Below are 112,872 nucleotides of genomic sequence, written 5' to 3' on the forward strand. Positions count from 1 at the left end.
CACAGTGCCTGCAAAAAGTGTGGAGTCTTTTACGGTTTTTGAGGTACACATGCATGTTCCTTATCCTTATATTCTTATATATAAACTTCTTAAAAAGCCAGAAAGACACGAGAACTGGACAGAGAACTTTCAGTGAAAAAAAAAAAAAGTTCTGTGGAGTCCAAATGGGACATTTTTGTCTCTAACAGAAGAACTTCTGTAAGATAGAGAACAGGAGATATGATGTTAGCAGACTGAGGTTGGAGATTAATTCCGGGTGAAATTAACCAACATGGCAACCACTCCATACATCATTATCATCATGCAATTTCATCTGGACTGTGGCTCAACCAACTTCACCGTACACAAGACAATTGAGTCAAAGTGTACGTCCGAGCTTTGGAGTCATCCGGAGTCATATCTATCATGAAATGGCTGCCCAGTTACTGCACCTAAATCCTGTTGAACTGCTCTGGGATGAAGTGGTAAAAAAAAAACTAGTGAGACTATCTGAGTGTTGGAAGAAACAAATTGTTCTTCTTGCTAAGTGAGGATTTTTCAATGAGAATAAAGTCTGGACTTTTACTATATGTATGTAAGACTATGTACTCTATGTATAGTAAAATGGGTATATACAGATACAGATGTGAATATGTACAGTGTAAACATGCACATCTGTCCATCCATGCATGTTAAACGTCCTGTTATAAACCTCCTCACTTCTTCACACTCGGTCATGGATAATGGATTTTAGATATGAGTGAGATCAAACAATGAAATCTGGGGTGCGCTTGATGTTTCAGTCCATCCTGAAGACTTTCAATGGGGCTGAGGAGGTCAAGGTTCTACAGGAGACTCAGGAGATGTTTTCATGCAGTTCGCTTTGTGCACTTGCATCCATCAGGCCAGGAATAGTTCCAGTTGCAGTATATTGTAATTCTACAGCGTACAAACGATTGCTGAAGGCCCTCTGTAGCTGTGATGATCAGGTGTCTACACTTTGTCCAGGCAGTGTAAGAAAGTTGAAGGCAGTAAATAAGTGCAGGAAAAATTATGGTTTCAAAAAAATTCTATCCACAAAGATGACCAAGAGCCAGAAATGGTATGTGCAGTATGATTAAATAGCATGCAATAAACCATCTATAACAAGAACTACGTCACACATCTCCCTGGGTACGTGTAGACTAGGCAATGCGCTTAGACAGTACAGGGCCTACACTGGTGTTCCTTCATTTACTTCCTGTTTAGTTCAGAGGTATGGAGCCTCCTAGAGTGAAGGCAACAGGAACTCACCTGAGGAACTCCTGCAGGCAGGTATCGCAGAACCTGTGTCCGCAGGTGGACACCTGCACCGGCTCCCGCATCGGTTTGTTGCACAAAGGACACAGAAAGCGGCGTCTAGGGCGCTCGAGAAACTTGTAATCTAAGCCGGGCATGGCAGCGCTCTCCCGCGGCAGCGCGTCTCCGTGAACTCGTCCTGACGTCCTGGGACACCGATTAGACCGAAAGCGCGTGGAGCTGAGCAGCCGGACGTGCGCGTGAACGCGGAGCCGCAGCCGCGTGACATTTCCGCCTTCAGAGACACCGAGCGGGGTAAGGTGTAGCGCGAGACACCTGATCGGGTTCCGCCCACTCACCCAAAGGGGCGGAGCTACCCTGTTTTTATTTTTATGTATTTTTTTTTTTTACTGAAAAACAACACTCTCCGTGTGTGTGTGTGTGTGTGTGTGTGTGTGTGTGTGTGAAAGACAACAGTTCAACTTAAACAACTGTGTGTGTGTGTGTGTGTGTGTGTGTGTGAGAGAGAGAGAGAGAGAGAGTGTGTGTGTGTGTGTGTGTGTGTGTGTGTGTGTGTGTGAGAGAGAAAGACAACAGTTCAACTTAAACAACTGTATGAGAGTGTGTGTGTGTGTGTGTGTGTGTGTGTGTGTGTGTGAGAGAGAGAGAGAGAGTGTGTGTGTGTATGTGTGTGTGTGTGTGTGAGAGAGAGAAAGACAACAGTTCAACTTAAACAACTGTATGAGAGAGAGTGTGTGTGTGTGTGTGTGTGTGTGTGTGTGTGTGTGTGTGAGAGAGAGAGAAAGACAACAGTTCAACTTAAACAACTGTGTGTGTGTGTGTGTGTGTGTGTGTGTGTGTGTGTGTGTGAAAGACAACAGTTCAACTTAAAAACTATTGTTTATGTATGTGGGTGTGTGTGTTTAAGTAGAACTGTTGTCTTTCTCACACAAACAACTGTGAGAGAGTGTGAAAGACAACAGTTCAACTTAAGTAACTGTGTGTGTGTGTGTGTGTGTGTGTGTGTGTGTGTGTGTGTGTGCGTGTATTTTCAATCTAATGATAAGACTTTACTGGAATATACAGTATTAATCCTGATGAGAATAGTAATAGAAAATAGCTAAAACGTCACATTTTCTTCTGTTTTAATCATCTCTGGGTTCTTGTTTGATGTTGAGCACAATACTAGTTGAGGTTTCCACCTTGAATGATGTAATATAAAGAACATGAGGATCTATTTCATTTAAAAGAACATAACACCAGTTTTGACTTTTTCCTGCATCAATCTGTTTCATAGAATTGCATATCCTTTACCCGGAAATATGGATTGAATAAATGAAAAATGTACTTTTAAAAGGTCAAGTCGTTTATTTCTATTGCACTTTTCACAACAGACATTGTCTCATAGCAGCTTTACAGAATTTTAAGAGTTAATGTGAATGATTAATACCTGATGAGCAGCCGTGGCGACTGTGGCAAGGAAAAACTCCCTTAGATGTTATGAGGAAGAAACCTTGAGAAGAACCAGACTCATAAGAGGAATCCAACTTCATTTGGGTGATATCAAGAGTATGATTATAAATCTTTAGACGATACAGAACACTGGAGCTTGAGAACTAACATGAGCACTGGAATGTAAGATTATGAGTAACGTCCTGTCTACAGTCTTATACAGATCATTTGAGATTATGAAACCAGGAGCTACTCATAAAATAGCTCAACATTTGCGATTATCAAAGATCCAACACCAGCTTCTCCATGCCAGTGCCTTTAAACACCCATGGAGGTCCAGTATCCAAACTCCACATGCAGTGGGATCCAATTGGCGCTGGTACGTCTTTAGATGGTTTGGAATAATATGTGAACTGTATATATTCCTTTCTGCCCAACAGTGATGTGGAAACCAAACGTTTATTTTCATAATGTTTTTTCCTGAATGTGTAAGTCATTATTAAGAGCGTAGTTTCATTCTGAACGCATTTTCCCTTTAGACAAAACATTTCCTTTGAAATGAAATCGCTTAGAAACGTTGAGAAACCTTTGGATCAGCCTACACCTGAGTCACGACCGAAGTGTACTGACTCAACAGTTTACACAGCTATTTGGGCCAAAGCACGGACGCCTGACATCCTAGAAGCTTCAGCTGTTCTACCTTTGATTTGTTGGTTTCATCGAAACATGTTCCAGCTTGCAGAGCCTGTTTAACTTACAAATTCCTGCCGTGGAGAACGTGGTTTAATTGTAGCCTTGGTTCAGCCTGTTGCACCTCTGATTTAAAGAGTAAAAGTAACCCAGTTTAGACAGCCCACACAGATGAAAACTGTTTGTTGAGCAATGAAAACTCACTGCGGTGGTATTTAAATGTCACATGAGATGGTATTTTTCAGATGACATATAGTTCGTAGTGGAAAGACAGGTTTAGGTGCAGTCCAAGACAACAAACAAAGTAAAGAGCATACAGATGATGCATGAGTGTTTTTCTGGTGAAGTTTTTTTTCCTTCAACTGAGCTTCCATCATTAAAAAAATTGTATTAATTAAGAAAAAATAAATAAGCGTTCCATAGCTAAGATCGAATACAGAAAACGCATTACATTTACATCTGTAGCAGCTTCGCGATTTTGAGATTGAACTCATGACCTTACAATCAGAAGTCCAACAGTCTGAACCACTGAGCCAACTATATTAATCATATACTACAATAATGTAAGTTGTGGGACTTTTATCACATTTGCTTTATGCCCTAGGCTACAATTTTGTGATTACGTTAAATTACTCGATTTTCTACAATACACTCTACAAATTTTCAGTCATTCATCATACCGCCGTTTGAGTTTCTCAGCTGATTTGCCAAAACTAAAAAACCCTTCACAAAAGACCAAGGAAACGATCAGCCATTGGAAAAGAGAGCGCTTTTTTTCTTTCTCTTAACTAGGTCATTGTGGTGACCACGCATTTCTGATCTCCCGACATTATCCACTCCACAAACTCCATTTACAATATAAGTGTCTGCACTTACACGTATGAATTGCTTGTACAAATGTGTTCAGGGTTCATCCTAAATATTTTCTATAAAATAAAACTGTCAGCGCTGTTATTCAATTTCCTGCTGCTCCTCCAAGACTGAAATTTGTTCATAGCTTATTAAGCATTGGGGCAGCGTGATTCCTGCCCCAATTGTTTGTTACAGTCCCAATATTTAAACACAGGGTCCAATAATAGCGAGATGAAGCAGTGAGTACACTGAAATGCAATTACTTCATATCTAAAAAGCAGATCAACAGAATATACAGTATATCTGTCAAATATCAACATTTGTCATGTCTACACTAATGAACTTTACACAGGTTTTAACGAAAGACACATTACACACGGTGTAACGGGTGAAATATGTTGCGCTTCCTTTAGGAGCATAGCGGTATTTTGGGATTAGCCTGGCACTGCATTTTTCCGCTATTACTGCGTGTGTTCAAGACGAGGATTATGTCCTTATTATTTTCTGATGCTCATTTCTAAGTTTCTTTGACTAACCCGTAACGCTGTTGCCAAGAAAAATAAAAAAGCACGAGTTTTGGAAACCTGTCTGTGCTTATATGATTTCTGTTGTAACTGGAGTTAGCGAGCTCTCCCTTCACCCAGACTCAACGCGTTACAACGGCTTGTATCTAAACAGTAGCCGACCAAGAACGTCATTGTTCACTGTCTTCCTCCTTCCTTTCACAACTATTTCTCTCAGGAGTTTATCTTTTGGCATCATCGTGCATTAAAAAAAAAGGGTTTTCTCCTGATGCCGTGCAGCTCAGAACACAGGTGAGGTGCATTTTTTTCATTTCCGTTCGGAAATTTCGTTAGTCTAATGTTATGGGGTTCAGTTTTTTGGCTTGAAGTTTGTGAAACCGGGAAAAACCCAGGAAAAATTCATAAATAAGCCGCTTCGTTGTTTAAGCCGCGGGGTTCAAAACGTGGGGAAAAAGTAGCGGCTTATAGTCCGAAAAATACTGTATGCGTGTGTGTGTGTGTGTGTGTGTGTGTGAATGGAAACTCTTACTGAAGACTTTAAAACACTTTTGCACTTTGCTCTGGATATCAGCGTCTGCTAAATGCCACAAATGTAAATGTAAAATATGGTTATATGGTATAATATACTGTTTTGGGTGTATAACAAAATAGGACAATTTTCTCCATTTAATTTCTGTAAAAGTGAATTTATTTGACAGGTAAGAAAATGAATTCTTTAAATGGATCCACTTATTATTTCCATTAATATTCAACAGAGACATTACATTCGAGAAAAAAAAAAATGAAATGGTGGACCAATGAGATATAACATGTTTCTTCACAAATATTAATAATGCATTTTCACCCAGTAGTACATTTTTACTGACCAGAAATCAAGTGTTTCAATAAAGTAGTTAATCCTTCGTTGGAAGTCAGTTCCAGTCCTCATGGACTAAAGTACAGTTAAATTACTCAAGCGCTTGATAGTTAGTTCATTTCCTTAGACATGAGGTCAGAACAGAGTGCATTCATGTGGACTTTTGAGACTACATCTCCTGGCTAATGGATCTGAGGTACATTTCTGGAATTATTTCCGCAAAAATGATTTGTATCATCAAGAAATGAGTGGTAAAGGACCTGCAATCATGATGCTGAATTATAATAGTTTTTATGAAATGTATTTGTCATAATGCTCTAAATGTCCAAGATGTCTTCATGGTTTAGCAGCTTTCCATGGGTCATACACACACTGGTGCTGCACCTCAGTGTTTAATGGCATCGAAGACACCAAAGAAAAAACCTTAACTGGACCGTGTTGGGTTTCTTCTCCTAACTCTAAAGCATAATTGTCAGATGTTTCCTCCAATCTTTTTCATGCAAAGAAAAGAACACAATACATTGCTTGTGAACGTTACAAAGCCCTGTTTCCACACTAACGGTACTACGTGCTAAACGTGAAATGATTTATTTTCCTTCATAAAAATCGTCCTGAATAAAAAATGAAATAAATGACTATAGACTTCAGTCAGGCCAATCTGATGTAAGAGAGTGCATCACAGATTAGCGTAGCATTAATATTAACGTCAGACTGGAATTTGGATCCTTCATTAGATGCAGCACTGAGGTGATTTAAGGCAAGAAGCAGCCGGTATAAGAAACCATCCCGGTTGCTTTACTCAGAACCAGAGATAAATTCATGGCGATAGCTGTCTTCTCTCAGTCAAAGAGAAATCTCTATAAAGAGGAAAAGAGTTTATCAGTCATTCATATTAATGTTGCCTATCACACTTTGCCCATGTGTCAGATTCATCTCATCTCAGATGTTTTTTTTTTACCTGAATCATCACGGCAGCAGCAACGACCAGCAGAGCCATTACGGCCATGCGAGCCAGCTTGCCCATCTCCACCTGTTTGAGAATGAAGAAGCGAGCCCAGTCCAGTTTCTTGGCTGTGTGTGGCGGGTAGCGCATATTGTTCACTCCTTCCATCTTCAGCTGCTTGATGAGGCAGCCTCGCAGGTGACTCAGCTGATCAAAGGTAAACTTGCCGTGGTAGCAGCCCATCCCGCTGTTGCCTGCAGGGGGCGACAAACTCTTTGTTTTAAACCTCAACCTACTCTAAAAACAATGTCTCTGAAAATCGCTGAATACAAATATTTAAATTCCTATAGATATTGTGAAAATGTTAAAGTGTCCAGGATTTAAGCATTGAGCCAGTCATAGTCATCTTCCAGAGTTCATATACCTGACATAAAAACTATATAAAAAAAAATCTCAAAACTCAAAAAATGCAAAAAAACTTATATGACATAAATATCTCAGCTCAGTATTTCTCAGTTTCAGTGCTCCACAAAAATGATGCCACCATGAGAGTCTCTGAAATGCTTTCTAGTAATAAAATCTCTGGACTGAAATACAGTCAAGTAATGACGGATGAATAACACTGAGGAATGCTGGGACTGCGTGAAATCTGCGTGTCTGCTTACCAACACCACCGAACGGCAGAGAGCTGACGGAGAAGTGGACCAAGCAGTCATTGGCCAAGACGCCTCCGCTGGATGTCTCTGAGATCATACGCTTGATGAGCTACAGCAGGGAAAAGAGAACAATCGATCATTTTGAAATTCCCTAAAATGATACCTGGTGATTGTTTTATGTGACTAGTTAAAAAAGAAGGTCACAAGCTGTGTGTATATGTAGTTCCTCCGAAGAACGCAGCATAACTACAGTTAGAGGTCAACTGATAGTGGATTTTACCAATATCAAACGCTAGGTTGTCATACGCTAGGTTGTCTCATACTTGCCGATAACCGATTAATCATCTGATTAAAAAAACAACAAAAAAACACTCCATGTAAAATAGTACTGGACTTTATTCCAAAAATAAAAAATCAGTACTGAATCATAAAAATTAGATAAACAAAATAAATATGAATATTTGCCTCTAGAGGCCGCTGTCGTAATGACAATGTACAGCGGACAATTCCAGCAATCAACTAGGCAACCAACTAGGCGTCTAGCCAACATCAGTATTGACTGTCAGCTGAAAAACTCATGAGAGCTTTAACATCTACACCCATCTAACTGCCCTCAGCTGGTGTATTCTGGGGGTGTGGCTTTATACAGGTGTTAGTAGATTTCATTAGGTCTGAAGTACTTAAACATTACAGCTCCAGTCTTCATGAATTGTTACTAATATTTAAAAACACTCAACCCTCACCCAGACGTCCTCCTAAACAAGCGCTGATTGAAACACCTCAAATTTCCCCTCGAATTTTTACAACAATAAAATGTATACCACAGTGCCACCTGGTGACTGCTGAATGCATAAAGTGTCTCATATTGCACACATGTCGTAGTACTGTATCTACCTTGTTGTCTGAGCTGAAGACATAGAGGGCCAGAGGTTTCTCTCTCTGGTTGATAAAGTCGATAGCCTCGTCCACACTGCCAACACTCAGGATAGGCAGAAGGGGTCCAAAGATCTCTTCCTGCATGACCTTTGCCTCGGGCTTCACGTCTCTCAAAACCGTTGGAGCTGTGAGCAAAAGTACAAGCTTAAAGAAAAAATTGGGTTTTGAACCAGTGTGGCCATAAAGAAGTTACCATTCTCCTGTTGCACCATTCCAAAACGAATACACTATGCGTTTACCGATGTAGCACTCGGATTCATTATTTTCTCCTCCTATAGCCACAACGCTGTCCTCCATCAACGCCATCACTCTCTTGAAATGGCGCTGGTTGATGATGCGTCCGTAGTCCGTGCAGCTTTTGGGATCTTCTGTGTAGAAGTCCTTGAAAGAACAACAACAAAAAAAAACATAAAGGCGTCCACAAATCCAGTGACGTGCATGTTTCTGAGGTCAAGTGCGATGTGTGTGAATGAATTCTCAATGCTCTCGTATGATCTTTGACACGCCTCCATAACAGGGCACCGTGCATGAAGCAATAAATATAATAAATACTGCATCAAATACACCAATCAGGCGTGACATAATGGCCACCTGCTTTATATTGTGTTGGTCCCCCTTTGCTTCACAAAACAGTCCTGACACGAACATTAACAGCATGAACTTCTTCAGCAGTTTGAGCTACAGGAGCTCGTCTCTTGGCTCGGACCACACGGACCAGCCTTCGCTCCTCACGTGCATTAATAAGCCTCGGCCGCACATGACCCTCATAACCCTCAAAACATTCACCACTGTTCCTTCCTTGGAGCACTTTTGATAGATACTGACCACTGCAGACCAGGAACATCCCAGAAGAGATACAGTTTCAGAGACGCTCTGACCCAGACGTCTAGACGTCACAATTTGGCAATTTTTCCTGCTTCTAACATCAACTTTGAGTACAAATTGTTCACATGCTGTCTAATAAATATATCCACCCACTAAAATGTTCCATGATGAAGAGATCATCCATGTTATTCACTTTACCTGTCGGTGGTCATAAAGTTATGCCTGATCGTACCGAGCTTAATATGTTTTTATTGGTTTAATTGGGGGATATGGGAAGACGTTGGAAATGTAAAATGGTTGTATGCTGAATGACTGAATATTGTGGAGTATATTATAAAAAATATAATAACTTTCAACTGCTTAGTTGTATATATGATATAACACTTGGTTTGTATAAAAACATCTTCTTTTTTATCTCTTGCTTTCTCATCCAAAATGCCTTTGTGCACACAGCTCTGTCAGACGTGTCTCATTCGATTTATTCATGAGGTTCTGATGTTCAGAACTGCATGACTGCTGATTGTATGGTGTACCGGATTTATTTATATCATAAGCGACGCACTTCTGTAACATTATCAGGTTTCCACAACGGACGTATTAGACTGGACATCGTCGAGATGCTTTTATCAGAGTTAAAAATAAAGACTTTCCAAAGCCATTAAGGACGGAGCACTATGGTTACTCGAAGGTGGATTAATTGTAAGCTTACCTTTACGTTCTTCTTTATCTCTTCTATAACTCTGTCCTGGATGCTCGGGTCACAGAGAATGTAATCAGGTGCGATGCAGGTTTGACCACAGTTTGTGTACTTTCCCCAAGCAATACGTCTGTGAAAGTGTAAAAATCGTTTACTTCCTGTTTAGGAAGCAGGCGAACTATAGATTTAGAACAAGGTAGCAATACCTTTATGCTTGGACTCACCGACAGGCAATGGAAATGTCGCAGTTCTTATCGATGTAGCAAGGACTCTTTCCACCCAGCTCCAGAGTAACAGGGGTCAAGTGTTTAGCGCCTGCCTCCATGATCAGTTTGCCCACCGCGCAGTTACCGGTGTAGAAGATGTGATCGAATCTCTGCTTCAGCAGCTCCTGAGTCTCTGCTACTCCACCGGTAACCACCGGAAACATCTCCTGAAATACCCAGAAAAAGTATTATGTGAAACCTACACATCAGAAGAACTGTTCCTATTAACTAGATGTCGACTGATAGTGGATTTCACCGATACTGATAGTTAGGTTGGATCGTACCTGCCGATAATCGATTTATCAACTGTTTTTTAAAAATTAATACTGGACAAAAAAACAGACAAACACTCCATGGAAAATAGTACTAAACTTTATATAAAAAAGTACTTAATCATGAAAATGTGCTTAATGAAAATAAATCTATAAATAATAAATATAATATAGCGCTCTCTCTGTGCATCGAACAGTCACACGTAAAAACAAACAGCCTGCAGTGTCAGTGACTCACCTCTAGGGGCATAATGTCATAATGACAGCGGACTATATCGGTATAGATTTTTACCAATAGCCTATAGCTCCAGCAATCAACTACTGGCGCTGATTAATCTGCACAACCGAATAATCAATCTGCCTCTACTATTAAATACTATTTATCTGTTAACGCAATATATCCTTTTAACATGGGCACAGAAAAAAGATACAGACTGCATACGCACTAAAAAATTGCAATTGCATGAAAAAAAGTTTTTATTTATTTATTTTTCTTATTCCACTTTTAAAAGGAAAAAAAAACAAAACAAATTATAATAAATGAATTGTCCAAAATGTCCAAAGATTCGCTCCATGTTATCAGAAAACCTTTAATCTAACAACTACAGCATCAGTTTTCCCTCTAAAAGGTCTGAAACACAGATTTTGTATTAGAGAGGTTGTAACATTTCTTTCAAACCTTGTCGATGTACAATGGCAGAAGATTCTCCATCACTTTGGAGGTGTGGACACACACTTCTGATGGCTTAATGACAACAGCATTACCTTAAAAAAACATCAAACAGGTTTTTCAATTTGAAAATAACTTGAAAGTGCTTCATGAAATAAAAAAACACTGATTGTAAGAATCATGAATTGGCATTTCAGTTGCTGAACTCCATCTCACGTGTGCTAATTTCCCACACAAACCCCCCCTGCAGTGAGGTTTCATGCAGTGCTCTTATTGTGATGGATGCTACAGAAACTGGCTGCTCAGTGAAAGTTCATGTCAGAGTTCAGACCCCGCCTGAGTTCGCTCTGAAGGCTCGATAACGCTGCAACCTTGCATGCAACTAGAAGATCGTTGCATCTACCTTTCACCTGAATGATAACAGGAGGGAGGAAACATGACATGTACTCTGATCTATTAGCAAACACAAGACTGGGCTAAAGTACAAGAAAGAGCAAATGAACTCCTGCACAGAGAATTACTGCATCAGTGGGACGATAAAATCTTCCACTCAGCAAATATATTTTTTATTCATTTTTTGCACCAAAATTTCTTTTAACACAAAAAGCATTCAGACTATAAATGCTTAATGCGTAAATTCTTAGATGAGCCAGTAGGTGGCGGTATTATTATTATTATTATTGTTATAATTAATTTTTTTAAAGCACTATAAAAGATATTAAATGACCATGTAATTATTATAATTATTATCATTGTCATATCTGATGGTTATTAATATTATTGATAATATTTAAATTTACAAAAATTTGGAAATATAATAGCTATTATTATTATTATTATTATTATTAATAATATTTTATATTATTTCTAAATAAAATTATAATCCAATTATTATAATCTAATTTTCTATGACCATGATTTCAAAATACCAAACAAGGTGTATTATTATTATTGTTGTTGTGGAAAGGGGTCATTTGAAATTAAAACATAAAGTGTGTTTACTTATATATATATATAATATAATTAAATTTTAGATTGATTTTTATATTTTTATTTATGATTTTCATATTTATATTTGTATTTCCATTTAGATGAATATGGCAATTAAATGCACTAAATGGGTTTAGTTTTCACAAATAGCAATTTTAGCAAGAAAAATAAAACTTTTTCTAAAAAGGAAACAAATGACTTGTTCATTTTAAGAGACCCGTCTTTATTTCTTACTAAATTTAGTATTGCTCTGTAATTAAGAAAATGTACTTATCTCATTACTCAATTATTCGATGGACTAATCGATAGAATAATCGATATCTGCAGCTCTAATTATTATTATAAATGACATTAATAATATGTTGTATTGACAAATTCTTTATTACCAAATAGGTCTGTATTATTGTAATAATAATAATAACAATAATAAAATTATTGTTATTATTATTATAATTATTATTGCAATAAAAATCATTATAATCATTTTATATTATTATTATAATTATTATTATAATTAATTTTCCAAATTCTGAAAACAATTTTCGAACATACAAACAAACATTTATTAAAGCTTATTTATTTTTAGAGTGTCCTTATTATAGTACTTATTACTGGCACAGTGAGGAGAGTTTTGTTTGCAAAGGGTGGCAACAAACCAAGCAACAGTGTATTAGAGACACATCACGAGTGTGTTTACAGGCTATGTGAGTGTTCTGGAGCACAATGTATTATAAATATATTCAATATATGAGCTCATCTATGGCCACACACTGAATAGTACACTAACATCTGTTAGCTCCAGTATTATAGTGAAGTCTTTCTATTTCATATATATTAATGTGCCTGACCTTTAAACGACCTTACACGAGATGCCAATGTCCCTTTATAGCCCTGAAGGACTTATGTTCTTTTGACTCGGCCACAAAAGGCCATTTTGTAAGAGGCGCATTCTGATTGGTCCCTTTGAACATTAGCATTGTTAGAGGCAGCAGTTTGTGCTGAATGGAATCAGATTTCAAGATTCTGTTGTGTTTTATAAAGAACGTTGTGAGTTTTGTGTCTGCTGATAGGGCACCTGCAGCGATGGCTCCGATCAGTGGTTGGATGGTGACGGCCCAGGGGTAATTCCAGGCCCCGATAATGAGCACCACTCCCAGTGGCTCAGGTTGAATGTAGACCTGATCTGATATGGTCAGCAGGTTTTTAGTCACAGGCCTTGGCATGGCCCACTCAGCTAGCTTGCTGATGGCCATGTTGATCTCTCCCTCCAGACCCAGGGTCTCGTAGAGCGGAGTGCCGAACTCACTCTGCCAACAGAAACAGTCGAGCTGAATATTAGATCAAATTCCTCAAAATGACAGAAATCACAGGGCAAACAGTTTTATATAGCCAGAGGTCTTCAACATTTCGTACATCACGGACCCGTTTCACTTTGGAAATATTATTACGAACTGGCTCATTTTTTTTGAACATAATTTAATGTTGTACTGTCTTGTTCCTTTTCTACTAAAATAGTTCAAACTCTGCCTGGAGGTATGTTTTGGCTCATCATCTTGAAGTAGGAGGTGAAAAATAAGGATGTTCTAAAACGTCTGACTCATATTTATATATTTATATATTTATTTATACAGTACACTGCAGTTCAGTCACAGTCAAACTGCAGACTCATTAGCGAATCTAATCTCGATCTCTACTTATTACACACTTGGGGTTTGGAGCACGTGACCTGCCGTAGAAACGCAACCGTATTTCAGATATGAGTCATATTTGCATTTTGCAGGCTGCTTTCCTTTTTCCCTTTTCAGTGGATGTCTCGCTTTGCATTATCACCATCACCTGTTCTTTTCTGACCTCCTCCAGTAAAGATACTTTCAAAGAGATTTGTGAAACACTCATGTTAATAATTAGCACACGTGAGAAGTGTCGAAATGATGATAACAAAATGCACAATAAACGACCATATCTATGGGTATTTCCCCAGAACGTCTACTATTGGGTTGCGACCCGATGGTTGGGATTGGGAGTGGTAGATTAAGTTATAGATAAACAGATACATGTACATTACAGCACAGTGAGATTCTTTCTTATATCATATTCCACTAAGGTTGAGAATCTGGGGTCAGAGGGTTAAGGGCTTTGTTTAAGGAGCCTAAGAGGTCTAAGCTTGGTAGTACTGGGGCTTGAACCCTCAACCTTGTGATCAGTAACCCAGAGCCTTAACCATGGTCGCTAGCATTTCCCCATAACAGACAGTGTATTGAATTGTGTTGAATGTATACTGCGCAATGTAGTTGTTCAAGTTCAGCAAAAAATTTATGATTTAATAATGACACATAAACGTACAATTTTGTGTTAAATTAGAACTATGAGTACTTATTTATTACTTTATTTATGTGGTAACATTTATATTAGCTGGGAATGTAAACAAGAATGTTATGTAAATGAAGTATTCAAAATACCAAGTTAATATTTATAAACTAGTTTGTTAAATTACCACACAATTTCAATTTAGCTACATTTTTTTAATTATCTAGTACATTGATTAGCTCGTAATATCTTGTAAATTAGTTTGTTAGATTAGTTAACTAGTTATGTATGTCATTTAAATTAATTTGCTAGATTCTTTTTTTTTTTTTTTTTATTAGCGGCAGCTACTGTTGCTACTGTTGGGCCCTAGTACAAGACTCTTCACCCTCAGGGGAGTATCCTGGCTGACCCTGTTTTTTGGGATATGTGAAAAAAACGAATTTCATGGTGCTGTGATGTTTATGTGACAAACACGGACTGGTTCTAAACGTTTAAGGCAAGTTGTGTCTTGAAAATGAGCTTGTTATGTACATAGCTAGTCAAGGCTGGTATATTAGCTTGTGAAATTTGCTAGCAAGTCCAAGTTTGTAATTTAGTTTGTTACGAAGGATTTAGCTAGTTAGGAATTGTAAATGATGTAGTTAAATGGATTATATAGTTCGTATTCATTTCCAAGTTAATCAAGCTAAAATATATTTTACAACTTTTAACATTCGATTTCTTTCATATCCATGCGCCTTTTTAGATAAATCCAATAAAACATCTAAATATATAACTACACTATTATCTAATCATTCACTTATATCATTCTCTTATAACCTGTATGTTTTGCATTCATGTGGGATTCTCATGCTTGAAACTTTCATCCATTAGGGATTTAGGAAGAACATTCACAACTATTCCATTCACTTCGATGAAAAGTATGTCACATGTTCAACAGGAAGTTGCATCAGCTGAACTGGTTGCTGATCACATGAAGGTGAAAAAAGAGTTATCTTATTATTTTTCTACTTTTTTCAGTTGTACTGACCAAAAAGGTCACTTTGAGAGTACAGGTTTTATTCTTTAAAATGTATTATAATAGAAAAGTTTGTATTTATTCTAGCATAATACATGATAATTCAATCAGGATAATGTTACTGACGAAGTTGTCGATGTCTTCAGCATTGATGTTTTACCACATTTGTACAATTTTGTGTATTTGTTAATTCTAAGGAAATGCTAAAGAAGATACTTTAATGTTCACTGATAAGGTGACCAAATGTTTTTTTTTTGTAATAGTGAAACGCATGTTTTTGTAGATGCAGTGTTGTGAAATGTGAATATAAAAGAGAGATTCAAAAAGAGATTTTTGAGATTGACAACAGCTAAATGGCACCTTGTTGAGGTCCTTCTTGAGAGCATCTGCGATTTCCTTCTGCCTCTCCACAAAAAGGCGCTGGAGGTTCTTCAGCTGGGTGATGCGGTACTCTAGCGGTTTGGTGCGGCCGGTTTGAAAGGCTTTCCTGGCACGCTCCACGGCCTTCTGCTCTTGAGACATCCTGTAAAAATGGGAGAAAAAAATCATCTCACTATAGCTCTATTTTTGGCACCTTCTAAGCCCTTACTTCATTCTTGTGAAGCCAGCTGAGGAGGAATTCCCATCGCTTCAGGCAATGCCTCACACAAATCATAGCGAACGTCTGTTTAAACGCATTAAAAACCTGCAGCAGGTTCAGGCGTATACAGATTTCTCTCATGTAACTACAAACCAATTCAACAGTAATTAGATACATGCCATATTCCACATTTCGTCCCAGTGTGCTGGTATAATAGCCTCCACTCTTCTGGGAAGATGTTCTACTAGATTTTGTGGAGATTTGTAAAGATTCATTTAGCTACAAGGGTGTTAGTAAAGTCAGATCCTGATGTAGGTGAGAAGGTGAGGAGGCCTGGGGTGCAGTCAGCTTTCACATTCATCAAAAAAGATGTTCAGTAGGGTTGAATCAAGAGTTCTATAGCTGGGGATCTTCCACTTAAACCCATGTAAACCATATCTTCATAGAGCTGGCTTTGTGCACTGGGTCTCCTAGTTCAAGTGAAGGGAAAATGTCATGCACCACATCCAAAGACGTCCTTTACAATTGTGTCCATCCAACCTTTTGGTAACAGTTTGAGAAAAAAAATCACATATGGCTGGAAAGGAGGTTCCCAATACTACTATATAGTGTATGACAATATAATTAATATAGCTATTGTGCTAAAATATACCATAAACTAACATTGAATTTTCATGAAATAGCAGCATGCTATTCAAAATTAAAACCTGTACAAGAAAAACATTTTACTTATGAAATATAAATTTTGACTTGCAAAGTACTTGTTATAACCTCAAACCTCTTTTACTTCATATTGTTTCATAATAAAGATCAACTGCTTTCAAAATGTGCATGAAATTAAAATATGGGCATTTACGAATGTTATATTTGTAGTAACAGGCAGTAAATTAGGTGGTAATTTAATGTAATGTAATGTGCTGTAGCTAGTAAAATTTGCTATGACGTTTTTTTGTGAATTGGTTTGGTAGTTTTGCGTGCTAATTACATTTTCTAAGGATTAGTTACATTTGCTTGTATGGTAAAGTCTGTAATTTACTGTAGTTTGTTAGGATAGTTGTTTTGTAAAATTTGCTGTTTTTTTGTTGTTGTTTTTTTAAGTACAGTTTTGTGAATTAGCGTCTAAGACGACAGCAAGTCTGAATGAGATACACTGGTTATTACACTATTAGGACACTGATGTCTCATTGATGATTTTACTGCTTGTAATCATCATGCAATTCATTTTATCTTAATGTTTCGTTAGTAAAATTTTCTAGCAAGTCAGGTTTTGCATGACTGCGAGATTGCACAACTAAATTTCAGAAATTTGTTTGAGCAATTAGATAAAATGTTTCATAAATGACCCAGATATTGAATTTGAATTATTTCCTAAAAAAATATGAATGACTCCTCCCATCAAGTGAAATTATTTCCAGAATAATTTCCATACGATTACTGGAGTACGTTCACGTGAGATGTTTGCCTCTACAGCTTATAACTGGCTTATAACTGCGTACTATTTCATAATATCAAGTGCAGTTTCTCAACCTGGAAAAGATCATTGAACTTTTAGATCTTTCAGGGTGGAGAAGAAGCTTTACTGACTCCTGGGTTCTGGAACACTTCTCATTTCAGCCTGACTTCAACATTTCAACACTCCACATGTTTCATAATGCAGGATCAGGATCAGGATAAAGATCAAGATCAGGAGGAGCAGAAGAAAAAGCAAGATCAGCAGTATACATCCTGCATCTCAAATTCTTTTTAATTCATCAATGAATGGAGTTCATTCTCGGGTTCATGGCTCAATCACGTGATGTGGGTTCGCACAAACAAGCTCAGAAGCTGCGTAGCGGAAATCCGTCTGCACCTCACACCGGCTCCGAACAGAACCCCCAGGCAGTGAAAGAGCACAGCAGGACGGCGTGATATTCTCAATATCGTACATTTTAAATCTGGAAAGTATCTACGGAGGCTTCTTGGATGTTGACACGTGAACACGTTCTCTTCCCTATTTCGCAGCTCGTCATAAACATAAACACGTCATGTGTCTAATCACACGGAAACCAGGAACATAGCGAGCAGACCGAGCAGACTGCAGCGATACTTATTCAAATGCATTAAAATATTACCCTCCGTCTGTTTCTGTCCTTTTCCTGTCCTCTTCCTGTCCTCTTCCTGTCTTCTTGTCCTCTCGCCTGTACTTCCAACAGCGGACTCAGTGAGGCTTATCGGTGCTGCTGCAGAGACCAACCATGGGGCTCGCGCTCAGCTCGTTAACGGAATGGGCGGGGCTACACAAAAGAGGCGGAGACTAAAATCTGTCTGTCTGTCTGTCTGTCTGTCTGTCTGTCTGTCTATCTATCTATCTATCTATCTATCTATCTATCTATCTATCTATCTATCTATCTATCTATCTATCTATCAACCTTTATTCGTCCCACAGTGGGGAAATTTCTCTGTTACAGCAGCAAAGAAAAAGAAATGCAAATAAATAAAAGAATAAGACATAATGTAGTATACAGTATATACACAACACCATGTATAAATACAAAAGAAGAAAAAAGAGACCCCGAGTAAGTAGTTACACTAACAGACATATGGCACACAGGTGTAACATTGCACGGTTTTAAATGATTGTTATTGCACATGTGTTTAAAATACTTTGTTATTGTTATTATTGCAGTTAAACAGTAATAACAGTGTGTATTATGGTGACTGGTTCACTGGGAGCAGGTCTGATTGTAAAGTCTAATAACAGCAGGGAGAAACGACCTTCTGTATCGCTCCTTCAGACATTTAGGATGAAACAGTGTGTCACTGAAGGAGCTGCTCAGAGATGAAACTGTTTCATACAGGGGGTGAGAGACGTTCTCCAGCAATGATAGTATTACTACTATCCTCCTTTCTCCCACCTCCTGTACAGTGTCCAGAGGAATCCCCAGGACTGAGCTGGACTTCCTGATCAGCTTGTCCAGTCTCTTCCTTTCTGCAGTAGAGATGCTGCTGCACCAGCAGACCACACCATAGAATATGGCTGTCTATCTATCTATCTATCTATCTATCTATCTATCTATCTATCTATCTATCTATCTATCTATCTATCTATCTATCTATCTATCTATCTATCTATCTATCTATCTATCTATCTATCTATCTATCTATGTTTTTCTATGCATTGATCAATTGAGCGTCCACAGATTTTTCCAAGTTAGATTTTCATATATATATATAAATGAAGCTCATAACCATAATGCAAAATCTGTGGATGCTCAATTGATCAATGCATAGAAAAACAAATGCAGACAATGGAAATCAATACAATGCAAAAATATAATAAAATATTTTGATCCTTTCTTTGGAGCCCGGTACCAAATATTCCACAGCCACGTAATTCAATTCAATTAGTTTTTATTTGCAGCTGTACAGATATAAAGCAGGCATAAAGCTGTATAAAAGAATGTATAATTTTAGTGCCTATACATTTGTTTCTTATAATTGTAAGTTTGTCCCTAATGAGCGAGCGAGCGGCGACTCTGGCAAAGAAAACCTCCTGATATAACATTAGGAAGAAACCTTGATAGAAACCAGACTCAAGAGGGAATCCATCCTCATCCTCAACCAATGTCCATTCATTATAGTCCCATCGTTGTTGAACTGTTCATGCAACATGTGTTCCTGATCCATTGTGAAGTTTATAATCCAATTGTTTATATTACAGTATTTACAATCCAAATCCATACTCCATCTTAATCCTTAATAAATGAAACAAAATAAAAAATTGGGCTGTTCAATTATTTTTTTTTTACTTACAATATGCATTTCATTTTTTATTTCATGCACCTTAAAAATAACAAATGGAGAAAAGATCTGTGTCAATTGCATTTCACAATTTTTTCACACTCTCATACACTATATGGAACAGTGGGGAAACCAAAGGTCACCATGAGGGACGTAGTTTGAGCATCTCAAACTATAGCATAAATATTACCTTCAGTTTTGTGTGAAAATCCTTAAACACCCCACATATTTTATTTAAATACAATAAATAAGATTTTCATATCGGGTTAAACTCTAAAATCAGAGCAACCACTAAAGTATTGAGAATCATTAAACATTATTCATGTATTTAATCAGTTGGGAAAAAAATTAAGAATTTTGCTAGTAAGCTAGATAATGTAAGTTAGGTGTAAATTTGTAAACTCCTGAGCAAAAAAAAGAGTAAAATATACACTTTAAATTTTCTTAAAAGCACATCATCTGTCAAGAATTAGCAAGAATTTAAAAAAAGCGCTCCTGAGTCCTCCTAGGCCTCCTTTTGCTTTGATTTTGTTTTTTTATTGTTCAGGAGTGTACATTTTTGACAAATTAATGTTTTGTGGTTTAGCTAGTAAAATTGTCAGCAATGTAACTATGTAACTACACACACAGCATGATGCTTTGATAAGGATGAGGATGATGGTTTTGAAGATGATGAAGATGATGGTGATGGCGACACATTCCTGAGCTCCGACATTTACATTTCAGAGCTTCCAAGAGCGGCACTATCTTGTGTTTAGAACGAGATGAATGAATGGTTTCTGCCCCTCGGACCTTCACCTGCCCCTGCACGAAGCCTCAGCAGGGCTACAGTGAACAACTTCCACCCTCTGGACTTTCTCCATCTTAATTACATGATTATTCTCATGAAACAAAATCCCTCAAACTCCTTCAAATGTAACACATAAAAATACACTCATCTTTTAATCCGACTCATAATAAAAGGTGAAAAAACTGTCGGTGGTGGAAACAAAATGTAACAATGTAACTACACTCACACACACACACACACACACACACACACACACACACACACACACACACATTTGAAAGTGTTCCAATCAGCCAGATGTTCCAGCAGACCTGCATTTTACATTAATAATCTAAATTATAGCATTTCAAATATGATCTAAGGTTTGCATGAGCTCTCAATTAATTCAAATCAATAAAACTCTTCAGCTGCTCTGTTCTGAATCCCAAACACAGCTATACAAACACATATTTAACACATATTTGTGTGTCCTCACTTGAAGCACTAAACCATCTTTCAGTCAAATTCCCATGCAATTATTTTGGACCTAAATCAAAGAAATTCTCCCTGCTAGCACTTTCCCCCTAAAGAGAGCGAGCTGGCAGGTCGACTTCAGATCTCGCTACGGGTTTCCAGGAGATACTGGGATGTGTTGCCACATCAAACAGAGCACAGGATTCACGTGTTTGCATATTGTGAAGGAAGAGGAAGCTCTATGGACGTGGCACGTCATGAGCACCAGTGTGTCAGAGCTGGGAAAAAAGTGTCCATTGTGCCAAGGTCACTATTTACACACACACACACACACACACACACACACACACACACACACACACACACACATGCTTCCCTTGGGAAATATTATCAGAAGGTATGGGATTAGATTCCACTGTTATGCTGATGATACCCAACTACATATCTCATAGAAACCAGACGAAACATCTCAATTGGCTCGAATTGGATGACCAATAACTTTCTATTGTTAAATTCTGATAAGACGGAGATTTTGCTCATCGGCCCAAAAACGAGTACACAGAAGCTCCAGCATTTCAACCTGCATTTAGCAGGATGTTTTCTAACTACTAGTTCCACAGTAAAAGACCTGGAAGTTATTTTAGAAAGCAACTTGTCTTTTGAAAATCATATTAACCATGTTAACCATGTTACAGCTTCTTCCACCTTAGAAATATTGCTAAGCTAAGAATCATGTTGTTTATATCTGATGCAGAGAAGCTCCTTCACGCATTCATGACCTCCAGAACAGACTATAGTAATGCATTACTAGGTGGATGTCCTGCATCATTAATAAACAAGCTTCAGTTTGTCCAGAATGCAGCAGCCAGAGTTCTCACAAGGTCGAGAAAATGTGATGACATAACCCCAATCTTCTCATCCCTACACTGGCTTCCTGTTAAGTTTCAAATCGACTACAAACTACTGCTTCTCACTTACAAAACACTAAATGGTTTGGCTCCCAATTATCTTTCCAGTCTTCTAAAACGCTTTAATCCGTCACGCTCCCTGAGATCTCAAAACTTCTAGTAGTTCCTAGAATAGCAAATTCCACTAAAGGCAGTAGATCTTTCTCACATTCAGCTCCTAAACTCTGGAATAGTCTTCCTGACAGTGTTCGGGGCTCAGACACACTCTCCCAGTTTAAGAGCAGATTAAATACATATCTTTTAATCAAGTTCTACACATAACATACGTCTCACATCATAACCTTGTGCTCCAGAACATCTGATCACATGCACATTATCAACTTGTGCTGTTAATATCATGAACAGCAGCTACGCTAATTCCTCTCCACTGCTTCTCGTTCTCTCCCCATCCCGAGGCATCCTGAGGTTGCTCCAGCCCCAGTCACGTCCCACCTCATGAAGATTGTGGACCTTTAAAGAAGTAGATGCTGCAAACATCCTGAACCATCTAGAGACGTACCAGCGCCGATTGGATCCCACTTCATGTGTAGTTTGGACACTGGACCTCTCTGAGTGTTTAAAGGCTCTGGCATGGAGAAGCTGGTGTTGGATCTGTGATGATCGCAAATGATGAGCTATTTTATGAGTTGCTCAGCAGCTCCTAGTTTTATAACCACACATGACTGTAGAAAGATCATTACTTATAATCACACACTCCAGTGCTCATGTTAGTTCTCACTCTCCAGTAATCCTGTATTGTTTAAAGACTATAATCACACGCATATATATATATATATATATATATATATATATATATGATCCGTTAGCATTTCCGTTTTAAAAATGTATGTCGCCCCCTGGTGGCCTGAGAGGATGCAAGCAAACACTTATGAACAGGTATGCTACATTGGCTTGGGACCATGAACAGTTCTGAACTTGTGTCCATCAGTAAACAGTTGAGAACCTGGTTGGAGGTGTGTGGAAGATCTCCTGCTATAGAGCTCAACCCTATTCAAAACCTTTGGGATGATCTTTTCACACTGAGTGCACCCCAGGCCTCCCCACCTCACCTAGCTATGTAAAATAACTTTTGTCTCCCTATATTATAACGCAGCCACTGGCTATCAATCCTGCTTGTTCTGTCGCCACCTCAAAGCAATTAAAGAAGTATTCAGCCCAACTATTCACCAGACTATCTAATAATTCATCAATCTTTCTTTTGCCAATGCACAAGGTTTGATTTTATTGCTGCAAAAGGAAATAAATCCTGCTGAAAGGCAGCTTTGTGTCAGTTCTAGCTGTTCAATTATTGATAGGGTATAATATTAGATAACCGAGACACAGGTAATCGACAGATAAAAGATCGTAAGATAAAATTAAAGATACGACACAAAGGTCCTAGTTCACAATTTTATATTATCTATAATATATATATATATATATATATATATATATATATATATATATATATATATATATATATATATATATATATATATATATATGTTTATATTATTAAAAGATCAGTGAAATGGCCTGAGGCTCACTGATGGAGCTTTGAGAAGTAGGAGGTTGAATAGACACCATAAAATACAATAATGTTTAAGGTTAATCCTAGACTGGCACTTTTAAGTGAATATTTTTATTTTTTTTGGAAGAAAAAAATGTAAGGATATATTTTTAGGGAGTTCTTAAATCAATGCCAATTGTGTAATTTGGAGAGTTTTAAAATTATCTAACTAGATTTTACTTATTAGTAGCTAGTTATTGAATGTATTATATAAAGCCTAAAGTTTATTTCAAGTTGACTCTTACGCCCAGCAGAGGGCGCAGCTGTCAATCTCATCACCCTGCTTTTAATCAAGCTTGAAAACATACACAACAATGCTATGGTTATGAAAAAAAAAAAGATAAATTTACATATTATAACATTCTAAAACTATCAAACAAATGACACTGTGAAATAGTTTTATGGGCCAATTTAACAATTTAAGTCCCAAACAAAACAGTAAACAGGGTTAAGTAATAATACTGAATATTTTTTTTTGTTTATTTCAAAGTCGTGGCAAACAGAACCTTTGTATAAGAAAAAGAAACTCTGTGATGGGAATTCATGGAATTCAATATGTAAGAAAAAAAACAAGGTAGGCCATGCTGTTTCAGAAAACTAATCCGTGATCTTCCACTCCACAGTGGTGCTATGAAGCGCTCTGACAGAGTTTCATTACTGTTACCATCCAGAAGACGACTTAATCAGGCCAGATCAGGCCTCACTATATATATATATAATATAGAGAATGTGTAGGTTCTCCTTGTGCAGGCACAGCAGCTCTGATCCATCAGGGCATGGCCTCCACAAGACCCTCTAAAGATGTGCTGTGGTATCTAGCACCAAGATGCTAGCAGCAGAGCCCCGCACATCCCAGAGATGCATGACAGGATTGAGGTCGAGGAAATTTGGAGGCGGAGTCAACACCTTTACCATTCCAGCAAAACGTTGACCAGAGCTTCACAACATTCGCCTTCTTTCTAAAATGCATTCTTGAAAATGCTAAATCTAGTATATGCAGTGCACAGGGGAACCACACGAGTGGCGCCACTGCATATAGTGTATTTATTCTTGTATTTACCCCTCTTTTTTTTGAGGGAGAGAGAGGGCGTCCATATTGCAGACCCCTCAGCAAATGTGCAGTTGCACCACTTTCTGGTGCCATTTCCTTTCCAGAAAAAGATGCACATGCACCCAGCCATCAGACCAAGCCATCTTCTTCCATTGCTCCATGGTCAGGTTTAGGTGCCAGTTGTAGGAGCTCTCAGTAGTGTACTGGGGTGCAACTTTATATGTAGCAAGCTGTAATGCACTGCATGTACTGACACCAGTCTTTCAGAACCTTTTCAGCACTTGGTGCTACGGTGCTCTTCTGTGTCCTTCCTTGACTACTGTTGGTGTTACTAATCAATGCAGCAGAGGTTTGAGATGATTTGTTCCTTGTTGCAGTCGTTCTGATCCTTACACTTGCCCATTTTTCCTTCTTTCAACACGTCAGCTTCAAGAACTGACTCTTTATCTGCTGCCTAATATAATCAATCATATAATAATCACTGTTATTCACGTCAACTGTCAGTGTTTTTAATCTTATCACCACAGCACACTGTCAGAGGTAGAGCGATACATCAGTTTATTATGTAGTGATTACATATTTAAAAGCTTGTTGGTTTACATAGTCAGTGATTCTCACTTTTAAAACTCATCAAGACAAGCGTCTGAGTCGGAAAAAGAAAGATACAACATCAATACAGGTGGCAGCAAATACAAGTTACAGGTTTGATTTGAATAACCACAGGATCTCACATGGTTTTAGACTTGAATATAGATTGAGAAGACCATTTTGGACCCTACTAGCAGGCATGGTTGGATTATTGTCTAGAAGCATTTTTATCATCAATCAGTTGTTAAGAATCACAGTAGTCAATCTCAATCATTTACAGCTTTGTTTTTATCGTTTTTCTGCTAAATCTTTCTCTTTACATCCCAGCCAGTACTTAGCGATGGATCTCGGGTATGGAGGATTCATAGTGTCGATGCGTTTAGTCTGGAGGTCCAGTCTGTAGTATTTATCTAAATGCAAAAAAAGGTTACAGATTTATTAGGAAAAAATTCACATTTAAAAAACTTAAGGTAGCCCATAACTTTTTTTATAAATCCAATGTAAAAAAAATATGTAAAGTCATAGTATTGATTTATAGAAAAATTCGTCTTCTTTCTTCGGCTTCTCCCATTAGGGGTTGTCACAGCGGATCACCCGTCTCCACACCCCCCCTGTCCTCTACATCTGCCTCTTTTAACCCAACTACCTGCATGTCTTCCCTCACCACATCCATAAACCTCCTCCTTGATCTTCCTCTTTTCCTCCTTCCTGGTGGCTCCATCCTCAGCATTCTCCTACCCATGTACCCCATCGATGTCCCTCCTCTGCACATGTCCAAACCATCTTAATCTCGCCTCCCTCACCTTGTCTCCAAAACGTCCTACATGCGCTGCCCCTCTAATAAACTCATTTCTAATCCTGTCCATCGTCGTCACTCCCAACGAAAACCTCAATATCTTCAGCTCTTCTACCTCCAGCTCCAGCTCCTGTCTTTTACTCAATGCCACTGTCTCTAAACCATACAACATCTCAGTCCTATAAACTTTCTCTTTCACTCTTGCAGATACTCTTCTATCAAATTTGATTTATAGAAAAATATTGTTTTAATTTAATCGTAGTAAATATGTTAATAATTGGGTTATTGGGGCAGTATTGGTAAAGTTAACAACAAAAACCCAGAAAATGCAACTTTGGTATGTGAAAATATGGATATAGTCACATTTTTGGGTATTTTCTACTTAATACTTTCTACAATAAACCAAATATATAATTATAACGCACAGATATTTGTACTAATTTGAAGCTTTGGATTGTTTGGTCTCATTGGCCGATAATTTTCCTTTTAACAATAAATGCTTAGAACAAGAATATTTGATGCAATAGAAATAATAATTAAAAATTTAAAGAAATTGGTTTAATAGTCTTTAAACACACATGTGCATAAGATTGTTATGTATTTTTTGAACATCCAATCCCACATTGAGTCCCTGTTTGCTGTTATAATAACCACCACTCTTCTGGGAAGATGTTCCAGTAGATATTGGAGTGTGCTTGTGGAGATTTGTGCTCATTCAACCACAGTGGTTGTTGAAGCCAGGTACTCATGTAGGTGAGCTGAGGAGCCCAGGGTGCGGTCAGTGTTCCAATTAATTACATTTACGCCATTTAGCAGATGCCCTTATCCAATTAGAGCTCAAGAGCAGGAGATCTTCCACTCCAACCCATTTAAAGCATAAAGCTGGATTTGGGCACAGGGGCATTGTCATTCTGGAGCAGGTTTGGGTCTTGTAGTTCAAGTAATTAAAAAATGTAATGTTACTGCATCCAAAGACGTCCTATACAATTGTGTGCCTTTAACTTTGTGGAAAAGGTTTGGCGAAGCACCACAAATGGCTGCGAAAATCAGTTTTCCCAATACTTTTGTCCAAATAATGCATAATTGGTTTGTCTTATAATCAGAAAATAATCTAATAAAATAGGACTATATTTATGATATGTTTTTAATATTGTATTCACTTTGTTATCTCAATAACCAGAGGGTTGTGAGCTCAAATCCCAGCAGCAACAAACTGCCATTGTTGCCAATGTAATGGCTGATATATTTGATCTGAAATGTACAGAATGTCACTAAAAACACGCAGTAATGCACCGTACAAAGTACAATAATCACCTGTAAATATATTACAGTTTTTTATGCTTTTATTATCAGTTTGCATTTCCTTGATATGTCCCTTCAAGATTTTAGTAAAGAATACCTTTCTGGAAGAAGTAGACATTTTGCACAGGCATTTCTTTCTTCTCCACTAGGTCAGAATCAGCGTAGTCCGTGTCGTCATAGCTGAAAACGCTGTCGAAAGATGGACGTCTACCTCTGCCCTTCTTTTGACCTTTCTTTCGTCGTTGTGCGCCAAAAAACCTTCTTGAAACAAACATTGACTTAAAGTATCTCTTTTTCTTTTCCTATCTACTGAACTATACTATATCTACAAGTATGTTACAAAATTAATTATATAATAATATTTTATAATCTATCTATCTATCTATCTATCTATCTATCTATCTATCTATCTATCTATCTATCTATCTATCTATCTATCTATCTATCTATCTATCTATCTATCTATCTATCTATCTATCTATCTATCTATCTGCAGTAATCTGGATGCTAAAACTGCATTTTAAGGTTTCTTGACCAAAAACTGAATTATGTTTCATACAGAAAGTACGTACCTCTCATCATAATCGAAATCCAAATCATCCCAAAACGATGAATGGCTTTTCTTGGATCCTCGGCCTCTGCTCCTTCCTCGTGTCCTCTGAACTTGCGAAAGCGAATGTGTAGCAGAATCATAAGCTACGGAGGTCAGGTACAGCCGTCCCACCATTGCAGCATCAATAGGAGGTTTGATGCCCACCCAGTCTCTGGAAATAAAGCGTGGTCCTTTGTGATGTCCTGAAACTGTTGTGTGTGTGTCACACAGGACAGAAGAGACAGGAGACAAGTTAATAACATTTGTATTGATGAATATTAGAAAGTCTTGAAGTGGGTGAAGAAGATTTACTGTCTGGGAAGATCAAAGCGAACAGGTCATCCATGCCGTCGTTACAGTGCAGGTCAGTGTAGTGAGTGAAGAGGACGGACGGCGAGGATTTGGTCATGCGGACACAATCCTCGTGCGACGGCTGGTGCTTGAACTCGTACTGGTAATAACGATCACCTACGAAAACAGTATGAATGAGATGGCACCACTGTCGTGCAGCACAATTGTACAATTTCAACTTTTTTCAGTGATTTATATAGAGGTACATCACGTCTCCTTGTGTCTGAGGATTCATACACTGTAATATAGTGGTGGGCCGTGCATTTTACACCTGCTGTCTTATCTCTTTCAATACACCTCTTAATTAAATCAATCGATTTTTGCATGTGCCACATCCCATGCCACATTTAGTCCCTACTGGTATAATAACCTTCATTCTTCTAAATAGATGCTCCACTAGGTTTTAGAGTGTGCTTGTGGAGATCTGTGCTCATTCAGACAGTTTTTAAAGCCAGGTACTGACTTTGGGGGTGTGGGTGAGGAGGTCTGGGGTGCAGCGTTCACATTCATCCCTAAGGGTGAATTCATCAATAGGGCTGAGTTTAGAGCTCTATAGCAGGCCACGCAAAATGTTCCACACCAATGGAACTCTCTTTATACACAGAAGAATTGACATGCTGGAACAGGTGTGGGTCCCCTAGATGAAGTGAAGAAAAAATTACATTCTACCACAACCGAAGACATCTTAAACAATTGTTGGCCTCCGATTGTTTTTGCTGTAAATGGCAAAAAAAACAACCCAAATCCAAAATGCTGAAAGTGAATTGTTTAATCGCTCGTTTCGTACACACCTTTAAAGAAATACACTCTCTCCTTTTTGTGGTGTGCCGAAGCAGGAACAGCAAATGCGGCATCCAAGTCATCCGGAATGTTCTCGAACCCCACTGAGATATTTCTGGGATAGTCTTCATCCAGGACATCGCCTTCGAAGCGCCAGTACTTGTTACCCTGTGTGACGTTAAACACCACATCAAGTGGAGATTTTCATTCCTTAAATATATTTTAAATTTTTTATAATCTATAATAATAATAGTTTTTTTTAGGACAATCATTTATTAATTTAATGATTAAATCAATACATATAGTCAATATAGTAGTGTTTAATAATTAAGTAAGTAATTAATAGGAACCATAGGTGATAGTGTGGTTATGTAGGGGATGTGTATGGTTATGTAGGGGATAGGTATGGTTATGTAGGGGAAGGGGATGGTTATGTAGGGGATGGGTATGGTTATGTAGGTGATGGGTATGGTTATGTAGGGGATGAGTATGGTTATATAGGGGATGAGTATGGTTATGTAGGAAATAGGGATGGTTATGTAGGTGATGGTATAGTTATGTAGGGGATGTGTATGGTTATGTAGGTGATGGGTATGGTTATGTAAGGGGTTGGGTATGGTTATGTAGGGGATGTGTATGGTTATGTAGGTAATGGGTATAGTTATGTAGGGGATGTGTATGGTTATGTAGGTAATGGGTATAGTTATATACGGGATGTGTATGGTTATGTAGGGGATGTGTATGGTTATGTAGGGGATGAGTATGGTTATGTAGAGGAGGTGTATGTTTATGTAGTGGATGGGTATTGTTATGTAGGGGATGTGTATGGTTATGTATGGGATGTGTATGGTTATGTAGGTAATGTGTATGGTTATGTAGGGGATGTGTATGGTTATGTAGGGGATGTGTATGGTTATGTAGGGATGTATATGGTTATGTAGGGGATGTGTATGGTTATGTAGGGGATGGGTATGGTTATGTAGGTGATGGGTATGGTTATGTAGGGATAGGTATGGTTATGTAGGGATGTATATGGTTATGTAGGGGATGTGTATGGTTATGTAGGGGATGTGTATGGTTATGTAGGTGATGGGTATGGTTATGTAGGGATAGGTATGGTTATGTAGGGATAGGTATGGTTATGTAGGGGATGTGTATGGTTATGTAGGGGATGTGTATGGTTATGTAGGGATAGGTATGGTTATGTAGGGGATGTGTATGGTTATGTAGGGGATGGGTATGGTTATGTTGGTGATGGGTATGGTTATGTTGGTGATGGGTATGGTTATGTAGGGGTTGAGTATGGTTATGTAGGGGATGGGTATGGTTATGTAGGGGATGAGTATGGTTATGTAGGGGATGGGCATGGTTATGTAGAGGATGGGGATGGTAATGCAGGTTTTGTGTTTAGTTTTCTGACCAATTTGAATTATGAGCTGTGTCTAATGTTTTGTAGTGAAAAAGTGATTCTGGAAGATCATTATGTACCTTGAATATATAACTCTTCCCCTGGCAGTTAATTCGAGTAAAAGCGGCATCAATGGGCCCAGAAATACCCCAAACATCCTTTATGAGCTTGGGGTAACCCGGCATCACCGATTTCTCATCCAGTTCAAAAATGTATTCACCTACAGTGTCGCACAGAAATTACAGCCATGAGTTCAGTGCACAATCTTACACAAACTGTGGGGGGTGAATTTTCTTTTGCAGAAAATTAGAAAAATCATCATCATAGCCAGTAATCTCACCCCTGAAGGCATAAACCGATCCGTTCTTTATCTGCAGGAAGGCATCAAACGATTTCCCACTGCAGGTTTCTCCCTCAGGTTCGGTAATCAATGCAGAGCTAGTTGGAGCCATGCTGGGACTTGCTGAAGAAGTCAAATTCTCCTCAGGAATGTCGAAAACATCTCCACGACTAACTAGAATGGAAGCACAGATCAACCTTTGATTTGACTCTTAACAACTGTAAAATGTACTACGTGCAGTCGTGGGTTTCCCCGAACACTTACCTTTGGTTCGGCAAGTTTTGTCGTAATCTATACAGCAGCTTTTGTGGTACTTGCACAAAGTGTCACATTGGCATTTCTGTAATTTGTCAAAGCCATTCTGACAACGTCCAACGCACGATTCTATAGTCACAGACAGGAAAAGGGCATTTTGGCTGCATTAAAGATATAAATGTAATCTGAAAATAAACCATCCTTTACACTATATCAGGAATTTCACAGAAAATCCACTGAAAATCGAACAAAAATTATAATTTACGTCAATACGTTAAGAAAATAACACCGGAAGATCACAAACAAATGGAGACTGGAGCTATTTGGGTAAAAAAAAAAAAAAAACAAGAAAAAACCAAACGACCCTTAAACACTATGTGTTCAAGAATATTCAAGGGCATTCTTGACAAAATGGGACATCCGAGTTTATAGAACAATAGAACTAATTTTAAAGAGTGGAAACAACGTATTGAAACTGAATCTACATGCCTCCATGCTACATTTTAACTAATGCCTGAAAATATTCGAAAGATTTGTCAGTAGGTCTGAACCATCCTAGGACATTCTGCTTCACTTCGTCATCAGTGCTGAAATTCTGATCTCTGAGGAACTTGTTGACTGGGCTGGAAACCAACACGACTGGGATCATCACTGACGGACTTACAGTGTTTACACCGTTAAAGATTAGTCTTACTGCGGCTGATAGTCTACAGTCTTCTGTAGATACGCCTTCGTTCACAAGAAAATCTTCACCACATGCTGTTCTTCACACTGTTGTATACCATCATGATTAGCTTTCTCTGGATTGGCCTACGACATGCGCACCTCATCAGTAATAGGACACACTATCCACTTACTACTAAGTGTAGTATCGAAACGCTAGCATCCATTTTTATACCTGTAAAATTAAATGCCGTGGTTTGACTTGAATGTACTTAATTTGTCGGCATTCTTTCTTGTTGTTATAACTGAAACGGTAAGGGGTTTTAGCTAGCTATAATGTAAAGTTGCTAAATTGTTATAAAAAATAGTATTTAAAGCTAATTATTATTCGAGTGGCCGAAACGCTAACACAGCTTTATTTTGAACTACAGCAACATGGACAATCACGCTAATTTTTTTTCATCAGCTTTAAAGCCACCTGAAAGTGATATTTAATCAGCAAGCATTTTAGTGCTGCTTTGAGCCAGTCTCTTTATTAAAATGGTATTTTAAATAATTTATCAATCCTCAAAAAAAATCATGAAGTAATTGCACATACTAAAATATGATTAGCCTGTATTTAGCTTTCCTGAGTTAATCATTTGTTCCCAAACCGAACCTCATGAAGTTAAAGGTTAACCATTAAAAGTCACTAGAACAGAATATATATATACTTCCCTTTTTCGGGCTTCAGCCCAAAATTCATTTAAAATCCTACAATTGAACCATAAGATGTTTCTGCATGAACCTCTTACCTTCTGCAGCGAAGGATGTTGCCACAGAGAGCAAAAATAATACCAGTAATTTCATGTTGAGGAAATCATGTGCTGTGTCTTTTTAGTTCTTATCTACTGTGTAATCCGATTTTTTTGCAGCGATGTATTATGTAGCAGAGGATCGATCGCTTCAAAAGTCACCAGGCTTGTTTGTTTTGTGTGATTTACTGAAGTAATTATTAATCAGCAGCGACGTGGAAAGACAGATATATATATATATTCAGGATTAAATCTTGAAATGTAAATTTTCTCAATGTAAAATGCTCACTATGGAAAAGATCAAATGAAATCAAACAATATTGAACAAAATAATTCGCAATTCTTTTAGGGACTGATTGGATGTGCTGTAGGGTTTGTAAATCAGGTTGTAGGCTCGAGGAGGAGACTGGAGAATATTGCTTTAAGTAAAAAAGTAAATAATTCATTGATAATACAAAAAGAAAAAACATGTCTAGAAAATCAATACTGGCAAATAACCAAAATTCGCTATTTTGTATAAAAACCTTTGAACTTCAGCAAAAATGAAAGAATCCTTTAGAGTTTGTATTAAATAAATGAATGCTTGTAACCTAAAGTCACGTGTTGTAGTTAAGCAGACACTGAAAATAGAAATAAAACCCAACAGATCTTCACTATGATGGTGATATAACCTGAGTATCTGGTTATAACCTGAGCTCTGCGCTACAGTAAACATCCCCCTGACCAGTCCAATTTATTATCCCTTTGTTGACTGTTTCCCTCCATTGCCCTTGTGCTCTGTGATCTTTACCCTCTAAAAAAACAATTTATTTATTTTTTTAGTTAAAAACCTTTAAAATCACTGAGCTTTAAAAAGATTCTTGTACTAAACAAAATATGGAAAGAAATGTTTCTTTGAGAAAACATTTTTTTGTGCATGTCTCAAAAACCATAAATGTCTTTTTACAAACACTTTGCGATTGTAAAACATATATTTTTGTTGTCTAGTTATCGCACAGTACTGCTAATTTTTTGAAACAGTGTTTGTTTTAATGGGACATGAAAACCTGCTTGTATTTGACTTTGTTGCTGAAGCGTTAAACAATGAGTAATGACCAAATAATAAAGAACAGAAAAAGACAAAGTTCTCTCTTCGTCTCTCTCACACTGACAGATGTTCGCCAAAAGTTTCAGTTAATGCTATCAGAAGACGGGGAAACCTGTGATCTCTGTGTTCATGGCATGGTTGCTATTCAGCTGATTTGAAATTGAAAATATTTGGTTTCCGTACGCAACCGTCTTCAGAGTTTTAGACAGAATGGAAGATAAAAATATATTTATCAAGTGAAGTCTAGAAGGGAAACATCTTGGTGATATGATAGTGATAAGAAAACTATAGTCAGACAGGTACACCTTGACAGAAAGGCAGAACTCATATAACCACTCTGTACATCTGTGGTGATGAGAACAGCATCTCAGGATGCACATATCAAAGCTGCAGAACCCCCTGAGTCAGGATACACTTCTGTCAGCCAAACAGTACCAGGCAATTAAAAAAAAATTAGTTGTTTTAGTGAACCTGGACTTCTGGATTCAGGATTGCTGTTTTGTATTAATCAAAATGAAAGAACAGTTTGTATCTTGGAAATGAACACGTCAGCGATCTCTACGCAGATCAGATATTGGTTTCATTATGAGAAACATGAATGTGACGATTTCTTTGCTCGGAATAGACGTCAAATCCAAACAACCATCTTGTGGCAGAAACAGATTCTTAGGATGCTTCATTTACATTTATATTTATGCCCTTTTACAGACACTCGCTTATCCAGAAAGTGCATTTAAGCCTCCATCAATAAATATATTCTAATAGTGGTTCATTAGACTAATTATACCATCAGTCTAAAATACTGTTGGGTTAAAAATATTTAAAAAGAAATTATTTTAAATGCAAAAAGTCGTAATGTAAGAATCTCTAAAAGAGGTCGGTCTTTAGATGTTGGTTTGAAGACTGCTGGCGACCCAGTTTTTGGACATCTTGGAGGCAGAACAGAGATTTGTCTAGAAGCATGTCTTCCTTGTACCCTGAGAGATGGTGGGACCAAATGACCAGTGATTGAGGATCAGGGGGAACATGGTGCAGTGTTGGGTGAGATAAACTCTGAGAGGTAGAGGGGCTTTGGTCCGGTTTTGTAGGCAAGCATCAGTGTTTACAGGAAGCCAGTGGAGGGAGTGTAGCAGTAGGGTGGTGTTTGAGAACTTAGGGAGGTTAAAAACAAGTTATTCAACCACATTCTGGATGCTGGAGTCTTTTAAAAGCAGACCTACCAGGAGTAAGGTGCAGTAGTCAAGATGACAAGGGACTGAGCGAGCACCTGAGAAGCCTGTGTGGACAGAAAATTACAAATTCTCCAAAGGTTGTAAAGGAGTAATCGACATGAATGTGCTAGAATGCCAATTTGAGAAGAAAAGGACAGTTTCCATAATAAATATGTGCCCCCACATAAGTTATGTAGGGTGCAAAAATAGATTTCTTTTACAGAACCATTATAAGAGGAAATGTCAAAAAATTCGACATGCATGAGTTGTTCTGAAGGTTAAATCTTCAGAGAATCAGTATTTCAATTCAGTGTTTTAAGTCTAATTTTATAACAGTCAAGGAACAGGAACACAAAGGAAAAGAACAGACTGTACAGATGATAGACAGCAGCCTTGATACTGCTGAAACACGTGATGGATCTGACCTTTCAACAAATTTTAACAAGTGTAACATACCACCACATGATTATTACAGACACATGCGCACATCAGAGACACAAAACATAAAACTACTTCTGCTAATTCATAGGAAACTTTATATGCACCTTCATTACATCCTGATTGGAGAACTGGAAGACTCAATCTGTTTAATCCTGTTTACAACATGCTCAGAATGCTGTTATTAGGATCCTGACAGGAACCAGGATCTTATCTCTTCTATTTTGGCATTACTTTACTGACTTCCTGGAAAGAAAATTCAAGATAATGTTTTTTCCTTTAAAGTCCCCAATTTTAATAACATATTTTGATATCTTTGACCTTCTCCAGTGCAATACTACCTACTACCAAAAAAAACTTAAGCCATCTAATGGACCTCTTTTTTCGCCTGACTTAAATGAAAAAATATTCAGGACCTCCCCTTCTCTGGACACTCTGATTCTCTGACACTCTGATTCTCTGATTACATACCATTTCATTCTCACTTTTGAGTCTGGCTCATCTGTCTGGACATTTTCTGTTATTTCAAGTGACCCCATTTACATGATCAACTGTTTGCAAGACATGGAATTTGCCATAACATAGACTGTGAAAGCTTTGTCCAGAGAAACCCTTCTCTGAAACATCTGTTAAGAGCACTAAGACCATCCTGGAGCGTCAGGGTTACTCTTAGACTCTTCCAAAAGCCCTTTTGAGGCTGGTTGCTTTTATGGTTTCTTCCTCATGCCATCTCAGGGAGTTTTTCACCACTGGCTTACTCATTATTATCATTATATGTATAACATTTGGCAGCAACTTATCATGACTTATCATGTTTTTGAAGATTTCAAATCAGATTAAAATTCATGTGTAAATTAATAACGTGTTTCCTTCCAGACACATGAAGCCAGACGTCTGCAATTTTTTAAACTGTTGCTCATATTGTGTTACAGGTTACAATCGATCTATTTTTTTCTATATACATCAACTGCAGATGCCAATGATAGCGCTGCTGTGATTGACAGAGCATAAGCGGTAGAGTCCCCTCACTGAGAAATCTCTGAAAACGTAGGGATCTATTGGGGCTTTTGACTACAATATACAATTTACATTGTATATTTATGGCATATGATCTCCTCCAGAGCAAATCCATGCTTATCCAGAGGCCTTGCTCAAGGGCCCAGGCATGGAACTTTGGTGGGGTTGGGACTCACAACCTTCAGATCCAAAGTCCAATGCCTTAACTACTAAGCTACCTCCCTGTTAAAACATTAAAACCTTGGCACTGATACAGTTATGTACAGTAAGTCAATGACTAGACTACAATACTTTGGCTAATAAAAGCCCTAATTTTTTTTTTTATGTTTTCCCAGTAAATTTTTTTCCCTCACATATTACCTATTGTTAACGCCACTGCCATTTCTTTCGTAGTATCGTGCTATACTGGGTCTCTTTATTTAAATGTTTTGGTTGTTTTAATAATTTTATTCATTCTGCTCCGTTTGCCGGTTGCATAACACTACAAGAGGACTAGTAGTTTCAGTTATTTGCTGATATGCTAATTCTAATGCCCATGTCCTTGCTCTTGGTTATTGAACAATTTTATTGTTCTCAATGATAAACTGGTTATTTGGGTCAGGTATGATAATGTTCTATGTCAGGCAGCATGAAAAAATCATTCCAAAAATGCTGCAAATGAGCTGCAAAAGTCCGAGACGCGACAGCGCCGTAACGGTGTGCTTCAAAGAAGAGCTATCGCAATAAGCGACACTGATAAGAAGAGATGATTACGCCTGGAATGTCTGCCTGAAAACATTACACCATTAGAGTGCTGAGACCAGCGTATATGAACTATCGGAAATGTTCGACTGATAAAATACCTCTACAAAGAAGCAAGCTCTCCATCCAAAAGTCATCAGCGTCATTTTTACGTAATGTATGTATTACGGCACAGAGATTTGCTAACCCCAGTCTTGCCCAACATACCTTTTGTAAGGGATACATTAACACGACTTTCAAGCATTTGCCATACATCTCCCAGATGATTTCATGCCAAAATGCTTGAAAGAATCACTAGATCTTTAAAAAGCCTGTTGTGAATTGTTGTAGATGTACAGTACGTCTTTTTCCTTTACAGCACAGATAGACCATTGAGCAACTGTTGACCTTTACAGCACAAAGTGCAAAAGTTTATAACCACCAGCGTGATGAAAGAAGAGCAAACTTCACCTCCATGTCTCCAGCTGAATCAAAGAACACAGATTACAGTAATTGGATAGTTTCTGTAATATAATAAAATACAATTTTCACTGGTTTGAACCACAAAAAATAAATTCAATTAGATTCAATGAGAAGGACATGCAATGCCTAGTTGAAGTACACACAACCTCTGGGTAATTGCTGAGAAAACTGGAACTTGACCTTAGCGAATGACGTCCCAATCAAAGATAGTGCGTCCTCATTGAATAATACCGAGACCTTCATGTTGTCGAGATAGCTTATCTTTACGAGTGAATATTTTCATTTCGTATGCCCTTAAAATCTTTGCCTCTTTGCATAAGGTATTCAAATCAAATCAAATACATTCCAAAGGATACATTTTTCATTCATTTTTCTTTTTTTTTTACACCCATTGGTGTGAAGTTCTGAATTTAAGATCAAGGCAAACCTCCCTTCACGACACAGCAGAGCCTTTATCCATGGTGAAGAAGTACCTTGGGATCTTATGCTTCATGAGTAATGAATAACAGAGCGTTAGATTGACACAATGGCCCAGTGCCAGTGTTCCAGGTGCTGTCTGTGGTGGAGAACCAGAAGGGTGATGATTCTATCCTTATTCATTGTTATGAAAATTAGGTGAAAAAAAATCAGGATCATCTATAGAGTTGCAGGTACTAGGAATTTATCCACTGCCCCTGGAAATGGAGAGGCGCCAGTAAAGGTGGTTCTGGCATTTGGTCAGGTTCTGCTTATGTTACACACTGGATGGGGAGACCTTGGGGGATCTACTGAACACACGATACCCTCAAGGCAAATGAACAAATAAATGCCAAACCTGTACATTTCAAACAAACATAATCATGAAGAAAAAAACCCTGCTGAAAAAGAAAGTCGAATTTTTTCCATAACATTTACGCCATTTGGCGACTTACAATTATCTCATTTATACAACTGAACAGTTATAACTTAAGGGGCCTTGGTCATGTGGTCAGTTTAGTGGTGGTGGGATTTAAACTCACAACCTTTTGTTTGGAAGTCCAACATCTTAACCACTACCCCTTCCCTTATGCCATTAGCTTGTTAAATCAAACCAAAAAAATCATTTAAGAAACTTACTGGTGTCCAGTTAATATCAACTTGTGATCTACAAGTTGTAAGAGACGTTTTATTGCTCAATAATATTTCCTGCTAGATTTAGCCAGTACAGATTACCGATAGAGATCCAGCAAATACCATTACGCTTCCTATTAAAACCAACACAACTCCTATTTTCAGTCATTGAAAATATTCAAATGCAATGAGTTTGTATTGCTTTTTCCAGCAGGGAGACGCTTTCAGAATAAACCCAGGACAAAAAAAACAATTACAATTGAATGAAATTTATCACCACCTGAACTGTATGAAATGAATCAACCAGAAAGCAGAATATTAATTATTATTTATTAACTAATATTAATAGTGCAAAAAGAGAGATAGAGATAGAAATAGTGTAGAAATATATAATATCAGAGATAGTCTATATATAATATCAGAGATAATTTATAGATAATATCAGAGAGAGTCTATATATAATCTGTCTTTGATTCACCATTTATTCCAGTAACTGCTGTAACTCACTTCTCATGGAAAGTCAGTGCAGGTTTATTTCAAATATGTGAAAATTTTCCCCCCAAAAATAAACTCTTCAGGGAAGCAGTAAATTAGTGGTTAAGATGGTAGACAAATGTGTGTGTGAGTGTGTTCACTGTCATACAGAAGAACATGGCGTTGCCATGCTGCTGCTTATGGGGTGCTGGACCTTTGCTGATCCTGTGCTCTGACCCCACCTTTTTTTCTCTGGGGTACATGAAGGTAGAATTTCACTGTGATGAAAAGTACATGTGACAAGCATAAAGCATCTTTCTTTACTTTACGCCTCTCTATATCCAAGGGATAATTTTGGAAACTTTTCTTTTCAGAACTGCTGTTTTGCCTCTGAAATGCTTTAGTATTGATATGTATACTACCTTCACTGACACAAGATATTCAATTCAATTTAATTACATTTTAATACAATTCAATAAAATTTGATTTATACAGGCAACCTCAGATAATTCGGGTTCTCATTTGGAACCTAACTAACAGCAAGCTGCGGATTATCTTCAAATTCTCAGGAATCTGAGTGTTTAGGACCGTTAGTAATAACATTTTAAACTGTGTTTTCAATACCAAATTTCATACAGTTTTTCAAAACAGATTGTTGTATTAAAGGGACATAATGTCAAGATGACTGAAGGTACCATAGTTGCTACGGGGGTGCGTCCAAAACTTTCGAAAATTTCTGAATTTTCTGATTTGTGGGGGTTACGTTCGAAGAATTCCGGGGGACCATGTATAGTGCTTTTTACAGTGGACAATTGCCTATATTGTATTGTTTATTTCCTCTGAGTTAGTTCCTTATAAATGTTTATCCATGATGAGTGAGTCAGTGGCAATTAAAATCTTCCTCAGATGGTATATGTTAAAAAAAAAACCTTGAGAGGAACCAGATTGCAGATGTGTTCATGCAAACTGCCCTGGGCCATTGTGGTAGACTTTTGATATTTATAGGACTCCGACTCATACAGAAGTATGAAAATGTATAGGACCTCCGACTCATACAGACGTATGAAATTAGCTGAAAGCATAGATCATAAAAAAAATGAAAATTAAACCAGCAATGACTTTGGCTTTTTCCCCCACCTTGAACCTCTGTACCACTTTCACTCCATCTTTCTTATCCACCATCTCCCCCCCTTCATCTGTCAGATTTCACACCAGCCCCTTTCTTGTTGAAGTTAATGTTTAATTTTTACCTGCCTGATAAGGTTTATATACACTTCATTTGTAATGATCCTGTCTTGTTCATTCCTCTCTGATCACTCAGTGTGCGTTTTTCAGCCGCATGAACAAAATGAATTTCTTCACCACGTTGACGAGAGAATTAAGCAAAGTCGGTCGATGGCTATTGAAATACCGCAACTACTTGATCATCTACATCACACCTTTGCTGCTACTCCCTCTGCCGCTGCTAATCCCTTCTTCGGTAAGAAGATACCTGTGGGAATGTTGATCTGTGTGATGTAGAATATGTGTCGTGTAAAAAGATTTGAATTTTGTTCCTGACTCTCTGGTCATTTCTTAGAGATTTTAACAGGGTAGAAGTTGGAGGAAACAGCATGATTAATAACAGTGTGTGTGTGTGTGTGTGTGTGTGTGTAGGGCTACTAAAGAATGTGAAGAATTTATAGAGATTACTGTACTCTCGATTCCTGAGCTGTAATTCTACTGAGTATTTTATTTCTATGGCTGAATGCCAAATATTCTACACTAAGAGTAGTGACCTATACAGGGTACATTAGGGTACAAGGCGATTTTCATTTGCATTTTCATGCCTAGATTTTAATTTATGGGTTTATTCTGTGTATACGGGGATGTGTTTTTGTATCATAGGAAGGACACAAGGGATTGATCACAGATTTGATCTTGGGGACATCTGGCTGGTTTTCATTAGTTTTTCTCTTTTCAGATTTCACAAAAAAAATTATTAATAAGAAGGTTGGAGTTAGATTTATATTATGGCAAGTGTGTGTGTGTGTGTGTGTGTGTGTGTGTGTGTGTGTGTGTGTGTGTGTGTGTGTGTGTGTGTGTGTGTGTGTGTGTGTGTGTGTAAAGTACATTACTTTTCATTCAAAAAGTGCTTTTTTGTCTCGGACATGCTCCAGTATTAATAATTATACTATTCCCATAGACACAAAATAAATAAATGGGGGTGAGTGGTATCTCAGTGGTTAATATAAACTTACAAGATCATGAGTTCATATGATTGTGAACACCACCAAGCTGCCACTGCTGGGCCCCTGAGCAAGGCCCCTTAACCTATACACATCTGCTCTGATGTATAAATAAGATTATTGTAAGTTGGTCTGGAGAAAGTAAAATCTGATTGTTGAATAAAATAACAAAATTGCGATAACTAAACTTTCCTGAATGAAGTCATTTACAGCATTTGGCAGATGCACTTATCCAGAGTGATTTACAACTGATCAGTCGAGGGTTAAGGTCCTTGCTCAAGCGCCATTGGTAGCTTGATGGTGCTGGGATTTGAACTCGTGATGTTTCAATGCAGAGGCCAATGCCTTAACCACTGAGCTAACATCTCCAAAACCATAACCATGACTTCACTGCACTGAAGTAAACCACCAGCTGAATTTCAGTAGTTCAATAGAAAAGCTGAACAAAATCTAAAAAAACTTCATGTTCTGCTCTTTATGGAATTGATGGAAACTATGAGAAAAGAATATCTAATCTAGACATGCTTTACACACACTCGTTTGAAGGTAAAAGTGCAGAAGAGCTACAGGTCATTTAAACACTCATTACTTTTTCTTGTAGCTTCTTGAAGACCATAAAGCACATTTTTTCTGAGATAAACGCCAAATGATTAGCTGTTTTAACGTCCAGTCAGCAAGTTAGCAAAAAACATACAATGCTTTTTAAAAAAAGTAATTTAGACATTTTTTTCTGCAGGAAGCTTATTGCGGCTATGTCATCCTCCTGATGGCGATCTACTGGTGTACGGAGTGTATTCCACTGGCTATCACTGCACTTTTGCCAGTCATTCTCTTCCCTTTCCTGCGCATCATGAACTCTGAACAGGTAACTTACGAATCTTTGGTGATTTTTGTAAGACAAAGCAAATACATTAAAAAGCCCTGAGTCACTCATTCCCACAATGCCATTGCTAGTAATAAAACATTAAATATAGAATTGTGAAGTCAGTTAATAATCAACACTTCAAGCCTCAGACACTGTTACTGTACTTTAAAGATTTTATCAGGTACAAAGGTGCTAGTAAAGTATAATAACACACATGGCCTTCCTTATTAGTGGGATTATGGCATTATGTCGATCTCAAGTGGAAAATTAAATACATGCTATCTTAACATCTTTTATGATCTTTCAAGAGTCCATAAACTGGGGAGTAATAAAGTAAAAAAAATAGCTTTATGGTTCAGCAAAAATGTTTACCTCTCATCTTTTTCTGAGTTTTTTTTTTTTTTTTTTTTGCTGATTCATTAACATTCTTAAGCAACTCGCACACAGTCCATACATTTGTTTTATCCTTTGATTTTTTTTTTTTTTTAGCAAAGAAAATCAGTAAACAGAGTTGTCATTTTGAACCCAACACGTAAACCAGCATTTAGAAACCAAAAAAGTAGTGCATTTAAGTACCTATCATTCAGTAAACACATTGAATCAGCCCTGCTCAGTCTCATCAGTTTATGAGAAATTTAGCCCACAGTTCTGTATGAGATCGATCGATTTGATGATGTTTAAAGACGGAGCTCTTTTTAGGTCCCTATTCAGGATCTCATTAGGGTTGAGGTCCAGACTTCCACTTGTCCTCTCAAACACCTTTATATTTTTTCCTCTTATAAACAAAACCATTAAATTAGTGGAGGTTGTACTTCTACCCTCTGCCTGTATTACCTCTGTTTGTTCATCCACCCATTTAATCCATTCAAATAGATTTGACTACAATCAATTTGTGTGCCTTTTTATTACCAAAGGAAATTCAATTTAGATTAATCATTCACTCTGAAGATTTACACAGAATATTTCCTCAATCATTGGTTTTACATTCTTTTCAAATAATGTAAATAAAATTAAAAAAAATAAGTTTCTTTACTCCAAAAACCACCACAGAACCACATAAATCTGCTACATAGCTACAAGTAAGCTAACAGTGAACTAGCGTGAGCATGAGAAAACTGAAAACACACCTAGTTTAAATGCATTGAACATCAGTCAGATAGCTGATCTGAACATATTAAAGCCAACCAATCATCAGATTGCATAGACATCCCTTTAACAGATTAGTATGCTAGTTGCTATTGATGTATGCTAGTAGCTATTGAATGGCACATGTACTGTATATACAGTATGAAGTCTTTGACTGTGGTGACTAGCAAAAGCAACAAAAATGCTTGCAGAGTCATACTCACTAGCTGGTCAATGTCAAAGGAGAAAAGAAACACCCTGAATGAATCTGGGATTAATTTTTTTTTTTATGAATTTCTGAGTATAAACTTCATCAGTCTGTTGCTAATACTGATATCCACCCTGTCATGCTCATCAACTCCTTAAACACGTTAACTTGTAAATCTGTAGAATTGATGATTATACCGGAGTCAATCCTGTCCTCAAGCTGGCTGACTAACTATCTGAGCTGAACATCTGTGTCATGTAGCTAACAGCAACCTGTGACTTCAGAGCAGCACATGACCGCTAAATTCTTATACAAGAAAGGGCAACAACAGCAACAATAAAGACATAAAACAAACAACAGCATTCATTATGACCTCTGAGCTGTTATATGTTTGTTCCAGGTGTGTGTGCTTTATCTGAAAGACACCAACATGCTGTTCATCGGGGGTTTGGTGGTGGCTATCGCGGTGGAACACTGGAACCTTCACAAGCGTATTGCCCTGAGTGTCCTGCTCTTAGTAGGTGTTCGACCTGCTCTGTAAGTCTGCATTAAGCACATAATAAAGTTGTAGACATCCAAAGACGTAGGGTCATGTGAAAAAGAAAGTGCACCCTTCTTCAAGTCTGTGTTTTTAGCTATCAGGGCATAAAAGACAGTTCTGTTGACTTTATTAACTACCACACAAGCAACTTGAGGGAACGGAAACGTCAACATTTCATTGTAAATTCAGAATGCAACATTCAACATTCATAAACCAGGTGGATAAACCTATTATTCTGTAATTTTAATAAATTTGGCCCATTGTTCTATATAACATCCATCGATTCATTGATGTTTGAAAGCATATAATTCATGCACATCACTTTCAAGATCCCATTTCAGCATCTCAATATGTTAATCTCCAGACTTCATCTTGCTCATTCAAACAACTTGATGTTTTTTTCCTCATAAATAAAACCATTGATTTAAATGAGGCTGTACTGCAAACTCATGCTTGTATTTCTGTGTATGTTCATTTTTTCTTACCTTCCTCTATACTTCTTTAGGTTGATGTTTGGCTTCATGAGTGTAACCGCGTTCCTCTCGATGTGGATCAGTAACACGGCTACTACTGCCATGATGCTGCCCATAGCGCAGGCCGTACTAGAGCAGCTCAGCAAAACGGAGGCTGAGAGAGACGAACGAGAACTGAGGGAAGGCCAAGACAACCAGGCTTTCGAGATGGTTGAAAACACCATGACCAAAATTCCCCTGGAAAACCAAAGTAACTCAATTACCAAACATGATGTTTGTGATCAATGTACTCTATCATGACTTTAATTTGGAGGTAGGCCTGTAGATAGAATAACTAGAGTTATCATTAGCAAGGATGATCATGATTTCACATTAAACTTTAAATTCAGGTCTCTTTCATTTGTGGAATTCAAATCAAGGGATATACAAACGATGACATCCAAATTTCACACGATCACTGTCTTATATTCCACCAGTTGGGATCTCGTCTCCAGAGCACGTGCCGGATTTAGCAGCAGAGCATCGAAGGGAAGCTCGAGAAAAGAGATATCTGTCTCTGAATAAAGGGATGAGCTTGAGTGTGTGTTACTCTGCCAGCATTGGGGGCACAGCCACACTTACAGGCACCACGCCAAACCTCATCCTCAAAGGCCAGATGGATAGGTAAAGTTCTTTAGCTTGATACCTCTCAGTGGACCTAATTCACTAATATTCGGTAAATCTGGAGAATTTGTTTAATTGAGCCTTAATTTACGACAGTTGTGAAGAATCAATTTAAGGCTGTTTTGTAAGGAAATAAAATGTAAATAGTTTCCAAATCTGGAGACGAGAGAAAAGTTATAAAAAATTTATCAAATCTTAATTCTTTTGTATTTCTTTGAACAATTCTTTTTAATAAGCAAAGTATAATTTTTTTTCTTTGTCCATTATATTTAATCTCGTATCATTTAAATTTACAAACTTGGACAATGTATTTTTTTTATATGATATGTTTACTTATATTTCTATATATATTTTACTTACATATTTACATGCAATTTAATTTAAGCAAAACGTTCATAAGAATCGGTTTATTATGCATTAAAAGGTTGAAAAATCTTAATCTAGTTAACAATGTTAGAAATGTTAAGATTTGTAATCAAAGTAAGTAAGTATGGTTTAGTGTCATTGTCATTGTGCAGCTCTCACAGAGCAATAAAGGCATTTAAAATAAAATAAATATAATACGAATCAATGTATATAACAATATATTCAGAAGAAACCATATGTTGTCATGTTCTTAGCATCTATAAAGATAACCCCAACGTGATCAACTTCGCCAGCTGGTTTGGCTTTGCGTTTCCCAACATGATGCTAATGTTGGCTTTGTCCTGGCTGTGGCTGCAGTTCATGTATCTGGGTTTTAAGTAAGTCATAAACCATAACAATCTAAAATGTAATGATTAATAGAGAACCTGATATTTCTGAGTACTGAAATGTAATTTCCTTTCAGCTTTAAGAAGACGTTTGGCTGTGGGACGAAAAATGACAGTGACCGGGAGGCCTGCATTGTGATGAAGCAAGAATACAAGAAACTGGGCAGGATGAAATTCGCAGAAGGAGCCGTGCTTGCAATTTTCGTGTTGTTGGTGGTGTTGTGGTTCAGCAGAGAGCCAGGATTCATGCCAGGCTGGGCTTCTTCTCTTAACCAAGCTGGACAGTAAGTGCAAAGTGCTCTTGTTCAATTATCACATTTTGAGGAAGATAGTGAAGACTTTGCCTTTATTCTATGGTTAGTAAAAGCAATTATTCACATCACCATCAATGTAGTCATATTTACTGCGGTTTGTAATGAAATCCACAGGCCAAAGAATAAAACACGCCACCAAGTGGTTGTGATGTGTCTCTAATATTTTCTGGGTTTTCAGTGTTTTTAAACATGGAGGATAAAAAGATAAAGTATATATAAATAAATAATAAGTAGAATTATTTAAATGCAGATATATGAGGATATACAGATATAATTATATGTATAAGTGCATAATTTAAAATAAATAAATGAATAAATGTATAATTAAATGACAAACAAACTAAATTAAAGGCGTGGAAATGCAAAAATATCCCAAATATAGTCAATACATGGAAATAAAATAAATGAAAAGCATTAAAGCTATTTTTTATAATGTTCACCTTCTGTTTATAACTTTATTATTTTTTCTTTTTTTATGCATTTGCTTATTGATGTTTTATCCTCCACGCTCAGTATTCTAAATGTCACAATTAATCCAGACTCAAATGCTGGCGATCTCTCTCTCTGTCTCTCTCTCTCTGTCTCTCTCTCTCTCTCTTTCTCTCTCTCTCTATATATATATATATATATATATATATATATATATATATATATATATATATATATATATATATATATATATATATATTTTTTTTTCTCCTTGAATTCATCCCTCATTCCCAACCGTTTTTTTTATTTATTTATTTATTTTTTTACAAAGATCTGCTTCCTCTGTCCATCATGCTGAGTAAAATGACTAACAGCATCCAGAGCAACTTACAATGGAGTAGTTGATAATTAGGGGTCTTTCTCTAGAGATCAGCTTGGTGGTATTGATGGAATTGGGTTCTAAAGGCCATTGCCTGAGTTTAGCTAACCACTGAGCTACCACTAAGCTACCAGATCCCCATACAGCTTAAACCATTAGTGTTGTCTATTCACTACAAATTTGTAAATTCATATTTGAACAAATATGACATGATGAGTTGCACCTATGAATTGTCTATGTGATAAGAATGGATCTGAATGGATTTGAAGCCAGAAGCTTCAGCCAGTTCAGTGCCTTATTCACATTCTGATTTTCTCCATTGCACTTATATTATATTATACACTATGTCTAATTTAAAGGCCATAATCCTAATAACAATCACATGTCTTTCTCACAGGTATGTTACCGATGGCACGGTAGCCATTTCTATAGCCACTTTGTTCTTCCTCATCCCATCTAAATTGCCATTTAAAAGCTTTGGCTTGGGCCGTAAGGATGATGAGCAGGCAGGAACAGGAGAAGGTAAAAATATATTGTTGCAGGTTTTTTGTAGTTTTATTAGCACTCAGCTGTAAAGGTAAGATAAACTCCTGAAATAAATGGTTTGAAAAATGTTGGGTTTTTTTTGTCAGGAGAAAATCAATTGCTGCCAAAGAAGAAGTTGAAAACTCTCCCAGCTCTGCTTAACTGGAAAGTGGTGCATGAGCGAATGCCCTGGAACGTTGTGCTGCTCCTGGGAGGTGGATATGCACTGGCAGAGGGCAGTAAGGTAATAAAAACAAACCTAAATTTTAACCTTAACAAATGATTCAGTGTCCACATTACTGCAGTGGATATACACTATATGGACAAAAGTATTGAGAAATCAGATTTTTCCAGCCAAGAAACACAAATGTGTTTAGATGTTGTAGCATCAAATTTTCCCTTCACTTGAACATAGAGAGCCAAACCTGTTCCAGCATGACAATGCCCCTGTGCACAAAGCCAGCTCCATGAAGAGCTGCTTTCTATGGATTGGAGTGGAAGATCTCCTGCTATAGAGCAACAGTATAAACCCAAATGAACACCTTTAGGATGAATGTGAACATGGACTGCACCCCTTCCCTCCTCACCTCACCTACATGAATACCTTACTTTACTAACACCCTTGTGGCTCACTGAATCTCACACAAATTTCCAAAAAATTTACTGGAACATCTTTCCAGAAGAGTGGAGGTTATTATAACAGCAAATTGGGACCAAATAATGGGATGTTCAGAAAGCATACACCAATCTTATGCTCTGGTGTCCACATGTTTTTGTCTATAGCCTATGAAGCTTTTCTGTAAGCTGTAAGTTCTGATACATTGAGAAATGATTATATTGAGCCCACATATTTCATGTCCCAACATTTACCAAAATATTTAGTAGTTAAGGCATTGGACTTTAGATCCGAAAATCATATGTTCAAATCCAAGCCACACCAACTGCCACTCATGGGCCCCTAAGAAAGGCCCTTAATCCCATATCTGTTTAGATGAAAGAGATGTCTGAGATAAATATAAGTGGCTTTGTACAACCGCCAAATGGCGTTAATGTAAATTATAAGGGAGAGTGGTAGCCCAGTGGTAAAATGTTGGACTTCTGGTCAGAAGGTCATGAATTAAAATCTACCACCACCAAGCTGGTCTCTGCTGGGCCCTTGAGCAAGGCCCTTAACTGCTCAGTTGTATAAATTAAATTATTCTAAATCTCTTTGGATAAGGGTTTCTGCCAAATGCTATAAAATATAAATGCATCCTATTAAAAAAATATTTAACTTTTTCCTTTAAATTTCTTCCCAATTTGGTCTCCAAATGAATCAATTTCCATCGAACATCCAGCTGTTGAATGACTGGGTGGGTGAAGGCTAACAAGTTCTTTCTTTGAATTATGGAAGGCCAAATAAAAACAAAACCAATTTCCCTGCTTCTTAAACTGATGCTCCTGCTGCATCACAGCGAAACAGTCCCATTTGCCATCTTCCACATCCGTGAGCTCCCTCGTGATTAGCTAGCGCTGCTGAGGTTGACAACGTGGAGATAACATGCTCCTCCAAACCAAACAAATGCAAAATATGAATGCAAAATAAACGTTTGCATTCGAACTTGTGAATTTTCTTCCGTTTTGCTATGCAAAAGCCAAACTGCCACATTATTCACCTTTGCACAAAGTGTTCCTTCCTAGTCTAGATGTGATCGAGAATTTAAAATATGTCATGACATTTCACTTCACTGAGGGTCTTCATTTGTTGTTACACATTGTTACTGACCCTGCACATTATTTTTGGTTGTCCTCGTCTAAAGGTTTCTAAACTCTCAGATTGGCTGGGTACAACTCTTGCGCCCCTTCAGTCCATCCCTCCATTTGCCATCTCGCTCCTGCTCTGCCTGGTGGTGGGAATGTTCACTGAGTGCTCCAGCAACACGGCCACAACAACACTCTTCCTCCCCATTCTCGCTACTATGGTAAGAACATAACAAACAGTGGCACCACAGAACTAAACATTCAAACCTGACCACTGACCAGATACAGTAAATACTCTCCAAAAGCAGTGATTCTACAGGTCTGGGGTCTGTAAAGCACAGCCAGGTTCCAGATAGTGAAATATTATTCTATTTATTTTTCTGTTCTTCTAGTTGTTCTCCTGTTTGAATGTTCAGTGAGATTGCTGAGAAATTTGCTGTACATTATCATATTCCAGATCGCTGAAATGCACGAAACTGACAATGTATTGTGTTCCCCAGGCCGAAACGATCAAACTCCATCCCTTGTATGTGATGCTGCCCTGCACCATCAGTGCTTCCCTGGCCTTCATGCTGCCGGTGGCCACTCCTCCCAACGCCATCGCTTTCTCATACGGCACCCTCAAAGTCGTTGATATGGTAAAGGATTCTTTACACTATATAACATGAATAGCATTGATCCTTATTATTACAAATGAGTGGAGGCTGACCGAGAGTGAAAATACAGATACAGATAGCTATTTTGGATCAAGCTTGTCGATGCCTGATTAATCAAACAATAGTTTCTAAAATGGATACTGGATAAAAAAAAAAAAAAACAATCACTCCATGAAAAATAGTACTTAACTTTATTATTAAATTATTATTAATATTATTATTATTATTTGTGATTATTGAATCACAAATAAAAGTAAATAAACGACATGCATTCAAACTGAAACAAAAAGTAACACTACAAAAAAATAAGTAAAAAAGTTAAATCCAAAATGAATAATAAAAAAAAGACACTTCAAATAAACACTCGTTGCATCAGTGTTTCGCCTCTAGAGGCCGCTCTTGTACCTTATAATGCAACCCAGAAAAACTATCGGTATGGATTTTTGCCGATATTTCAGCAAAAGGACTTAATTTTGGACTCGGTTTTGAATCATTGATATTTGCAGTTGGACTCGTTTCAGTCTGGTTAGTGGTTTCTTTAAATATTGACTTTAGACCATATAATCATGTTGTAGTGATCTGGATTCAATCTTGCTTTGTTCGGTGGCTGTTCTCTTTGTTCTTGACTTCAAACCTATTTAATTTAATACCAAAATACAGTCCAATACCAAAGGGTTGTTCATGTATTTAAAAATATATATATAGTATAAAAAATATAGTATACTGTTCATTATAATATTAAATTCACCAAGTTGTTAGTTTAAACTACCATGACCCTGACCAGGCAGTGACTAAGAATTAATGCATTAATAAAGACAATATATCACACATCAATGCACATCCAGGTTAATAAGTGTGAGTCCTTCTCTGATGTTCTAACTTCATGTCTGAAAATAAAACCCTTCTGCTTGGGTGACATTTTTTGAGTTCCTAATTCATTTCTCACAATGACCTGTGCACATCAGAATGTCAGACATTAGAAAGTTCTTCTGGGCAAACGTTTGTAGACACCTGGCCATGTGCTTTTTAAACATCCCATTCCATATTTGATCCCAATATGATGTTATCATTTCCTCCACTCTTCTGGGAAGATGTTTCACTAGATTTTGTGGAGATTTGTGCTCATTCAGCCACATGGATGTGTGATAGTAAAGTCAAGTATGGAGGTGAGATGAGATGAGATGAGGAGGCCTGGGGTGCAGTCAACGGAATAAATTCATCCCAGAGTTAGGGTTTAGAGATCTATAGCAGGAGATCTTTCTTTATGGAGCTGGCTTTGTGCAAACAGTTTGGGGAAGAACCACATATGAAAAAATGGAAAAGTCAGGTGTCCCAATATTCGTTTATATACCTGTCCATATAATGTAAATAATGCTCAATATAGAAATAAACAGATAGAGATTTAAAATCTACAATTGTTATTAATCTACCAAAGATTCACTTTAATATATCATGAATTATGTATATACTTTTCCAAACAAATGATTTTCACCATTTTATTTTCTTTTTGTATTCAGTCATTCTTATTTTGCTGGCATCAAAATAATTGTGTTTCTGCTCTTTCCGAAGGCGAAGGCTGGCTTCGTGCTAAATATCATTGGCATCCTGTGCATCAACTTGGCAATTAACACATGGGGAACGGCCATGTTTGATCTCAACACCTTCCCCTCATGGATCAATGTAACTAAAACACCATGAAAGGAGTTTCCGGAAGAGCAAAAGAACGACGAGAAGGAAATCGGAGGAGAGCAAAACGAGAGGAAAATGCATGTTTTCCAAAGGAAAAAAAGAGGGTAAATGTACTGTGTAGAAAAACTCTCAGCAGCTGCTCCAATGTCCTGAGCCATACTGAACATTTACTCATAAACATAACCCTCTCCTTTTAAATATATGTTTATTTATTCAATTGTTTTCACACACCATGGGTGATTTTACTTTATGAAGTGATTAAGACCTTTGTGTTCAGTATTTAAGGGTTTTATTCAGGACTGTTTTCCACACTGACTATATATATATGTGCCATATATGTATACATTTAATGTATTTCTTTTTACTTTTGAAAATGTTTAACGGACGCACCACCTGTCCAGCAATCTGTGATTTCACTTCTAACATAATGTCAATGTGGATCAAACTGGAGATATAGCGATACTCCACAATGCTGTAAAGCAGGAAGCCCAAAGGGTGCAATGGAAAGCTTGTTGGCTCTCAGGGGAGGTACGTGATGCTTTCATCCCTCGCCAGACTAATAATACTGTAGCGTGAGGCAGAGAAAAAAAGGAGTGTAGTAGGAAGTGTCACAAAAGATGTGCAACAATAAAAAAAAATTCAAATAAAAATATCTCGGTTCTTCAATTTTTTGTCCAAATCAAAAACTGGGTATTTTGGTGGACAATCTGTTGAATAAAAAAAAACAAAGTTTTGCTTATTCAAGATACACAATATGTCAAGAAGCCTGTGGACAACCTACCATGAGATGTGCTTTCTGAACTTCCCATTACACATTTAATCCTGATTTGATGTTATACTAAGCTCCACTCTTTTGTGAAGATGTTCTACTAGATTGTGGAGTTTGCATTCATTTAGCCACAAGGGTGTTAGTAAAGTCAGGTGCTGATGAAGGTAATGTGAGGAGGCCTTGGGTGAAGTCAGCATTCCAAATTATCTTGAAGGTGTTTGCTATGGTTGGAGCTCATTAACAGGAGATGTAAAGCATATCTTCATAGAGTTGGCTTTGTGCATCATCATCATGCTGGAACAGGTTTGGGTCTCTCCCAAATGGTTTGGGAAGACGCAGATATAGCTGGAAAAGTCTAGCGTCCCAAGAATTTGGTCCATAATGTGTATCTAATCATGAATAAAAGCTATTTTAGACCCAAACATGAAACTTTTTATTTCTCTCATTCTATCGATAGTTTTTTCTAGAAATCTAGAATACACTTAAAAATGGAGACCATTTCAGGCATGAAATGGGAAAAAAAATATTCTAGAAAAGTTTAATCACATGCTATTTAATTGAAATTAATCTAACAAAGATCTGTGTTCACCTTTATTCAAGATATATCCTATACTCGACTTGCTATTAAATTATAATTTTTCACATTTCAATGATACAAAAGGAAAAAAAAGACATGTACAAGCACATCAAAAAAAGTCACATATACATTTATTTCATTTATTCCAGACTTGCATCTGGGCCTGTTTAAAACTTTACACGTTTTTCTTTCTCAAAATGTACAGTAAAACACGCTCATAAATAAAACTGTTACAAGTTTGAACTAAAAACATTGCTGAACTCGTTTCCATCCGTCGAGGGCGTAAAATAAAAACGGACATTGAGATTCCTTAAATTCTCCTAAATTCACATGATTCTTTTTCACACTTTGAAATAAATGAATCGTACAAGAGATACAACACGTCCTAGCTAAAACAAAACGCTAAAAGAATTCACCTCTCTGCACACTAACAACCGAAAGGAAACAGACCCCTGGAATGTGAAGGAAGGACTGAAGGAATGTTTGATGGAGAACAAGATTTTCTCATATCGATGACAGTAGACTCGGTAGAAATCTTTTCTTTTTTTTTTTTTTTTTAAGAAAACATGAATTTTGCAGGAAAAAATGATGTGTTTCCTGCTCTGTCTAGTGAGACTTTATCAGTGCGATTATTTTTATCTTTATGAAAATGTCCTTACTGAGAAATAGGCAGACACATTATACCAAAAAAACATATGAGAGTGAATGCGAGAGGTTTCCATTGTGGTGAGAAGTTGCTAAAGTGCAATAATGCAATGGTGTTGGGTGGCCTTGGGGGGGGGGGTATGGTTTTGTTTTTGTAAATCATGAAATGCAAATATCATCTCACCATATAAATTACAACATTTCAGGAAGAAGAAGAAGAAGAAGAAGCAATGCTCTACTCTGAGAAACAGAGAAGTGAATCTCATGTTGGTCAGTCGATATGTAACAGTGTCAAGCACGCTCAAACGCACACTCCGGTAAACAATCAGCAGTTTCACAGCATAAAACATTACCCAATCTCTTTCTTGCACACACACACACACACACACACACACACACACACACACAGTGGAGCAGTCTTTCAAATAGCCCTAATCATAACCTTTACCACCATCGGTATATATATATATATATATATATATATATATATATATATATATATATATATATATATATATATATATATATAAAGTGGAATGTCTCAAAAAAGAATATTCACCAATATAAGGATTTATTAACCAAATAATCAGTATATTTGCTGGTGTGTTGTGGAAAGAAAAAAACACATTTATGATATGTATATATTTTTATGTGTGTGTAAGGTCATGGTCATTAAAATCACTGGTCTCATACAGACACGCATTACCACATGTCATCAACACAGACACATGAGAACCGAACATTCGGGTGTTCGTTCAGACAAACCATCCAGACGAGCTCCCTTAAAGCTGACGTCTTAAGGCCCTCCGCTGTACGAGTAGTCTGCTTTGTTATGCATGACCAGCTTGTTGTCCACAAAGTAGAAGCTGTCGGACTGCGTCTCGTAGGGGTGAAGGATCATCTCGCGCACTGAGACACAGAAGAAAGAGAGAAAGGAAAGGCGGAAGGTCAGATATCTGTTTTATCAGGATGGGGTTCAAATTACACGGAGACATGAGTTCATGGGGACACTGCTGGACGGGATTAAAAGGATACTGTTTATCAAAGTCTAGTAACAATTTTTACCCAATTTATCTGTTATTATCATAAACATGTTTTATGAGTTTCATTCACCAGCCTCTTTAATCACTGTGCTATCCATCCATCCAGCCATCCATAAATCCATCCCACCATCCATCTATCCATCCATAAATCCATCCAACCGTCCATCCATCCATCCATCCATCCATCCATCCATCCATCCATCCATCCATCCATCCATCCATCCATCCATCCATCCAAACAACCAACTACCCATCTATGCATCCATCTAATCACCCAACCATTCAACCATCAAACCATCCAACCAAACAATTATCCATCCATCCATCCATCCATCCATCTATTCATCCATCCATCCATCCATGCATCCATCCATTCATCTATCCAGCCAGCCAGCCAGCCAGCCAATCAGCAGGTAGCCAATTATAGGGCAGCAGATCAGGGCATAGATCCAGATTTTGTAGTTGTTTAATTAAAAGTTAGAATGAATGTGATCACTGTGACTTCCATGAATGTTGGTTTGAGAATTTCAGAACCTGCTCATCTCCTGGTTCATCTAAATAATTACTCTTTGCAGCCGTGGTAAACATAAAAGCAGCTCCATCTGTACAACAGCTTCAACTTAAAGATGGGGTTGGGCAACAGCGAAATACCAAATCAGGATCCACTTTTAGATTTGGCGTGAGGTGCTTTTCTGCGTTTCATTGCCGAGTGCTTCTATTGGAAATACAGTTCTCTATGGGTCATTTGGCAGCAGAGCATTAAATTATGCAAATCCAAGTTCAGTAATGTATTAATAACTGGGGCTGAAACGATTCCGTGAGTAACTCGAGTAATTCGAAAACAAAAAAGAATTGAGGCAAATTATTAGTTTAGTACTTTTAACTACATACAGAGCACTTTGTTTCCCCATGGACCATTATTACTGATGCACCATCCGCTAAACTCTGGAGCGCTCTGGACGGGTAAAACAGAGGGCGCTGCAGAATGTAAAATGGAGGAATTTTTTTTTTAATAAAGAAAAAGTACCTTTTTATCTGATTAATCAATGGAATGATCTGTAGAATACTTGATAACTAAATTAATCAATAGCTGCAGCCAATAAAACTTTCTTTCGGCTTCTCCCATTAGGGGTCGCCACAGTGGACCATTCGCATGTTGGATTTGGCACGTTTTTACGCTGGATGCCCTTCCTAACGCAACCCTCCCCATTTATCCGGGCTTGGGACCGGCATTAAGGCTTGTGCAACCCTAATGGCTGGGGTTGGTTCCCTGACCGGGGATTGAACCCGGGCCGCAGCTCTGAAAGCGCCGCATCCTAACCAATAGACCACCAAAGCAGCGCAAAATAAACAACAGTTTGACCCTTGAGTAGAATAAGCTACAACAGCAGAAGACCATGACAGGATCTACCGTAAGGTTAGGCCGTGTTGTGTGTTCAGGTACTTTTCTGCGGATCATTGTCATGATTGTCTATTTAAGTTCGTGTAGGTAAATATACTATAACTGAATCTGTTACCTAATAACTACATTGCAAGCTAAACTCCACAGAGGCCACCTGTTCAACACTGTTTTTAAGAAAAGCCATTATCAATAACCACTAGAGCTGCTCGGATTTAAAGCGAATTATCCCCCAGCCAGTGCACAAGCGAAATCCGGAGTCTCTGTATATACTCACTGATCTCCTCCGAGAGCGGCGGGAACTCGTAGATGTGCTCGCAGGTGTTCTTGCTGCTAGGGATGCAAAAACCAAACTCGAAGTCGAAGCTCTTCAGCAGCTGATCGCGGAAGTAATGCCTCTCGATCATGCGGAAGTTATTGATGGGAATGTCGCCCACTGTGAACTCGACACTTGCATAACAACAGAGGGGAACGAAGGAATAAATGAATTTACAGTCTACAATACACATTCATTACACTACTTTTAACTCATGTCAATAGGACTTTACACTGTGGATGAGGAAATGAACACTTTCTGAGGGACTATTAGCTTTCGGAAAGGTTTACATACAGTTTCCAGAGGACATCTGTAGTACCTACGATGTAGCATGATAAAGAAATGTGATTTTACAATAAGCAATTTCTAAATAAGGGGGGCATGTGATAGCAAAGAAAGAGGCTTTCGAATATCCCAGTGTTTTAGGAAGCTGGGATCAAACCACATGGTCAGCCATAATACAGCACCCCTGGAGCAGACAGGGTTGAGGGCCTTGCTCAAGGGCCCAAAAGCATTTTGGTGATACTGGGGGTTGACTACATGACCTTCCGGATCAGTAACCCAGACCCTTAACCACTGAGCTTCCACTTCCCATACACACTAGAAACACTACATATTACCCCAAACTGATGATTTTGACATCAAATATTATCTCTAATGGTAGGGGGCGTGGCCAAGTAAAAACAGCAACACTAGGTCACATAACAAACATGATCATAACATGATCAGATCCTGGAATGTTTTTCTATGGACAATACAGAATATAGTGAATTGTTGGGACACCTGACCTTTCCAGCCATATGTGATTCTTCTCCAAACTGTTACTACAAACCTGGAGGCGCACAATTGTACAGGACGTCTTCGGATGCACTTGAATTGAATTTTCCCTGCACTTAAACTAGGAGACGAGACATGTTTCAGCATAAAAATGCCCCTGTGCACAAAGCCAGCTCCATAAAGATCTGCTTTACATGGGTTAGAGTAGTGGAAGATCTCCTGCTATGGGGCTCTAAACCCTATTGGGATGAATGTGAATGCTGACTGCACCCCAGGCCTCCTCACCTAACCTACATCAGTACCTGATTTCACTAAAGGCCTTGTGAGCACAAATCTCCACAAAATCTAGTGGAACATATTTTCCAGAAAAGTGGAGGTTATTATAAGAGCAAATGGGGACTAAATGTGGAATGGGATGTTCCAAAAATATGTGCTCAGGTGTCCAGGAACTGTTGTCCATGTAACGTTTATATTTTAACCGTTGCCTGATTATATTTCAACCTTTGACCAGCTTATTTCTTCCGACCTTAATATTACAGCTGTCTTCTGAAAGAACCTAGAGCCCTGCTCTGGAATACCTCTGTTCTTATGAACCTTCTGGGCATTTCCTGGTCAGTCCAATTACTTCTATGTTCAATTCATAATGAGGGCAGTTGGGCTCTTCGTCGATACACACTAGGTAAACACAGTGCCTCCTGACCAATTTTGAGATCTTTAATAATTGAATAAAAGAAAAAGCATCTTACTTACGTGGCTCCCACCTGACGTAGACGCAGAAACGCCGGCGTGAACTGGTATCGCACGAATCGTCCAGCGCTGGGGTCGATGTCTCGTTTCTCTCCAGCTTTATCTAATGTAACACATGTAAAAGAAAATTCATTTCATATAGCAAAAGCAAAACACTGTTGTATGAAGTCAGTTGAAGTCGGTTCCAATACGCCGCGGTCAGACGGAATTGCATGGTGTTGAAATATGGAATTGGTAGCCATGTTGGTTCAGGGAAAAGTCTCCAACCTTTTTTGCTCCAACAACCTTCCCTGCTCTGTTTGACTGTGGGGGTGAGGCTGTCTGCTTACATCTTCTGTCTTACACAAGTTCTTCTGTTAGAGACAAAAATGGCCAATCTGGATGCCACTGAACTTTCTTCCACTCGCTGTCCAAATATTGTGCTTTGCTTTTGGAGTGTGTACATTTATTTTTTTATTCAGATATCCAATCTGGATCTTGGTATTACCCGAGATTGGATCAGAACCATCTCTAATGCACATCATTTTGCAAAACGTTCTCGCATTAGAATGTAAATGTGAACGCAATTCAGGTTCGATCACATGGGTTGGGAAGCACTTGTCTTTCTTTTCTTTATTCCTGTGAGAATAAATCCGCACCGAGCAGGGACAGTTATGTAATCGGATCACTCCAACTCGCTCAGACTCACCCGTAACTGGAGGCTTTGTAATCTCAAACAGCACTGTCCCTGTCTCCATGTCCCTTATCTTAAACCGTGTAAAGTCAATGTTGTATACGTTGTCCTCTGGACTGCACAAGTAGTCTGAAAAAAAAGAAAAGAAAAAAACAATTGAAGATTTATCAGCGACATGCCGGATATCAATCGCAGGCCATGTGATACAACACAGTATAAATTGTACCGTATTTTTTATAGCTTTAGAGCCAATATTATCAGAAATACTAGGTCACATGATCATTACATCAACATGATCCAAAATATAATGGATAAAAATGAACGGTTATTTATTAATACAACACATATAAACAGTATAATCACATTTGTAGTGGCAAAGACATGGAGTATATGTTAAAAAGAATCCAGCAAAAGTGTAGGACGTCTCCAAGTTCACGTTATTTGTCACGTGAACTTTTCCAAAGTGTAGTGTGTTAAGATTGAGCATTGAGGTCGATGCGATTCGCATCTCGATTTATCGCCAACAATATGCTACATTATACCTTCTTTTGGCTTCTTCCGTTAGGGGTCGCCACAGCGGACCATCCTCATGTTTGATTTGGCACGTTTTTACGCTGGATGCCCTTCCTAACGCAACCCTCCCCATTTATCCGGGCTTGGGACCGGCACTAAGGCTTGTGCAACCTTAATGGCTGGGGTTGGTTCCCTGACCGGGGATTGAACCCGGGCCGCAGCGGTGAGAGCGCCGCATCCTAACCACTAGACCACCAGGGAACCTCAACAATACGCTACATTAAAGATCGATATGAAGCAGCTACAAAGCGATGCAATACAATTCACCCATTATGATGCAGTATGATCTGAATTCCATTCGATTATAGACAATGCGATTCAATACAATACGATGCAGTTGAAAAATATGATGCTATGCAATGCAATGCGGTACAGATAGTTCACGTTTATTTCTTTGGTTCAGACAGACAGCAAATCATCGATTTACTTAAGTGCCTTTGACTTCTAACACATGGCCGCTGTCACAAACAGGCCTTTGTTATGGAAAAAAAAAAAAAAAAAGGAAATAGATTAAATAAAACCAGATGTTCTTTTCCTGTTCTGACTACAGGAAGATGCAGCTCTACCTCTGCCATGTTGATCTATATTCTGTGTGACTCTCAAGACACGCCTCAATCTCCGTAATGTTGTGATACGTCATATTCGATTAGCAGCAGTGGTGCTGATAGAAACGAGGAATAGCGAGGAATTAATATTTTATTTATAAAAAAGAAATGCTATTTTTTCCCTCACAGACGTGTGCAAACACTGGTAAATCCTGTAGCTTAGAAAAAAAGGGTCCTGCACTTCTCGCAAGTATGTTTGTAAAATAATACAACTGTTGTGGCAAAATTTGTGTAATAAACACATCTGTAAATTTTTTGATTTACGGTTTAATTGTTGTCCTGGTATGGGATTTGTCTTGGAATTTGACTTCTTGCAGAGAAACTGCACAAAACTGGGCCTTAATAATCCCATTCCAAACAAAAACTCAAACCGCTACAAAGGGAGTCTTCTGATTGACATGTCATATGTGTTGGCTATGCAAGCAAATACACATTTTTTTCCCCCTGTAGTGAAGCACACATCCAGGGGTAAATGGTCCTGTGGATGCACAGGCAAAAGGCTTGTCGGTGAATGCATCGGACGCAGATTACGTTTAAGCTGCTTATAACATTCAAGCACTGAGGGTCATACAGGGAGCTCCGAGGGATGTGGTGGATTTAGTTCTATTTACCTCTTTAACTGCTCCCGGTGTGGTAGCAGTGTGACACATAAACTCATGTTCAAAAGTCAAATGACTCAATTCATTTTCAAATAAAACATCACATGAAGTGTGAAGGAGTGTGTGTTCGAGAGTGAGGTGTTGTTCCTGTAAGAGGAACTGCTTCTTCTTCTTCTTTCGGCTTCTCCCATTAGGGGTCGCCACAGTGGATCATCCGTCTCCATACCCCCCTGTCCTCTACAACTGCTTCTGTCACACCAACGACCTGCATGTCCTCCCTCACCACATCCATAAACCTCCTCCTTAGACTTCCTCTTTTTCTCCTTCCTGGTGGCTCCATCCTCAGCATTCTTCTACCGATATACCCCATGTCCCACCTCTGCACATGTCCAAACCATCTCAATCACACCTCCCACACCTTGTCTTCAAAACGTCCTACATGCACTGTCCCTCTACTAAACTCATTTTTAATCCTGTCCATCCTCGTCACTCCCAACAAAAAAATTAAATCCCATTCCAAACAAAAACTCAAACCGCTACAAAGGGAGTCTAAGTCTCATCCATGAATCCACATCCATCTTCATCTTCATACCTGAGAATTTCTTGGGCCTCTTGTGAGAGCAATTCTTCCTCTTATCACAAAGTTTTATTAGAACCTCGAGTTTACAGAGCACTGCTTATATTACCAGTGAATTGTTACCTGGTGGAGATCAGAAACGTATCTGTGACAGACAGTCTAGTGCTCTTCATGAATTATAATAGAGATGGAGAGAGTGAACGGACAGACGAGTGAGTGAATGGAAAAGCGTATTAGATAAGAGGTCGTGAGTAATCTTGCGATTGCAACGCTGTAAGGGGAACGCTCAGGGCCGCACGCTCTACACAAAGACATGCACGACAAGGAGGAGAACAGAGTCATATAAAAACATACACCATATGGCCGTATTATTAGGAATACCATGTTGATACTACAGCCTTTTTACAGCCTTAGTTCTTCATGACTTGCATTTTTTGTTGCAGACCACCAATACTTAAACCAACAATGAGTCACAGGTGGGACGGCGAATGAACCTGACTAGCGATAAGCTCATGGATTGCAAAAGGAAATGAAACGCTACATAATAGAAATTCAGCTGCCTCTCTTGCTCTCACTCAGAAACACATACTGCAACTTCAGTAGAAATTACAGAGCATTTAGCTTTTGTTTTTTTTTTGCAGACAACATGTGCAGCACAGACAACCTTCCGACTGCCCCCCACCCCCGAAAAAAAAAAATCTGCTTGCTGATTCGGGAAAAAAAAACACAGGCAGCACAGGACCCTACAATCACTCAGCAGGAACAAGTGTTTAGCACGTCTACATTTGTTAAAGGGTGACAAGCATTAAATCTGTCAGCCCGTGGATTTGGTAACAGCATGTGATTATTCACATGCGAGCAATTTTTCTCCTGTTCCTGCTCGTTATTTTACGGCGCCTAGACGGGCAAAAATGTTGCCATTATGGACTGCAGCGGTATGTGGAGTCGCAGTTTGTGACTCATTCGCCTTTGTGTGAAGCAATGATTCATGGTGTGATGCAGCTCTTGTGCCTAACCTACATTTTATTTCTCTTTATAACGTATTTTGGTTCTTGAAAGAAAAAAAAAATAAAGAGAGCCTTGGATGGCATTAGCTTCAACATTCAACAGAAAGTTCATTTAAAACTACTTTATATAGGAAGCAGGACCGGCACTGGATCAGATGCAACCCTGAGCAGTGCAAATAAAAGGATGCATACTTCCATATTGCAACATGCACATGCCCATTTATGCAATAATCCCAACAGCCAATCATGTTGAAGCAGTGCAATTTAATTCAGATCAGGTGACGCACTTCAGGTAATGAGTATTTAAGTAAATGTAGTTTGTTAGTGAATTTAGGTCATTTTTGGCGTATTTATACTTATATTTATATTTCCAAATGTATTGGGTCACCTGGTCATAAGTATCATGAGCATCGCATTCCACATTTAGTCCCAATTTGCTTTTCTGATTGGATATTTGTGTTCATCAGCCACAAGGGTATTACAAAGTCCAGGTACTGATGTAGGTGAGGAGACCTGGGGTGCAGTCAGCGTTCACATTCATCCCAAAGTTGTTCAGTAGGGATGAGATCAGAGCTCTATAGCAGCAAGATCTTCCTCTCCAAAGCATGTAAACCAGATCTTCAAGGAGTGAAGTGCACAGGGGCATCACCATGCTGGAACAGGTTTGGGTTTCCAAGTTCAAGTGAATGGAAAATGTTATTTTATTATTATATCTAAAGACGTCTTGTACAATTAAGAGCACCAGATTTGTGATAACCGTTTGGAAATAGCAAATAGAAGGAACGGTCAGGTGACCCAATACTTTTGCCAATATGGCGTATAAGCAACTTTTACTCTCTACTTAACTACATTTACGATTCAATAGATGTACCTTTCACTCGACAATATTTTAAAATGACAATCAACGTTAACAATGACATTTTGCACCTCCGTTGAAGATGTCATTAACACTCCCCGACCCGCATCTGCTGCTTGTGAGCGACTTTTTAGGGCCACTGGCCTCATTTTCATGCTAAAAAGATCCAAAAACTTCAACTTTTTAAAGTTGAATAAAAATAATTTTCCTCTTTGAGACTGAGAGCTGCATCAAATCCCAGGCAGCTCTGAATATTTGGTTTTATTTGATCTTCAACGATTAACTTTCGTTTTATTTGACCATTGAATACTAATGGTTCTTCTACTGTGTCACATCATATTGTAATCATTAAACGACGGTACCTTTTTGAAAGATCGCTATAGTACTTTGCCTTTTTTTTTGTTGACCGACTCGCTTGAGCTTTTTTTTTCATTCCGGCGTGTCGAAGACGTGGTTGTGTTGATGGTTATTGCAGTGTTGAGGTACAATTTGATTTGTATTTCAGGAAATAAAACCTCACGAATCAACTGTTTTTGGCTTTTGTAGAACGTTTGAGGACGAGTGCATCTTCTGTTTAATACGAGTCAAATACTCAAGTTCTATTCAAATCAGATACTCAAGGCTTTTACCCAAGTCATATTGGAATTGGTCAATTTTAAGGTAAGTTTAGCAGTAAGGTATCTATACTTTTACTCAAGTGTGATTTCCAGGTAATGTTGATCAAACATCAAAATGAGAAAACAATCTGACTTTTGTGAACTTAGTTTAGACGTCAGCTGTCTGGATTGGATGAGCCTGAAGTCTCAGATCCATGTTCCTGGCTTGCAGAACTGCATCCTGGAACCTTCTTCTATTCTTGCCTGAAGGTTTGCTAAAGGGTTTGCTGTATTGGGCATTGTGAAGTTTTTCTGCTCACCACATTTGTAAAGACCGCATATTTGTGCTACCGTGCACTTTTGGAAAAATGGTAAAAATAAAAAAAGAACATCAACATCAGGCTATGTCAAAATGTGAGAAAATGCAACAGATGCATCAATTGTCAAACCACCCATATGAAAAAAAGTAACATATTCCAGATTCAACAAAATATTTCCTTTTCCAGCCTTTCCTATTTTCTAAAAGATATCTTCTCAAGGGTTGTCCTGCTGGACTCTTCACTTAGAACTCGAGCCTGACAGACACACGGAGAAGCTACAAGGTGTTCCACTTGTAGGCGCTTCTCTCTTTCGTTCCCTCGTTCCCTCTCATCCCGTTTTCATCTGTGCTCTTCAGGCTCTACCATCATTTCTCTTTGCTCTGCTTTCTCATCTGTTCCATTTCACCCTGCGTTCTTTTCTGTCGCTGACTCGCCTCCACTCGTCCCTCTCTCTTTCTCTCTCGTCTGCACTCCTACGCTGGAATGTGCTCGTCATTCTCTTCTCACACAAACAGAACACTTCTGCAGTGACACTTGTGAAGCAAACTGTAGGACAAAGTAATCCAAGCTAACTGACCACATGCCTACTGTAGCTATCTATCCATCTATTAAGGATAAACAGGAAGTTATTCCATGGTCAGCCTGAATACTCGATTCTGATTGGCTGAAGCTGAAGATGAAGATGCATCCTCGCTAAACTTGCACTTAAAAATAAAAATAAAATCCATTTTAAATCTGTGGTATAATCCGATGTTGGTCATTTGTAGACGGAATTATATTTAGACTAGCGATAGAAAGAACTACAAAACGATTACTCGGGGGCATCTGCGATTATCTGAACCAGTGCGAGCTCGTTTCGAATCCTTTGCCGATGGTTATGGAGCAATGGATTGGTACGCAACGAGCGTTTACTGTAAAAACCTTTTATCAGAACGGCAATACTGTGAGCGCTGCACAAAGGGGACACAATCATGACACCTTAACATGTAATAACACCGAAATGCCCTTTGTGCAGCACTCACACTATCATTAAATGTCCAAGTTTGTTGCATATAAACTGGAACCTGCAAATATCACTCAAAAGAATGGTTCGACTGGGTTTTCCCAAAGATGCTGATATGCACAGTGTATAATTATCATTCCTGAAGCGTGTAAGTATCATAGATAAATGTCATAGCACCCATGATTATGCCCAAAAACCCATCACATTACAGTAATTCTCCTTCAGGATTTCCTTTATTGTAAGGGAGGTATTGAACGACTGAAGGGATAAAGGAAGCTTAAGGAAACATATGGCAGTTTAGCCTCACTGGGTTAAACCTCATTTCAGCTGAATGGACTGAAGTACTAACAGGACGCTTTTTCTTCCTGACCTTCATCTGTTGAGTCGTTTAAAAAAAAAAATGTTTAATTACGCGTTCCTTTATTACTCAAAAGAGGATGGAACCCAAAACCTTTTTTTTTTATTCTACATGCGGATTTCTGTGAGCTGCTTTGGGACAAGTTCAAATAAGCTTCAATAGAAGCTTTTCCAGCCATACATGATTCTTCTCCAAACTGTTAGCACAACATTGGAGGCACACAATTGTATAGGATGTCTTTGGATGTGGTGGCATTAAATTCTACATTAACTTCAACTTCAACAAATTATATAATTTGTGAATATCAGGACAATTAAAATTCTTGAAAAATACCCAGTTGACGATCTGCCTGAGATGTTTATTTTTTGGACGAAAAAGAAAGAGTGTTTATTTTAGTTATCGTTACCTTCCTGTGAGCGTGAACCAGTCTCTGGCTGTTCCACTCTGACACCTAACATCAACAAGGAGAACAAATTCGCCGGCTTCCTTTTGTACCGATGTGTTACACTAAACTAAAGAAACACGAACAGACAGTGATTTTCAATTCACTTTTATATCCTACACGGTCTTCCAATTTGGGGAAAAACGCTTGAGTGAAGCTCAGGGCAGGAAATCCCAAAACACATGTGCTTGTTCAAAAGATGGCAGAAAAAAACACTGGACGTAAGCAGGAACGTAAGTACAGCTTGGATCGAATCTGAGCTGCGCCATATGGTCAGTCGAAAACAAAAAATGCAACTGGCAGCAGAAACGGTTTTAACAGAATTAGAAACAACCATGCAGTTGGGAAAAAGAGGTTTCTGTTCAATTTGTGATACTGCTAGTCTCAGAAGAAGCAGGAAGTTTTCTCTGTTAGAGAAATCAAATTAGGCCGAATGAAAATCTAGAAAAGATAAAGTATAGGATATATATATACAGCACTTCAGAATAGCGTCAGGTTCATTAGAAATAATGAACAAAAAACACACTGGTGCATTAATGAATCCAAATAAATAATCTGACAAAATGAATACACATATAATTAACACTACTTAGGGAATAAACATTTATGGCAGTGAGCAGTTGATGGTTTAGAGTCTTGATCAAGAACTCAGCAATGGGGTTGGGATTTCAGCTCACAACCTTCTGATCAGAAATCTAACACCTTAACCAGTGAGCTACAATACAAATAAAGTTAACAGAATTTCCTGCCATGAACAAATACCTAATATCCAAATCATGGACACTGAAAGTAATTCAGAACGAGAGGCAGCTGTGTCAGCCATTTGAAAATAAAGTGACACCTGGAATGTATTCCAGTCCTGCGGAGCTCAACGGCTCTAATCTTGTTTAGCGATGGGAACAAATCCATCTAATCAGAGGATACAGCCGGGATGTAAACGCAGCGACAGAAACGGACGATCCACGTGGTCAGCTTCCAGCCAGAAAAAAAGACGAGCAATAAATACGACAGCGAAGGCCAGACAAGGCAAAGCTGGAAACTTAAGAAAGGCACTATGAACTATGAACACTATGAGTTCGAAACATGCAACACTGATGAAGAAAATGTCTTCATCACTGATGTTTGATCAACAGTGAAACTGAGAAGTGGGGAAGGGAAATACACTACTGTATATTAACACCTGGCTTTTACCACAAAGTTGGAGGCACACAGTTTTACTGGAGCTTTGGATGCCTTTTTTTTAGCATGAAATTTCATTAGAACTAGGAGACTCAAATCTGTTCCAGCATGACAATACCCCTGTGCACAAAGCCAGCTCCATGAAGATATGTTTTTACATTGGTTAAAGTGGAAGATCTCCTGCTTGAACCCTATTGAACACCTCTAGGATGATTTTTTTCACATAACTCAACATACAGCCATTATTGTCTAAATAACTGCCAACAAAAGTAAATACAATACAAATAAATTGGAAAACTGCCATTCGGCCCAGTTTCTAAAGGGAGAGCATCGTGTTCTGCTTCAGAATCTCACAATACATGTTGGAATCCATGTTTCCCTCAATGCAGCTCCAGTACCAGCGGTACTCATGCAGCCCCAGACCATGATGCTGCCACCACCATGCTTGACTGTAGGCAAGACACAAATTTCTTGGTTCTCCTCACCAGGGTGCCACACATGCTGGAGTTTCATCAGAACACAGGACATAATTCCAGTAATTCATGCTTTTGGACAGGTCGCCCTCAGCAAACTGTTTGAGGTCTGTCTTGTGAGCCAGCTTCAGAAGAGGCGACGGCCTTACAAACCGACTGTGTTCGCCGTAAGATCTGAGCACTGACAAGCGGACCTTCCAATGCGATGCTGCAGCACTCATGTGTCTGTTTATTGAAGCAGCTTCTGCACCTGACACAGCACGAGGACTCAACTTCTTTGATGGACCCTTGCGAGTTCTGTTCCGAGTGGAACCCGATTTGGAAAATCTCTGTATGACCCTGAACTGTACTGTAACTCAGTTTTAGGATTTTACTGATCTTCTTATAGCCTCAGCATCTTTTAGAGAGCAACAATTCTAATTCTCAAATCCTCAGAGAGTTCATGAGGTGCCATGTTGAACATCCAGGTTTACACGGCATACAGCTGTTATTGCTTAGGGTGTATTTACTTTTGTTGCGAGTTATTTAGACAATAATGGCTGAACGAGGACAGTAAATCTATACTAATATACAAACTGCACACTCAATACTCTAAAATATATCCACGTTTTATTTCTACAGTATTGTATCTTGAGAAGATACTAAAATGGTTGCTGTAATGTGAGTGGTGCACTAACACTGTTGTATCTGAATGAGCACAAATCTCCACAAAATCTGGTGGAACATCTTCCCAGAAGAGTGGAGCTTTTGCAAATGGCAAAATAGCAAATGGGGACTAAATGCAGAACGAGATCGTCAGAAGGCACATACTGATCTAATGCTCGGCTTTCCACACACATTTGTTCGTGTTGTGTACCTCAGTGTGGCACATAACAAAGAGGAATTATAATTGATTTTGCAAGAAAGATTTGACAGATTTGAGGTGAAAGCTAAGCTGTGAAGTCATTTCCTCGGCTTTGTGAATAACGCTAACCCAGCCTTGGCTGTATGCAGATGTCCAATAAACGCTTTCTACACGTTATTCAAGCAGTTTGTTTGATTTTTAACTTGCCCTAGACACTTATAAAGTAGACACGGAGGCTGCAAAAGCGTTCTCCCACACATCATATTTATAACACTTCAATATTTGTAATGAGATCTGGATTGTTGTCTGAATGCAATTTAATTCCAAGAAGCAGTGAGTCTACACAAAAAAAGCAGATATTGTCTGGCAGATTTCTCATCACTAATGGCACTGAAATGCTGTTCGTCCAGCATGATTGCGTCAAGATTTCAATGGACAACACTCTAATCTCCCCTGGTGTAACAATCAGCTGTCCTTTTCTTCTCGGATCACTAATCTAACACACTCATCAGAATTCATGCATTTCGATCCACACGACTACACAAGCTCAAAACTGGACGGCTCCAATTCGCTCCTGACAGCGCCGCCTCTGAGGGACATTGATCCAGAATGCTGCTGAATGACTTGATATTAACCTTCTCCTACAAGTTCTCCCACACCACCCCACTGCTCCACTCCCTGTGGCATCCTGTAGTTGATATTTCAGATTTACAAACCTGATGCTCGCCTACAAAAAACAGACCTCTCTACCTCCCAGGCTTTATCTCACGGCAGACTGCATCACGCTCCGTCCATCATCTACCAATGCACGCGTAAGAATGTCCACTAGTTGTGTAAACAGTTGAGTCACTACCTCTTCCAGAATTGAGCTTTTTTTTTTTACTAAATTCTCTCCCAACACATCCAGATACAAGATGGCATTAGTATCACAAATTTATTAGAATGTATTTATGGATGGAGACTTTAATGCGCTTTTGTAGATCGCTCTGGATAAGGGGCCGTCCGCCCAATGCAAGAAATGTAAAAAAGCAGAGAAACAATGTTGAAATGATTGTGTGAGTAAATTTTGCTCATTATTATTATGTACAGTATAAATGTTCAAATATAATGCAATGGAAAATACATTTCCTAAATTCCCAACAACTGGTAGAGAAATGCATGTAGGATCTGGGAGGGGTCCAGTCCAAGGTGTTCCCAAGTCCCTTGTTAGTTCCCATTGTTTCTACCTGAATGTTGTCAGCCCTGAGTGTAACCCTTTTGGACCTTTTTGTTGCTTTTTTCGGTTATGTTGTGTATATTTACCAATTTTGGTTTCCAGAATATACTGAATTTTCTCGAGTTGTCTGTCGTAACTCTTTGTTATTTTGATGTTTTTGCCTTACTTTTGTTTCAGCGAAAGACTACGCATTTTCCCCTGAGTTCCTGAGAAGACTTTGAGATTTTCTTTCCATAGTTTTCCTGTTTTCCTGTTCCCTGTGGCAGCCTGCTAGCGCTCCTGCCTCTCAACCCGGATTGAGCCCCGACCTTGATAATGAGTCGTGTGGGTTTCCCATCAAATGGGTTTGTCAGGGTTCACTCACGTTTTCTTTCTCACTTACGTTTTTCCCTTCACACCTTCACATCTTGCCTGTTCGTCTAAATTTCTTTGAACCTGCTTCGACAATGCTGTTAAAAGCAGCATGCAATTAAATCGCATAGAATTGAAGTAGCTTGTAAGTTGCCATGGCAGCAAAACAGAAAGATTAGGACACACTGGTAACTTTACTGCTTTCAATGGATGTGAAAGATGTTTAAAAATTGCAGGATCTAATTACTGAAGGCATTTGGTAAGCGGCGAATTGAAAAAAAAAAAAACAGCTTCTTTATAAACGGCAGCTTTTTAAATGAGGAACAAGTCGGTGTTATGATTTCTGAAGGAAACCATTTCATCAGCCATGTTTTTGTGTGCGAAACATTATGACCAGATTTGAATGTAATAAATGTGAATATTTGTCTCAAATGTGAAAATTTATTAAAGAGGACATGTTATTGAGCAGTAGTTCTGCTGTGTGAGTTTTCATTATAAACACATTCAAATAAAATGTTTAGAAAAAAGATCCATTCACTTATAAATATACTATAAGATTGGTATGTGTGTTTGCAACATCCAAATCCACACTGAGACACAATTTGCTCTTCTAATAAGCTCCACTAGATGTTCCACTAGATTTTGGAGTGTGCTTGTGGAGATATAAGGGTTTTAGTAAAGTCATGTACTGATATAGATGAAGTGAGGAGGCCTGAGATGAAATCAATGTGAAAAATTCAACCCTCAGGTGTTCAGTAGTTTTGGAGCTCTATAGTAGATCCACTTCCACTTCAACACATGGAAAGTGTACCTTCATGGAGCTGGCTTTGTGTACAGGGGGAACTGTCATGCTGGAACAAGTTTGAGTCTCCTAGTTCATGTAAACCTGGTGGTAACCATTTGGGAAAGGACCACATATGGCTAGAGATGTCAGGTGTCCCAATACTTTTGCCTATAGAGTGCATTTACATGTAAACGCATTTGTTCCATATGTTTGCTTTTCGTATATTCTTAAACAAAACCTCATCATGTTACGATTCGAACAAGAAAACGGTACGAGGGAGGTGGTAGCTTAGTGGGTACCAGCTCTACCACAAGATCCAAAACATCTGAAGGTTTTGAGTTCAATTCCCAGCCACACCAAGCTGCCACTCCTGGGCCCCATTACCTTAAACTCATAGCTGTTCAGATGTATGAATGAGATCAATAAAACGGATAAAAGCATCTGCCAGATGCCATAACTGTTAAATGCTGTATCCTGAACATGAAGCATAACAACGTGAACTGATAACAAGCCCCGACTAAAAAAACGTAAAAAAATTAACGCTGTGTAATAAACATGTGACATGACACTAATCCGCAGTGGCTGATGGGAACCGTAGTCCAGGGCCCCAATCCTGACAAATGATTCGATTATTAATTCAAACAAAACATAAAGAAAAATGTGTTTAATGGAGTTAGCGTTCCCTCCCGGAATGATGCAATTCCCCGAAACAACAACCGCATTGCTAAAAACGTGATGATCTCAGCGCACATCCTCTGACCTTCTTGCGCATCCTCTCTGATGCTGACCACATGAATTCATATCTCTGAGACAGGAAATGTCACTTGCTCAGTTTTACACAGGTCACACACACACACACACACACACACACACACACACACACACACACACACACACACACACAGAGCAAACTATGGAAGGGCAGTCGGTTGAATCTAAAGCACTGACGCGTTTACGAGCACCTGAACAACATGCAGTAGCAAAGGCACAATACATTATTTGGACAAAAGTATTGGGACACCTGACTTTTCCAGCCATATGTGGTTCTTCCCCAAACTGTTACCACAAAGTTGGAGGCACACATCCGTACTGGACATTTTTGAGTGCTGTAGCATGATATTTTCCCTTCATTTGAACTAAAAGACCCAAAACTGTTCCAGCATGACAATGCATCTGTGCACAAAGCCATCTCCATGAAGATCTGCTTTCTATTGGTTGAGTGGCCACTTCACACTCATGACATGTCACATTAACTCTACATCCAAGTCATGCTAAGTGTCTGTGTTTATAACGTTCATGATTTGTCATTCTGTGCTTGTTATGAGTTCATATGTTGCTGTGCTTCATGGGAAACGTTTGTATCTTAAGCTAATATATATATATATATATATATATATATATATATATATATATATATATATATGTGTGTGTGTGTGTGTGTGTGTGTGTGTGTGTGTGTGTGTGTATGAGAAGCAAACATATAAACCTCATTAAAATAAATAAATATAAGCCTTTACATGGAAATGCACTCTATAGGCAAAAGTATTGGGACACCTATCTTCTCCAGCCATATGTGTTTCTTTGTTGTGACGAAGTTGAAGGCACATAATTGTATAGGAATTCTTGAACTAGGAGACCCAAAACTGTTCCAGCATGACAATACCTCTGTGCACAAAGTCAGCTCCATGAAGATCTGCTTTCCATGAGTTGGAGTGGAAGATCTCCTGCTATAAATCTTGACCCTCAACCCTACTGAACACCTTTGGGATGACTCCTCACCTCACCTACATCAGTACCTGGCTGTACTAACGCCCTTGTGACTGAATAAATCTCCACAAAATCTGGTGCGAACATCTTCCTAAAAGGGTGGAGGTCATTATTAAGTGGGGACTAAATGTAGAATGGGATGTTGGATCTTATGCTCAGGAGTCCACAAACTGCTCTTCAGGACATCCGAAATGATTCCTGGTTCATCTTTAGGATGGATTGTAAAAATCGTGACAACAAATCACTGTGTTTATTATTAAACTTAACAAGAGTCTTCTTGTAACCTTTCCGAAATCCAAGAAAACCCAGATAACGAGGGTCAGATTCACTTCAGCTGATCCTAATCACTGCTTTGTTCAAGTTTAAATGCTTTATAACTAATAGAGAAAGCACTGGCTGTCCACGGCCCCAGCTCACCCAGAGAAGCTCATTAACGTGCGTGTGTGTGTGCGTGTGTGTGTGTGTGTGTGTGTGTGTGTGTGTGTGTGTGTAAGAGCAGGACTCGCCTCACCTCAACCAGCACACTCTGTTACCATAGTAAACTCCAACAAGATGCCTCAGGGATTTAACAATGTCTGGCTTAGGGGTTTACAAAGCAGCGCTTCTAAAAATAAATGAAGCTGCAGGTCGTACACTTTCATCTTTAGTCACTAAAAATATTGTTTCCAAAGAGGAAAGCATCTGAACAAATGAAATGTGTGGAAAAGTTTCGCTTTGTGGATCCATAACGTTTTATCTTGTATGAGGATTTCCTTTTTTCGCAGGAAGAAATAATGAGATTATTTAAATCCAGGACACACTTTTCTGGACCAAAAGTTTGTGGACGCCTGTGGACACCATACGATTCGTGTGTTTTTTATTCCACAATGTTGTTATAAGCTTCACTCTTCTGGTAAGATGTTCCATTAGATTTTGTGCTCATTTAGTAAATTCAGTCTGGTACTGATGTAGGTAAGAAGGTGAGGAGACCTGGGATGCAGTCAGCGTTCACATTCATCTCAAAGGTGTTCAACAGGGTTGAAGATCTTCAGCAAGAAAAGTCAGGTGTCCCAATACTTTTGTCCATAAAGTGTAACATTTCATTAAATTGACAAACACTTTTAGCTACTTGACAATATTCACAGCAAAGATCATCTCTGCTGTTTGTTTTTCTGTGGCTCGTATTCACGTGTGTAGAAACATAGGAAGCTTCGCCATGCGTGATTTCCGTCTCGGGTTTCTTTACTTTACCCTTTGAAAAACAATGTGATCCAAAACGTTTGTACAAAGTTTATTTGTGACCAAAATGTAGAGGAAAAAAAATTGTTTTTATTCATTTATTTATTTATTTATTTGGATTAATGTGGACGTAGCCTTGGATACAGGTGTGTGTGTGTGTGTGTGTGTGTGTGTGTGTGTGTGTGTGTGTGTGTGTGTGTGTGTTTATTTTGAATGGCAGTAGTCCAAAATCCGCCATGGCTTCCTGCTTGAAACAATATTTTTTTAAAAATACAAAATCTCTTCTATATAGAGTCTATAACATAATAAATACCCACATACATCTACATGGCCTATGAATGATGTCTGATCATTACAAGCAGTACCTTCCACAGGATAGTGAGGATGGCTGAGAAGATTATTGGGGTCTTTCTTCACTGCAACAAGTACATTTGCACCACTTACTGCATCCGCAATGCCGCCGGCATCGTGGCTGACCACACACTCTCCTTATACACACCCCCCACACACTCCCCTCACACACCCTTCACCCTCCTGCCTTCTAGGAAAAGGAAAACCCATTTGGGACTTCATAGCCAGACTGTGTAACAGTTTTCCCCACACAAGCAGTAAGACTCAATAAGAGCATGAACTGACACACACACACACACACACACACCTTGGTCCTGGAAGAAGGTTGTTTCATTTCACCGTGTAGTGTAATGTATAGGGATAAAAGCCAAAAAAAGCCTAGTTCTGTAACACGCCAGCAGATGGCGGCACAAGGCTGCACGCATAGTCACAGGGAGTGCCGACCTTCGAAAGTCACTGTGCCAAAAAACATCGGCCTGTGTACATCGGCAACTGGTGCTATTCTGACCACATGCATTACCACGTCTGCTATTCTGACCACGTGTGCACCCTGTCAGCGAGCTCTCAACACACGTGAGTTTCTCGCTGGAAACAACAAAATCTCACTTTTACACCCACCCTATTCGCCAGATTTGTCTCCTGCAGACTCTTCCCAAAGATGAATATCCAGCTCAAAGGTCACTGTTTTGAGCAGAAGGTGCTCGGCACGCTTCGAAAAAACAAGATTTTCAAGATATCTACATTATATACAATACATACTGTATATATATAATTTTCTGTATCTGACAACATGAACATTTTGATTTAGGTAAAGAAGTAAAGAAGTTTGGACTCTGACATGTTCTTCAGTAACAAATAGTCATTACTACTACCTGTTTTAGTGTCACGATGTTAACTCGACCTCACATCATATTAATACAAAATAATTCTAAATGTTCTCTAATAAATGCATCCAGGTTGAACATCCACCATATAGAACACAAGTAGAGAAAAGATGAAGATGATCAGGAACATCTCTGTTCTCAGTCATGTTTATATCGCTGAACCCCATATTACTTTTCGCCCTCTGCCTGCTCGATGTTAGCTTCGTTAACTAGCCTACGTCTGTGGTGTGTGTTAGCCAGGAAATGATACACCAGTGGTAAATTATAAAAGCTGTGCAATGACAAGAAACAGGTTGATTGGCTGAAAATGAGAATGAAAAAATATTGATGATGTCACCAAATAGATTCAATGTAAGAAGTAAAAAAATACAGATATTTATGTAAAAACTTCATTACTTCCCATAGTGATTTAGTTCACTGTATTTGGGATCGTAGTTAAGTTTACAATGGCTTTTCATTTCCTGGAAAATCCTTCAGCTGTTTTTACAGAGGACATGTGAAAGCTGAAACCACGTACAACTTCCACGGGTTGCAATGGAAAGTGCAATACGCTGTAGACTTGTCTGGAAGGAAAAAAAAAAAAACCCAGCAAACAAAGCCCCTAAGGACTAGAGTCTGGAGTAAGGAGAGCATTTTCAGTCTCTGACTGTTTAGAGTCCAATTGATGCCATTAAACATGAAAATCCAATCTGCAGTACCAAACCAACAAATTGAGAACAACTGACTGTAATCCCAAACATAGAAAACACACGATATGGCCAAAGGTACTAGGACACTCAACTTTCCCCAAACTGTTACCACACAGGTACAAAATTGGAAAGGATGGCTTCTGATGCATGAAATCTTCCCTCACTTGAACTATTAGAACCAAACCTCCATGATATGCTTTAAATAAGATGAATGGCCTGCTATAGAGTTCTGACCTCATCCCTAATTAAGACCTTCGGGATGAATTGGAACTGCACTCCAGCCCTCCTCACCTCACCTCCATCAGTACCTGATCGAAATGAGCACAAAAATGTCCACAAGATCTAGTGAAGCATCTTCCCAGAAGAGTGGAGATTGTTATATTAGCAAATGAGGATTAAATCTGGAATAAGGTGTTCAAAAAGCACATGCGAAAAAAAAAATCATCTTGGGTCAGGTGTCCACAAACTTTTGTCCATATAGTGAAGGTAAAGACGTTTGTAAATAAATGAAGGATGATTTGCATACGGTTAATATTGTCATTTGTGCAACAGGTTGTCTGAGAGCAGAGACTTGAAATCAGAAGAACTAGAAGATAATCATATTAGGAGCAAAGTGGAATCTTATAAATGTGAGAAATGCGAAATATTTTCCTGAATTGCAGGAATGAATTTCGCTTTAATTAAAACATCGTTTGTGCAAATCATGATCTGTTGTTAGGACAAATCCAGAACTGTGTCATCTAAAAAACATTCGCTTTCAAACAAAGGCATAAGATTCAAAACAAATCGCATTTTGGATCCTATTGGACTGAACATCATTCTGCTTTACTCAAACACTTTCTGATATGGACTATGTGAACTATCTGAATGGTTTCAGGAAAAACAGCTCAAAAAATATCAAATATCTTTAGTTGTTTGTGACGAAATCTAAAAAGACGCACCGGCAGAGAAATGCAAGTCTAATCTATGCTGTGTAGAGATGTTTACACGTGGATTTATGATGACGACGATGATGATGATGAACTATAAATACACACGACTCAACACATGACTAAGACATGACTACACACTGATCTTTGGGAAATGGATCCTTGAACGGATTGGTTTCGAAATGAATTTCCTTTTATATTATTATTATAATAAACCAGACTTTAAATCAGGCACAATTTCCACTTATTGCTGTTAATCAGAAAAACTTTCCACCAACCATTTTAATCCTTAAAAATATATAGAAATTATTGCATATTTACTTATTAATATCTTATACTAGGAAATACTAGGACTTTTTTTTTTTACAGTCTGGATTTTATCAATAAAATAAAATCCATTGATCATTTGTGTGTTATTATTATATCGATGATCAGGCAGGACACTTCTCATGTGTCTCTTCCTGCATCTGCTGATCCTGATGTTTCAATGGAAAGATAAATAAAACGAGGTTGTGAAACGAGCCATCTGTCTTCTTCAAGAGTAGAAAAGACACTCAAGTGAAATGATGTCAGAATGAGGTAAATGGGTCTTTCAAGTGTCTGCTCACTCACACACACACACACACACACACACACACGTGCGCGCACAGAGTTCTAATGGACAGTGTGGTTTTAGTGCATGACGCATGAAACCATCCGAGCTCGTTTAGATCATGTGAGCAATTATGACGTCTGAAGACAATAAATCACTCAATAGATGATCACCAAATCGTCCCGACGCTCGCGCGACGCAGTGAGAGATCGCTTACTTTCCGTGATCTTCTGCAATCCCAGCACGTCCTCCGGGGTGATGATGGTGTTGGTCAGCAGGTCCTCCTCGGTGGTGATGGGGACTCCCACGTCCGTGGTGTTGCAGCCTTTCTTGACTTTCATGGCCTCCTTTGGTTCGTGGTTCGAGCTCGAATCGCCGTCGCTGGGACCAGGACTTGGACCGGGTTTGGGATTTGGACTGGGCTCGTCGTGTCCGGTGCCGCTGCGACTGGCGGGATTAACGCCGCCGCCGCACTTCTTATTCCAGCTCGTCGGTGCGTCCTGGCCGCTGCCTGCGCTGCTCCAAGAATAGCTCATTATCCTGTCCCTCCTCCTCCTCCCCTTTATCCCCCCGTCTCCTCCTCTAACCCCTCGGTCCTCAGCAGAGCGCTCTCCGTCTCCAAACGGAAAGAAGGGTGGTGTTTTATTTATTTATTTTCTATTTGTTTATTTGTTTATGTAACACCCCCTCGAAAGGCGCTTATTTTACCCCGACAGTCGGCACAATGAAACAGAGCGAAGGGGTGTGGTCTCCAGAACCATCACCATCTGATATAATGGTGTTCAAGTCAAGTCAAGTCAAGTTTATTTGTATAGCGCTTTTCACAACAGACATTGTCTCAAAGCAGCTTTACACAAATCAACAGTGATGGTGAATGGTGTGCATTTGTCTCTGATGAGCAAGCCGTGGCGACTGTGGCAAGGAAAAACTCCCTTAGATGTTATGAGGAAGAAACCTTGAGAGGAACCAGACTCAAAAGGGGAACCCATCCTCATCTGGGTGACATCAAGAGTTTGATCATAACAATAAAACATAAAAATAATACAAATGTGTAAAAAAAGAAAAGAAAAGAGAAACAATAATAAAATAACGCCTGCGTGTGTTTCAGCTTAGCATCAGCTTGTTCATATATATATATAAAACACCTAACTTTTCCCCAAACCATTGTTTAGGATGTCTTTGGACCTGTTCCAGCATGACAAAGATGCACATGCGTTGGAATGGAACATCTCCTGCTTTAGAGCTATAAACCCGAACCTACCAAACACCTTTGGGACGAATTTTCTATGCTGACTGCACCCCAGACCTTCCTCACCTTCTCACCTCCATCAGTACCTGATTTTACTCCAACATCTTCCCGGAAGAGTAGAGTTCATTAAAACACCAAAAAAAATGGTTCAATAAAATTCTCAAAAGGGACATGCAAATCTTATGGTCAGGTGTCCACAAACGTGTGTCCATATAATGTATGCGGGTTCATAAAGCCCAATTCCTGTGTGTTAATGATATGCACAGTAAAATACAGAACAATTGTACAATAGCAGCTATGCATTCTGTTAAATACATTGCCATACATGATCCTGTTGTGCACCCCAGGATTCCTCACCACCTCTCCTACATCAGTACCTGAGTTTACTAACACTCTTGTAGCTTAATGAGCACAAATCTCCACATGCACACTCCAAAATCCAGATCCCAGGAAAGTGGAATCTGGTGATAACAGCAAATGTGAAGAAGATGTGGAATGGGTTATTTAAAAAGCACAACCTTTGTTTATATATATATATATTTATACTCCAGGCCTATTAGCATCATCCTCACTTAATCATCCATAATCCATAGTAACTTTAATAGATTAATTGCACTATAACACTGAGGATAAGTAACATCTTGCAACACCATCATCATCATCATCATCATCATCAATACAAAAGTAGCAATGTCAGCCTTAAATGTAAGCAACATCAACCATTGTCTTGCTGTTGTTGTCAGATGTGATGCTGGTGGTGGTAGTACTGCCACCTTACAGCTGAAGGGTCCTTAAAATGTTCCTCTGGTTTCCTCCCACTGTCCAGAAGAATGCATGTAGGTGAATTCATGAATAGTGTTATAAACGTGTGTGTGTGTCTCGTGTGTATCACCATCTCGCCCTAAGTTTAGATTCGGCCCATTCTATTATTTATAGTTAATTGTATTTTATTGCAATAATAAAAAAATTCCATTGTTGAATATTTAGATTTTATTCCACAATTATTTAAAGCACTGAAATCTGAATTATTGATTACTAACGATTATCAATCGTCTCAAATCTTTTTTTTTATACTATTTGTACATCAGAACGAAAGCATTTCATTGGCCATTTGTACTGTTTATAGTTGTTTATGTGACCAATCAACTATAAATTAGAATAAATGGATATACAGCCCATGATCTTTATCAAGGCTTTGGTATGATAAGTGAGTTTAGTTGAGATGGATATGAGATGGGTGAGAATGAAAAGAGGCACACACACACACACACACACACACACACACACACACACACACACACACACACCATGTACACAGAAGCACGTCATCACACAGTCATTTCATCTAACAAGCCTGCTGACATGGCTACCCTCTTTGAAAAGGTGTGTTGCTCTGATCAGCAGAAATGAACACACAGGCAAGCGCACAATTTTTTACACACAAACACACAGACACATAAAGACACACTGATTTCACTTTATACACACACAGTTGACTTTCTTTGTGGAATTTCTGTCAGATAAGCAACATGCTCACAGTGTGTGGCGACATGTGAATGTACAGCTGATGATCTGATTATGATCGAAGTGTCCGACCACATCAACCTCAAACGTCAAATGAACAGTTATTTGCTTTAAGTAAAAGATTATTATACATAAATAAAACCATTGAAATGATCACCTGTCTACACTGGCTTTTAGGCCTAGTGTTTTCCCCAACAAAAGAAGTTAAAGACTAAAAAAAATATTTTTTTAAAATTACAGTTAATTTTACTTAAGTTTTTTTGTATAGTTTTTATAGTTATAGTTCTATCATTTTAAATAACATCATAACATAAAATATATTGTATCATTTTAAAAGTTGACAATTTTAGGTTATGTAGAAAAAAAACTATACAGTCAAATTATCAAAAGTAAAAAAAAATTCTTAATACAATAAAAAAAAAATTTTTTCACATACACTGACAAGTCAGAGTAAAATCAGTGACAGAGGAAACACAATTATTTGTCTTTGGTTGAAAAATACAAAAATTGATAACATTTCCAGTGTAATGCTGGGCGTAAAAAGGAAAAAAGATCATCTCAAATATTAACTGTACCGTAGCTACGTGTTCGTTTTTTGTTTTTTTAATGGAAGAGAGCCTTTTTGTGACATGCGAGGTGAAAGAATGAAAGTCCCAAAGCTCAGTCCAGAGACAAAAAGTCTCCCAAAGCAAAAGTGCTGACAGCAGCCGAGAGTCTGTGAGTCAGAAAGGCCATTCACCTCGTCTCTGTATAAATACCCCTCCATGAGCCTGAGCAAAAGACCACTTTGTGGAAACCCCCCAGCGCACACGGCTCATACCTCGGGGTAAGTCTATCAAGCACTCAACTGATTTACAGGATTCATTAATGAAAGGAATTTTTCACCGTGTGGTTCATCCAGGGTATGAAAGTCATACGATAAAGAAATCACTTGAGCTAGAAATAATAAGGAAAATTGAAATCTAATGATAATTAGATTAAAATTAGATTTAAAAAAATGATAATAAACATCAGAAATATGACTGTTAATGTTCTTGAAAGGGTTCTTATTTTTCTCTACAGGTCAAACAGTACTGAGATATTAGACACGATGGCCAATCAGACCACTCAGATGAACATGAACATGCACATGGGACCATGGAAGGTAGCTGTCACATTAAATCCAAATTCTAATTTCAATTTTCCTCCTCACCCCATTAGGCACCACAGCGGAAGTGAATTGTGATTGGACAGATTTTTTATTTTTTCATCTGTATTAGCTTTGCATTCAGAGACGCCCTTATTCAGACCGACTTACAATTATATACCTACTTACTCATTTACACAGATGAGCAGTTGAGAGTCAGGGGCCTTGCTCAAGGGCCTAGCCTCAATCGCGATGCTGGGATTTGAACTCAAGACCATCTAATCATGCCACAATAATCCCTGACACCTTAACAGTTCTATACTAACAGCTCATTAACTGGCACTTAACCTAATAGATTGGATAAAACGTGTCTCCAGTGTCAACAAATGTAACTGTAAATGGAACAAATATATGCTACTTTTTATTATCAAGTAGTGGTTGCTTGCGAGAAGACTAAATTACATCAGGTCATGTTGTTCTAGGAAATCGACCAACGTTTTCTGACCTGTTGACGATCTTCCTCTGTGTATTGATTTATTTTCAATGTTACAGTTTTTCTCTTGACAAAATGCAGAAATGCTTGTGAGAAGCAGGTTCTCACGGCATGCGCACGTCATTTAACGCATCTCTGCTTTCCACCAGATCACGGTTTATGACCAGGAGTACTACCAGGGCAGATGGTGGGAGTTCACTTCCTGCTGCAAGAACATTGTGGAGTATGGCATGGAAAATATCCGTTCCCTGAAAGTGGAATGTGGCGCGTGAGTAATCGAACATAAACCAAAAGCAGACACATAATGAATAGGACGCTTCAAAAAAATCCTATTTTTGCTTTTTTTCATAACAAGCTGGGTGGGTTTCGAGCACAGCAGCTACAACGGCCAGCAGTTTGTCCTGGAGAAGGGAGACTACCCTTGCTTTGAGGCCTACATGGGAAGCCATGGCTACCGCGTCGAGAGGATGATGTCTTTCCGCCCGGTCTATTCGGCTGTGAGTTCATCCAAAATACTGAATTTTGTTTAAATAATCAAATATACGGTACCAGTTCAATTCTGAAATCTGATTAGTGTTTATATTATAGTATTCTATTACAGCGGCCCTCGTAATAATTCAAACGATAAAGTATTGTTTCTATAGCAACAGCTCCTTCACAAGGACCATTATCTCTCAGACAAATTCAATTCAATTCATATTTATTTGTATAGCGCATTTTAACAATGGACATTGTCTCAAAACAGCTTCACAGCAATAAAAAGAATGCAGTGTGCATAAATGTATTTGGAAGTTGGAATGAAAATTTTGTGTCTATAAGTTGATTCCTTATCATTTTAATTTTTAATGACTGAGCCAGTTCCTCCCTTGGCATGAGGAAGAAATCTTGAAAGGAACCAGACTCGAAAGGGAACCCATCCTCATCCTTACCGAATGTCCATTTATTACAGTTCCGTCATTGATGAGGTGCACTGTTGAGTGATGGGCGCTGTCCATCAAACTGTGGTCCTGAGCCATTGTAGTAAATTTATCCTAAAAGTTCGAGTTGAGTTTTCAGCAAAGTAACCGTAATATTCTGAATTGAGACTTACAGAAGGAGCCTCCAGTGACAATGTGAACTATTGGTATCGTTTCCACCAACGGGAATGTCTTCAGGAATGAGGACTATGTACGACCCAGTGTACTTGGTAACATTACGTTCCAGAAAAAGAATTTCCTAATACCTGGTTAGACTGTAAGCAATAAATAACTAGAAATGGTTACAATTACAAAGGGTTGTTCAATAATAAAATGTAATAAAAACATGTAGTTTCAGGACCATGAAAAATTTCTTGTTGTTTCCTATTGAACTCCATCACACCATCCTATTGTTGATTATTTTCCTATAACTGTATGTCCTGTATTAATGAATCCTTGTATACCTAATCCAGGTTGCATTATTGGATAAAAAAGTTTCAGGGCAGCAAAAGCAATTGGAGTTTCAAATCCTGCCATGGCAGCTTTTTTCTCTATTTAGACAAAAAAAAATCCTACATCTCCGTCTCTTCAGAGACTTTACAAGCAACATTTATTGCGGAGTAGAGTTGATACCTCGATGAATCACTGTTCTAAGAATCTTCATTATATCCTGTGAGAAATCAGAGAGAAAAAGAAAAAAAGATCATCTGCTGGTCTACGAGGCAGGTATTTGGAGCAAATGCTTTGAGTCCTTATTTTTTTTTCATGTTGAAACAGTGCCACAAGGAGTCCCGCATGTGTGTGTGGGAGTGCGAGAACATGATGGGCAGACAGTGGGAGCTGTGTGATGATTACCCTTCCCTGCAGGCGATGGGCTGGCACAACAACGAGATCGGCTCCATGCGGGTTCAAAGCGGCGCGTGAGTACCGGCACCAGCCCCTCTACCATAAGCACATAACACCATCACGGTCATAACCTATAATAACCCCTGTCTCTCATCTACTGCAAACAGGATCTATAATGTAGAATGAAAATAATTCATAAACAGAACATAAAGTATCAAAAATATGTGGACACCTGTCAACGCCTCCAAGCCTTCCATTCCATGTTTATTCTTTTCCGAAGATTTTTTCCGAAGATTTTTCAGATTTATGTACATTCATCCTTAAAGAGCAGTAGTAAGATTAGCCATGATTTTATGTATATATGATGGATGGATGGATGGATGGATGGATGGATGCATGTGAAATGGATTGTTTGACTATATGGTACATACATAATTCCAGTAATGAGACACACACAACCAGAGGTAGCTGGAGATGTATTGGAGTTATGTTTTGGATTAAGTGGTAGCTCACTGTTTAAGGCATTGAACTTGGAACAGGAATGTCATGAGTTTAAATCCCATTTTAAGCTGCTGCTGTTTAACCCTTAACCCTTACTCAAGTAGAAGTACAGATAAGTATCACAGACATAAACAAAACATAAACAAACATTGTGGGTCGTGTTTTTTATATCCTGTACATTGTGTACATTACTTCCAATTTTGTGGCAACACTTTAGAGAAAGGTGTCCACATACTATTAAACATATTATTAAAAACCAACATTAAGAGTTATATGTGTTTTAACATATGATATCATTCAAAACCATATTCTTTTATTCTTTTAGCTGGGTGTGCTACCAGTACCCTGGCTATCGTGGTTATCAGTACATCATGGAGTGCGACTGCCACGGAGGCGAGTACAGATGCTACAGAGAGTTCGGGACTCACGCTCACACTCCCCAGATCCAGTCCATCCGTAGAATCCAACACTAAAAAAAAGTGTCCTTCTTCTTTCCGTTCTTCTCCATCCTCTCAGATTTTCCAGACTCAGCATCACAGTACATACCTCACTGCCTCACTGCCAGCCGACTAACTGGTGCTACTTTCATGTAATGTGTACAATGATTTTTTGCTTGGGGAAAAAAAGACACATGGTGAAAACTTAAGAAATAAAGATCTTGAAGCTGCAGAAAGGCTGTAGCACGTGAAGACACCTGGGAAGTTGCTCTGCTTTTATCACAATAAACTTGCAATTCCTGTCAACTTCCGTGTGAGACTTGGTGAATAAAAACCACAAGGGAAGAAAAGCTAAACAAAAAAAAAGAATGTGTGGCTCTTTGTGGCATCATAGTTCAGTTTTTAATTTCTGTTCAAAAAACGATTATTTTTTTTTAATATAAAACAATATTCAGTCTCTGTAAGTTTGCTAGTCATGTGGTTGATTAACACAAGGCCTAGTTTGCTAATGATAATAATATCAAATATAATATAAATACCTAATATTCACCATTAGCTAGAATTCGCTGCCTAGCTAATTTCACTTCAACATCGATGCTAATCATTTGCATTAGCAAAGAAGGAAATCTCAGCTAATTAAGTTTCTAGGTAGGAAAACATGGTGCTTGTTTCAGGAACAGTTAAATAATGTTGAGTTGTTAGCTAATTCCTTAGTTACATCATTAAACAAACAACTAACATAGTCTTTGTCTGTATCAGGGACACTGGATACCACTATCAAACAACTAGCTAATCTCCATTACACTATTTCATTTACAAAGAAATTCATGACTAATGTATGGATAATGGTCAAAACATACATTATATGGACAGTTATTTAAGTTATTTTACAAATATAAATAATAATGTAAGGAATTAAATGTTTTTATTTCGAATTATTATTAATAATAATAATATTAATAATAATAATAATAATAATAATAATAATAAATATAATAATAATAAATATAGTAACAATGTAGGTCAGGTCATTTACACTATGCACTTGTTAACTTGATTGATTTATTGGTTGGTTAATTGACCGATTACTTATTTAAATCAAATTATTTATTTATATTTATTTATTAAAATGGGATTTTAAATTAAATTATAAATATTGTCTTTTACACTGCAATCGTTAGCTAAATTTAATAATTGATTGATTGAATAGTGGATTGGTTGACTGATCAATATATTGATTATTAATTTAGTTATTTATTAATCAGCTTTTTTGTGCTCGTCCTTATTTCTGACCAATAATAAATCGCGCGCGGTCGCCTTCATTACCAGGTCAAGGTCACGCCAATCGCTCAGCAACATGGCGCACATCCGGTCGATTTTAGCGCAACTTTTCGCGCTGTGGCGCATCGCTCTTTGCGCCAGCACGCACGACGAGGAGCCGCACAGCCAGTACCAGAACTACGAAGCGCTCAGTCTTCGCCTTCAGCGTCTCGCAGAAAAACACCCGCACATCTGCAGCCTCGTGAGCGCAGGCAGGTCTGCTGAAGCACGAGAGCTTTGGGTGATGAGGATCGCGGCTTCCACGCGTAACATCTCCGACCTTCCACGATTCAGATACGTGGGTAACATCCACGGGGACGACATGCTCTCCAGACAGCTCCTGATCTACCTCATTGATTATCTCCTGACTCACTATGGAGCTGACCCCAGAGTCACTGATCTTATAGACAACACTGATATTTACATCATCCCCAGTGTGAACCCTGATGGCTTGGAGAAGGCTGTAGAAGGAGATTGTTATGGCCATGATCACTTTGATCCAAGTGCAGTGGAAAGTGCACCTGAGATGTCAGCAGTTACGAATTGGTGTTTACAGAAAAAGTAGGTCTTCATTTTAAACACAATTTTTTTTTTCTTTATCATTTTTTTTGTTAATAATATGAGAAATCTAACCTCCATGGATGGCTTTCCACATAATTCTATATATTTTTTTTATTCATCCACGTATTAGTAAGTCAAACGAGAAGGTCTGTGTTCCAGCTCATCTAAAAAGTATTCAAATGGGTTGAGGTCAGGGATCTGTGAAGGCCACGGAAGTTCTTCTACTTCAACCTTGGTAGATCATGTCTTCATGTCTGGAATGTCTCTTAATGTCAGGCTAGAATAGGTTCGGTCAAATTAAATTCTACAGCGTACAAATGCGTTCTGGACAATTGGGACAATTCCGTCGTTGTCGTAACAGTTTGGGGAAATTGTGTTCGTCAAAATGTATCTTCTATAGAGGCATCATGGATGATTGTATTAACTTTCTTTGATCAGAGACTCGCTCAAACTGAAATCGCTCTGAGAAGGTCTGGTCAGGTCTGCAACTTTATCATCCACCCTGAGCATGTAGTCAATTTCATTGCCAGCCAATTTGAGGGATGAAAAAAAAATCTTTGTTTTGCAGTTATTATTAGAAAAACAATTAAAAAAAAAAACATGTTATAAAGCATGGCCTCTTAGGACTTCTGTATATACTTGTATACAGTAATATATATGTATATACTTAAATATATAGTACTTGTGTACAATAAGTAAAAATGCTCTGATACTGTTGACCAGCGAGAACCATGTGGGTGATGCTCAAATGTCCACATACTTTTGATCATGCATTATATAGTGTGTTGGGGTTTGGATTCTTACCAAATTCCCTCAGTGTCCCTTTTTTTTTTGCCCCAAGGTTTGTTCTTTCTGGAATTCTGCTTGGAGGTTCGTTAGAGGCCAACTACCATTTTGATTCCTCCATTTCCCATTCAGATGATGATGATGATGATGATGATCTCTTCTGCTATCTGGCTCAGACCTTCACTGAAAACCAATTACGGAAGTCCCAGTGTCCTGCTGATCTGAACAAGAAGTTCCGAAATGGGACGACTACCACGTGGACCGAAGGTGAAAATATGGGGCTGTTGATTGATTTATTTATTTATGAGGTCAAATTGCTTGATCCTCTAGATATTCTCAGAGTGTTTGTAATCTGCAGGATGCATACATGAAATCAGTCGCTTCAGTGGAGACTGCATTGAGGTCACCTTGCAGCTGAGTTGCTGCAAATATCCACTGGCTTCAGATCTCTATTCTGAATGGAACAATAACAGGGAAGCTCTGCTAGCATACATGGAAAAGGTAAAAGAATGCTGTAGATGTTCTGGGACTTTGGTTCAGAATTTTTGTTTTCACACTTGTTAGATATTTTGATTGGTCAATTGATCAATTCTGATGCTGTAAAACTCTTCCTTCCCTGTCAATCACATCAACACTAACTACATCATCACAGGTGTCTGTTAGCTCCTATGTAAAACAGCACAGATTGCGCTTTCATCAGAGTATGGTTCGCCACTATGGTCAAAAACATGCTAAAAACATGATAATTCTAGGTGGAAGCACATGCTAGCTTTCACCCTGTCCGGCTGGTAGATGTATAAATCCGCCTAGTTAGCTAGAGGGGTCAAAACTGAGAAGCTAATAGAGAAAAATAGTTTGTTTTATTTTCAAGGTTCATATTGGACTCCGTGGCTATGTCAAGACCAGCTCTGGAATGGGCATCCTAGGCTCAAACATCTCAGTCACCGGAATGGATCACGTCACTACAACAGGGATGTTTGGCGATTATTACCGCTTGCTGCTGCCGGGAACGTATACCATCACAGCCAGCTCTTATGGGTGATTCCCAAAAATCAGAATTTATTTGCTTATCAGTTGATGTTGGTTGAGATCTTACCTTTCTCTTACCTGTATCCATCTCAGGTACCTTCCAAGCACCGTGAACAACGTCACAGTAACCGAAGGCAGAGCTACTCCACTCAACTTTACTCTGATGGATTTGAGTGAAGCGGTGCTAATGCCCAAGCTTTTCACCACAGCAGCATATCAATCAACTGAACAAGTTCTTGACACCCAACAAGCTTCTACATCTGACAGTTTAGTCCAGAAACAGGACTTTAGTCATTTTAGTTACTCAGATATGGAGGTATTCTTAAAGCAGATGAGCTCTGTTTATCCGTCTCTTGCCCAGTTGTACTCTATTGGCCAATCGGTGCTGGGAAGGGAACTTTACGTCATGAAGATATCTTTTAACCTGGAATCCGATGAAGGTAAGATCTTTAGAATCTTGAATTTATGGCAGTAATGTGTGTGTAATTTTGGCCTTAGCATGAGTCACTTGTTTACTTGGGTCGAAAATAGGAGCTACACCAGTACTATGGAAGTGGTTCAGCCAGATGACGTTACTTTGCCTACCCCTTGATGTAAATGTTCTTCACCACATTTATCTTGTTCTTACCCGTTTGCTTGCCTTTGTTGAGCAGGTAAACCCGAAATTGTGTTCTTGCATAGCAGTGGTTCTGTAGGCCAAGGGATTCTCTTGAATCTGGTGGAGTGTCTGTGCAGCAATTATGGCAGCGAACCTTCAATCACTCAACTGTTAAACAGTACCAGAGTGCACATCCTGCCTAACAGGAACCCAGACGGTGAGGAAATTCCAGAAAAAGGTACGAATTTGGGAAAGGATGCAATATTGTTCTCAATGATCTTATTCTATAATGTAAAACATACACAACCCAGCCATTAGAGTTGCATTGTTTCACACGTTTTAAGCTTTTCACGTTAATTCAGAATTCGGTAGCGGCGTGAAATCCGGCGACGGTCAAAACGCCGACTCGAGCGGGAACTTCCCTGACCAGATCCACTCAGCTGATTATGTGCAGCCAGAAACCAAGGCAGTTATGAAGTGGATTGCGGCGCACTCGTTTGTTCTGTCTGCCAGCATACTTGGTGGTGCGTTACACAATATTTAAAATAGAGTTTAAGATTTTCGGACTCGCAAAGTTACACCTTTGTGTTTTTAGGGGGGATTGGAGTGATGTATCCGGGGTCGGCTGATTCCATTGATGAGGCTGTGTTTAAATCCATCTCACAGGCCTATTCGGTAAGAGTCGGAGATTCAGATCATTATTTTCTAGCCTGAGTTAAATTACTTGGATTGGATACTAAATATACATAAACAAATGTGAACCATTGCAGCATCATCTCCTAGAGTATTACCTGTAAGGACAGTAATATACACTAAAAAGTATTGGGCCACCTGATTGATCTGCTTTATATGTGATGGAGTAGAAGATCTCCTGTTATAGACCTCAACCATATTGAACACCTTTGGATTAATGAATGCTGACTGCACCTCAGGTCTTCTCACCTCACCTACATCAGTAGCTGACTTAACTAACAAGTTAACTACCTTGTAGCTGAATGATCAATATCTCCTCAATCTTCCCAGAAGAGTGACGTTTTATAAACTTTTATAAAAAAAAGTGGAATGAGACGTTGAAAAAGCACACACCAATCTTATGCTCAGGTGTCCACAAATGTATTTTGTCCATATAACGTATCTGCACTACCCAGATGATAGGAAAAGGAAAGGTCCTAAAATATGATAGCAAATAATAAATCAAACTTGAGTGCATTGAGAGCATGATGAGTTTCATGAGTACAAGGCTCAGAGTAGCACCCGTCCACGTCAGCTTTAAAACGGTTAACAATTATTTGCGCCTTCGCCTAATCACCCGAAGACAACAGGAACAGGAAGAGAGGGAGAACATGCACAGCTGTCGTTTCTCAGCGCGTGGTGAGAGTTTTTTTTTTTTTTTTTTTTGTCTGTGCCTGAAAATGTAAAAATGCTTCAACTCACTGAAAAGCAACACAAGCTGTCTGGGTAAAAGCATTGGTTTTGTTCAAGGAAGGGCAAAATATTCCTGCTATAATTATTTCGATTGGAAGGTTGGTTTTGATCCCGTACTTCACCGAGCAGCCACTGTTGGTCTCTTGAGGATGGATCTAACCCTCAATTGGGCAGTTATACTAATGGAATAGTTGTATAAAGGATCATTGGATTGAATAAAGTAACTTCAAATTGTAATTGGATAAAGGTGTCGGTATAAAAACTTTGTTGAAATAGAAAAAAATATATATATTTTTAAGATTTATATTCATTTTTTGGTTCAGGAATTTTCATCTCTCCAGCTGCCACAGACCTGTGAGGACCCTGGGCATTTGGACAGAAATAAAATTAATCCTGGTGCCCCTACAGGTGAGGCCTAGTTTTGGCTTTTATCCATTGTCTATTGTCAATTAACCATATTAATAACCATGCCCTCATTTCATAGGAAAGTACAGTGATTATCTATCTATCTATCTATCTATCTATCTATCTATCTATCTATCTATCTATCTATCTATCTATCTATCTATCTATCTATCTATCTATCTATCTATCTACATACACACACACTATATTTGGGTCACCTGATCATAAGTACCGTATGTGATTTTTATTTTTTTAACATCGCATTCCACATTCCAAATTTGCTCTTAGAATTCCCTCCACTCTTCTAAAAAGAGGTTCCACTAGATTTTGGAGTGTGCTTTTGAATATTTGTGTTCATCAGCCACAAAAGGCAGGTACTGATGTAGGTGAGGAGACCTGGGGTGCAGTCAGCGTTCACATTCATCCCAAAGGTGTTCAGTAGTGATGAGATCAGGGCTCTGTAGCAGGCCACTCAAGATCTTCCTTTCCAAAGCATGTAAACCAGATCTTCAAGGAGCTCACTTTGTGCACAGGGGCATCGCCATGCTGGAGCAGGTTTGGGTTTCCCAGTTCAAGTGAATGCAAAATTTTTTATAGTGCATCTAAAGACATCTTGTAAAATTGAGTGCCTCCAGATTTGTGGTAACAGTTTGGAAAAGAACCACGTACAGCAGGAAAGGTCAGGTGACCCAAAACTTTTGTCAGTATAGTGTGTGTGTGTGTGTGTGTGTGTGTGTGTGTGTGTGTATTATATGATATTATATTATATAATTTTTAGTTTTACCTTTCTCCATATCATCGTTGGTATCTGGTATTTTGGAATTCTTTCTGAGTGCAGAGATTGGTTTGGAGGACTGGATGTACCGTAACACAGACACACTGGGAGTCGGTGTGGGAGTTAGCTGTGATCTACGTCCACCAGTTGAGAACATTACAGCTTACTGGAGACAGAATCGAAGATCTCTGCTGCACCTAATCCAGCAGGTGCTCTCCTTTACTGACCTGCCTTAATTCTTTCTGTTCTTCTTTACATCCAAGGTATGTTTTGCAGTACTCTATAACGTTTATCTTTCTTCTACTAATCTTCTAAAAGTATCAATCCTTTGCTCAAGTCCACCAGTTTTTATAGTAACACACATAGTAAAAGAACCCTCACTCCAAACACCACACAGACTCTCATTTAACATTCTTTGTTTTTATTGCAGAATACAAAAATGAGATGTTACTCATTTAAATGTAGTCAAGTAAACGGTTCCCAAAAAAAAGTCAAGATACTTGATAAATGGACTTAATATATAGGAATAGGAAAAAAAGAAGAGAAAATCCTTCCCTTCTGTCCATCGCTGGTATTTCCTATGTAAAAGAATTCCTCCAACTGTTCACTACACATTTCCAACAGTATAATTCATTTAGATTGGAAATTCATTGATTGTATATCATCTATACATAATTATAACTTTATCTGTTTATTTGATTTAAAATGTCCTCTTTTATTTGACTTATTTTACTGTGAGCAACTGCATCCTAACAATATCCTTGTGGGGTCAATAAAGTATTCTGATGATGATTGACCATCAATTTAAAAGTTGTACACAGTTCATGCATAGACACTCTAAACATTGCACTTACCCATCCCTCGTTTCTGAGCTTACAAGATTGTCTGTGACATTTCTGTCCATATACTCCCCATGCCTGAGTGGGTCCTGTCTCTGTTCTCTTGCATGATTACCACCTTCCTTTCTTCTCAGGTTCATTTTTCAGTCAGGGGTAGTGTGACTGATAGCCATTCCGGTCAGGCTATTACTAATGCTACCATCGAGGTTCACGGCTCAAGGCATCGTGTTCATACCAGCAGGACAGGAGAGTACTGGAGACCTCTGTCTCCTGGGACGTACCAGCTCCATGCCTCTGCTCCAGGGTGGGAAATGAAATTGTACCAGATTTAAAGAAAAAAATTATTGTGTACATATGATTCGATGTCCAAACATACAGTAAACATTTCATACAAATCTATTTAAAAAAAGGTTTAATGATTTATTATGATTATAATGTAGATCTAGTAGTGCAAGCGTTTCAATCTTTTTATTTATTTATTAGTATCCAATCAGCCTATAAGAGGAGGAGCTGTCCAAGGTGTTGTTTCTCACTTGACTCTAATTGTACTCTTGTACCTTTAGACCCTTTTTGTGTAAATCTATAGCTGACCACATAAGACAACCATATTTGAAGTAGCTTTAGTTTGTTATTTATTGCTGCATATTCTTTAGATATTTCCCGCTCTCAGCGCCGGTCACGGTGACTGAATTTCAGGGGGAGCAGGTGGATTTTGTGCTGACTCGAGATCTGCAACCCAAACCTCAAAATCTGTCAGAGGATGAAGAGTTTTTGAGGTTGGTGGAGAACCTGTCTTCTTCTAATGGCCTTAAACAACTTGTCCAGAACTATCCTACAGCCCGAACACTGCAGTACAGGAAGCACACGGAACGTTCGGAATTCCTGCGTGGGCTTCACCTCAACTTTCCTCAGATTACTCGTTTATACAGGTGACCTGTTGTTAATCATCATAATCATTATCTTTGTTTTTATCTTCTATTGGGTTCAAGCAGCCTTCACAAACATCTTCCCAGTGTCCGGATCTTGTCAAGTACTTAAAACAGACCTTAGAACATATACATGATGTTTGTGATGGTCACTCATTGCTTGCTTTATAAAATGTCTGGTAAAATCTGATTGGTTGATGCTGGTTGTTCTTATGAAGCAAAGATTTTTTTTATATTTTAACGTACGGATTAGCACTTAGTGAAGATCAATATTTACCAAACGTGATCAGATTTTTAAAACTTGACTCCGCCCCTTAATATGGTCACACCCCAAATATTTTATTATTTTGGGCAAAACAATAAAATCATAAGTTAGTTAAGGTCCGCCTCATAACTGATTGGTTGATTGATTGGAATGTGTGGGCACAAATTTTCCAGACAAAAAATGTGAAGCACTGCATTGTAGCACCAACAATAGTCTGAACCTAGAAGTCTAGACCAACCTGTAAAGCATCAAAGCTGTTTTTGAAAAACAATTATTCTTATTAACTGCATCCCTTGTCTACTTTTCAGCAAAAATTACTGAAATAATTTGGAAAATTACGGGTTTTTTATGTGAACAAACTATTTTCTTTGGGTCAGTCTGGGAAACAGCTGGAAATTCCGGCCCATTTGGGCTCTGGAGATCTCTGCTAGTCCTGAGTCAACACAGTACGTGACCCCTAAAATCCGGTACGTCGCAGGTGTGCATGGAAACGCTGCAGCAGGCCCGGAGCTGCTGATCGAGTTTGCATCTGTTCTGTGTATGAACTATGGTGGGAACCCAGCAATCACAAATGTAGGTATCGAAACAAAATTTTCTAAAATGCCAGAGGTCAGGAATTCATATATTAAGTATGCCACAGTTATTAGTGAGCACAAGTACAACAGAGCTAAACTGGCCACACTTTCTGGGTGGGGGGCGTTTTACTCTCTCCATTAGTTAATTGCAGGTATTTGTGAGGTCGTTTATGGAAGAGGGGCAGATAGCATTTTTCTCCAAGGTAGCTTCTGAAAAAGACTTGTGGTGGCTTAATGTACATTTATCCAATATTTGAAAATGTTTATTTTCGTCCACTCGGAGTCTGCATTTTTGCACAGCAGATGCTGTTAAAAGATTGTTGCTCTCCGAAGTAGATAAAGTTGAAAATGCTGTTTTGCAATGTAGTGTGACTCATTCAACTCGAAACTAAATACTTTGTAGTCTCAGGTTACCCAATGAAACATCTCTGACTGCTTATCTGTTCATTAAAAAAACGATTGATTGCTTTAAAGACTTGGACAAGTAATTAAAAGGCTGATAAGTTTTGGTCTTTGCCATTTCTGTTAGGTCTTAAATATTTTCAGTCATTATAATATGCAACTTTTGGAAAAGACTGAAAACGTGTTGTAGAAAGAGTAAACTGTTCAAACTGGATTAATGTAGAACGAGCCTGAGGTAGCAGGTGTTAGCCTACAAACTCCTTGATTGCTGGATGCCAAATAATGGGGTAGAGCGGCTTCAAGTTTGGGAATTGAGAGGAGAACCGTTTAGGAAGTTCACTAAGAATACAGTATATTAGAGGTCGGCTGATTCATTGGTTTTGACGAATAATAATCACCGATAGTTGATTGCTGGAGCTATATGCAAAAATCCATACCGATAGTTTTTCTGGGTTGTGTTCGTTGTTGGAGCGGCTTGTTGTTACGAGAGCGGCCTCTAGAGGTGAATCACTGACACCACATGCTGTTTGTTTTTACACGTAAAATTGTTATATTTATAATTTACTAATTATATTAATTATTGAAAACAATAATATATTCATTTCATTTAGCACATTTTCCTAATTCAGTGTTTTTTTTATTTTATTTTTTTATAAATTTCAGTACTATTTTAAAAACAATCAGTTGATTTATCGTTTTCGGCAAGTATGATCCAACATAGCTGACGCTATCGGTAAAATCCCTTATTGGTCGACCTCTAGTGTATATTAGCTCATACACAGACACATTGGCATAATAGAAACCTCTGTTTCTCTGCTCCTTAAGCTGATTGACAGGAGCCGGATTGTGATCGTACCGTGTGTGAATCCGGATGGCAGAGAGCTGGCTCGGGAAGGCTCTTGTTTCTCAATGGAAGGACTCTGCAATGCTCATGGTGTAGATCTGGACACAGATTTCATGTCTGGTCAGTTATTGCACTTCAACCTTCATGATTCTTATCTAGTTGCTTCTGAATGATTTCTCTTTCTACTCAAATGCCTCCAGGCAACACGTCTGCACAGCCTGAAACACGTGCGATGGCGGATCTGATCGAGGGAGGACGCTTTTCTCTCTCTGTCGCACTCGACGGAGGCTCTCTGTTGACTACGTACCCCTATGACCGAACCGGTGAAGCAGGTGATTTGCTTATTTGTTGTTGTTTTGCTCTGAATGAATAGATTTTGCTCACCATGGATGGATGATCTCTTTAGCACACAGTGAAGAAACGTTGAGATATTTGGCCTCGGTCTATGCAAGCACTCACCCCATCATGCACTTGGGGTACCCTGGATGCAGAAACGGACTGGGTAAGAACAGAAGGTGGATTTTTTTTTTTTTTTTTTTTCCCCACATGGAAAAGAACAAGAAGCTGCATTGCATGAATATTAAAACATTATAAAATGTGGGGGAAAATGACTACATATGGAGGGTGTTTTATTTTTTTTTATGATAATCCTGTAGCTGTGCATTTGTATGAATACTGTAATCACAGATTCGGTCCAAGGAGGAGTTCTGAGAGGTGCAGCGTTCAGAAGTCACCTGGGCAGTATGAAGGTCTGTACAGGGTTTTCTCAGGTTTCTCAAGTTTCATCCAAACTCACAAAAACAATGTAAAAGGGCAATTTGATAAGATTTTACACTCAGATTTTCCAGTCTGGTCGTTTTTTCAGGATTTTGAACTCCACGTGTCTAGTCACATGATGGTTTAGTTTGAGGTGCCACTTCCTGTTTTTCCTTTGCCTGCTCGAGTGTTGCTATAAGAGTCAAATAATTCGGAAATACTGGGAACCAATTTTAGTGTTAACGATAACCAAAATACTTTTGTAAACAAAAGTTTAGTGAACCCGTGTGCAAAAAAAACGTACAGAATCAGTTGAGTTTGTTCAATGTGAATGCAAACGTGTGATTAGCTCCGCCCCTAAAAAGACCCCAGAAACATGTAATTATAGTTAAAGTTCTAAAACGCCCTGAAATCAGCTAATCCGGTACGAATAAGTGGTGCGTTACACAAATATCCTTCTTTTTACATGACTACATTTTGTGTAATCGGTCGTTCCTTTTAATTTATGAGCAGATAAAATACTTTTCAACTCGTTTTGATCGGCGCTTGGCGTATCTACTGATCACCAACATACAGTTCAGCATCAGTTCAACCAGAACTGATGTGTAAAGTTTATTCTCCTCTATACAAACACATTGTATATACATCGTGGGATACAGTATAATGTCTTGTCATGTCATGTGTCTGTGTTGCAGGATTTTAGTGTGGATGTGGGATTGTGTCCTGAGATCACGGTGTACACCGGTTGCTGTCTGTACCCTCCTGCTCAGCAGCTGCTTCCTCTCTGGGCCGAGCACAGGACGGCTCTTTTCGCCATGCTGCTGGAGGTCAGCATGGCAATACCATGGGGCTTGAACCTCCGACCTTTCGATAAGCAACCCAGAGCCTCAACCACTGAGCCACCACACTTTTGCTTATAAGCTGTCCCAATACTTTTGCTCTTGTAGTTTGTGATCTCTAGTGCACAAAGATGCAGAAATGTCATACACCGTTTTCTTACACATGTTCATGCTTGCTAGATTCATAAGGGCCTGAGCGGTTTGGTGAAGGACGAGGACGGCTGGCCGGTGGCTGACGCGGCGATCAAGCTAAACGGGTCTGTGTTTACACGTACGGACGCGCAAGGCTTCTTCCACACTCTCCTGGCTCCTGGAACTCAACAGCTGCAGGTTCAAGCTCCAGGTTTTCACGAAGAGCTCATGCAGGTCAGTGGAAAGAGCAGGGGAGGGGAATCTGGAGTGGGTTCTAGAGTAGTGCATAGGATATTAAAGTACTACCTCTAGTGTCCAGTAGATGGTAGTATACGCCGTGTGCTCTGGTTTAACTCTGAATACACGGAACTGCTTTTTTGCCTCTTTCTTGTCAGGTAAATGTTTCATCACATCAAAGGACAGTTCCTATTACAATCAAGATGAAGTTCTGGAAAAAAAGTGGGCACCAAGGACAGGGATTAGCGCTGGCTGCTGCGAGTAAGACAAGTCAAAACTTTAAGAGCTTTTTTTTCCTTCCAATTTTATAAACAAATTTCACAATTTTTATTTATATTCATTATTTTCTTGCTTGCTCATTTATTCAGTCACCATCATTGCTATCCTCCTTTGCTTGCTCCTGATGTGGCACATCCGCTCAGTCAAGTTCAGCCGAATTAGAGACTTTGTTAGACGGCTCCGTCATCTGCAAGAGGATGCCCAAACCGGGGCTTCAGCATCAGAGAAGTTGCCTCTACAGAGCATGTTTTTGGAGGACACTAGTGAGAGTGAGGATGATGCTTTTTACCTCGAGCGACACTGATGGAATAAATGTTTTTGATGTCACGAGATTATTGTACTGTAAAGAATTTGTATACAGTTTCAAGTAGATCTGAGTTCTTACAATACACACACAAACACACCGGATTATGATGGCACTTTTTCCACATGTTGTAGTATTATTGTTATAAAGTCAACTATGTTATAATAATTATATAAATTACCTGATAACATAATAAAATCTCAATACTTTAGTTGCAGAAGTACTTCATTTCCAGCATACCATAGGATTTTAATATAAACAGTAGACACCCAATGGATATGCACCGTATAGACAAAAGTTTGTGAATGTTTTTTTTTTTTCTTTCTCACATCCCATTCCAAATTTAGTCCCTATTTGCTGTTATAAAAACCTCCACACCTCTGGGACATTCTGGAACATGGTTTTGGGCCTCCTAGTTCATGTGAAGCAAAAATGTTCATGCAACTGCAACTAAAAACATCCTACATACATTTGTGTGCCTTCAGCTTGGTGCTAACAGTTTGGAGAAGAACAACATATGACTGGAAAAGTCCCAGTAAAGTCCCAATAATTTTGTTCATATTGTGTGTGTGTGTGTGTGTGTGTGTATGTATGTGTGTGTGTATATGTATATGTATATATATATATATATATATAGAGAGAGAGAGAAAGAGAGATAGATAGATAGATATCTCTATTTATACCCCAAACAAACCACCCAGACTGAGGAAGGTGATGGAGTTGCCGAGTATATCTCCAGACCTAAACCCTATTAAGCACTTGTGGGGCTCCTCAAGTGGAAGGTGGAGAAGCACCATGTGTCTAACATCCAGCAGCCCCATGATGTCATTATGGGGAGTGGAAGAGGATCCCAGCAACAACCTGTGCAGCTCTGGTGAATTCCACACCCAGGAGGATTGAAGCAGCGCTACATTACAATAGTGTTCACACAAAATCTTCACAATTTTGACATGTTCACTGAGGGTGTACTCACTTTTTTTGCCAGTCATTTAGACAATAATGGCTGTAGAGTTATTTTCACGGGACAGTAAATCTGTACTGCTATACAAGCTGCACATTGATACTCTAAAATATATCCAATTTTCTTTTATTCACATCTACAGGTGCATCTCAATAAATTAGAATGTCGTGGAAAAGTTCATTTATTTCAGTGATTCAACTCGAATTGTGAAACTCGTGTATTAAATAAATTCAATGCACACAGACTGAAGTAGTTTTAAGTCTTTTGGTTATTTTAATTGTGAGGATTTTGGCTCACATTTAACAAAAACCCACCAATTCACATCTCAAAAAATTTCAATACTTCATAAGACCAATCAAAAAAAACCTTTTTAGTGAATTGTTGGCCTTCTGGAAAGTATGTTTATTTATGTATATGTGCTCAATACTTGGTCGAGGCTCTTTTTGCTTTAATTACTGCCTCAATTTGGTTTGGCATGGAGGTGATCAGTCTGTGGCACTGCTGAGGTGGTATGGAAGCCCAAGTTTCTTCGACAGTGGCCTTCAGCTCATCTGCATTTTTTGGTCTCTTGTTTCTCATTTTCCTCTTGACAATATGCCACATAGATTCTCCATGGGGTTCCAGTCTGGTGAGTTTGCTGGCCAGTCAAGCACACCAACACTATGGTCATTTAACCAACTCTTGGTGCTTTGGGAGAGTGGGCAGGTGCCAAATCCCACTGGAAAATGAAATCAGCATCTCCATAAAACTGGTCAGCAGAAGGAAGCATGAAGTGCTCCAAAGCTTCTTGGTAATTGAGTGCAGTGACTTTGGACACTTTACACTGGACTTCAAGCAACTTGGGCTATTAGCTTCCCCACCCTTCCTCCAGATTCTAGGACCTTGGTTTCCAAATGAAACTTGCTCTTATCTGAAAAGAGGACTTTGGACCTCTGGGCAACAGTCCAGTTGTTCTTCTCTTTAGCCCAGGTAAGACGCCTCTGACGTTGTCTATGGTTCAGGAGTAGCTTAGAGAAATACGACAACTGTAGCCAAATTCCTTCACACATCCTTGTGTGGTGGCTCTTGATGCCTTGATTCCAGCATCAGTCCGTTCCTTGTGAAGTTCACCCAAATTCATGAATCGATTTTGCTCGATGAGCCTCTCAAGGCTGCAGTTCTTTCTGTTAACATGCGTGGATACAGCACTCTGTGAACAGCAGCTTCTTTGACAATGAATGTTTGTGGCTTCCCCTCCTTGTAAAGAGTGTCAATGATTGTGATGCCTAGTGAACCAAACAGAGAGGCCATTTTGAAGCCTCAGGAAACCTTTGCAGGTGTTTTGAGTGAATTAGCTGATTGGCATGTCTCCATATTCAAACATTCGACATTCTAATTTATTGAGATGCACCTGTATATTGCTGAGATTTGCATTGGGAGTGATGACGATGGACAGGATTAGAAATGAGTTTATTAGAGGAACAGTGCATGTAGGACGTTTTGGAGACAAGGTGAGGGAGGTGTGATTGAGATGGTTTGGACATGTGCAGAGGAGAGACATGGGGTATATCAGTAGGAGAATGCTGAGGATGGAGACACCAGGAAGGAAGAAAAGAGGAAGACCAAGGAGGAGGTTAATGGATGTGGTGAAGGAAGACATGCAGGTAGTTATTTTGAAAGAGGAAGATGTAGAGAACAAAGTAGTATGGAGACAGATGATCCACTGTGGCGACCCCTAATGGGAGCAGCCGGAAAAAGAAGAATATATATATAATATTCAGTACTGTTTTGGCATCTAAATATAAAATATTGTCTAATTGTGTGTTTGTCCCCCTTTTGCTGCTAAAACAGTCCTGACCCATCGAGCATTCACAGCATAATCTTCAGCATGAACCTGCTCAAATCCATACACATTTTTCAGGCAACAGGTTTATTGCTTTATTCAATGACTTTGAATTTAAAGTGAAGTGTTCAGGAAAACAAAATCACAACCTTGATTTGAATGTAGAGCGAAGCATCCTTGTCTTTTTGTCGGTGGATGTGCGGGAAAAAAGTAGGGCTGGGCTGGAGGTAGAGAAAGATCAGTCAAGCAGGAAGTCCCAGCAGTGCTCACTTCCAGTAAGTGTAAAGGAGGAGTAAAGAGTTGGGAGGGTGAGTGTGTGTGTGTGTGTGTGTGTGTGTGTGTGTGTGTGTGTGTGTGTGTGTGTGTGTGTGTGTGTTACTAGAGTGCAGGCACTGGGTTAATTCATATTGCTTTTTCAGGCGGTTTATTCGGGAGCTTCCAGGATTTTGTAGTGTGTGTGTGTGTGTGTGTGTGTGTGTGTGTGTAGCATTTTTAAGTAAACCAAGCTTTTTGCAGCTAAATGATGTGCTGTCCATGTTGGTTCGAAACAATGCTGAGAGGGAGAGAGAGAGAGAGAGAGAGAGAGAGAGAGTTATTGTGGGTTGACACGAGTAAGAGAGTGCATTAGAAGTTTACTGGAATCTCAATAACGTGCACTACAACCCAATAACACCACTTATCTGATTCTTTATGCATTACATTTACAACAGCCTTGTAGAACAATCAGCTGCAACGCCATAAGGCCATGGAACAGCTTTCTCTTGCTACCAGCATGGCAGCAATGCTCTTAAACTACATGCTACCGATCACGCTAGCTTTTCCTCTCATTAAGGTAATGAAATAAAGGCTCTGGGATAAAATCATGAAGCGTCATAGAGCAGGCTGTAATTAAATAGCCGACACTTTTGGAAATTCTCAGGGAGGCGAGTTTCAGCCCCATTCTCCGCCCCCCCATGGGCCGCATGTGGCTTTGTTCAAGAGAAGAGTCTGAATGAGTCAGACGAGAAGAGTACTATCGATTTCCAAAACTTTGTTTAAGCAGAACAGGATCTCTCCTGCTTTTAACGGTGGGACACTTCATCTTTCCCAGCAATGCGTCACACAAGGTGGTGTTGGGAACCAGCAGTTTCATTCTAATAATATAAAAGTGGCGTGCGGTTTATACAACGTTAAGCACTAATAACAGAATAATAGTAAAAAAGGGATGAACTTGAAGTTCTCTAATTGCAGTACTACAGAAATTTATACTTTCAATCCAAACGAAGAGTACTTTAATCGTAATTTTACTTAAGTATTTGTATTTTTTTTTTTTTTTAAATATGCACATCCACCCTTTTAACCCTCACAGAGTTCTTATTACACCCAGTGGTCACAGTGAGAACTGCAACAAGCTCTAATAAAGGCCCAGTGAGGCAGGAATCATGCTGCCCCAAAATGCTACTTTATGAGTATTTTCAATGAAGGAGAAAAAGACAGGAAAGTTAATGACAGCATCGCCAGGGACATGTTTTTAGTCCAATTTGGGCTGGGATAAATACTCACTATGAAGTCAAACTCTTGAGTGGAATGAAATCGAATAAATTTGTGCACACAAAGAGAAGTGTGTCTATGATATGAAACTATTTCTATTACCAAAATTGGGGATTATATAGTGGATAATATCTGTACAGCAATGATTAATGCGCACCACAGTAGCCTTGATACCGACAATAGAAGTGCTGACACTGAACTTGAAACATACTGTATATCCAACTATCAATACCGGTCTATGGTCCTTTCAGCAGAGCCTTTATACAAGTTCTTTTATCATTTTCTCCACCATAAAAATAAATGCTTTCAACTCATTTGAAGGGCTTCAGGTACCTTCTGAAAATTCAGCTTCATCCTGAATAATGTTCACAAGCGTTCAAAAAACACTTTCTCATTGATAACTGGTGATAGATAGTGATCCTGAAAACCAGGCAGCGAACCATCTACAGTAATAGCATTCTGACATTATAGTGTGTGTAATAATTAATCAAATATCTTTATATCATTACTGGGTGTGTTGAGAGCTCCTGTTTCGTCTGCATACCCTCTCATCGGCTTCGCTGAGAGAGATTTTATGCGATAATCGTGCAGCAACAGGATAGAAGACAGCTCTAGTTTCTGCTGCGAGAGCCTGCTTTAGTCCTGCATGCATTGTAGCTGGTAATGACTAAATGCACATAGAAGCTGGTAATGACTAAATGCACAGACATATGAAAGTAGTGCACTTACAGAGACATCGTATCGATTACCGGACTCGCCTCTGTCTCCTCTGATCTGTGGGTTGCCAAGTCTTTCTCTCACATACACATCTGACAGGATGGTTGTAAATGCTTTTAGAATCGAGTTTTACAAGCATGCTGATTTGGGAACATAATGAATACCTATTTAGGAGTTTAGATTGGAATTCAGGATTGAAGGATTAAAATATAGATTTAAGTATGTACTTATATGGACAAAAAGTATTGGGAGACCCCACTTTTTTCAGCCATATGTGTTTAATCACAAAACTGTTACCATAACGTTAGAGGCACACAATTGTATTGTAAATTTTCCATTAACTTAAACTCGGAGACTTGTTCTAGCATGACAATGCCTCTTTGGACGAAGCCAGCTCCATGAAGATATGTTTTGGAGGTGAAGATCTCCTGCTATAGACCTCTAAGCATAACCCTATTGGACATAATTGCTGACTGCACCCCAGGCCTCCTCACCTCACCTACATCAATACCTGACTTTACTAACAAATTGTGGCTGAATGACCACAAATGTTCACAAGCACACCCCAAAATCTAATGGAACATCTTCCCAGAAAAGTGGAGATTCTTATAAAAGCAAATTGGAACTAAATCTAGAACTAAACCTGGAATGTTATGGTGAGGTGTCCACAAAATATTGTCCATACACTATATTTTTTAAAGCACAATTAAAATCAAACACACGTCGATGAACCAGGCTTGTTTATTTCAAGACATGCAGGAAATGTGCATGAATACCAATACTGACGCTTCATTTGCATATAATAATACGATAAATCAAATCTACAAAGACTTGAAATCATTTTAATACATAGAAAAACTGGCGTAAAATGGCACAGGATGTGGACCAGCCACCTTCCTGACACTTGTTTTGAAAATCATGAAACATGAAAATCAGATTGAATTCAAATGAAAAGCCTCACCTGTGGCTCGGTTGGTGATTATTTAGAAATCTGTGCTTGTTAGAGTGGAGAGAAAAAAGGAAATGATCCCTTAATCCAGCAGTTTGTTTAAAAAAAAAAAAAAAGAAGAAGTAAATAAGACTTGAAACTGACAGCAGCACATTGTAATTATTATATATGGTTGTATATTATTAAATATATTACTTTAATTATGCATACTTTTCAATATTAGAGGTTTTTTCCTTCAAATGACATTTTCGATGGTTAAAATACAAATGGCATGCCTGCATTGGATTGGCAACAATTAAGAAAATGCATAGAATTCATAGAAATTATTCTAGTCCATAGAATTATCATGTATTTTTTGTCATTGTTGTTGTTTGTTCTGCTTTGTTTTCAAGCTTTAATGGCAGATTTCAGCTCATGACAGTTTATTCGTCCGACAGGACACGGCCCACTCAGACGTCGTGTACTGCCCCGGAGGACGGAGACAGAGCATGCATGAGAAATCCAAACAATTTCGAATATTGCCTGAGATATGGTAAGGCATGACATGTATTTTGTAATTGTAGTGCAAGATATTCTAGTCCTTTAAGATCTGGATGAGGTTGCTCACATCCTGAGGAGGACGTGCCATGCCCCGAAAGATCGTCCGTGATACAAAGGTGTTCTTTATATACCAAGACGCATCAGCTCTCTAGGGAAGACAGAAAGAGAAAGAGCAATAGAGATTGTAGTGTGTGTGTGTGTGTGTGTGTGTGTGTGTGTTAAATTGTGTGATGGTGTGGTTGTGTATTTACCTGTGATGGCTAGATAAAGGATTATGGTCAGACCAACAACGATGGCCATGATGCTGAAGAGTAGTGAACGCCGGCCCAGTCTCCTCGCTCCATCAAAATCATTAGCCTGGCTCATGGAGCGTGACTGTCTCACACACACACACACACACACACACACACACACACACACACACACACACTCATTAGGCCGTAGAGATCAAGATGCTCAAACTTTCCAGATGATCTGACAACATATTACTTCATTAAAAAAACAACAGGAAGTTCTCTCCAGAGCCACATCAGAGTTCTTGACCTCCTCATCTAATTCAGTTCATCTAATTGGGTTTCAATATTAAAATTATATATATAAAAAAAAAAGATTTATATCTGCCACATTGCTACTTCCAGAATACGTAATAAATTCTCCATTAACTACACAACAAACATTTTATTCGATTTCTCCAAAGACATATTTCAGATCCATATCAGATTATACATCACCGGAAACCTGATTTCTTGAAAAACAAGGATTGATCCTAAAAAATTCAATGTTTTCAGGTAATGACTATTTTTTTTACAATCAGTGTTTCAAGTGTGCTCTCTCACACACACTCACACACACACTCACACACACACACACGTTTTTGGTGACAGAAGCATCTAGGTACAGCAATATTTCAATTCAATCTCAAATAAAAGACACGTGTCAGGACGATGTGCAGAATTTACAGATCTGATATCCAAATACGTGCAAAAAATGCGAAGTAGTGCATCAGAATGAACGCTTTTCTTTCTGAAAGCAGTAATTTCACTCTCCCTACTTACTATTATGTCAGTCTGAATAAGAGGCCTGATTTACTGGACTGCAGAAAAACTTTCCTCTTGTTTTTTGTTTTTTTTAGAATACTGACACTGAAGTAGTTTCAACTCACTGATTTTTTGTGTGAAAGTTGTGAACATTATCACTATTGTCTTTATTAGAATCCAACTACAGACCATGTTGGTGTTTACTGCTTTTATACACCCAGTATCATAGGATGTATGTGTAGTTTAATATTTATTTAAATAAACTATCATGGATCTGAGCAAGCAATAATGAATAATAATAATAATAATAATAATAATAATAATAATAATAGTCTATTTAAATGAATCCTACTACTTCTACTACAACTAAAATAAGCAATTATTTTAATAATAATAATAATAATTATTATAATTATTATTATAAATATATAGTAAATCCTGATAGAAAATCCAAGTCCTTAAAAATGAATCCTACTACAACTATTATTATTATTATTATTATTATTATTATTATTATTATAAATATATAGTAAATCCTGATTGAAAATCCAAGTCCATCAAAATTAATCCCACTACAACAACAACTATTATTATTATTATTATTATTATTATTATTATTATTATTATAAATATAGTAAATCCTTATACAAAAATCCAAGTCTACACCATTCCTTCTTTATCTTTATCTATTTCTTCTTCAGTGATGTGGACACTATTATATACATATTCAATATATATATATATTTACATAGAAACTATGTGTTTATGCTCAGAATCGCTAATAAATAATGGATCATAAAAACCCCACACCTGGTGACATGTAACCTGGTGACAGGTGTACAGAATGAGGTGAGACTCACTGCGTGGGAGAAGTAGAGCGCGATGACGTTGAGCGGCAGTGCGGGACAGAAGCACGAGAAGAGCGCAAGCCACATGTAGCTGCGTGGCTCGGGTTCGTTGCGCTCGGGCGCCGGAGAGCGTGGCGGCGACTGGATGCTTCCAGTCCCCGCGGACTTGTAGCTGTGCTGGTCGGCGCTCAGGGACCGGAGCGACTTCTGCGACTTGACGCTCGGCCGCCGGGAGTCGGAGCGGCCCCCGACACTATCCCTGGGGTCGCCCGTGACCACGCCGAGGAGCTTCTGCGTGTCCCTGCACTGCGCGTCCCGGAACCCCGCCGCGTTCTCGGTCACGACACTGGACTCAAAGTCGGCATCCGTATTGACTGCCATCACTGGGAAAAGTCGCACTGAGTCGCACCAATAAAAACGCGGAACTCCTCTAAATGAAACATAGGACCCTTGGTTTTTAATTAATCCCACCGCCGGGTGAAGCGCAGCCCCTTCTTACAGGAAAGATTGATTTCTTATCCGACTCTCTCATCAATATTTCAGCGAAGCTCAGTGTGTATTAAGAGATGCACAGAAAAAAAGTAAAGCGTCCTGCATTAAGACAGAGGCTTTAAGAGCAGCAGATCTCAGAGGTCTGAATGCTTTCTAGTGGTTAGACCCGAACTCGTATTCTGATTGGTGGATCCTGTTCATGATTACTTCATTCCTCTTCTCCCTACAACCTGCAGAAAGTGCAGTCAATGCATTAAATGGGATGTCTTGTGTTCCTTGTGGACACGAAAACATCACACCCAAGAAAACTCTCATTTCTTCAAGAAATGCGATTATGCGATATTTGGGGTGCAGATGTTGGTGGTCCAAGTCATCCCAAAAGGGTTCAGGAGGTCAGGGCTCTACACAGACCTTGAAAACTGTGTGTTCGCTTTGTGCATCACTACATCATCTGTAATGCTACAGCATACACAAGACATTCTGCCAAATTTTGGTCCACATAAGGGTGTGATGGTCAGCAAGATAACTGTAGTAAAGGTCTGAATGCTTTCTAGTGGTCAGGAACTGGGTTCATATTCTTATTGGTGGAGAATGTTCATGATTACTTCATTCCCTTTCTCCATTACAACAAAGCAAAGTGCAGTGCATTACAGGGTCTCGTGTTCCTATCGTTTTTTTACAGTTTGTGGACTGCAGAACATCACGCCAAGAACTTTGGCTATACAAAGCTTTTGCAACTAGATTTTGGGCCATGTTTATTTAGTCCTGGAGTGAGACCAGGAACTGATGTTTGGGGTGGAGATGGTGGTCCAGGTCATCCCAAATGTTTTCAGTGGGGTTGAGGAGGAACAGGGTTTGGACCTGATAGTTCCAAAGAACAGAAACTGTAATGCTACAGCATGCATAGACATTTTATACCATTCATTGCTTGCATATAAGTGTGATGGTCAGGTGTCATTATCATTACATTATAATGAATATGGCAGATTTTCAGGTGCTTTTGATATAAAACTGTATTTATTGATGCTTTTTTGGAAGCCTAAGGTGTCTAACTCTTAATGAGAACATGCTGAGATGCTCACAGACACTTATCTATCTATCTATCTATCTATCTATCTATCTATCTATCTATCTATCTATCTATCTATCTATCTATCTATCTATCTATCTATCTATCTATCTATCTATAACAGTACAATAGAAATCTAGTGTACAGGGTGCGGTTCTGGGCATACAGCTGGTCTTGGAATACCACTTGTACAATTTCCTGCGCTCTCGTTCCCTCTCTCTCTCTCTCTCTCTCTCTCTCTCTCTCTCATTTACTCACTCACTCACTCACACACACACACACACACACACACACACACACACACACAAATGTATCTAAAATGCAAACTTAATTGAAAGATGCGTTGAATCTGATGTGTGAGAGCTGCCATACTCCCAGGGTGCTCTGCGGTCGAGGGTGTGAATGATTTCCACACTTTCCAACCCTCGTTCTGGAGACATCTGGTCTGATCTTCTTCTTCTTTCGGCTTCTTCCATTAGGTGTCGCCACAGCGGATCATCCGTCTCCATACTCCTTTCTGGTGGCTCCATCCTCAATATTTTTCTACCGATATAACCCATGTCCCTTCTCTGCACATGTCCAAACCATCTCAATTTCGTCTCCCTCACCTTGTCTCCATAACGTCCTACATGCGCTGTCCCTTTAATAAACTCATTTCTAATCCTGTCCATCGTCTTCACTCCCAACCAAAACGTTAACATCTTCAGCTCTGCTACCTCCAGCTCCACCTCCTGTCTTTTACTCAATGCCTCATCTCAGGTCTCACCACAGTCCTATAAACTTTCCCTTTCACTCTCACAGATACTCTTCTATCACAAATCACTCCTGCTATCACTCTTCTCCACCCACTCCACCCTGCCCGCACTCTTTTCTTCACACTCTCATTTCTCTAACACACTCTCCATTACTTTGCACTGTTGACCCCAGGTACCTGAACTCCTCCACCTTCTCCCTGCAACCGCACAACTTTTTCTTAAAGATCGGTACCAGCACACTCCTTCATTCCTCAGGCATGGAGACATCAGGTCTGATAAATCAGCTAATTAACAAGCTGCCCTTCTTTTAATATATTTGGGCTTGTTAGAGGATCTCCAGGCTGGAAACCTGTGAGTTATACAGTACATGAGGCTTGGATCACATGGGTCCCGATTATGTGTTTTGAAAAACATTGAGTTGGAGTGGAGCTTGGTGGGGGACTGGTGGAAGCTTTTCTCCAGGACCAGGACCAGGGTTGGAAAATATTATCTGAAACAGAGCAGAAAATCTGTGGGACAAAGAATGAATAAATAAATGAGTAGTAAATAATAATAGAAATAACTGTAGACAAATTGGTTTCATTAGCACCTTGGTACAATTCCTATCATTGTATCAATAAACACTTTACTTAACATTCAAGCCTGAAGATACCTTAAAAAGGGCCATGTTTTGATTCAGCAGATTCTCCACTATAACAGAAGTTATAGTTGTAGTGAAAACATAGTTTAAAATGTTATTCCTAACGTTCCTGAACATTCGGTCCCACTGCGGATTTCCACAAATTTTGGTCAGGTGTACATGGGTTAATGATCAGACAGAGCTCTTCCAAGCCTCTGCTGTCGGGTCTTGTTAGGATTGTTGTGTCTGCTCATTTGGTTAATGCAAATATAAAGCTGTAAGCTTGGTCTTGCCTTGTCAGCATGATCGTCCCGAGTTTTCTCCGAAGTGCAGGAGGTGACCGAGTGCTTGAGGGTATAAATGCAAGCTTCATAATATTCAAAACTTCATCATATTCTGGTGCTTTTTAGCGTAGTGCTTGGCGTTCAGCGTTATTGGCCAAGAGTCTCGTAATTGCGCTCATTACTCATCGCTCTGGTCTTAGTGCTGATTATATGAAAAATCGAGCTAATGGTTGTTGTGCGATAACCAACAAAATAGTAAGTTTTGTTTTCCAGTCGGAGACAAATGGAGTTCATAATCACTTTAGTACAGGATTCATTTTTCACAAGTTGATGTAAAGTCACATTTTAATGGAAAGCCATTTCAGAACTCACTTCATCTCAAAAGCGAAGTAAATCAAGGTTATTTTTGATATAGTGATTTTGCTCCTAACAAAATCCATTTGGATCCATTTGGAGACCACGCTGTGCAGCTGAGGATGGTTCCACATCAACAGCCTAAAGATCCATGAAGTTACTGAGCAACTCAAGAACTTTGAGGATGGATTAGGACTGTAACTAATATCAGCAGTCCACTACAACGGCTCACTACCACAGGTTGCATGAACAGTTTTGCATTTGCAACACTAAACAACATACCTCAACAATGATAGAACTGTAATGAATGGACATTCAGTTTTGAGGATGAGGACGGTTTCGCTTTTGAGTCTGGTTCCTCTCAAGGTTCCCCTCTTTCCACCGTCATCACTGATTAGCTCATTATGGATAATTATAAGGAACATACTTATAGGCACTAAACCTATACATTATTTTATACAACTTTATAATCAGTTGAGGCTGGTTCCTCTCAAGGTTTCTTCCTCATGACATCTCATGGAGTTTTTCTTTGCCACAGTCACCACTGGCTCCCTAATTAGAGATAAACTTATAGGACTTAAATGAGATATTCTTTTATACAACTTTATAATCGCTTTATCTCTGTACAGCTGCTTTGAGACAACATCTATTGTTAAAAGTGCTCCACAAATAAAAATAAACCAGAAATAGATGCTATGCCTAAAACTAAGGCCACTAATCCCAATATAGAGAATGGCATCAATGGATTTCACTATATGGGAAGATGGAAATGAAAAGGAGTGACGAATTCAGACCCTGAGGTTAAAATCACAAGTCAGAGATGAGGTCATGGACAATTTTTGTCATAAACATTACACCTATCCTGTGGTAGTATCTGTGATGTACATTTTTATATAAACACTAGCTTATCAGGTTTATTCAATCTTATGTATATTACATAATAAAAAAAACATAAAATAACACTACTGTGAGTCACAAAAAAATTGAACAAGAATAAGTATATGCACATACATCATGTACTGAACATTTTCACTCGGTTTTCTGTCAGTGTCCTCAAGATGACTGCAGATGTAAATGCCATAAAAATTTGCTGATTTTGGTGATAATTTTCTGAGATTTAATTTTGCCCTGTGGCGTGTTGCAGTATGGAAAAATAGGAAATTAAGTTGCTCAATCAGAATTTGGACCCTGTATAGAAGAATAGTGAATAAGTAAAGTTGAATAGGAATTATTGCTTGCGAAACAGTGATTAGGGGCAAGAAAGACCACCTTGAGCATAGCCTTTTTCTACTCACTTGTATTAGCCAGCAGTTTCTTGTATTACACTTACAGTTCATGATTCCCACAATAATCACAGCTTTATTGTTGCGTTTGATCCTGCATGCTTATTAAATCGTAGCTGGTATATTGATGGCTACATTATTTCTGTAAGAAAACAACAACAAAAACCTCCATTTGTTTGGAAGTGTTTGGTTTTAGGTTCATTCTAGAACTTCATTAGCATTCGGTGTGCATGACAGTCAGACATTTTCAATTTTATTTCATTCAGTTCAATTCATTTTCATTTGTCAAACGCTTTTAACAATGGACATCGTCTCGAAGCAGTTGTCCAGAGATAACGCGGTTATAAAGTTGTATAAAACAATGTATACGCTTAGTACCTATATGTTTGTTCCTTATAATTGTAAATCCATCCCTAATGAGTGAGACAGTGACGACGTCAAATAAAAACTCCCTGAGATGGCATGAGGAAGAAACCTTGAGAGGAACCAGCCTCAAAAGGAGACCCATCCTCATCTAGGTGGCACCAAATGTCCATTCATCGAAGTTCCATCATTGTTAAGAATAGTCTCTAAAAGTTTATCCCTGACGTGAGCCAGTGGAGACTTTCTAGGAAAGATTTCCTGAAATGGTATGATGAAGAAACCTTGAGATGAACCAGAAGGAAACCCACCCTCATCTAAACACTGAATGTCCATTCATTATAGCTCCATCATTGTTGAGGTTCTCTGATGGACACTGTAGCCCTGAGTCATTGTAGGACAGTTTATATTAGTTACAGTTCAAATCCCTCCTCATTGTTCTTGATTTGATCCTTCCACAGTAACCTCATGGACCGTGTGTTCTCCAACTATGGTGTCAGGATGAATCATGCAGGTCCGGGAAAAAAAGGGTCAGGATCACTGGTAGCTCGCTATTGGGAGAGGCATTTTGACCTTCAATTTGACAGCAAAGCAATTTATTTAATTTAAACCGACACCAAAACCCACCATTTCACCAGTGTCTGGATCCACATCGCATCACTATTAAATAATATACTGATGAGATATGTATTCTTGTCGCACCTAGAAAACAATAGCAAGGAATTAGCATAGAGGTAAACCTACTGTTTGTGCCAAACCTGACCAATCAGAACCAGTGTTGAATTAGCCTTGCTGTAATAAAACTTATTTACTTATATAAAATAATGTTCAATCTAAGACAACAGAAGTCAATAATTTAACAGGTGAGGCTGGTTCCTCCCAAGGTTTCTTCCTCATGACATCTCAGAGAGTTTGTCTTTGCCAGTCACCACTGGCTCCCTAATTAGAGATAAACTTATAGTCACTGAAATTAGATATTCTTTTATACGACTTAATAACCGCTTCATCTCCGTGAAGCCGCTATGAGACAATGTCCATTGTTAAAATACATGTTTTATCTCATGAAACACTAGAATCCTTTTTAAGGACCCTGGTTTTATAGTTCTCTAGTGGAATAGTCCAAAATCGAATGTAAAAATCGCTGCATTTGGCAGAAGCTTGACACTGCTCGTCACTGCCATGACAAAGCATGGTGGTGGTAGCATCGTGTCGCAGGAAGTGGTTAAGATGTGAGCCTACTTTCATTAGAGAACCTATGCATCCATCCACCAAACAGATAAGGAGAACAATACTCCAAGAAACCAGGATGAGATGTCCACATTAAATGGTAGAGTGAGTATGTGTTATGGAATCCTTTTTTATAGATCCTAAAGCCACACTGAGGACTCGGTGAGGAAAATTGATTCTCTGGTAAAAATTGAGAGCTTGAGTTTGCGCCAAACGTATCGCTTTGATAGTGAAGCACGATGGTGGTAGCAGGGAGTGGGATTTAAAACAAACAACAGATTAGAAAGGCCAGAATGCAACCGATTAAGAATATGAGACTTGGAATAACATTTATTTGACCATAAAGAATAGAGAAAAGGGATTAGAATCCAGATGTGCAAGAGTACAAAATAACTATGTCTATAGGAATTACAGTTAGAGATTGGTCTAAAAAGATTTTATTTACATTTCAATCGCTAGATGGAAACAAAATGGTGAAAGTCTAGAGAGGGGTGGTGTGTGTGTATGTATATATGTGTGTGTGGGGGGTGGGGGGTGGGTAACTATGCAAGGCACTGTATTTAAATAAGTACAACAGCAGTTTGTATATTCACATAAATCACAAACATGAGAATGAAGAAAAGATCTTCCATGTACAGTGTCACAAGGACCTTAATTATGGTGCTACAGATGCAGAATAAACTCTTCACATCTGGAAAGCAGGATAAAGCTGACCACAACAGCTCTTCAGCTGGCAGCTTTAGCATGTATATAGGAACATAAAGTTTGCCAGAGAAGAACTGTTGTAGGTTAGCCAGAAGTTACACACTTGATCCCCCCTGATCTTCCCAGTCCTGATCTTCCAGCTCGCCAGCCTGAGAGAGAGAGAGAGAGAGAGAGAGAGAGAGAGAGAGAGAGAGAGAGAGAGAGAGAGAGAGAAGGAAAATATTTCTGGGTTAAATATAAGTAACAATACAATGGTGTTCCCAAAAGGGTAATGATCAACATATGGGATCTACCACCTTCTTATCAGCTCCACACAGCTGCTCAAGTCAAACAAACCAGCTTTTATCCGAGGAATGTCGAGGCCTATTATCATCC

The 112,872-nt window shown here is 38.7% G+C and overlaps 8 protein-coding genes across 13 annotated transcripts in view; 3 read left to right on the forward strand and 5 right to left on the reverse strand.

Annotated features, from left to right (window-relative positions):
- The window catches only part of traf4b (tnf receptor-associated factor 4b), a 19,578-nt gene extending 17,985 nt beyond the window's left edge, over positions 1-1,593 (reverse strand). For both annotated transcript variants that reach the window (XM_046868285.1, XM_046868284.1), the window contains exon 1: positions 1,273-1,593. In XM_046868285.1, the coding sequence (XP_046724241.1) occupies positions 1,273-1,415 (143 nt within the window). In that variant the 5' untranslated portion in view covers positions 1,416-1,593. The remainder of the gene's footprint in view (positions 1-1,272) is intronic.
- A 3,847-nt stretch (positions 1,594-5,440) lies between these two features.
- Positions 5,441-18,050, reverse strand: aldh3a2b (aldehyde dehydrogenase 3 family, member A2b). Of its 2 annotated transcripts, XM_046868535.1 has the most exons (11): positions 17,903-18,050; positions 15,572-15,734; positions 12,962-13,193; positions 10,906-10,991; positions 9,913-10,121; positions 9,701-9,818; positions 8,406-8,547; positions 8,125-8,291; positions 7,240-7,339; positions 6,590-6,828; positions 5,441-6,488 (listed from the first exon to the last, which is right to left on the reverse strand). In XM_046868535.1, the coding sequence occupies exons 2-11, from the start codon at positions 15,731-15,733 to the stop codon at positions 6,471-6,473; spliced, it is 1,473 nt and encodes a 490-aa protein (XP_046724491.1). In that variant the 5' UTR covers position 15,734; positions 17,903-18,050; the 3' UTR covers positions 5,441-6,470. The 2 variants fall into 2 exon arrangements, with proteins under 2 accessions (XP_046724491.1, XP_046724490.1); XM_046868534.1 differs by lacking the exon at positions 5,441-6,488 and having other exon boundaries at positions 6,551-6,828.
- Positions 18,051-24,923: 6,873 nt separating this feature from the next.
- On the reverse strand, positions 24,924-32,377 carry vtnb (vitronectin b). 2 transcript variants are annotated; one of them, XM_046867061.1, is made up of 9 exons: positions 32,252-32,377; positions 30,804-30,923; positions 30,540-30,713; positions 30,280-30,419; positions 28,803-28,959; positions 27,973-28,128; positions 27,641-27,869; positions 27,166-27,326; positions 24,924-25,380 (listed from the first exon to the last, which is right to left on the reverse strand). In XM_046867061.1, the coding sequence occupies exons 1-9, from the start codon at positions 32,304-32,306 to the stop codon at positions 25,259-25,261; spliced, it is 1,314 nt and encodes a 437-aa protein (XP_046723017.1). In that variant the 5' UTR covers positions 32,307-32,377; the 3' UTR covers positions 24,924-25,258. The 2 variants fall into 2 exon arrangements, with proteins under 2 accessions (XP_046723017.1, XP_046723016.1); XM_046867060.1 differs by having other exon boundaries at positions 27,166-27,329.
- A 7,696-nt stretch (positions 32,378-40,073) lies between these two features.
- slc13a2 (solute carrier family 13 member 2) lies at positions 40,074-52,023 on the forward strand. The gene is made up of 12 exons (XM_046868328.1): positions 40,074-40,250; positions 41,735-41,863; positions 43,597-43,733; positions 44,243-44,460; positions 44,687-44,873; positions 45,494-45,616; positions 45,703-45,909; positions 47,145-47,269; positions 47,380-47,516; positions 49,072-49,233; positions 49,513-49,650; positions 51,238-52,023. Exons 1-12 carry the CDS (start codon positions 40,110-40,112, stop codon positions 51,364-51,366), a joined length of 1,833 nt encoding a protein of 610 aa, XP_046724284.1. The 5' UTR covers positions 40,074-40,109; the 3' UTR covers positions 51,367-52,023.
- A 789-nt stretch (positions 52,024-52,812) lies between these two features.
- unc119b (unc-119 homolog b (C. elegans)) lies at positions 52,813-77,100 on the reverse strand. The gene is made up of 5 exons (XM_046868329.1): positions 76,734-77,100; positions 58,319-58,432; positions 57,634-57,733; positions 56,068-56,240; positions 52,813-54,257 (listed from the first exon to the last, which is right to left on the reverse strand). The coding sequence occupies exons 1-5, from the start codon at positions 77,050-77,052 to the stop codon at positions 54,145-54,147; spliced, it is 819 nt and encodes a 272-aa protein (XP_046724285.1). The 5' UTR covers positions 77,053-77,100; the 3' UTR covers positions 52,813-54,144.
- A 3,003-nt stretch (positions 77,101-80,103) lies between these two features.
- cryba1b (crystallin, beta A1b) lies at positions 80,104-84,054 on the forward strand. Its single transcript, XM_046868062.1, has 6 exons — positions 80,104-80,115; positions 80,352-80,433; positions 81,058-81,176; positions 81,264-81,405; positions 82,642-82,784; positions 83,537-84,054. The coding sequence occupies exons 2-6, from the start codon at positions 80,380-80,382 to the stop codon at positions 83,682-83,684; spliced, it is 606 nt and encodes a 201-aa protein (XP_046724018.1). The 5' UTR covers positions 80,104-80,115; positions 80,352-80,379; the 3' UTR covers positions 83,685-84,054.
- A 902-nt stretch (positions 84,055-84,956) lies between these two features.
- Positions 84,957-96,971, forward strand: cpdb (carboxypeptidase D, b). 2 transcript variants are annotated; one of them, XM_046868765.1, is made up of 21 exons: positions 84,957-85,529; positions 86,371-86,582; positions 86,674-86,816; positions 87,187-87,353; positions 87,438-87,784; positions 87,998-88,180; positions 88,287-88,466; positions 88,538-88,617; positions 89,691-89,775; positions 90,611-90,756; positions 91,521-91,690; positions 92,040-92,315; positions 92,955-93,150; positions 94,380-94,518; positions 94,599-94,730; positions 94,805-94,900; positions 95,086-95,147; positions 95,850-95,981; positions 96,174-96,359; positions 96,521-96,623; positions 96,731-96,971. In XM_046868765.1, the coding sequence occupies exons 1-21, from the start codon at positions 85,006-85,008 to the stop codon at positions 96,943-96,945; spliced, it is 3,774 nt and encodes a 1,257-aa protein (XP_046724721.1). In that variant the 5' UTR covers positions 84,957-85,005; the 3' UTR covers positions 96,946-96,971. The 2 variants fall into 2 exon arrangements, with proteins under 2 accessions (XP_046724721.1, XP_046724722.1); XM_046868766.1 differs by having other exon boundaries at positions 88,305-88,466.
- Positions 96,972-100,224: 3,253 nt separating this feature from the next.
- On the reverse strand, positions 100,225-106,135 carry trarg1b (trafficking regulator of GLUT4 (SLC2A4) 1b). Of its 2 annotated transcripts, XR_006928018.1 has the most exons (4): positions 105,362-106,135; positions 103,716-103,839; positions 102,937-103,612; positions 100,225-100,281 (listed from the first exon to the last, which is right to left on the reverse strand). XR_006928018.1 is itself a non-coding variant. In XM_046868133.1 (3 exons), the coding sequence occupies exons 1-3, from the start codon at positions 105,728-105,730 to the stop codon at positions 103,605-103,607; spliced, it is 501 nt and encodes a 166-aa protein (XP_046724089.1). In that variant the 5' UTR covers positions 105,731-106,135; the 3' UTR covers positions 102,699-103,604. The 2 variants fall into 2 exon arrangements, 1 of the variants encoding a protein (XP_046724089.1); XM_046868133.1 differs by lacking the exon at positions 100,225-100,281 and having other exon boundaries at positions 102,699-103,612.
- Positions 106,136-112,872: the final 6,737 nt, after the last annotated feature.

The sequence above is a fragment of the Silurus meridionalis genome, chromosome 15, assembly GCF_014805685.1.
Source record: "Silurus meridionalis isolate SWU-2019-XX chromosome 15, ASM1480568v1, whole genome shotgun sequence".
Classification (NCBI taxonomy): domain Eukaryota; kingdom Metazoa; phylum Chordata; class Actinopteri; order Siluriformes; family Siluridae; genus Silurus; species Silurus meridionalis.

What these genes read in the sequence shown, in the direction of transcription:
- unc119b (XM_046868329.1), bottom strand. Translation starts at nt 77,052, where the DNA reads ATGAGCTATTCTTGGAGCAGCGCAGGCAGCGGCCAGGACGCACCGACG. An exon ending in ATTGCAGAAGATCACGGAAA is followed by an intron (nt 58,433 to 76,733) that starts GTAAGCGATCTC and finishes CTTTTTTTTCAG; the next exon opens with ACTACTTGTGCAGTCCAGAG. An exon ending in CTACGTCAGGTGGGAGCCAC is followed by an intron (nt 56,241 to 57,633) that starts GTAAGTAAGATG and finishes TTGTTATGCAAG; the next exon opens with TGTCGAGTTCACAGTGGGCG.
- cpdb (XM_046868765.1), top strand. Translation starts at nt 85,006, where the DNA reads ATGGCGCACATCCGGTCGATTTTAGCGCAACTTTTCGCGCTGTGGCGC. An exon ending in ATCACAGCCAGCTCTTATGG is followed by an intron (nt 87,354 to 87,437) that starts GTGATTCCCAAA and finishes TATCCATCTCAG; the next exon opens with GTACCTTCCAAGCACCGTGA. An exon ending in TAATCCTGGTGCCCCTACAG is followed by an intron (nt 89,776 to 90,610) that starts GTGAGGCCTAGT and finishes TTCTGAGTGCAG; the next exon opens with AGATTGGTTTGGAGGACTGG.
- cryba1b (XM_046868062.1), top strand. Translation starts at nt 80,380, where the DNA reads ATGGCCAATCAGACCACTCAGATGAACATGAACATGCACATGGGACCA. An exon ending in TCCGCCCGGTCTATTCGGCT is followed by an intron (nt 81,406 to 82,641) that starts GTGAGTTCATCC and finishes ATGTTGAAACAG; the next exon opens with TGCCACAAGGAGTCCCGCAT. An exon ending in ATGCGGGTTCAAAGCGGCGC is followed by an intron (nt 82,785 to 83,536) that starts GTGAGTACCGGC and finishes TTATTCTTTTAG; the next exon opens with CTGGGTGTGCTACCAGTACC.
- trarg1b (XM_046868133.1), bottom strand. Translation starts at nt 105,730, where the DNA reads ATGGCAGTCAATACGGATGCCGACTTTGAGTCCAGTGTCGTGACCGAG. An exon ending in CGCTCTACTTCTCCCACGCA is followed by an intron (nt 103,840 to 105,361) that starts GTGAGTCTCACC and finishes TGTGTGAGACAG; the next exon opens with TCACGCTCCATGAGCCAGGC.
- vtnb (XM_046867060.1), bottom strand. Translation starts at nt 32,306, where the DNA reads ATGAAATTACTGGTATTATTTTTGCTCTCTGTGGCAACATCCTTCGCT. An exon ending in AACATCCTTCGCTGCAGAAG is followed by an intron (nt 30,924 to 32,251) that starts GTAAGAGGTTCA and finishes CTGTGACTATAG; the next exon opens with AATCGTGCGTTGGACGTTGT. An exon ending in GATTTCGATTATGATGAGAG is followed by an intron (nt 27,330 to 27,640) that starts GTACGTACTTTC and finishes GTTTGTTTCAAG; the next exon opens with AAGGTTTTTTGGCGCACAAC.
- slc13a2 (XM_046868328.1), top strand. Translation starts at nt 40,110, where the DNA reads ATGAACAAAATGAATTTCTTCACCACGTTGACGAGAGAATTAAGCAAA. An exon ending in CACTGGCAGAGGGCAGTAAG is followed by an intron (nt 47,517 to 49,071) that starts GTAATAAAAACA and finishes CCTCGTCTAAAG; the next exon opens with GTTTCTAAACTCTCAGATTG. An exon ending in CCCTCAAAGTCGTTGATATG is followed by an intron (nt 49,651 to 51,237) that starts GTAAAGGATTCT and finishes CTCTTTCCGAAG; the next exon opens with GCGAAGGCTGGCTTCGTGCT.
- aldh3a2b (XM_046868534.1), bottom strand. Translation starts at nt 15,733, where the DNA reads ATGTCTCAAGAGCAGAAGGCCGTGGAGCGTGCCAGGAAAGCCTTTCAA. An exon ending in GACATTTCCATTGCCTGTCG is followed by an intron (nt 9,819 to 9,912) that starts GTGAGTCCAAGC and finishes ACACTTTCACAG; the next exon opens with ACGTATTGCTTGGGGAAAGT. An exon ending in TCTTCAGCTCAGACAACAAG is followed by an intron (nt 7,340 to 8,124) that starts GTAGATACAGTA and finishes TCCCTGCTGTAG; the next exon opens with CTCATCAAGCGTATGATCTC.